Source organism: Nycticebus coucang, chromosome 2 (genome assembly GCF_027406575.1).
Source record: "Nycticebus coucang isolate mNycCou1 chromosome 2, mNycCou1.pri, whole genome shotgun sequence".
Classification (NCBI taxonomy): domain Eukaryota; kingdom Metazoa; phylum Chordata; class Mammalia; order Primates; family Lorisidae; genus Nycticebus; species Nycticebus coucang.
In genome coordinates, this window is record NC_069781.1 from 153,640,945 (window position 1) to 153,785,123 (window position 144,179).

The window sequence follows — 144,179 nt, forward strand, 5'->3', positions numbered from 1 at the left end:
TTACACAATGGTCAGTTTTTCATATATTTTCCTCTTCACGGAGTGATGTGGCTTTCAGTGGAGGCTTATGCCTGTTATTTAAAGAAGTAAAATATCCCATTTCCATTTCTATGGCTAGAAACCTTTTGAAGCGTTCTTCCCTCACTTCTCTCATTTTAAAACCATTTGCCACAAACCGTTGATTAAAACGTAAATATTGGGTTACACACTCAACTGCTAATATTTTAAAGGAGAACCATTTAGATGTGGTTGAAGTCAATTTCCAATTCGCATGGCCTGTTTGGGGTTCATTCCCTTAAATCAGGCGTGATGAAGCAAGAAAATATCAATTTGTCAATGTTTTGCCTTTGCACTCAATGGTTTTTCATGACGTACCCAGTGGTTTCTATAACAGTAATCTATTTCTTAATTAATGCTTTAGAATGAATGCAGAACTATAACGACGTATCTAAAGCATGTGTATACACCCACATAAATATCATCTGATCGTGCACCCAGATTAAAAAAAGGAAGGGGAGAGAGAAGAAAGGGCAGAATGGAGTCATCGTGGAGGAAACTGTTCGGGGCTGCGTGTGGCCAAGCGACTTGTTAGAAGGCTCAATCTCAGCCAGACCCCAGGCTCCAACCAAATCAAAATTTGCATTTTAACAAGATTCCCCAGGAGATTTCACACGTACATCAAGGTTTTGAGAAACTCTGTAATTTAGATGGCTGATTGGCCTTAACAGTGTAAGTTTTATAGCTACAAAAGCTAACAAGTATGATGGTCCATGTTTTCCAAAAGTTTAAAACTAGAGCATGGATTATTTGGATGCCATCTTAAAGTAATTTCAGAAATCTTCATGCAAATTTCTTATTTTCTCCTCCTCCCCTTGAAGAAATCTTAGAAGGTCTTTGAGCTCTCCATGATTTCCAGGGAGGCTTATCTCCTCCCCAATCACTTTCGTTTTACTCCAAACATTCTCGTTAGACTCATCCAGCACATTTTCCAGTGTGAGGCATAGTGCTAGGGTCTGGATTTTTAAAATTCAATTGCTGTAGTGAACCATGGGACTTGTACAACACTAATAAAGACATTTTAAAAATCATGTATTGATTGCTGTATCAACTTTTTAGCAGCTACAAGAGCAGAGATTCTGATAAGAGAGATGAGACCATCATTGCAAAGGCCCAGGCAACAGAGGTGGCCTTCACCTATCCACTAAAGTCAGCCATGTCTAATCTCATCCTCCACAGATTTTTCTAGGTGTTAATAAATTTAGATATATGTCAATTAAAAAACTTAACGCGGCCCAAAATATTGTAAATGAAGACAAAAGACAAAGCCTAAATCAGGAAAAATATTCATAATGCATTTATTATAAGGACTCATTCTCTTAATTGACAAAGGATTTATAAAATTCAGTTGGGAAAGGACATATCCAGTAGGAAAAATGGGCCAAGGGTATGAACAGGCAATTCATCCACAGAAGTAAAAACCACAGTGAACAAATAAATGACATGGTGCTCCATCTCATTCAAATGAATGACAAAATGATTCTTACCTATTATGTCGGCATAAATGAAAATATTTGATAATATCAATTGTTTACAAAATTAGGCACTCTCATCCATTGTGGGTAAGAATGTAATGGTCCAACAGTTCTGAAGGGCAATTTGGTAACATCTGTCAAAACTGTGAAAGCACATACCCCTTCACCCGGCAATTCCATGCTAGGAATTTAATCCAGGAAAATACTTGCAAAAGTACCTTAAACTAGATGGATAGGAACATGCAGTGCAATGCTGTTTGTAAATGGACATCTGGAAGCAACCTCAAAAAGCATCATGGGGTGATAGGCAACCCCTCCCACTCCTGCCCTGTGGCAGTGCAACCCAGCAAGGGAAGATTGTCTCAGCCATACAAAGAGTCAACTAGACCAGCATGTGCTTGATACAGAATGGTCTCTGAGATGGACCAGTTATTCCAAGACACAGAGAAGAGAAGCAGGGTTCAGAGCAGTGTACTTGATCTCTTTAGATTAAATAAAAATATATATCTATATATGTAGTAGAACCTCCACAGTTGACCACTTCCTTAAATTGACCTAATTTTAATAGATTGGACATGCACCACACGTACATATCAGTACAGGAGGGCTAGTTCCTTCTGTGGACCACTTCCATATGTTGACAAGTTTTTTACAGTCCCGTGGGTGGTCAACTTACAGATGATCTACTGTGTGTGTGTGTATGATTCATGTTTGTTTCTTGCAAACACAAGAACCAGCTAGTAGTGATTACCCTGGGGGAGAGACACAGGACAGTTAGCAGTAAGGGTGGCAAGTGGAAGAAAGCCTTTTAATTTTTATCATGTATTTATCTTTTATCTTTTGAATTTTCTGAAAATGTTGTGAGAGTAAGTGTATATAATGTTGGGTAGGCAATGCCTTGGCATTGAGGTTATAAGCTATTTCGTTTTATTTAGTCCCAGGTGTGCTAACATTCAGGGAAACTCTTTGGAGTAAAATCATCCTCTATAATCTCATCTTCACAATCATTTCTCTGCGGGGAAGGGAATTTTTCAACCATAATGTAGCTAGACTTTCTAAAGAATTGTTTTGTCACCTAAGGCAATGGTGATAGCATTTTGGGGTATCCTGAAAACCTTTAAGAATATGGTGAGAGTACGACCAGAAAAAACTCAGACACATACACAATTCTGAGTCTAATTTTGGGAGTTTTGCAGAACCCCTGAGATATATACCCATGGATTTTGTGGGCTCACTGCCCCGAGGGTAAAGATTAGCTCCCTAGAAATTAGTGAGGTCAGAATGACCCCAACTTCATAATTTCATACGCAGCTCTTTGCCTAGACTAGTTGGGCTTCAAGATCCTGCCTAGGAGCTGCTGCTGTGCAAAGATCTTCCTGACCTTCCCACACCCAGCCCAGCTGAGTCAGGGCGTGGGCAATGCCATAGCAATCCATGCTACGCGTGTCTCTATACAGTATATATTATGCTGTGCTGTAATTGTTTGCTTGTCTGATTCATCATCAAGATGGTTAGCTCCTGCAGGGCAAGTCACTTATTTTATAATCTTTACTTTTTTCAACAACTGGAAACATTAAAAATGATCAAATGAGGGCTGGCACGGTGGCTCACACCTATAATTCTAGCACTCCCGGGGGCTGAGGTGGGCAGATTGAGCTCAGGAGTTCAAGACCAGCTTGAGCAAGAGAAAGACCCCCATCTCTAAAAATAGTCAGGTGTTGTGGCAGGTGCCTGCAGTTTCAGCTACTGGGGAGGCTGAGGCAAGATGATCACTTGAGTCCAAGTGTGTAAGGTTGCTGTGAACTGTGACGCCATGCACTCTACTGAGGGCTGGTGGGGACCAGCCCCAAATGATGCTGTGAGCTCCCTTCCAGTGGTGGGCAGAGACAGGAGGATGAGGGAAAAATGAACAATCAAGATGCTAAGAGAAAGTTTTTTTAAAGAACAGCTGGGTGCATTTTGCACCAGATTTTGGGTTTCTCTGATCCACTTCTCTCCTGTCTCTGGTTGCCTTTTGCCCATCATCTGCAATCATTATCTTAATTCAATTCCTACCCTACTTATAACAAACAATTGAATATTGATTTTAAACTTATTAAATTGTTATTTCTAGCAATGTAAGCACATCAAGATATGAATCTTCCCTAAAGTACTCATATGTGCATCTGGAGAGGGCAACAAAGAGAGACTCTATCTTAAACAAACAAACAAATCAAATGAATGGATGCTCAGTGTAAATCACCAAATCTTCCCGAATAACCACATACAAAGTTGATATAATCCATTCTACCATATAATCATATGATGCCCTCTTTTTAGAATTGTGTAGACACTCTAGGAGAATTACAATTTTATAAGCCCAGACCCATGTAGACCTTACATATGATTTTTCTAATCCAGAGTTCTGACTCTTCCCTTCACTCCATTTAGCCATCTGGTGAATTCCCTATTCATAAAATGGATTCAGCCTGTGTATATAAATGGTTGGCTCAAATAAAACCATCTACTCTTTGGAAAAAGAAGAGTGGGTTATCTGGTCACTAACACTCCCAGAAGGTTAGCACCCTTCTTTCCCAAGTTACTCATACCAAGTTTGATTTTGAAACAAATGTGGAGGATAAATACCACTCGGGCATTCATTAATTCTGCCACCAACATTCTTCATCTGACCATGAGTTGGAGGTTAGTGAAGAATAAGACTAAGAAAATAACTGTGTCATGTCCCATACTCTAGGGACATAAAATGTTGCATTCTGAACTTAGACCTCCTCTGTGTCCTAGCCAGAAAGATAATATAGAAAGGGTGTTTTGTCATCAGAGATCTGAGTGGGAGTTCTAGGGCAACACTATGAAGCCACAACTAGGCTTCAGTGTATTAGTCAGAAAAGAACAGGCTATGCTTCAGTAACAATTAAACCTCAAAATATTGTTGGTTAGATAAAATACAGGTTTATTATACTCACATCAAGTCCTGTGTGAATTGGGTGATTCATTAGGGTAGTTGTCCTGCAGGCGATGACTCAGCAATCCAGGTTGCTTTCTTTAGTTACAATGACAGCTCAACACACAATGGGGAGAGAGTGTGGAGCACTCATACCCACTCTGCCATTTCAGTCTAGAAGTGACGCATTCCATTTCATTTACCACTGGCCAGAACTAGTCATGTGGTTCAAGCTGACCATGAGGGCATTGAGATGGGCAGTCTTCCTGTATGCCAAAGAAGAGGAAAACAAAATGGGACTTGCACAACACACAAAATTGTCTTTGTCACATTCAATGTCCCTTGTCTGTAAAATGAAGATACTAACCTTATAGTGCTAAAAGTGAGTGTAAAGGGCATAATGCATGGCAGACATTCAAAAAATGGTGTTTAGTTATTTTCACTGAAGTCAATTAACTCCTCATTTGTCAGGCATTAGTGAGCTTCTTAATTTGTGGAGACACTAGCTCTTCAAGGAGTGCAGCAATGTAGTGGTGAGAGCTAGTGTGCCCAACAGGACATTTATCTATCACAGAGAGATGCCTTGGCCGTGGAATATGGCGCTCAGGGTATCAATGAGCAGTGGGAACCAACTCAGCAGGTCCTGAGTTGAATGTGACTGCCACTCCTAGGCAGTCACATTCCAAAGAGATGCCTGGATGCAGGAGTGTATTATAATATTTCCCTGGACTTACATCAGCAGCCAAAGAAAAACAGGTGATTCCAACAGCACTCTACATGAACAATAAGCTCAACTTGACTTTTTTGATTGTGATGATATAAAAGTATCTATCTTTTTTAAAAAAAACAATATATTCCTCCAATTGGTTTTGCTATCATTGTATAACCACCACATGGTAAAGTTGTTCTAGTTTGAATAAATGTGCTCAATGCATGTATAATGTTAAGAGTCAGATGATATATTATTAGATATGATGTAATTAATCTTCAATTCCTGGGGTAAAGAGAGGAAGATAAAAATTAGGAATATTACATGGCAACCTGGAAGAGAGGTAATATAACTACATTACATTCATGTTTTCTGGTACCCTGGCTGCACTCCCCCTGTCATTTTATGTACTGTGCCTATAAATATGGAGGTTTGACAATTAAGTTAGCAAAATCATCCTAGGAAAAGTACCACATACCTCATTGCTGAATATCACTACAGTCACATGCAAAGCACTCCCCTTGGGAAGCTATGCACTGGTGTGTGTCATAGTCCACCCTTTAAAGTAATTTTGGAACTCTTTTTCATCAGAAGTGTCATCATATTACCCTTAATGTCCTGAATGTCATCAAAATGTCTTCCTTTCAATATTTCCTTCATCTTTGAGTAAATATATAGTCACTGGGGAGGGTGGGGGGCAGATCAGGTGAGTAGGGAGGTTGTTCAATACAGCTATTGGTTTACTAGTTAAAAACTCCCTCGTAGGAAGTGCCGTGTGAGCTGGTGCATTGTTGTGATGCAAAGAGTCATGAGTTGTTGGCCAAGATATTCAGTTAAGATTTTCCTGTTTATTGATATTTACTCTGTTTGCTATGCTTCTCATAGTCAGCTGATGATTGTGACACATAATTCAATAAATTTTTGCAATTTTTTCATCAGCTCTTCTCATTCCTGCTGCCTTGGCCTCTCTTGACCAGTGATACTTTCTCTCCCCTCAGAAAAATGTTTAATTTATGTGTACGCTGCTGCTTTCTTCATGGCTTTATCCCCATAAACTTGAACTAACATGTCCCTGATTTCACTTCCACTCTTGCCAAGTCTAACAAGAAACTTACCAATGTTTGTTTCTTGCTCTAATTGAAGCTCTGACATTCTACAATCACATACAAAAATATGCAACAACAATAATGAACGTCACTTAGCAAGACACCCCCACGCGTCAACACAAACACAGCTGGGAGACACTGATACACCGAGATTATGAAACCTTACCGAGTTGTTTGTACAGTGCTGCCAACATAAGCACGTGATGGAAAGTTAGTGCACTTAATTGTCAGAGCTCATACAGTACTTACTCGCCCCACCATCCAATCACATTTACCTAGTTGAACTACCAAGAGGCAGCCATGTATCACCTTCTAGAATCTGGTACTCTAGACTTAACCACTGCCCATTCTACATTTTTTCAGTGATTCCAAAGAAGACACTTTGGAATATAAAACTCTTTTAGGTTAAAATTATATCTTCCCTTTACGAGTCTCCTTGATAACAAAAATAAGCCTTTTTAAGAATTCCATATTTTCAATTGTAACCTTCTACTAGGAATAATTTGTAATAAAAAAATATAAAAATTTGCCTTGTGTCTTTCTCAAAATACTTTATCTAAGTTAGACCATTTATTTTGATTATTTTTTCCAAATTAAAAAATAGTTACAACATAATAACCAAAAATACATGTACAGATTATGCAGACCCTTACCTAACTCAAGGAGAGACAGAACATTTCTAATGTTCTTTAATTCATTTGATTTTACCTCAATTTGATCTTCAAAACAGAGGACCAGGAGAACAGAAGGGTTGTTCAGACAGGAAAGCCATTTAGCACATGGGCCGTGTAAACTTCTGTTTGCTTAGTTTAGGCCTCAGCATAGCAGGGTGATTGCAAAGCCTGTGTATATAACGTAAGAATTACGTCTGATAGGACTCTCCAGAAAATTATTTAGCAGCTCTAAAAGGTATTGTGTCACCTAACTCCAAGGAAGACCTCCTGTTCTGTCCAACATGTGGTAAGATCGAGGTCTACCAGTCTGATCCTCACTCCTGACACACAGCCAGTGAATTAAATCCATTTTGACATCTTACACAGAACTCTAACGTGTTGCCAATGTAAAATGATATAACTTAATAAAAATGATAATATTTGAAACTATGATTAAATACAAATCCAAATAAATAGCATCTCATAATACTTTCCAGTGCTATTTATAAAACAACAATCTGCCCCATTCTGAAGTGCATCCTTCTCAGAATAACAACAATCATATATAATAATAGCTACTGCCATACACTGAATACTTAGGTGCACACATTGTTACCAAGACGTTCCCTGTCTCAATAGCCCTATAAGGCAGGTGTTATTAATATTCCCATTCTATAGGTGAGAAAACCAAGGGCCAGAGAGGTGACGTAACCTGGCTGGGGTCACACAGCTCGGAAGGGGCAGAGGCTCATTTAACAATCTTGCTACATATACCTCCGTTGAAAGGAATTTCCAATGCACCTTTTTAAGTTTCTATTTGACCTCTGACATATGTAGCTGAATAAGAAAGGCAGAGCCCATAAATGGTATGTCGAGCTTGCTAGTAAATGAGCAAATAACTCAGCTTCTCTGAACCCCTGTTTCTTTATCTCGAAATGGTGATTATAGTATCCTTATTACAAGTTGTTGTGAGGCATCAACATTGTTTCAGGCTGAATTACGTCCCTGCTCCCGCCCACCAATCCAAATGTACAGGTTGGAGTCCTAACCCCAGGCATCTCAGAATGTGACTGTACACGTCGCCCATGGGGCCACACCCTAGAACACGCAGGGGTCCGTATCAGCCTCCTGATGCTCAACTCACCTTAGTCCTGCACACCCACTGCATGAGTGAGTCAGCGTGATGCACCAGCCAGCTGGCCTCTCTCCCTCCGTGATGCCGCTGGAGAAAGTTGTTCCAAGTGACTAACCATCAACGTTACTTCCAAAGTGCCAAGCCCAGTTGTCTCAAGAAAGGTACTAAGCAGTCTAAGAATCTGGGCTTAAGCCCTAAATTGGGCCAAATCGCTTCCCACAGAGAAGCCTCTAGCTCGGCTCCGACCACAGTCTATCCCCTGGGTGGGAAGGGGAGAGAGACAGAGACAGGTACAGCAAATGTCCTCACCACCTCTGAGAAAACTCAAGGGGCAGGGAGTGAGGGGGCTCCAGCCCTTTCCTACCCAAGATCACCACCACCAAGTCATATTTAAGACCCCGTCTATATCCCCACAGTGGGAACACAGCAGAGGGTCCCGCATGTTCTAAACCGCTATGCCCAGGGCATCCATTCAGGCCAACAAATCATAACATCTCTGTTAAGTTGATTGAATTAGATCGGTTCGTGTAGTTATCTATTTTACTGTGCAAAAAATTCTGCCAAAAGTTTGCACACTTTAAGAAAGTCAATTATTACTCTGTTACTTTACATGTTCAGCCAAAATGCAAAAGTAAAATATAATAAGAACTAAATGGGTTTATTTTCAATATAGAAAACTATCTAGAAAAATGTAAAGGCCCTTTCCAGTTGGAGAAACTCTTGTCAAAAGAAAACAATTTGACAGGCTTGGCCACTGTTAAGCCTTCCCAGATCGGACGAGTCCAGCCAGCTTATATTTATTCTAGTTTCATTCAAGACTCCCAGTCCCGCACAGTAAGGGTTTTGCAAATGGCACATTTCTTATGCATTGCTGTAAGCAGTGGGCTGGCTTTGCCTGGTACCAATAAAACTGTCATCCTGTGGAAGATACTCCGAGTGACTGTCGTTTTCCTAAGAGATGCAAAGACCTGAGCCTTTATATACAACAAGAGCATCCTTAACTGATTCAGCATACTTAGTGCATGACATATGTGGACCTCCTCAACTGAAGTTATATTTAGTCATACTTTAAAAAAAGGTTGCTTCTACCACAGTGATTATCAACCGGTGTGGTATGAGAGGATCTTAGGTATGCCATGAAAAATTTTAAAAGATCATTCATTAAATTCTTTTTGAAAAAAGTTCAAGCACAGTTAAATATATTCTATTTTTTTTACTCCTTTTTTTTTTTTTGATCAACATAATTTAAGTGTGCCGTGGAAGTTTAAGTATAGGTTCAAGTGTGCTATGAGATTAAAAAAAAAAAAAGGGTGAAAAACACTGCTCTAGGAAAATGCGATCTCTTATTCAAATACCAGCATTTCTAGCACCTTGTCTGAAGAAACCTCTTGAATCCCTCTGCCTTTCTGCCTCCTGCACGGCTCTAATAACCAGAAAGCACAAAGACGGAAAATGAATTCAGGCAGTAGGAGCGGTAACCCTCTCCCATGTTTCCTGTCCTCTGCAAGCTCCTGGAAGGCTTTTTGAAGTCAGAATGCGCTCCATAGGAGGTGAGGGCTGCCTTTGGCTGCCAGTGAGCAGAAATGTTCAGCTACTTAACACTGGGCCACATGTAGCAGCTACAAAAACATCACCAGGATGTGAAATCTACATACTTCAGCGATATTTCCCCTGCCCTCAAGTCTTTTCAAACCTAGGAACTATGAGAGGGGGGGAACTTGGGGGGAAGGGGTGGGGAGAAACGTCTTGTGGCTTTAACTGACAATGTGCACTGTACATGCAGTAAATCTTGGAACCACATCCCGCTGCTTCTGGGAGTCTGCAACCTTGGGCAGCTAGAGTGTCATATTTAACACAAAGCCTAATGACACAGGGGATCTGGAAAGCTGACCAGTGGACTGTTAGGTGTCTTACATTAATTGTAAGTCAGAGATATATGTCAGCGTACATCCCTGAGGTATCTTTCTGAGGCTAAGCCCTGCGCTGGTTTAAGTTACTCCAGAGTATAGCTTCCATTATCCTGGAGACAAAGGGCTGCGTACATTTGCCAAAACATGATTTGGGGCCAGCTTTTGGGCTCCTCTTTGGTAATCTACAGATTCTAGTCCTTCTGTTTCACATGAGGCATTCACTGCAAGATGACAGCAACCACTTTGCAAATGATCGGTAGCAAGAAATGTTAGGTTACACTTCCTTCTCAATGCCGACGTGAGTTGAACCTGATAGGTGACCCGTATGATGTGTTTTTCCTCCGAGATGTCATGACTGTAGCCAGTGATTCTGTGATGCTGAAATGTGGAGGGAGAAAACAGTAGAATGTGGCTGGGCGAACAGAAACATTGACATCAGACAGACCCGGGGCCAAGTTCTAGCTAGTTCTTTCATTCATGAATCCCATAAACTTGAATGATAGATAACTCATCTTGTCCAAACCTTAGTTTCCTCAACTGGAAAAATATGAATAACAGGGATAATCTGCTCCCTTGTGGGAATTAAATGAGATACTGCATGCTATACATGTAAGTATGTATATAAGCACATAATCAATGCTCAATAAAGAGCTCTCATTATTATGAATCAACTTGCTTTGCCCACAGACAGTCCCTACCCGGCCCCTTTTCCTGGAATTCCAGCTTTTAATAGGTGCATGAGTCATCGCGTTCACTGATTACAGTTAAGCAACGAAGAAATTTAGTCCCATTGGACACTTTTATTTGACAGGGGTTAAAACCATAAAACCAAAAATGATTGTCACCAGGCTACTGTTTATTCAGAGCAAACCAGTATGTGTCTGAGTGTCCACTCCTGAGTCTGGTCTTTGGGGCCACCGTGTCCTCTCCACAGGTGAGCATTTATTAAGTTGAAAATTAACTGGAGGATGAACCATATACATTTAGTCTCCTCTCTTTTATATAGACTCCCAAAAGTTGTTGCACAGAAATACAAAAAGAGTACAAGTACACAAGGAAAAAGAAAGCACATAAAGATAACCCTGGATAAATGGTATCAAAATTATTTTTTAAAAAATCAAAACCATTTTAGAAGACAAAACGTGGGAAGAGAATTGACAAAGTGACTTTAAAGAAAGAAGTTAGAATCTAACTTCTGCAGAAGAAAGCAATGATGAGAATAAGGTCCATGACACCTGAGGGCTGAAACACTTTAAAAAAGCAAAAACCAAACAGGTGCAGAAATAGCTGTTATGGAAATGAATACTGTGTATCCCACCCTGGGTTTCCACTTCCGAAGGGAGCAGAGAAAGAGAAGACAAGTATGAAAGAAAAAAGGGTGGGAGAGGCTAGTTTTTAAGATCATTGAAGAACAGTGGACTCTGTTTGCAGGGCAGGGACCAGGTAAGGCAGGAGAGATGCTTAGAATGCAGGGAAACATTAATTCTCAGAGTCCTCCAAGACCTGTGCGATCTTACACACCCCAAAGGCACCCCATTGGGCTCCCTCCTGACCCAGTCCCAGCCATTTAGATCCCGCTCCTCACCTACCCTCCTGTCCTAATAGCTGTTGTGTGTGCAGCCGAGAATTGCTTCCCAAACAGAAGGAGAAATGTGCCTGGGAAGAGCTCCCTGCTTGAGGGCTAAAGCAGAGGAGAAGCAAGAAAAATGTAACAAACTCCACTCTCAAAAAATGGGGAGGAAAAGAAAATCAGAAGGCCACTCTGGTCCTACACAGGAAGAAGCCCCACACGGGGCAAAGGACTTCTACCATAAACCAAGGGGGGGAAGGGGGCATTTTACATGAATTAAAAGTAAGGTACAATCTACCAAGAAGATACGATAAAAACAAAACTTTACTCCATGGAAAAAAATGAAGCACCAATATATATAAACAAATAATTGAAAATACACAAGAGCGTTTGAAAACTCCAAGGTCTCAGAGACTGACAAGGAAGGCACATAGAAAATAAGAATATAGTGGTTTGATAAACACAATTAACCAGCTTGATATACTTTTCCCAGGGCTCTGGGGTATGTATCCCAGGTATGAGATACATAACCCAGAGTTAGCAGGTTCAAATCCAGCCCAGGCCTGCCAAACAACAATGACAACTACAACCAAAAAATAGCTGGGCATTGTGGTGGGCACCTGTAGTCCCAGCTACTTGGGAGGCTGAGGCAGGAGAATCACTTAAGCCCAAGAGTTTGAGGTTGCTGTGAGCTGTGATGCCATAGCACTCTACTGAGGGTGACATAGTGAGACTCTGTCTCAAAAAAAAAAAGAAAAGAAAAATACACTTGTAATCTTGGGTTGATGAAAGACTTCTTATACCTCAATCTATAAAGCAAAATTTGATAATATTAAAGTAAAATGAAGTAAAAATATAAGCAATAGGCTGAGACAAAATATTTGGTAAAATATAACAAAGAATCAGTAGCTATGACTATAGCTTAATTAATAAATTAATTGATTAATAAATTTTAATAAATTCATTGTTTATAATTTCACAAGAAAACACTGCGGGAAAATGAGTAAAAGATATGAACACATCAATTTTCAGAAGAAATATAATAATAATAAATATGTGAAACCACATTCATACTCACCAGTAAGGAAATGCAAATTACAAGAAAAAAGCAAGGTAATTCTATAGGCACACTGTATTAGTTTAAGAGCTTAGAGGAATGTTTTTCGACCTATTTTATCTCACACTTGAACCTGTAGTTAAACTTCTGCAGCACGCTGAATGATGTTGATCAAAAAAAGAGAGTTAAAAAAAAAAAGATAGACTCACGGTGCTTTGAACTTCTTTCAGAAATAATTTAATTAATGATTATAAAAATGTTCGAGGGCCACCTACGATCCTGTCCGTGACACAAGTGTGTCATGGCACACAGGAGCCTTAGAGTCTGGTGTGCCAAACCTCCTCGGTTTGAAGCCTGGATCTGCTGATTACTCATTGTGTGGCCTTGGGCAAGTTCAACTATCTGTGCCTCAGTTTGCCAATATGGAAAAGAGGGATAACAATACATCTTAACTCTTTATATCGTAAAGACAGAATGAGTTAATATGTGTAAAGTGCTTTGAAGAAGCCCTGGCCTAGAGTAATCACACAATTAATAATAATCCAGTGTTTTGTCATGACATGTGCCCACAAAGGCACACACACACCCCTCAAACTCCCACGCTTACCACACACAGATGGTCACTAAGCAAAAACTGTCGATGACTTTAAATGGCACCAATGGGAAATGGATAAATTTCGTACCTCTAAAATATGGAATAACAATTGGTTATTACAAACTGAGGATGATCCTGGGCACTAATACAGGAAGATACCTATGATAAATTATGGTGGAAAAAAAGCAAGTCACAGACGTCTATGGAGTAAAATTGTGTTTTTAAAGTATGCTATATGTAATATATGCATACAACATACCCACATGTGAACATGTATAAAATGCAAAAATAATGTTATGAAAGGATTCCTTCAAATCGTTAGCAAAGGTGACCTCCAGGCAGAGAAGTAGGATTGAGAGAGAGTTTGTCCAACAAACTCCATTTTTCTTTTCTCTCTTTTAAAGCAGCATGTATTATTCTAAAAATTATAGAAAATAAAATACGAAAAAAATCATAATCAGAACACATTCTCAAAAACTGATACAGGGACAATAATAAGCAAAAGAAAATTATAAAATCAATTTGTCCTGCATGTTTTTTTCTTCTTTTCTCAAAAATGGGTAGAATGATTGGCAAAGGAATTAGTCTAATCAGGCTTCAAAGGATGTCGGTTTAGCTATGGGGTTTTCAAATACTTAAACATGAGCTAAAAAATGTGAAAGTCATACATCTTTCAAGGACAAAAATTCTAGAAATAAATACTGTCCATTAATTGTTTCCATTGTACATAATATTTTGTAAGTTTTACATCACCAGGAATGTAATGTTTGCAAATTCAGACTGCGGGCCTTCAATATTACTTGGGTGACATAAACAAATTAAAATAAGGCCAATCTAAGCCAGTTGTGTTTATCAACTTGATCCCCTCTGAAAACGAGAAATGAAGTCAAATACCCTTTAATACTATTTATTAGTGGAGTAATATAATACATTTTGACAAGTCGAACAGTTGTAACAGGCGGCCGTTAAAGTCTCTACAGGGCCTGTTTAGAATAAAAACAGGAGTGAAAGACAGCTCTATAACTGGGTTTTAAGAACAGCTCAGCCATCAACTATATCCTAACCAAGTACTTTTATCCAGTTAATTTACAGAGTGAATCCCTTAGGGTCTCCAGCCTCTACCACTGCAGCTCATTAGAGCCCAATATCCAACTTCCCTCATTGTAGACTGAAAGCATTTATGCTTAAAATGTAATTAAACTTAAAACAAACAAGATCTTTATTCCCTGACAGTCTCGCTATTTTTAAATTGACAAAGGCATGAACTTATATAGGATTATTTAGAAAGCACTATACATTACAGCCACTTAGGGCAAGACATTTGCCCAACTGTTCATCCTGCGTGCAATTAGAAATCTAAATACTTGGGTAACGGCTTTCTACTGGGAATTAAACTTGCAGATCTCTTACAAACGAGTAATGTGGTAAGACTCGCTATCCAATGAGGTGTCTTATTGAAATATCCCAGGCCGTTTCACTTGTCACAGCTGTCGTTTCAGCCTCCTGCACTCAGAGTGTATAGCTTTCATTACGAAAATAGAAATTTGTGTCCTAAGTGCTGTTACATTACTAATGCTAAATATTTAATTCCCTGGGGTTCCAATTATGGTTGAGCACTGGCAACATTGATTCTACTTTTTAATAACAACTGTAAAAGCAATTTGAGCATTTTTCAATTAATTAAATACATAGTGAACGAGTAACCTCTTGTCATTTTGCCCTCCAGGACCTGAGCTAATTGGTGTAGAATAAAATGTTTTGAAAATTAACTGATATTCTGGTCTGCACACTGTTACACCGTTACATTGCAGTTTGCAAAATGAAGTTTGTCTTCTATTATAGTCTGCAGATGTGAGAAAGTACCTGGGTTTTATGTGTTTTACCGTGTGCCTCTAATTAGAGCCAAGTTGAAAGTCAAGTGTGGTTCTCTAAACACCAGTCAGTATCAATAACACTTTACATCATTCACAGATCAGTGCCACAAATTTCAAAATAGGAAAAGTTTCCTCAGTTTCATTATGTGTTTTCACAATTTACCTTAAACATTTTGAAAGTTCACTTGTAAGAATTTCTATCCTTAAGTATATCTAGATAGGAAAGTTCAAAAATAAATTTTTATATTTTTTTTTTTCACAAGAGAAATCTACAAATCAGATGTCTTGGAAAGACCTTCCCTTTTAAACACTTTGTTTCAGCCTCTGTTTCACCCTAGAACAATGCCATAAATAAGCTCTAAATTGGTGTTTCAGCTGAAAAGGACGAATCATAAAAGCAGATGCCATTTTACTCACATTTTAAAATGAACCCTGTTCTGAAGTACAATGAAATCTGATTAAGGAGACCATCTCCTTGTAGAAAAACGTCTCCAACAGGTGTTCATCTAGCTCGGAGTCTTGATTGGCCATAATCTAAAATCCATGCTCGGAAAGCAAATGCCTTTCCAGCAGCTGTCTGTCTAACAGGAATGATCCCCTAAACAGGTTTCACTGAATTAGAAATCTCAGCAGAAGCATTATGGCTCGCGGAGGAAGACACAGAATGTGAAATTAATCACTCTGGGAGAGAGAGGAAAAAAAAAAAAATAGTCGGGAAAATTTAATCATTTCCCTACCAATCTTTAGGGTTTAAAACTTCAATATTTCTAAGATTTTAGTAACATCTTTGAGAAATGAATTTTAATTACAGGATTAACTTGATAGCACCAGTCAGTTAATATAAATCGAGCAGGCTAATTTTTTTTTTTTTTTTTATTAAACTAAACTGGATAATGAGAACATTTTAGATTTCTGAGGTTCAGCTGACTTCTCTGGAAGCAATCTAATCTATCAGCAAATACATACACCCACATATGAATTAAAGAAATAAATTTATTTAAGGCTTATTTAAGTGTTAATCTATATATAATGTAACATCTTAATAGACTTTTTAGAACATTAGCTTAATTAATATATTCTGTCATTAATAATGCTTAAAATAATAAGCCATGTATTTAGTAAGTAACATATTACACCCGGTTATACAAATTATTTTTGCCAAAGACCATTTATTTTTTTCCAGCCCAAAGAAAAGCTATATTTTAAAAATCTAAAAGTAAAAATAAAGGAAACTTGTGCTTTGGATATAAGCAGTAGATATTTTTGTATTAAGAAATGGATCAGAATTTACTTTAAAACATGTATGTACTAGGTTTGAAAAATAATAATTTCATTAACTGACTAATATATGGACAAACTACAACTAGAAATAATAATATTCTGCGAACATTGGACACTTTATCTATGATGATAATTAACTCTACTATATTTGGTACCAGGGTCCCCAAGTCTGCACCAGCTGCCATTGGTTGTCCAATGGGCAGTGTCCAGCCACCTCTGGCAGCAGCAGGACACCAGCTAGTTGAAGATGATGAGATGCTGTCCCCACAAGATCACATGCTCATCAGGCTGCACTCCTCTCTCTGTGTGACCTGACACTCCATGTCCTCAGCGCGGCTGGCAGCACCAATCTAAGTTAGCACTAAGTATTATCTATTACCAGTATGAGGAGTACTTAGTACTTAGGACCAGTGGGAAAATACGACTGACCTTGGAAAGAGACAAGCTGAGTTCAAACCTGCGAAGGCCAACAGTGATGTGACCTTGGATGAGTCTTCTGACACCTCTGCCCCTCTGGTCTCCTGATTCTTGTATTGAAGAATCCAATGAGAGAAGAAGAAGAAGAGGCGGGAGGAGCTAACACAGCATGGAATGTAAGACACCCAAGGCTTCCAGTCCAACGCTCGCCCACCGGTGCCATTAACAAGGACTTTTCATTGTTACTTTGCAGACTATCTAAGGTAAAAAAAAAAAAAATGCACGGAACACATCCATTATAAAGCACCATAACAGAAAGAAAAAGGTTAGAATCATTAAGGGCTCTGTAGTTTTGACTAGAGATGATTATTTTGGAATTAATCAATAAATCATAAGCCAAAAGAGCATGCATTTAAGGCTTATAAAATAAAAGGAAACAGAAGCAATAGAAGGAAGAAGAAAAATTAGCAGGGTGTAGTCACGATGTAGGCATCATTTAATAAACTGTTAAATTTAAATGAAGCCTGTTTAACTTTCTCTTCTAAAGTGTGTTCGAATATTTCCCGTAGTTGCCAACTCAAGGCCCATGGCTCCTCTATCCTGGCTATAATCAGCCTCTGCAGAGCTCTGTGAACCAGAGAGGGATGTTGATAGAAAGACTTAGAGCCCGTCTTCCAATTGCTAAACCATGGAGAGAACGAAGACCGTAGTTGCTTTCGAGTTAACACATAACTGTGGCATCTGACCTGCTAGTGGGCTCTGGAAGCCATTTCTCAAGCTGGCTGTACTCAAAGAAGCACCCTTCTCTGGTCTCCACGTCCACAGAAACATAAAAGCAGCAATTTGAAGGACAGAGAGGGGAGACGAGAGACAGGGTCAAGGAGAAACACAGTTGACAGCAATCGAAGAAAGTAAAATGTTTCAAGAAACGATGACGAGAAAATAGAAAACAAGACAAACAAAACTCAAATCCTGAGTCCTTTAATGCGGATTTATGCAGTCCAGTTCTTACTGATGACTGTGAATTATAATCAAAGTTAAATGAGACTTGATAATACTGTTTAAAGTTCCATCCCAAATAGTTAAATAGTTGATTAAAACGGTTAATTCGTAAAACTTGGCTATCTTGAAAAACCCAGTCCCTGAGTGTTCCAGATGATGATGGTTTTATTGTAGTTGGATAGTTTTATGGTTAATGTACTGCGGCATAAATAAATATAGCTTAGCCTAAGCGTCTCCACTGAAAATACATGTGTCATAACATGACAAATCTAATAGGCCAATAACCAAGCAAACAGTAAGTAACTCAAGCATAAAAATATATAACATTACAACCGACTAATACAAACTCGTCCTCTTCAAAATGTATAATACAGTTATGCAAAATGGACTTTCAAGATGAAAAAAATCAAGTGTGAAAAAATAAACGGTGAGAAAGAAGTATAACATTGTTAACTCACAAATCCTACAGATAAGAGGCTGTAGGAAAACAAACCTGGCTTATGCATCTGTGTGATAATCAGGATAATCCGTGTAACACAATAATGATAGACACCATTCTTTTTGTTTTTTGCAGTTCTTGGCTGAGGCTGGGTTTGAACCCACCATGTCCGGCATATGGGGCCAGCGCCCTATTCCTTTGAGCCACAGGTGCTGCCCCGATATACACTATTCTTAATCGAATTTACAACATCAGGGGATAGTAGGTGCTTGATAAACAGTTGTTGAACTGACATGTGATTTACACGTTTGGACGTCAGATGAATCAGGAGATATCAGGAATATCATCAGCTTTTCTTGCAGTATTTGGAGAACTGAAACAGAAGGGAAGTGAAGGAGAAGAATTCCAGTTACTCCAGACTATGATGCACACATTGACTTTGACTGCATCTGGGGGTGAAATCTGCTGGGCAGATGATGTCTTGTTCTTGTAGGTTTTTCAGAGCAGTAGACTGTGGCTAATCTACAAGAGATGGCAGGACGAAGCTGCAGTCCTGGCCTCCCAGCTCTCCCAGTTCCAGCTTCACTACTAGCTGGTCCATCCAGTGAGGCTTACAGAGGATGGCCTGATTTGTAGTTGTAGGGGAACAGGTAGAGGTAACCTCCATGGAGCCCCAGGGACAGAGTGGTGACAAAAAGGCTCTACATATTGTTAGCAACCTCCTTTACCTCCTTCCCAGGTTCTGGTTAGTCAGGGTTTTGGCAACTCCATTGTTTTAGATTTAACTGGCATGACTATCGGATTGGAGCATTTTATAGACACTGTCCCCCTGGAAGCAAGCACGCTTGTCTTTCAGATGTACTGGCTTACCTCACACATTGCTATGCTGTCTGCCACTCTATTAACTCAAAGATGATAGTAACCCTTGCATTTGTTCCAATAGGCTATGAATCATGGACGGTCTAACCATGGATGTGGGTAACCCCTAAGACCTCAGCTTTACCCCAGCTCTATTTTCCAGGTCCAAAAATCCACACAGCCCACCAGGACACAGGCAGAGCACTTCTGGCATCACAAAATGCCTTTATGGTGACCTAGTCACCAAATAAGTTAATAGTAAGAACCTCACATATCTATCTCATAAAGACATCTCTGTGTTAAAGATTTTATAAACACTGATGAAGGACATTCCAGGCCTCTGCAACTCATTGGCAAGGGTGGGGAGATTATTCATTGTTTATGATATTTTGGGAAATAAAAGATCTGTGGATTTAGAAACTCCAAAGGCAAACCTAGCAAGGCGGCTGAAAGATTGTTCAGAGACAGGGTAGAAGAAGTGGGATGCCCTCTCTCTTCTAGAGGAGGGGAGGGCAAACTAGATCCAGCCTGTGGGCTAGTTTTATAAATGTTACTTCAACACTTTAGGAAAGTATCATTGGAACAGTCACATCCACTTGTCTATGGCTAAGGGGACTAAGGAGACTGTGACTAATCTATAAGAGACAGCAAGGATGAAGCCGTGGTTCCGGCCACCCAGCTGCGTTTGCCATGCAGTGACAAAGTAGTTGTGACAGAGATTGTCTGGGCCACAAAGCCCCAAATATTCTCAATTGGAGTTTTATAGAAAAAGTTGGCCAATTCCTATTTTAGAGTGTCTCTCCCTGAGAAATACAGGAATCCCAGCAAAGCTGCCTCCATCCTGGAAAGCTACTCCCCCTACCCCTGACTGTAGCCTCTTCCCCCTGCCCCAGCCCTGAGATACCCGCTTTCCGGCTGTGAAACACCCCACGAAGACTGACCATCACAAAGTTATCAGAGTTAGTTCATTTCTAAGTTCCCTTTCCAGTTCCACGCTCACTGCTCAGAGACAGGGCAAAAGGTGGATAATCTCTCTGCTTGAGAATCCTGCAGCCTATTTTTGTAACTGTTGTTGGAATACTTTTGTAAATGTGGCATTGGAACACAGCCACACCCTCGCGTCTATAGCTGGCTTGCATTGCAGTGGCAAAGCAGTTGCAGGAGAGATAACATTAATTGAGCACCTGGGCCCTGCCTGTGCATTTGACCTCTAGTGCAGCAAGGCCTCAGTGAGGAGGATATAAAGGATGTGTGGCCTTTCACCAAAAAGGAAGAGAAGAGAGAAATCCCTCCAAACAGAAGGCCTGGCCCAGGCGCAGGAGGCATGGCAGTGGACGTGACCGCTAGGGTCTCCCTTAGGAAATCAGCCACTGGGAGAAAGAGTGTGTGGACTAGAGGGTGGGAAACAAAGCATACGAGTGGACTGTCCGGTGGTGAGAGACTCATGTATGTTGCTGCAAAGTTGAGAAATGAGAGCCAAGAGGGTGCCTGTAAAGGATTTAAGGAAGGGCACGAATTGGTCAGATGTTATTTTAGGAAGATCACTTTGACAGAAGGGTCAAGATGGATGTGGGGGATGTCTATGCCCCCTCCCAGGCTGCTGCACCCCCTCTGCTATGCCCACTCAGAAAACTAATCATCCTTTTCTATGCACCCCATGCATTCAACCTTTCCTCCTGGCTCTTAAGGCACCTTTTGGACAAGTGCAAATATGGTCTGGTTTCCATTCCAAATTGTAACTTTCTGAACTGCCTCCTAGCCCCTTTTATCTGTAGTGAAGGACCAACTGTTTGTTGGTTTTGTAATTTCTGATCTACTGTAGAAAGATATTTTTATAAAATACAAAATTGTGCACTTGAGTGTCATGGCAATGTCAATTTGCCATACAAGTCTCTAAATGCTTTATCTCATTTTGTGCATTTATCTTGTTATAGGTCAAGAAAAAATGCTAGTGGACTCCCAGGTGACAGTCTGGCATGTAAAGGGCTTGGATGTTACCACTCCATCTTAACAGGTAAAAAGCTGAACTAACTGAAAAGTCAACACTCTTCTTAGGTTGGTAAGACTGAGGACAAACTACTGCCCCTGCAACTGGAGAGAGGGGCAGGCACAGACAGAAAACAACTTAAGAGTAGAAATCTCTGTGGGAACCAGGGTTAGGGTAGGAAATCCTGAATTGTAATTGACCCATTGCCAGAGACTTGAGTGCACAAATCTGACAGCACTCTGGGAGGCTGAAGCAGATGGATTGCTTGAGCTCAGAAGTTCAAGACCAACCTGATCAACAGTGAGACCCTGTCTCTACTAAAACTAGAAAAATTAGCCAAGCATGGTGGCTCATGCCTATAGTCCCAGCTATTCAGGAGGCTGAGGCAGGAGGATTGCTTGAAGCGAGGAGTTTGAGGTTGCTATGAGCTAACACAGCACTTTACCCAGGGTGATAGAGTGAGACTTAGTCTCAAACCAAAAAAAAAAGGTCCTCCAGGAAAACCCAGTTCTGGGGGCCTATGATTCTGTACAGTTTACCTTCTACAGTTCCAGGTTATAATATTGGAGAACCACCCCCATACTTCTGGCTGGAGTGGGGTGGGGTGAGGACAGAACCATTTTAAAATGTGCCAGAGCATTCTGTTCCATTCTGTTCTTAACAAGATCTGCCTTCAAGAGAAAAGACTGAACCAGAGCCTTAACCTACTGGAGTATCATTAGAGTCCAGCTGCTTGGAGGGAGTGAAGTACCCAGGGTCAGCCCTTTTAGATTTCCATGGGGGACAAGGGAGATGTCCCACTCCAGTCACCCCAGCCTGGTCCAGTCATTCTGGACCATCTAACAGAGGGAACTAAGAAACATGTGGGAAATTCACAGTCAGAAGCACAAACTTACTCACAGCTTGAGCTGACAACAGGTCTATAGAAAGCCTCCCCTGACTTCACCTCACCACTTTACTAGAGCCCTGTTTATAGCAGCTCCTTGTAACCAGTATACCATGCCCTCTTTCAGAATAAAATTACAAGGCCTACTAAAGGGCAAAAAACACAGTTTGAAGAGATAAAGCTAGCATCAGAACCAGACTCAGATATGGCAAAAACATTGGAATTATAATATTGGTAATTTAAAAGAACTATGATTGCTATTGTTTGACAGGTTTTGTCCTCTCTAAAACTCTTGTGTTGGAGCCTTAATCCCCAGTGCAACAGTGGTGATGGTGGGGCCTCACTGGAAGTGTTTAGGTCATGAGGGCCCCGCCTGCATGAGTGGATTAACGCCACTTTAGAAAGCATTTGCAAGAGTGGGTTCTCTCTTTTTTGCTCTTCTGCCTTATGAGAACACAACATTCATCTCTATTTGCCCTTTTGCCATGTGAGGACACAGCAAGAAGTTCTCACCAGACAGCAGGGGCTGGAGCCTTGATCTTGGACTTCCCAGTCCCCAGAACTGTAAGTAATAAATTTCTATTCTTTATAAGTTGACTGGTCAATGGTATTCCATTGTAGTAGCACAGATTAAGACAGTGATGAAGATGATAACAGTTCTAATGTAGTAGAGACTGTGCAAGAACATATGGGAAAAATGAACAGAGATATGGAAATACTAAGAATCAAAAAGCAATGCTGGAGATAAAAAAAAACACTGTAACAGAAACAAAGAATGCTTTCGGTGGGCTCCTGAGTAGACTGAGGAAAGAATCTCTGAGCTTGGAGATAACACAATAAAAATGGTCAAAACTGAAAAGCAAAGATAAAAATGTCTGGAAAAAAACAGAACACAACATCCAAGAACTGGGGACAGCTATGAAAGCACAGCCACAGGTCGTGAGAATACTCGAAAGAGAAGAGACAGGGAAAGGAACCCAACAAAATCCTTAAAGCCATAATGATTGAGAATGTCCACAAATCAATGTCAGACAAACCACAAATCCAAGAAGCTTAGAGAACACCAAGCAGGATTGATGCCAAGAAAAAAAAAATCTACAGCTAAAATGCTCATCAACTTGGGAATGGACTAACAAATTGTGGTATATGCACACCATGGAATACTATTCAGCTACAAAAAAGACAGTGACTTCACACCATTAACCTGGATGGAGTTGAAACACATTCTTCTTAGTAAAGTATCAAAATAATGGAAAAGCAATTATCCAAAGTACTCAATACTAATATGAAGCCCGTAGATGATCTGATGCATGCTCACATAGGAAAAACACTCATTTCAATTCATGCTGTGGGAAGGGGAATGAGGGAGGGGGAGGGAGGTGCTCCCACTCAACAGGCACAGGGTGGGGTGTTTGGCACTCACCTTTTGAGTGTGGGACATAACTACAAGAGGGACTCTACCTAACAAATTCAAATATTTTGACTTGGTGGCATGTACCCTCACATTAACCTGAACTATATAAAAGGTTGAAGATGTATATACTTGAAAAAGATTAATTAGGAGCCATTAAAAAAAATCTACACCTAGGCACATCATCTTCAATTACAGAAAATCAGAGATAAAGAAAACATCTTGAATGAAGCCAGAAAAAGCATTTACCTCCAGAGGAGTTAAGAATTACATCTGATTTCTCAGCCCCCATGTAAGCAAGAAGAGGGCGAAGTGAAATACTCAAAGTGTTAAGAAGAATAAACCCCACCAACATACACCCCGCAAAATTATCCTTCAAAGGGGAAGGAGAAATAAGTACTTTCTCAGACAAATGAAACTTGAGGAAATGTGTTATAAATAAGCCCGTCTTGTTTAATGTTAAATATTAAGGGTTAAAACATTTTTTTTTAGAGAGAAGGAAAATTACGTGAGTGAGAAACTTGGATCTATATAAATAAAGACATCAGAGAAGGAATATATGAAGGAAAAATAAAAATATCTATTTTTCTTATTCTGAATTGATTTAATATATAAGGAGTTGCCCAAAATAATACTAGAAACAATGGTATTTGATTATGTATGTTTCCTATATGTGGCTTATGTTTAAGTAAAATAAATGACAGCAATGATATAAGGAATAGGAAGAATTCAGGATTATTTGTTATTAAAAGGTAATCAAACTACCTATGAGTCGGTATAATTTTGTTAGATTAAAAGGCTTGGACTGATTGTAAATTTGTATATTGCAGACTCTGGGGCAACCACTAAAAACATATTTAAAAGAAGAAGTATAACTGATATGGTAAGAAAGGAGTGAAGACAAAGGCATATAAAATGTATAATTAAAACCCCTGGCAGAAACAGAGGAGAAAAAAAACATAGAACAAAGAACAACGAACAGCAACAAGTAGAAAACAGTAACAAATATGACATATTACTCCAACTATATCAATAATCAGTCTCAATATCAGTGGTCTAAATGGACCAATTAAAAGACAGAAACTGTAAGAGAGTGGATCAAAAACCTAGATCTAATTATATATTCCGCATAAGAAATCCACTTTAAATATAAACAGGCATGCAGATTAAAAGTAAATGGATGGAGAAAGCTGTACCACACTTACACCAATCTAAAGAAGCTATATTAATTACAGTCAGAGTAGATTTCAAAGCAAGGAGAGTTATCAGTGATAAAAAGAGGCATTATAGAAAGATAAAGAGGTCGGTTCTCCGGGACGTAACAATCCTTAATGTGTAAGTGCTTAGTGAAGAGTGTCAAAAACGCGTGTGGCAAGAACTGATAGAACTGGAGAAACAGATGAATCCACTATTATAGCTAAAGACTTTAGCACCCCTATATCAGAAATGGACAGATCCAGCAGGCAGAAAATCAGTTAAAGACAAAGCTGAACTCAAAACATTATCAATCAACTGGATGTAACTGACATCTATAAACTACTTCAATAACAGCAGAATACACGCTCTTCATAAACCCGTATGGAACATTCATCAAGATAACACATTCTGGGTCATAAAACACACCTTACCTAATTTAAAAGAATATAAATCACATAACATCTGATCTAAAAATAATGCAATTGAAGTAGAAATCATAAACAGAAAAATAAGCTAGGAAGTCCCTGAATAAGTGAAGATTAAACAACACGCTTATAGATAACATATGAGTCAAAGAAGAAATCTTCAAGAAATTTCAAAATGTTTTGAACTAAATGAAAATGAAAGCGCAACTTATGAAACTAGGCAAAGAAAAACAAATTAAATCCACACACAGTAAGCTGGCAAAATAAAATAAAAAATAATAAAAAACAATGGAAATTAAGTGGGGAGTAGGAAAGTGGCTTAATTCACACCTAACTGATGTGATGCATATAGACTGGGTGAAGGGCACACTTACAATTTTGAATTAAAATGTATGAAAGCAAATTATGTAACCAAAATGTGTATTCCCCTATAATATTTTGAAACAAACAAACAAAATAATAAAAATAAAATTCAACTAAGAAGTTAAAAAATTATAGCACAGTTAAGGTAAATATACAAAAGTCAATTTCTTTTATATATACCTGCAATAAACAAGTGTAATGCTAAGTTAAAAAGATTTACTTAAGTTAATATCATTTACATTAGCAGTCCCCCAATCAAAGTTATAAATCATACAAAATATGTATGAGATCTACCTGAAGAAAACTGCAAAACTGATGGGAGAAATCAAGACCTAAACAAATGGAGAGATATTCCATGTTCATGGATAAAAAACTCAATATTATCAAGATGTCTGTGCTTCCCAACTTGGTCTACAAATTTAATATGATCTCAATCAAAATCCAAGCAAGCTATTTTATGGATAGCAACAAACTTAAAGTTTATATAGAGCCGCAAAAGACCCAGATTAGATAACGCTGTATTAAAAAAGAAGGATTGACACTACCAACTTCAAGACTTACCATAAAGGTACATTAACACAAACATGTGGTAGTGGTAAAAAAAATAAAAAGGTAGAGAAATAGATCAATGGGACAGAATAGAGAGCCCAGAAATGGACTATATTAACACAATGATTTTTGATAAAGAAACAAAGGAAATATAGTGGAGAAAATAGTCTTTTCAACAAATGGACATCCACTTAAAAAAAAAAAAAGAATCTAGACAAAGGCTTTATACCCTTCACAAAAATTGATTCAAATGGATTATAAACCTAAACGTAAAATGCAAAACTATAAAATTCCTAGAAGATAACACAGGAGAAAATCTAGATGATCTGTGTTTGGCGATGACTTTTTACATACAACACCAAAGGCACGATCTATGAAGGAAAGGATAGATAAGCTGGACTTCATCAAATTTAAAAATTTTTGCTCTGTGAAAGACACTGTGGAGAATGAAAAGATAAGCCATAGACTGAAGGAAAATATTTGAAAAGACACAGCTGATAAAGGACTGTTACCCGCAGCACATGAAGAACTTTCAAAACTCAACAATAAGAGCAACATGATTTTAAAAAATAGGCCAAACACCTTAACAGACATCTCACCAAAGATACACAGTTGGAAAATCACTCCCTGAATATATGATCAACTATCTTCAGCAAGAGAGCTGAAAATACACAATATGGAAAGGACTGTCTCTTCAACAAATGTTGCTGGGAAAACTGAATATCTACGTGAACTTAGGAGGATGAGGCAAGAGAATCGTGTAAGCCCAAGAGTTAGAGGTTGCTGTGAGCTTGACACCACGGCACTCTACTGAGGGCAACAAAGAACTCCGTCTCAAAAAAAAAAAGAATGAGATCGGACCCTTAGTCTATACCATAAATAAAAATCAACTCAAATAGATTTAAGTCTTAAATATTAGACCCCAAACTGTAAAACTCCTAAAAGAAAACATGGGAAAAGTTTCATGGCTTTAGTCTTGGCAATGATTTCATGGCTATAATACCAAAAGCACAGCCAACAAAAGCAAAAACAGACAAGTAGGACCATGTCAAACTAAGAAGCTTTTGCACAGCAAAGGAAACAATTGGCGGAACTGAAAAGGCAACCTAAGGAATGGGAGAAGATATTTGCAAACTGCATGTCAGATAAAAAGTTAATTTCAGAAACATACAAGGAATTCCTGTAACTCAATAGCAAACAAAACAAATAACTGGATTAAAACATGGGCTATGGGGCGGCGCCTGTGGCTCATGGGGCTAGGGCACCGGCTCCATATCCTGGAGGTGGTAGGTTCAAACCCAGCCCCAGCCAAAAACCACAAAAAACAAACAAACAAACAAAAAAAACCATAGGCAACCTGAATAAACACTGCCCAAAGAAGACAACAAACCGTCAGCATGCATATGAAAAGAGGCTAAATATCACTAATTATGCAAGTCAAAACCATAATGAGATAGATCATCTCACACCTTTTAGGACGGCCATTATAAAAACAAACAAACATACCTTGGGGGAAAGACCCCCTATTCAATAAATGGTGTTGGGAGAACTGGATGTCTACATGTAAAAGACTGAAACTGGACCTACACCTTTCCCCACTCACAAAAATTGATTCAAGATGGATAAGGGACTTAAATTTAAGGCATGAAACAATAAAAATCCTCCAAGAAAGCATAGGAAAAACACTGGAAGATATTGGCCTGGGGAAAGACTTCATGAAGAAGACTGCCATGGCAATTGCAACAACAACAAAAATAAACAAATGGGACTTCATTACACTGAAAAGCTTCTGTACAGCTAAGGAGACAACAACCAAAGCAAAGAGACAACCTACACAATGGGAAAGGATATTTGCATATTTTCAATCAGACAAAAGCTTGATAACTAGGATCTATAGAGAACTCAAATTAATCCATATGAAAAAAGCCAACAATCCCATATATCAATGGGCAAGAGACATGAATAGAACTTTCTCTGATGACGACAGACGAATGGCTAACAAACACATGAAAAAATGTTCATCATCTCTATATATTAGAGAAATGCAAATCAAAACAACCCTGAGATATCATCTAACCCCAGTGAGAATGGCCCACATCACAAAATCTCAAAACTGCAGATGCTGGCGTGGATGTGGAGAGAAGGGAACACTTTTACACTGCTGGTGGGACTGCAAACTAGTACAACCTTTCTGGAAGGAAGTATGGAGAAACCTCAAAGCACTCAAGCTAGACCTCCAATTTTGATCCTGCAATCCCATTACTGGGCATCTACCCAGAAGGAAAAAAATCCTTTTATCACAAGGACACTTGTACTAGACTGTTTATTGCAGCTCAATTTACAATCGCCAAAATGTGGAAACAGCCTAAACGCCCACCAACCCAGGAATGGATTAACAAGCTGTGGTATATGTATACCATGGAATACTATTCAGCCATTAAAAAAAATGGAGACTTTACATCCTTCGTATTAACCTGGATGGATGTGGAAGACATTATTCTTAGTAAAGCATCACAAGAATGGAGAAGCATGAATCCTATGTACTCAATTTTGATATGAGGACAATTAATGACAATTAAGGTTATGGGGGGGGAAGCAGAAAGAGGGAAGGAGGGAGGGGGGTGGGTCCTTGGTGTGTGTCACACTTTATGGGGGCAAGACATGATTGCAAGAGGGACTTTACCTAACAATTGCAATCAGTGTAACATGGCTTATTGTACCCTCAATGAATCCCCAACAATAAAAAAATAAATAAATAAAAACAAACAAACAAAGGCACATGTTGCTAAGGATAGGGAAAAATGGGAAACCTTGTACTATTTGTGGAAATGTGAAATGATGCAGCCACTATGGAAAATAGCATGGAAATTCCTGAACAAATTCTAAATAATACTATCTATCATACGATGCAACTCCTGGGTATTTACCCAAAAGAACTGAAATCGGGGTCTCAAAGAGATATGAGCACCCCAATGCTCACTGCAGCACTGTTCACAATAGTTACGATGTGGGAGCAATCTAAATGTCCACTAGCAGAGGAAAGGATTTTTAAAATGTGGTCTATACATACAGTGGATTATTATTCAGCCTTAAAAAAGAGGGACATTCTGACACATGCTACAACATGAATGAACCTTGAGGACATTACGCTGAGTGAAATAAGCCAGTCCCAGGACAAACATTGCATGATTTCACTTACAGGAGGTCCCTAAAATAGTCCAACGCATAGAATCAGAGGGTAGAATTGTGGCTGGCAGGGAGCAGAGGCAGAGGGAATGGGGAGTTGCTAATTATTAGGCATAAAGCCTTAATTATGCAAGATGAGTAAGTTCTAGAGATCTTATGCACAACCTTGTTTCCACAGCTAACAATGCTGTACTGTACCCTTAAATATTTGTTAAGAGGACAGATCTCATGTTAAGTGTTTTTACCAAAATAAAATATTTTTTTGAGAAGAAGAAATATAGGCCATGGTGAATCATGCCTGTAATCCTAGCACTTTGGGAGGCTAAGGTGGGAGGATTGCTTGAGGCCAGTCTGGAGTTCCAGACCAGTCTAAGCAAGAGCGAGACCTTGTCTCTAGAAAAATTAGAAAAAAAGGCCAAATGTGGTGGGAGTGTGGAGTCTAGCTGCTCAGGAGGCTGAGGCAGGAAGATCACTTGATCCCGGGAGTTTGAGGTTGTGAGCTATTATGTCGCTACTGAACTCTAACCAAGGCAATAGGGTGAGGGCCTGCCACAAAAAGGGAAGAAGAAAAACAGAGGAGGAAAAGAGGGAGGGGAATGATGAGAACGAGGAGGGGGAGGAGGAGACAAATGGCAAATAGGCATATGAAAATATGTTCACAGACTTCACATCTTTTGTACTAACCTGGATGGAGGTGGAACACGTTCTTCTTAGTAAAGCATCACAAGAATGGAGAAGCAAGAATGTAATGTCCTCAATTCTAATAGGAAGGCAGCAGATGAGCTAAAACAAGGCGGGGTGTAGGGGAATGAGCAAGTGGGGAGAGGGGAGGAGGAAAGGGGATGGGGGTCACGGGGTATGGCACACCTCTTGGGGGCAGGACACAATTATAAGAGGGACTTTATCTAACAAATGCAACCGACGTAACCTAATTCTTTGTACCCTCAATGAATCCCAAACAATAACAAATAAATAAAAATTTAAAAAAAAGAAAATGTCTTCTACATCATATGTCATTAGAGAAATGCAAATTAAAAGGAGATCGCACTACACACCAATTAAAATAGTCAGCACAAGCGCTGACGAGGATGTGGAGTAACATAACTCTATTCGTTGCTGGTAGGAATGCAAAATGCTACAGCCACTTTGAAACACAGTTTGCCAGCTTCTCACAAAACTAACACCCAATTTTTACCATTTGACCCAGCAGTCAGATTCTTTGGTGTTTACCCTAAAGAGCTGAAAATGTATATCCCCACAAAAACCTACACACAAATGTTGATAGCTGCTTTATTCGTAACTCCCAGAACATGGAAGCAACCGGGGGATGTTCTTCAGAAGGTGAATGGATAAAAATCTGTGGTACATCCAGATGATAAAACATTATAAGGCACTCAGAAGAAATGAGTTACTGAGTCATTAAAAGACATGGTGGGGACAAACGCACGTGACTCTGAGAAAACAGCCTGTCGTAAGAGGCTACAATTCCAACTATCTGATAGTCCAGAAAATGGCGGGTTTCCTATGGAGACAGGGAAAAAGCCGGTGGTTGGGGCGTTTGGGAGTGCAGGCATAAAAGAAAGCACAGGGCATTTTCAGGGCAGTGAACCGACTCCATCTGATATCTGTTGTTACGTGTTCGCCCAAACCCATAGAATGTCTAATGCCAACATGTCTAATGTTAATGCCAATGTAAACTATAGGCTTTGGTGATAACGATGTCACTGTTGGTTCACCAAATGTGCTATTAAGGTGGGAGATGTTGATAATGGCAAAGGTTGTGCAGGAGTGGAAGTAGGGGGGTGTATGGGAAATCTGTGCCTTCTGCTCAATCTTGCTGTGAACTGAAAACTGCTCTAAAATTCATCTATTAAAAGAAGTATTGGTGGCCTGTCACAGTCCATAGACCACACCCGGAGTGTGGCCTTCTCAGGTACAGAGCCCTTGAGTCCTCAACCCTGTGTCCCTAGCCCCTTGTTCAAGTATTTCTGATATTGGGACAGACTAAGGTTTACAGGGCAGGATGAACCCAACCCAAGGGAAAGAACACTGACCCAAGTGGGTAACTGGGGCGATGGCAGGAGGAGGTGTTGAGGGCACAGGAAGAGGGTACCACAGGAGAAGTACAGGACAACCAGGACTATCCCTGTAGACAGGTGAAGATCCCAGCCAGAGGCTCAGGCAGAGGAGAGCACTGAGGCAGAGAGCAGGACCCCAGAGAGCAGCAACCTTTGAGCAGTACACCGATGTGGGGGGTGTCAGCAAGTCAACAGCAGCAGGGGCCCACGAAGAACCTGGGGATTGCTGCCTCTCAGGAGCCAGGGACACTGTTACATGCACAAAGAGGTTAAACAGGATAAGAACTGGGAACCATCAGAGCTGGCCACAAGGTCTCTAGACCAGCAGTCCCCAACCTTGTTGGCAGCAGGGATGGGTTCACGGAAGACAATTTGTCCATGGATTGGGTGGAGGGGATATGGACTGGGGGTGGGGGCGGGGGGAGGAGGCGGAGCTCAGGCAGTGATGTTGTCTGGCCAGCCTCCTAACAGGCCTAGTACCAGTACTGGTCTGCAGCTTAGGGGCTGGGGACCACAGCTTTAGATAACTAGAAAGACAGATGGTGCGGGGATGAATCGGAAATGGGAGAGGAGAAAGCTAACAGAAAGACACATTTCTACAAACTCTTTTTTTTCTACAAGCTCAAGGACACAAATATTCCCAGTGGAAGAAACTGAGTCTGGAGGAAATATTTTGGAATGGCAGTGACTGAAGAAAAAAACTAAGTGAAGAGGGAGAATTTTAAGTTCCAGAAGACAGAAGAGAGGTAAGAAATCAGAGGACAATGGAAACGAGAAAATAAGGAGCGAAAGAAGGAATACCCATTCCCCTGAAAAATGAGACAGAGGTAAGGTTGGGCACAGGGAAGGTACAGAAATACATGTAATGGATTGTGATTTACTTAAAAAAAGATCTTACTTCCCTGTCCCATGTGAAGACACAGAGAGAAGGGGCCATCAGTGAACCTGGAGTCAGGCGCTCGGTAGACAACTCTGCCTGTCCCTTGATCTTGGACTTCCAGCCTTCAGATCTGTGGGACATAAATCTGTGTTGTTTACAAGCCACCCAGTTATGATATTTTTCTCATAGTCGCCCAAATGTGGCCACACACGTGATGTGATGTGTGCTACAACACGGATGAAACTTGAAACATACCGAGTGAAAGAAGACAGTCACAAAACATCACACAGTGTAGTATCCCATAGAGATGAAACACCCAGAGCAGAGAAATCTACAGATAAGCAGCGGATGAGTGCGTGTCAGGGAGAGGGGAAAATGGTCTTACTTGGTTTTACAACTCAAAGATTCCATGAGTTTAGCTTCTCAGTGGGATGTCAAGGTTTTCAAAGCCAAAATTTCAAGGAAATACTAGGTTCTAACTTCCTTCTGAGACCTGTATATTCCATATATACTTTTTTATCCTCACCCTTTGGAGCAAAGATGTAGTAATTTCGTATTTATTAACCACTCAGGAATAACCAGGAGCTAGTGGCCATATCTGCTCTTGTTTCCCTGCTCTGAGGAAAACTCCAGAAGCCCCCCTCAATAGGCAAAAGTTAAGACAGCAGTAAATCCTTTCTCTCTTTTTCTACCTGTGAACTTGCCACTGCTTTCTCATGGGAATAATGCAAGTTGATTATTCCAGGATTTAAGAATCATATGTTGTGTTCACGTATATTCATTATATTAAGCTGATGCTGACAGAAATAACATATAAGGCTATCTTTAGGATTTGGAAGGCACAGCTAGACTGTAAACTCCACGAGGAAAGGATCATGGCTGCTGTAGTATCTGGAGCTAGGGCCAACATGGTTTCAGTATCCAGTACCTAGTAGGCGCTGAATAAATGTAGTCATACGTCTCCTAATGATGCTTTGGTCAATGACAGATGACGTATATATACGATGGTGAACCCGTAAGATTACACTGCCATATTTTACTGCACATTTTCTGTGATTAGATATGCTCAGATACACAATTGCCGAGAGTATTCGGTACAGCAATGTGCTATAGGTTTGCAGCTCAGGAGAAACAGGTTGTGCCTGATAGCCGAGGTGTGGAGTGGGCGGTACAGTCTAGGTTTGTGTTAGGACGCTGTCTGATGTTCACATGACATAATCACCTGACGATGTGCGTCTCAGAACACTGCCCAGTACTTAATGACACATGACTGTACTTGGGATGGCAGTTTGAGGTAATAAGATGCAGATTATGTATCATGACAACCGGAGATGACGTTAATCATTTATGCAAATATTGTCACTAAATTCATCAAGTTTCTAAAAACCAAACTATTCTCAAGTGCTTTTTTCTCTGAAATATTTTACCCCTCTGTATCTTCAAATCTCAATGCACAATTGAAATTTACTGCCCTTAATTCACTGAAATGTTTAGGAGATAACAACAGCTGGCAATGGTTTTTCTTTCCTTCCTTTAATACCTTTGGACCCCATCTTTTTCAAAACAAACATTGCCTGACAATGTTGAACAGTTTGTTTGAAGACTTCCTTTACAAAGGACCATTATAGCCATACTACACAGCAAAAAAAAAACCCAAAAAACAAAATAAAAGCCATATTTCTTGAGAAATTTGCCCTTTAAGAGAAAATGTGCCATTACGAAAGAATAGATCATGAACTCCAAGCCCCTTATTTTACTAGCACCTCAAAACCAGCTGCTCAGCCCACAATGACCACTCATCCTTTTTCCTTCTGGGCCTACTTCTCCAAACACTGCCAACACAGCCTAATTGTGTAAGCCCTATGGACACCCTGTTGACATGCTTTTCCTCTGCCCTCACTTGTAATCAGTCACCAAGTGCGTTTATTTCTAGCATGAGTATCTCTCATCTAGTCATCAACCTCTCTACTTCCCCTGGCCACTCTCTTAGCTCAGGCAACTGTCATCTTTCACCTGGACAACTACTTGCAAAACCTAACTGGTCTCTCAACATCCAACATTGCTGGTCTCTTACGCGCTCCCATATTCCTGCCAAGTGGTATTATGCAGATCTGGTCTGGTACATGCTTAAAACCTTTATGGGGCATCCCTCTTGGCAAGAGAAGCCCAAGCTCGTCTGTCAGGCACATTAAAGCTCTTCATAGCCCGTCCCTGTCTACTTTTTTCTCTTTCCTGTCTCTACATGCTTTGCTCACGCTCATCCCACAGTGCACCACCCCAAGGCTCTTTGCTCCCCTTGCTTGGAGCCCCTTTCCCTGCAGAGCTCACCCCCATCCCCTCTCCTCTGGGCAGCTCTTTAACCTTGCTCACCACCATCAGACCCAGCGAGGGGCTGGGCGCCTACGCTTTTCCCTGTCATTGTGCTATACCATCTGCTCATGGCTCCATCTCCCCAGCAGACACCCAGCTCCACGCTCCACAGGGCGGAAACTGCGTGCTGCGTGCTGTTTCCTCTCTAGGCCAGGTGCAGTGCCTACTTTGGTGCATTCAGGGAATATCTGACTCCTTGTATTTGTCACAATATTAAAACAGCAGATATGCCTGAATAACAATGAATAAATAAATGGAATATTGTGCTCGCCTTTATATCCAAAGCATCAAACACTGATGCTTGCCACATGTACCCATATCTGGTGCCAAAATGTACTGCATATGAAAATGGCAAGCAGACATTTATTTCCGACACGTACAGACTAACATATTACTAAGAATAGGGATGTGATACAAACACTGACAAGCCAAATTGCCAGAAGTTGGGACAAGCACCTTCAAGTTGGCAGCATTTGCTTTGGAGTCAGATGATGGAAATCTTCATTATTTCTCATTAGCAAGTCCCTTCACCTTCATGAGATTTAAACTTCCTCATCTGAAAAAAAGTCTTCTCCAGATTCAAAAGCCTGCACGTGGAAGCAGCCTGCTATTTGTATAGATTGAGTTTGAAAGGTAGCTTAAATAAGAAGGCTCCTGGAAAAAAATACAAAGTCTACTGACACCTTAGTGTATTCATTATGTTAAGTTCAAAGATGGCAAGTAGGTTAATTTAGCAGTAAGTCATTCTAAAATCATTTTGTGGAGGAAATATATATAAACAATTATAGACAAAATTATAAAGTGCCTGGTATTTTAAAAGAATATACAGTGACTACAGCAATTACTGCAGAGCCAGGAAGTCTAGTGGTAACCAACCTATGATTTGCAGTATATGTACAATTTTTTTCTAAAAAACTATCTAAAAGTACAACATTTTTTCTTTTATTTTTTTAACCACCACATAAACTGTATTACAAGATGATTCCAAATGTTTTGTCATTGTATGTACTCAGAACTTTTAAGTCACTGGCCTAATGTAGGCCTTTTGATAAAACACAACACATTTTGGCCTCCCTATTTGGCAATACCATATAATTGGGGATACTGAATCGATATTACACATAAATCCTGAGTCTCATAATGTCTTTTATAATTATGTTTATCAAATCTATGATTCATAATAAATTTTAAAAAATTCTGATAGAAACTTATGTCTTCTATTTTCCAAGTTCAAGGAACCTCAGAGCTTCCTATTCAGCCTCCTAAAATTGGGTGCACATTTAGAAAAGGCTTTTCCCTCTCTCACTACCTTACTCACTTTCAAAAAGTAACATATATAAATACTTGTATTTTCTTAGATGGCCCAAAATACAATAGTTTCCTAGTAAAGCCATAAGCTTTGTGTATAATCTTGTTGATGTATTTCTTACATAATTTTTATCTACATGTGATCTCACAGTTTTAATTTTGGAGCTCTTCCAAAAGAACTGAGTTCTTTTGTTATTTCAGGCCTAAGATAAACCAAGATTAAAAAAATAAACATTATAGTCATATAGATTATTCATTTAAGATACTATAAAGTATAAAATACCTTATTCCTTCTTATCAAATATAAAAAATGGAAAATAATTTCGTTTTACACATTATCTCTCTCACACACACACTGAGCCCCATAACCTAAAGGACTCATGAATGGATTAATAAAGTGTGGTACATGTATACCATGGAATATTATGCAGCCTTAAAAAAAGATGGAGACTTTATCTCCTTTAGATTTACATGGATGGAGCTGGAACATATCCTACTTAGTAAAATATCTCAAGAATGGAAGAAAAAATATCCAATGTACTCAGTACTATTATGAAACCAATTTACAATCACTCACACTTTCACATGAAGAATAGATCACAACTATGGCCCAAGATGAAGGAGGGAGGAGGGGTGTTGGGAGGGGAGAGGGGAGGGTGAATGGTGGAATCACATCTATGGTGCATAATGCAAGGGTACATGTCAGATCTATTAGTATAGAGTATAAATATCTTAACACAATAATTAAGTAAACAAGATGAGGTATATTTTAACCAGTGTGATGTAAGTGTTCCTAATTCTATATGAAATTAGCACAATGTACCCCATAAACGCATTAATGTATACATGATCTATGTGTTTATGATTTGATAAAAAAATCAAGCTCTAGTTTTATAATGAAGAGAACCCATTTGTTTTTCACTCAAACGCACATTTAAATTCAATATTACTCCTTTTAAAAAGCATTCCTCATTTCTGGTCAGTTCCTAAAATATAGGAAGCTGTTAAATATGCTTTTGGGCAATGACATACTCTCTTGATGCCCCAAATTCCAAAAATTCCAGCCAGATCAGATTTCACCCTGCTTCCAACAAACCACATTCTAGTTCATTCCCCTCTCATGTCCTCCTTCTGTCTATCATGCACCTTATAAATCCAAGCCTCTTGCTGGGGGGAGAAGGAGAGATTGGTCAATGGGTACAAAATTACAGATAGATAGAAGGAGTCCTGGTGTTCTACTGCACAGTAGAGTGACAATGGGTAATAATATTGTACATTTCAAAGTAAGAGAGGATTTTGAAATGTTCTCACCAGAAAGAATCGATGTTTTTGACATGATGGATAAACTAATTACTCTCATTTGTTCCTTACACAACGTATACATAAGTTGAAACATCACTCTGTACCCTGTGAATACATACAATTATGTGTCAATTAAAAATAAAACTTAAAAAAATTAAGCCTCTCATTTTCTGTGACTGCTACAGCTCTACTAGGATCTTTCCCCTGAATTCGAGATGTTTCGAATTTCCAATAATGCAAAATCAGGTTGGTTTTGCAATTACTTTTACTTTCCCCCCTTTTCTTATACCCTAATCTGCGAGTTATGAGAACCATGCTAAGAGAACAGGGCTTCGTATTGTCTTCTTCACTGGTAGGTTCCCAGGGCCTAGAAGTTCTAGAACACAGGATATTTCAATAGCTTAGGGAATGAATGACTATACTGGTATTTAAAGATTCCATGTATACATCCTATTTTTTATCCAGATCATCTTTAAGGGCAAAGGCTATTGTCTTATCTGATTTATATCACTTTGGTCATGACCATAATGGGCTAAAGATGAAACCATACTTACATGCAGTAAAAGACTGGGATCCCCTGAGCCTAAGACCATTCAAACCGTTAACAATTCACAACAGTGACTTTTGTCAGATGGATCACTGTACCAGTTAAATATGTTTGATGTTTCTTTAAAAAAAAAAAAGAACGGAGTTACATCTTTAAGGGTTCTAAAGTCAATATATATGATAGAAAATCAGAATAAAAATTATCTTTGAAAGTCATTTGAGTTGATCTCCCCAAGAATATAATGTACATGGTTTTATATGTACTTCATCATGTCTCAACAGAAATAATGTCATTTACTATAATTTCCACCAGGATTCTTGCCTCCGTCCAAACGTGCTTCCTCCAAACATCCATAATGTTTCTTCCAAGCATCACGTAAAGTAGCTGCACTTTTAGAGGCCAGGTACTATGAGAAGAAATTTGTTTTTATTTCCTTCCAAGTGAATATAGCTGAACTAAATGAGCATTTTTTTAATTCTACAAATACTGCAGGTGAGATGGGAGGGACAAAATTTGAGAGTGTCAATTCAGAAACAATCACGATATAGATCCCTGAATGTCGTTTCTATTAACACCTGGAAAATCTCCCCAAATTTCCCCAACTACCCTGTCAGCTCTGCGTAGTCTTTTCTATAGTTTGTACCTATGTTTATACCTTTACATAGAAACTGTTTACCAAAAAAAGAAGTAATTTTTTTCAAAATCATTTCTCTAAAGTAAGAACAAAATCTAGAATGTGGAAAAATACTTTCTTTTACCTGGTTACAAATTACTTAAGATAATCTGTATGCTTTAAAATCATAAACAAATGTAGTTGAAACAAACACTCTCCAGAAATGCAGATGCCCTCCTGGCCTTTCTCTCTCATGGACACAAAATCATGGACTCAAAAATACTCCATGTAATGACCATATGGCCCACAATTCCACTCCTGGGCATTTATCCCAGGAAAATGAACTCTTATGTTCACACAAAAACCTCTATACAAATATTCAGCACTTTTATTTGTAATAGTCAAAGACCAGAAACAACCCTGATGTTCCAACTAGTGAATGGTTAAACAATCTGTGGTATACCCATGCCATGGCATACTAGTCAACAACAAAACCCCCCAAAATATCAACACAAACAAGCCGAATCTCTAGAACACAATGTTGAGTGAAAGAAGGAATTCCAGAAGGTTACATACTATGATGCCATTTGTGTAACATTCTTAAAAGGACAAAAACATCAGAGAAGTAGGTGTGACTATAAAAGGGTGGTGTGGGGCGGTGCCTGTGGCTCAAAGGAGTGGGGTGCCGGCCCCATATGCTGGAGGTGGTGGGTTCAGACCCAGCCCGGGCCAAAAACTGCAAAAAAAAAAAAACAAAGGGCAGTGTGAAGGATCCTTGTGGTGACCTCAACATTCTCTGTCTTAACTATATCAGTGTCAACATCCAGGTTGTGATACTGTACAACACAGTATACTGTAAGATGTTACCTTTGGAAGAAACTAGGTAAAGTGTTCAAGGATCTCTCTGTGTTATTTTGTACAAATGCACATGACTATAATTATCACAATTATAAAATTTAATTAAAAAATAAAAACGGAATATTCTAGTTGAATAAATGTGAGATCTAAGTAAGCTTAAGAATTCATCCTCGCCCTTGGATGCATTGTACAAACTATGGAAATAAAGTATAAACTGTGTCACTGAGAAAATAACTCAGCAGTTTCTACAAGTGTCATCAGCATCTGTGATCTCCCCAGTGCCCTACCCAAGGTGTGCATTTGGCCAGACGAGCCCATTCCCATGTTCACACCGCAGAGGCCGGAGACCAGCCTGTACAGAGGAATCCTTCCCTTTCTTATTGCTGCTAAAAGGTTACAAAGAGAAATTTCCCAAAAACTCGTAATGACTGTCATTACCAGTCTACCCAGATGCAGAAATTCTGTGAAAGAACTAGATGTCAACCTTCTTTACATAAATCAAACACATAAAAAATGTTCTGCCAGTTAAGGCAACTTTTTCTTGTATCTGAATTGAGCTAATAGATTTGTTCAAGAAGGAAATGTTCTATTCCAGAGGGACTAATACAGAAAAAAATACACATAGGAATACCTTTCAAGTCTTTTTCCTCCCATAAATATAATAGGGTCACATTAGAACGTGATTTTATACCCAGTGTAATGATATCTGATTGTCAGAAGAATTACTATGATGGAGAAAGGGATTTTTTTAACCCTCTTTTTCAGGTATAAACATTTATTCAACCCAATAAAGACATTTTAGAAAAAAGTCAACATATAAAATTTATTTTATTTTTCCTGTACCTTGATTAAAACAAAAAGTATTCAGTGATACTTGATACTCGATATAATACTAAGCATTTCCAATTAAAGTTGGTGATCACGAGGAGCTTAATCACCTTTTGCGTGACAACTGAGGATTTTAATTGGAAAAATATTGTAGTCTGTAAATAGAAATATCCAAAACAGATTTAAACCACTTGAGCACTTGATTTTTCCATGTTCTTTGCATCTAGATTGAAATAGATCACAGGAAATGTCAAAGACGGATGGCTGAATCTAAAAGAAAAAAAAATTCATTTAGTTGTCATTATCACTGTCACCATCAATCCCTAATACCTTATACTCCACCGATCAGGCTTAACTTTGCTATACTGCTTTCTGCTTGGGAGAAGACAAATTACAAATCAATTATGTATACTAATTTAGAATGTTACCTTTAGGAGGCATTTTAATAACTTAGAGGTGAAGTATTTCTTTAACTGCTTACTTTAAAACATATTCAGTAACATCAGCCAGGATACACTGAACCTTTACAAATACTTAATGCTGCTGTCTGCATAAACTATCAAATTGCCCCCCAAAAGTGGTAGTACAATTTTGCAACTGGTTGAGGTCACATGGAAAATAGAATTATATGCTAATTTGTTCCTATATTAAGTTATCATAGAAGATCAGACGAAACACAATAAAATGAATTCTGGAAAAAAATTAACTAAGTAGATTGGTATGTACCGTATCAAAGTAAATTGTTTATCTTAACAGACATAAATACAAGAAAGATTTTTAAAATAGGAGCATTTTCTCCTTTTCAAAAACAAATGTTTTAACCATACCCAGGCAATGACTCGCATGATTTAAAAACACTTTACATGAATGTTTTTTTCTTAAAGGAGAATAGGGGCAAGGTATATTTTTTCTCAAGGAGAAAAAATAAATAGACAAGGGCCTTGCATCTACAAATGAAAAATTTCCCCAGAAAAAGCTTTATTTTATCTATATGTTTCTTCAATTTAATTCACACAAATAGTTCCATACATGTACTATAAAATAAACACACAGGTTCCAACTAAACAATGGGTCAGTAGTACTGACCATACATTTATTATTTTACTCCAAAATAAACAAAATATAAGTGCTTTTCTTAGCACAGATTTTAAAGAAAAGACATTGTATCTAAAAATCTATTGAGGAAAAAAAAATCAATATTTCTTTTCTGGAAGGCATTAGTAATTCTATGGATACCACATCAACTTAAAAACTATAAATTAAATTAATGGTTGAAGAATTTGGGTTATCATTTCATATATGATGATGGTGCATATCTCATATTTCTATATTTCAAGTGTCTTTTTTATTGAAAACAGGAAAGAATTAGAGGAGACGATGGAGAAATGAAATATTACAGCGCATAAAATCACAGGTCTAGTATTTTATGAAGCATCCAGTTTATTGCTTAGACAAGTGACAAAGATCATCTGCATCATGCCCTTAAGCAAATTTCCTGGGAAAAAATAAAGTTAAAATTTTGTGTTCTAGAATCTATCCGGTTTTCCACTAAAATATATATTCATGTTTTATTTCAATGTTTCCTGTGCCATATGACAAACAAGAGAACACAAAAGACAATCCGAATTTTCTTTAAATTGTAACGTATTTTTAATTTCTAAATAGATTTTTATACAATTTTATTACTATTAGTTATCATAAAATAAATTTGGCTCCCATGAAATATCAGTTTAATATCTTGTTCAAATACTTATTTTTCTCCTATGTATTACCAGGACTTGTTTGCCTTATTTTCTCCTTCCCAAGTGAGACATGGAGATATTAACTTAGGCATAAAACCTCTAAATGCCTTGATGGACTATAAAAATAGGGTATATACTTCTTAGTATCATACTTGTTTGAAAGATCATATGCTTTGGGATCTTAATCCGTAAAAAGTTGAGTGTTAGATAAAAAGGGGGGAGAAGTCTGACAAAAATGAAAACATGCACTGATGCCTAAAAAGTCAAGATTTAAGTATATTAATCTTCATTCCCACTGAAAGCAATCTGATGTCCAGAGACTAAGAGTTATTCTACCATAAAATATAGCACATTAATTGCTACAATAACCCATTTGAAATGTCTTGATATAATTATTATGTCATCTACAAATGATTGTACATATTTTTAATATTTATGATTGAAGGTTCCAAAGCAAAATATATTGAAATTGTAAAAATATTCAGTCAGTTAAAGACATCAAACAAATCAGTACTATTTTAAGACTTAAAGTAAGACTCAAAATAAGATGTGAAAATAATCACTAAAAGCAAGGTCAAAATTTTTGGACCGTGGTCATCAGAAACAATGCTATCATTCCTAACGGTTTGCTTATAAAACTATATTTCTACCAGCTAGCTGAAAAGAATGAAAAGCTTCTTACAACCAGCTAAAAAGAAGTCTTTACCATGCCCCTCGAAAAAGCTCATTTTCACATTACTCAGGCTTCATTATGCTAAATCAATATTCGTTTAGTCACTGGGGTTATTGACATATTTTAAAATAAAAGTATACCCTTCAGCTACTGCACTCATTACAGGTAATTTGTCTTGTCAGAGAGCAGGGAATATTATCCTAGTCTTTCAGGGGCTGACAGCCCATGGAAATACCTCCCCATGGTTACAACTGTAAATAATTTTAAGGTAAAATATTGAAAAATCAATGACTGTTTCCTGCAATCTGTCACAAACAAATCAATCATAATCTGTACTGCCAGGGAGTATGATTTGAAGGAGATGGGAGCAGATGTAATTCTTGGCTGGAATCTCTCATTTCAAAATCACTTCACATAATGGTGCTATCATTTAAACACTTAACAGTCAGTGCAACTGCCACTGTAACATGGAGTTGGACAAAACCACAAGGAGGAGGAGGAGAAAATGCCATCACTATTATGTTAACAAACATTTAATTTAAATGGTTGCTGCATTAGTAAATTTCAGCTGAAAACAGTTTTACCTGCCCCCTTTCACAGTTCTAAATTAATCAAGGCTGCTTTTCTATGTTCTGAGGCTTAGTAAATTAGCCTATGACCCAAATTTTACTCTCTAAAGCACATATACCTTTTATTTTAAAAGTACATTATAGAGAATAAAATTTGGAATTTTATTCTACATTCCAAATGCAATGTAGAATATCCATAATTTTATCTATATAAAAAAAGCAAAAAAGGTGACCTAGATGTGTAGATCATACTCCTGAGTAGGTTTAAAGGTCTCAGTTGCCCAAATATTAAATTTGATATTTTCCTCCTATTAATAAACATTACATTTCAACTTCCTAATATTGTAGCATATTTTAAAGTGGCCAGAAAGATCTAGCAATTCTAAAATACCCCTGCATTCCATATACAAACTATACCATTAGGTGATATTTTTAAAGCCAGAGTAATAAGCAGAGTACATGAAGTGCCAATGTTGGTCAAGGTTATAATGTAATCACTCGGTTATTGCCGTTTTTTTTTTTTTTTTCTTGACTACATTTTAATGGCCTCTTCAACTGCCTATAGCCTTACCTCTACATAGGCACAAATAAAAGAATCTGAAATTGGTTTATTTCTCCTTCCTGTTGTGTTAACTAAAAATACTATTTGACTTAAAGATTAAAGAGTCTTTTCCCTGAAGTTTTTTGTTTTTAAATGCTTAAAGATTAAAGAGTCTTTTCCCTGAAGTTTTTTGTTTTTAAATGTACACTAGTTCTTTTAGTGGAAGAAATCAATTTTAGCCACCACATTTCTTAGCAACTTCCTAATCATATAATTAGACACCATGACGCCTTTCACTTTTTTATTAATAATCTTCCCCAGATACAGTTCAGGGGACGGGTATTTTTGATGACTAGAAAAGTATATTATTCTTCTTAAAAGAAAAACAACTTGATATAAATGCCATTACACAATTTAAACCTGTATATACATTCTTAGATATAGTAATTGGTCTTTTAAAAATGGGTTTTACTGTGTTTTTAATTTGCTTTGCCTATTCAGTGTGGCAACATAGTATCAGAGGACAGAATCTCTGATATACATCGAACCCCATATATGTTCTTCAAGAATCTTAGATTGATTCTTCCCCACCAATATCAGGATTTTGAAAATGAAAAAGCATATGAGTAAATTATCAGAGAAATCATCCAGAACAAAACAGAGCCCTCCATTCCTTGTGAATTCCCGCAACAGCTGCAAAGTAAGCAGCAAGTCAACCCAGGGAGAGGAAAAGAATTACACACGAAAACGGAAAGGGACCTAAGGCTCTGAACCAAGAAAGCAACCCCTATGCATGCACTTTTGGCCTCCAGGACACTAGAACACCCTGGGCTGGGTCCAACTAACCTCTTGGCCAAGCCCTGGAACCAGTTGCCAACAACCAGGTTTTCCACTGAGAGCTTGGTTGTGGCAGGCAGTAAATCACCCTGCAGAGAACACAGACTCCCAAATGAAGGCAAAAAAGATCTTGGAGGTAAAGGAGGAAAGTTAAACAACATGCTAAATACAGGCACATCAACCAACCACCAACTAGAATGACATCTACTACAACTGTGCCGCACACCTTTGCAGATCTAATTCTCAGAAAGAAGCTATTTTAAGGATGCTGAGTATGGCTAAGTGATATTTCTCAGCTCTCCCAACACAGCCCACAGCTATAGGGAAAGCAGGCTCACAACCTTAGCAGAGGAAATTAATATAGTTTCCATATCCCAAATTTAAAGAAATCACTGTCTACTGAACAAAGTTGTTATATGTAATCAAGGTTCAAGATTACAGAGGAAAGTATTCTTTAAAAGAGATAATATTACCTCCCTGTCTTCAGAATCTCTTTCTTCCAATAGCCAATACAGTAGCTTCATTATGAACTGGAGACTCTTAAAGAGAAAAAAGAGCAATGGTTAGCTTCATTTTTTGTACTATTTCCTTCCTTCATGGAATTACAATTTAATTACCAATACTTCAATTGGTTTTATTCCTGGATGATACATTTCTCAAAAAGCATATTCTTTAGATATTTTCACTAGAGAACGTTTAGTACAACCTTCTTAATTAATCAACTATGACCCATTACTGCTGAAAGGATTTGTTTTCTTCATAAAAGAAATATTAGAATTTTAATTCATTTGAATAACTTTAATAAATATGAAACGTCACAATAAATCTGGCTTACAACAGATGTAAAACTCAACCAATCTTCATATGTATTTAGATTTTTCCTGTATTTATCCTAAAGAGAAATAAAAAACAAAATTCATTTTTCTTACCTTTTAAATTCAACAACTTTATGGTATGGTTTAAAAAATTAAGATTAAAAGACTAAAAGAGGAATCAGAGTGCTCACTACTTAATATTTCCTTTTCATTGCATTTTTAAAATGCTGTAATGCTTCAGCTCTCAATCATACACGAAACCCCATTTCTGCAAGACCCAATCAGTATTAGGGGAACACAAGGATTTTATTTAAAAATTATATATTATCCTATATCACATTAAAAATCATTTTAATGCCTTGGAAAGTATTCAGAGAGAAGCATTTGATCTATTGGAGGCTATGCTAATTATAGCTGTCTTTTGTAAAATTAGCTTATTTTTTGTCATCCAACCATTTTTTAAATAAAACGTATATGTCACTAAATCCTTGCACTATATAACATAAATATTCTGCATAGAAATAATTATTCTGCATAATTATTCCCCATAGCTTTTCTTATCTACCTGTATTTAGCAGACCCTATTTTTAATGAGAAATGACAAGTTTCATGTACATTGGTATATTCTTTGTCAGTAAGAGTTTGGTACCTATGACTAGAGCTGATATTCCCATGAAATTTATTTCTAAAAGAACTAGGTAGTTAAAATAATGAGAAAGTATGGTTTTTGTATAAACATCTTATTCTATACCATAAACTATATATAGTTATATCTATAAACATCTTATTCTATACCAATTTTGTATAAACATCAATTCTATATCTGTAAAATACCATAAACTTCATCTTGACTTTTATGAAAATCACTGAATTTATAAATTTTACTATTAAAAATTATTCAATGTAATTCCATGATAAAAGGCATATAAAAATATTCAGTGTCATTTTTTCAATCAAAAATTTTTATGTTTACTGCACTCTTGTTTAATGCATTAATATAATCAAAGGCCTTAAGTGACATTGTCTATATTCTGTACTTAGCCTCTATTCTCAATATAAACACTTTGGTAAAAACCAGTGGTGATGTTAATTAGGCTTAACTCCACACATAGGCACACTGTATGCAGACACTCACTTGCAGATGAGCCTTGGGATGAACAAGAACAAATTTCAGCCAACATTTGGAGGAACCCCATAGTTCAGAAGTCAACTTAGCTGACAATATCCAAATGTATTATAGAAGCATTGTACTTATCACCTGCACAGAAAAATGGAAATGATTCTGTTTAAAGAAAAACAGAAAACTAGTAATACTTTGGGGATATTAGATACGAATATCTAATTTTCTCTAAGATATCACTCCATATTATGGCAAATAAATAAAAACTCTATCAAGGTGTGGAACATCATTAGCTTACAAAAAGAACAGAAAACTAGATTACATAAATGACAACTGCAGGGGAAAATTGCATTCTCCTCTCCTGAACAAATGTTAAGTGCATCCTTACTAATAAAGACTTAAACTCAAACTACATTAGAATATACTGAGGCATCTAAGTTAATTTACAAAGCTAAACTAGCGCTTAGGTATACTGCAGCTATAAAAAAACACTGCAGATTTATGCAGACTTACATTATCGGTATTATAAGTCAGAGGAGTGTTATGAAAGCAAACCAGAGTCATTACTGAACAAGGAAAAAAGAATTTCTAGATTTTACATTTTTTTAGAGTTGCATCGGCTGTTATTCTAAGAAAAAATATTATGTATAAAACTGCTAAAAAATATACTGAAAAGATTTTAAAAATACAAAAATCAACACTATATAGAAACCGAAGAGAAATATCAAAGATAATGAGATACTACCACTCAAAACAGGCTATATACTCTCAAAGTTAAAATATTATTCCAAAGTATAATATTGTGTTCATAATCTACCTAAAGAATATGTTTAATTCACTCAGAATTATATGAAATCATTTAATTTTGTATATCATCTAAAGAACATTTAAATTTTCCCTACTATTTCTAGACTGTATAAATATAATAGTAATTATTCAGTATCATTCATTAAAACAGATGACAGGTAATTAGTTCATATTCCTATTTTACCTCTTTTACAGCAACATATCAAATTTGAAAATAACATGGATAATAACATAAGGATGGTGATGGAAACTGCCAGAGAAAAAAAATTTGGTGGGGGTGGGGTGTGAGAGACAAATAAAGCAATTATCTCCAAATTAATGCTCATTTTAGTTTCAGCAAACAAATCTAAATAAGTCATTTTTTTAGTTGACCGTGTAATTTTAGCCAGTAATTATCCTTGAGTCAGGAATGAACTGGGAAGCTACACCTGGCTTTTCTGATCATAAGCCTATGATCCCCTCCGCTTTCACTTCCTCTTTCTGCAATGAGTTTTAATAGTAAAGAAACACACACACACATACCCCTTACACACTGATGGACAGCCAGCTTCCAAGAAATCATGAGCTACAAAGACAGTTGAAAAATCTTAATGCAATACTTATGTTAAAGGTGCTGGGTAAGCCAAGCGTAATAAAGTCAACAGTATCTGTCTTGCCATTGTTTCTGCATTTTGGGATTTGGAGTAAAGGACAATAATATTATTTTAGTGGTCACTCAGGTTATGATTCAGATCCTTAACCTAGTAAGATGCTAAATGCATTATCTTCACTTACACATCAATTCAAATTTACAGAACACTATTTTGGAAGAAACAAAGAGTTTTCTTCTATCTCTAGAAATAAAAACAAGTTATTCCATAAAAATTGTAGCTAGGTACTTGATGATACGAAAAAGATTTACTTTATATCATTAAGACGCCCCAGGAGACTATTGCTTTTCTAAAACCTGAAATGGCATGCATTTCTCACATATTTACCTTTTTAGTATATTTCTGTTTTTGTGCATTAAGCATGCCTTCTGAAACAGATTTATTCTCAACACTAATAAATATTTGCCCTATTTTATGCTTTCCTTTCAAAGTTAGAAACCATTATTTCACAAAGCTAAAGCACAAAGGAAGCTGACACAAGGCATTGCCAAAAAGCCACAAGTAGTATAGTACATGCCAGAACACTTAACATTAAACTTAAACTATCATTTCTCTCTAAAACTTCTGTTGCCAAAGTGCTCACAAAAGCTGGAAGCTCAAAGGCAGGTTTCAAGTGCAATTAAATTTTCCTAAAGCAAAACTGTACAAAAATATGCCGCCCTTCTTATGTCACCATTTATAGACAACATTTTCTCAGGATCTTAATTAAGATAACGATGCACACCTGTGTCAACATTCTCTGGCAAGACAGCCTTATCAATCATAATCCTTTAAGCACACTCCAAAACAGCAAAGCGATATGACAGAAGCAATCTGTTGCCTTTCCTGGTGTTGGTGTCGTGTCTCACACAAGAATGATGAGATCTTTAAAATACAGCAGACCTACTTTTATGAGTCTTTAAAGTTTTAACTGTAAACAGCTATTACACAAAATAAACAGGAATAACCTCTTTTGCACTTCACTGAAACAATGACAACTATACTGCCAAAACTTGAAGAGCAAGCTCTGGGGCCACGTCTTGGCAATAACAGTTGAGAATCTGATTTTAAAGCTTTAAATTCTAAGAGTTATGTGTAAGTGGATCCGTGCAGACCTGACAAGCCAATGAGCCCTTAAGAAATTTTAAAATGAGAATATTTAATCCCCTACTGTAAGTTAAAATGTCTGGAAAGATACACATACAATGAAAACAACAACAACAACAAAAAAAAAACAAAAAAAAACAAGAAGAGTCTTCTTGTTAACCTGGAAAGGAGGGAGAGACAGATACCACCTCTGCTGGGGTAAAAAGAGCTTCAGTGACAAGAGACCAATGAAAGTACCGCTGACAAGCAAGCAGGTTCCGAAAGGAAAAGCGGATAAACAGAAAGGAAAGAAAGGGAGGGCGGGGGGACGGGAGAACGCAATCTTCACCACCAACAAGACAGAAAGTTAAAAACTCGTGTTTACCACAAAAAAAAAAAAAAAAAACGGAGAGAACGTTCGTATAAAAAAGGAGAAAATCCGCCAGATGCTATCTGGGTTCTGCCTGCTAACGACCAGCCTTCCCATATTAACACGATTCTATCTCAGGCGCCGGCGGCCGCGGCCAGCCCAGCAGCAGAGCCATCAATGTGCAAATAAAGCAGAAAATAGAGACATCCTTAAGAAATGAGCCTTAAATTTGACGTCGAGTGGAGGTGACAACCACAGCAACAGAACCATAAATTCTAACAGCTTCAATATCTTGCAAGATTCTTTCCAGTCCCTGATACCAAAAAGAAGACACTAAGAGGGAAGGGGTAGTAAAAGAAAAAAAAAATTAAGAAAAGAAAAAAAACCCACAAAACCCCCAAACGGGGTGCTGGGGTGAGAAGGCGGTGCGACCCAGAGAGGAAGGGTGATGTAAGGAGGCTGTCTGCGCGACAGACTCGGGTTCTCGGCGGCACACACCTCCATAGCTCCGTCTCAGAAAGCAACGCCCGGTGCAGGAGCCGAGAAGGTGACACGCGTGGACCGAGGGGGCACGCCCACGCGCGCCCACCAGGGGCCCGGGACACCGGCAGACGGGCTCCGACATTCACGTGGCCAAGGCCCACGGGACACCCGGCCGCGCGCGGGACACCGACGTGTCCACCGGGTCCACGACTGACCGCCGGCGCGTCCGGAGGGCGGGCAGGCCTATCCTGCGGCACCGGGCACCCTGCGCCAGGGGGCTCACCTCTCCTCCGCGGCGCGGGCGCGCGGGCGGCGGACGCTCCCTCGTGGCCGGCGCGAGCCCCCGGCGGGCGGCGCGCGCGGGCCGTTACCGACCGTTAGCGCCAGCGGCTGAGGCGGCGGCGGGAGGAGCCGGGGGCGGGCGCTGAGGAGCCGCCGGGCCGCGAGAGGCGGGAGCGGAGGGAGCTGGGCGGGGACGCTTCGGGGCGCTCCCGGTGTCTACTGGGCCTTCACCCAACCTGGGGTGTTGGGGGCTGCCGAAGAGGCCGCCACTGGCTGGCTCCACGTTTCCCATTCCCGAGCTGCCCCGGCCGCTCCGCCTTGATTCGGCGTTGGAGGGGCTGGCTGGCCGCCACCCTCATCCCGGCTGTCCCAGCCTCCGTCCGCTGCGGCCCGGCCCGCTTCCCGTCTCCATGACAATAGCTCGGCTGAAGCCCCGCCCTGCCCTTCCCCTTCCGCGCCGGGAGTTGAGGGCAATCGGGCATACGTCACCAAGGGGCGGGGCCAAAACCAAGCCAGAGCCCAATGGAAGAAGAAGGCAGTGTAAGGGAAAGGGCTGGACGGACAGAGAGGTTTTCGGAGAATGTAGTCTGAAGAACTCGGTTAGCTAGTGGATGGGTGTGGGTGGAGCCTGGAGGGTGGAGCCTGGGGGGGAGCAGAGGGAAGGGGAGGAGTCAGCACGCGAGCACGAAGGCGCGCCGCCGAGCGAGTGGTGGAGTGGTGGGTCGGTGGGTGGGCTGGTTAATGTGAGCTGGCTGTAACTCAGGAAATAAAGTGTATCTCGCCTGTCAAAGTCAATGCTAGAAACTTTGTATATAGTTATGCTTCGACTTGCCTGTGGCTCCATAATAAAAGGCCACAAAGTTCTGATCTAGCGAGCTCCAGCGGCGTGCCCAAGCCGTGCCAGCCTCTCTCCTGGTTCACCAGCGCCCCTGTCTGTCCCACAGTTCGAGTGCGTTCGTGGCTTGTGGCGACGAGAGGTGGAAGGAAGGGGAGAGGATCTGTTTTGTATTCTGTGTGGCCGTCGTGGGCAAGGGCTGCCTGTGACTCAGTTGTGTGTGTTTGTCTCGCCAGAGCCTCACTGAACAAACAGTGGTTGGGTTGGGCAATGCTCTACCCAGTATTTGCAGTGCAGCGTGGGCGGGTTCGAGAGTGTTTGCAAAGGGGAAGGCGACTTAGTTGAACAAAAGGGGAAGGAGACCCGCACCCTCCACTACCGACTTGGCTGGGCGAGCTGCGTATGGCAAACCCGGAGAAAGAGGCTACAAGGCATGGGGGGGGAGGTGGGGACGGTCCCGAGAGCTACTCAAGTGTAGCTGCCTGTGGGTCTGGCAGCTCTTTCCTACTACCTCTCCTCTAGAAAGGTACCCTGGTAGACCCCAGGTTCCCAGTGTTTCCTCCGTCCAGTTCGCGGGGTGGGGAGGTGGTCAGTGGAAGGAAGGCTAGCCAGAGACGTGTAGATGTCTGAGGCCTGTCTCTCGCCCACCTGCTGCTGCCGGCGCAGAGGGACAGTCATCCTGTACTCTCTGCGCCCTGGGCACGGGCATCCATGTGGCTTTCTTGGGGACTTTCATTCTGGATATCCAATTCGTTGTCGGGCCCTTGGCTTGTGGGAAAAGCTGGAGCGGGGAGACTCCGGGAGAACAAGAAATCCGCTAACTGCGAAATTGACTGTGGCTAGGAGAGAGCAGTAGTTCTCTGGCTCACAGTTCGCGGCCTCGTCCCCTTTGTGTTTCCGAGCGGCCAGACATGCTGCCAGGGCCGGCGGTGCGACGGGACTGCTGCTCCGCCCCGAGTTAGCGAGGGGAGGAAAGTTGGAAAAGATCGGCGCTGCTGGGATGTGATTGTCATCCTGGGGCCGGCGCTCGAGAGTCTGAGAGAGAGAGAGAGAGACCAGGGAGGGGATACGGGGGAGGCAAAAAGGAGGGGGAGAGAGGGCCGCGGAGGAGAGGCGGGCGCTAGGGAGGGGCGAGGGGAGCTCCAGCGAGCGGGAGAGGGAGCCGGGGAGGAAGAGGGAGAGGGCAAGGCGCGCCTGGCGGCCGGGTTGGCTGCGGCCTCCCAGAGGCTCCTGCCAGTCCTCCCACCGACTACACCCCGGGAAGGAGGAGCTTCGGGCGCTCACAAGGCGTCAGAATCCTCAATTTCCAACTTAGCATCTTGGCAGGACCTTTGCGAAGCCAAAAGCAGAGCCCCCCAGTGTAAAGAGCGAGGGGGAAAAAGAGAAAGCAGCTAAGGAGGGGAGAAAAAAAAAAGCCCAGTCTGGGCGAGCGAGGCGTGCAGAGGACGGGCGCCGCGATCGCAGCCGGAGGCGCGCGGGAAGCCAGCAAGGAGGTGCCGCGGGCCGGAGCCCGGGAGCCGGGACCGGAGGAGCGGCGGCCCAGCGCAGCCAGAGGCCAGGTGCCCGCCCGCTCGCCCTAGCAGGGCGCCGCCCGGCTGGTTGGCGGCCGCGGCGCGGCGCGCCCCATGCCCGTGTGTGGCCATGTCCTACCCGCAGGGCTACTTATACCAGCCGTCCGCCTCGCTGGCGCTCTACTCGTGCCCAGCGTACAGCACCAGCGTCATTTCGGGACCCCGCACGGATGAGCTCGGCCGCTCATCTTCGGGCTCCGCGTTCTCACCCTACGCTGGCTCTACTGCCTTCACGGCGCCCTCGCCGGGCTACAACTCGCACCTCCAGTACGGCGCCGACCCCGCAGCCGCTGCCGCCGCCGCCTTCTCCTCGTACGTGGTGAGTGAGCGGGATCCGCGGCGGGCGAGGGCAGCCGGGCCAGTCTAGCCGGCCGGGCGGGGGCTGCGGGGGACAGGGACCTAGGCGCCACCGCCTACCTCCCCGGCAAGCTTCGGGGCCCCTGCAAACTTGAGCGATTGTCTGGCTTGGCTTCGCCTGGGCCTCGGGCTCAAGAGTTGATCCTAAAAGAGAGTCGCGTCTTGCTCAGATCACTGAGCTGGCGGGTAGGGTTTGGGGGCGGGGGGAGATGTCGCTGCAATTAAAGAGCAGCATTTGGGTCAAACATAAACTGCAGTCCGTCTTGCTAATTTTATAATTTAGGTTTTGATATTTTGGAAAAGTAATCCGAAAAACTACACGTGAATACCTCTGGGCAGAAGCTTGATAAGTCTATGTAAATGTATTTGGCCTCGCCTTTAATTAGTCCTCCAAAATGTTGCAAATCCGTAATCCTATCTTCACAATCCGATTTGGAGGTATTAAATTTCTGAAAAGTCGGCCGAGCTGCGGTGCATCCGGGATTTTTCGGCTGAGTTGTGACTGATTTGGGGTAGCATTTTTGGAGAGTGGGAGCGCTGGAGCAGTGCTCAGCTTTTCGTTTGCATTTCTTTGAGGGTTAAAAAGAAAAAGAAAAAAGAAACAAACCCATAACTTCCCTTGTTTCCCCTCGCCCGGGTGCGGAGCGCAGAGTTGCCTTCGTTGTCCAGGCCTCTATCTGCATGGAGGGCCGGGCCGCGGAGGCCAGATCTGTGCACAGCGGATTGACGTGCCCGGGCAGACGGGGGCCTGCAGGGTGGCATCGAGGCTGGGACAGCTTCACGGGCCCTCAAAGGACTGGACTCAGGAATTGGGCCCCGGTTGCCTTCGGAGGAGGGATAGGCATTGCTCTTTGGTTTGAAACAGCCAGCCCTGTCCCAAAGGAAGCCGGAGTGCCCGCCTCGCCTTCTCGTAGAACCCTGGACGCAGGGAAAGTGTGGGAAGCTCGTTTTTGGTAGCAGTGCAGACCGCGGCCCACACTCACCTTCTCTCTGCCTCTCCACTACAGGGGTCTCCCTACGACCACACACCCGGCATGGCGGGCTCCTTGGGGTACCACCCCTACGCTGCGCCCCTGGGCTCCTATCCTTATGGGGACCCCGCATACCGGAAGAACGCCACACGGGACGCCACTGCTACTCTCAAGGCCTGGCTTAATGAGCATCGGAAGAACCCCTACCCCACCAAGGGCGAAAAGATCATGCTGGCCATCATCACCAAGATGACCCTAACCCAGGTGTCCACCTGGTTCGCCAACGCGCGCCGGCGCCTCAAGAAGGAGAACAAGATGACGTGGACACCTCGGAACCGCAGCGAGGACGAGGAGGAAGAGGAGAACATTGACCTGGAGAAGAATGACGAGGACGAGCCCCAGAAGCCCGAGGACAAGGGCGACCCTGAGGGCCCTGAAGCAGGTGGGTGGACCCCGGAGAGGGCCTGTTGGGCGGGAATAAGAAGGAAAAGGGGTCCTGGAGGGGGCGCACACTGGGCCTGGAGCTTGGAGGGGCAGGGGTCTCTGCCTTTGCGGGCGGGAACATGGGACGGGAGTGGTCTCTGAGCCTCTGACATCCTGAGTTTTGCCCGCAGGAGGAACTGAACAGAAGGCGGCTTCGGGCTGCGAACGGCTGCAGGGGCCACCCACCCCCGCCGGCAAGGAGACTGAGGGCAACCTCAGCGACTTGGATTTTAAAGAGCCGCCCTCCGAGGGCCGCCTAGACGCGATGTCCGGGGCCCCCCGCGCCGGCGGGCCCTCCCCGGCTGGGCCGGTGGCGGCGCGGCTGGCCGAAGACCCGGCCCCTCACTACCCCGCGGGCGCGCCGGCTTCTGCCACGCACCCAGCCGCGGGAGAGCTGCCCCCCGGTCCCGGCGGGCCCTCGGTTATACACTCGCCGCCGCCACCGCCGCCGGCAGCGGTGCTCGCCAAGCCCAAATTGTGGTCTCTGGCAGAGATCGCCACATCCTCGGACAAGGTCAAGGACGGGGGCGGCGGGAGTGAGGGCTCTCCATGCCCACCGTGTGCCGGGCCCATAGCCGGGCAAGCCCTAGGAGGCAGCCGTGCGTCTCCGGCCCCAGCGCCGTCGCGCTCGCCCTCGGCGCAGTGTCCTTTTCCGGGCGGGACCGTGCTGTCCCGGCCTCTCTACTACACGGCGCCCTTTTATCCCGGCTATACGAACTATGGCTCCTTCGGACACCTCCACGGCCACCCGGGGCCCGGGGCAGGCCCCACAACCGGTCCGGGCTCTCATTTCAATGGATTAAACCAGACCGTGCTGAACCGAGCGGACGCTTTGGCTAAAGACCCGAAAATGTTGAGGAGCCAGTCTCAGCTAGACCTGTGCAAAGACTCTCCCTATGAATTGAAGAAAGGTATGTCCGACATTTAACGCGGGCTGCGTCGGTCCTGGACTTTTCTAATTTATTAAAAACATAGCCTTGGCAGTTATTTTTCCACCACCAGGAGAGATTAAAAAAAAATAAAGTACCCCCTCCTATTCAAAAGCTTATAGTTTATGGAGATGGATGGTATAAAAATGTAAACATCTCCACACACACACACACACACACACACAATGTCTTAACCAACCGAAAAGAAAAATTACAAAAAAGGATTTGTATTAAATCTTATTCTGTATATTTAATGTAGCATTTTTGTATTTAAATTGATAATTCAATATCTTTGAAGTAAATTATGAAATCGAGACACCTGTACAGGCATTAATGGGTTTTTTTTGTAATATAAATATATACATTTGTGTTTCCCCCAAACTGTTTCATAGTTTAAAAATACAAGTTTAATTTAATTTTTTACACCTATTGATTCTTCTGGGTATGAGCTAAAAAGTATTATTACAGAAGAGACACAGGTTATACTCTTAGATTTAAAAAGTAAAATAAACTGCAGCCGCCTTTGTAAAATGCAAAATATTTAATTAAAAGAGATTTTAACATAATCATAGCCACTCATTATTTTTTAGAAGCCTCAATAAACTGTCCATTGCCTTGGTCGAAAGATGCAAACTGCAACTTTTTTTCAAAGTGGGGATGGAAAGGCGGTTCCACAGACCTTCCCAGTGCCAGGCAAAAACCATAATTAGGCAGTGAGCCCCGGAGAACCTGGGCCTGCCCTGAATGCAGATTTGGATCACGATATGGGCTGTTTGGGTGAGACTGGACCCTGGAGGAAGGAGAAGAGAGACCCAAGTGTGTGCCCAGAAGGGAGAAAAGATGGCGAAGCCAGCTAGGGACACCCACCACCCGAGAGCCATCACTTAACCTAATTACTTCCAATCAGTGTCGAGTTTTATGCAAAGCAATCAGCTGCTGAACTTTGCTAATGAGTTCGATTTTATGCCGGATTTAGCCCTTATTACTATTTCAAAGGTGCTTCAGGCTAATACGGGCGGGGATCGAGTAAGGGAGGCCAAGAGGAGAGGCTTTCCCAAGTCACAGTCTTCTCTACACTTTCAAAATTGGGCATAGATCTCATTTTTGGATTTGATTAAATTAGTGAGCGTTCCTAGGCATCGGTGCGGGTGGCGGGCGGCCCAGTAGAAGCCGGCTCAGCCTCGGGGCTGGGACCGAGGGACGGGCTAGGGGATGGTTTCCCCTTTTCACAGGTAGGTGTCACACTTGTCCTGAATTTCAAGCCTGCACTTTTGCAGAGTCGGAGATTGCAGAGTGGGCGGAAGGGGAGGAGGGAGCGCCACAGCCACTTGGGGGAAGCAAGGGAGCCCCCGAAAGAATCCTTCTCCTTCACCGTGGGCCTCCTTTTGGACAAGTGGTCTTCAAAAGTTCGAGGCCATTTGCTAGATAACTAGGCCGTTGTGGACTTGATAAGGCTTGTCGTCGCTTTAGCACTTTTCCAAGCTCACATTCAATAGTCCCAGTAGGTACAAAAAAGTATTTTTGAGGTTCTGTTTTCTCATTTTAAACCCGCATATTTCAATCTAAATGAAAAGTCGGGATGTATCTCAATCCTCTATGGGAAAAGACACGGCCCGGTGCCGCCCAACACCGCGGGTTCGGGCTTAGCTGCGGTGCTACGGTCTCCATCTTGGGCCGGAGATACGGAGCTGCCGACGTAATTTGCTTCGTGGGAAATTTTCGGTGGTCGGGGGAGGGGAGTGAGTTACAGCAAAAACATACACCAGCAAAGGGAATTAATTTGCTCTATTAAGCCCAAACCTGAGTGTTGAGAGAGAATGTGTTTGCACATAACACCGGTTTAATTAGGCTAAATCGAAATGCATATATTTGCATTCCTACTCAAGATTACTTTAACCTTACTAGGTGTTTTAAACACACCCCAAAGTTTCACCGGAGTTGTTGGCTTTTTGCAAATTTTTTTTTAACCTGCATTAGGGCTCCTTTAGCTCATTCGAATTTAAACAAGTTTGAAAGCTGCATTGTCCAGATGTTTTAGCGAACAGCGGTCGACATCAGGGTTTAAATTAGTGAGAAAATTCACGCAGGGAAAATGCTTTCAAAGCTGGAAGTGTGAATGATTAAATATGCATGAGACGATCGTATTTTATTTTGTCCCTTTAATTATAAATGATTTTTTAAACAATTGAATTCCAGAGACGACTTACCCTCCCTCCTGCTCCCCGCGCCTACCCCCCATCACTTTTCTCTCTCTCCCCCAACAGCCTGGTTCACAATCAGCTTTTCCCCCCTGTTGAATATGCAGCCCCAGGAGTCACCTTCTCTTCTAAAAAAGTCAGAAGAATAGGCCAGTCCTCTTCTCTTAAGAGAGTTTAAGGACGACATGAACTCGGCGGGGATTTGGAAGCACTGGTCCAAATCTCAGCCCAACGATTTTAAAAAGAAAATTACAGGCCTCTCTGTGTTCCCGGGAATATGCAAATGGCGCTGCGCGGGGCCTCCCAAACCCAACTGCGAAGGCTCGGGGCTGGAAGCCGAGCGCCCGCTCAGCTGCCTGGGAACGGGAACCGCGCGCCCTGGAGTGCCGGGCCTTTCTCTTCATCGGGGGGCGGCGTGAGGAGCCTGCAGGCTGGGAAGCGAAACCGCCGGGGGGTCGGCTGCTGACGCCCAAGTAGCTGTCCGCTGCCCACCACCCTCCCGCCCTAGCCTCTTCAGGGTTTTCTTTGCTTGCTTGTTTTCTGAGTACCAGCCCCAAATGAAGTCTAGAGGTTTCTTCTTCACAGAGCTGGATTTCGGTGGCCAGCAGTTTTTCTGGTGTCTAGCGACTTTTCAGTTTCGAGGCGGCCTACCAGGCAAATAGAGGTTGGGGTATTTAGGAATTGTGCCCTGTGTCTAACCAGAAGCAGTTGTGCGTCTGGAGGATCCCAGACCCTTCCTGGAACTTCTGCTCTGCCGAGTCTCAAGTCTTGAGCCGTCTAGGAGGCGCGGCGGGAAAAGTTCTAGGGCATACCGGGGTCGGGGTTTGTTCTCAGGCTTGGATTGGGAAGCAGATTGAGCTGGTATTTGCCACCTGCGCCTGGCTGGACGGGTTCCGAACCCCGAGGAGCGCTTAGCTTGGCACCTAGCAACAGAGGTCACGGGATCACTACAAGGGGTCTCTACAGTCAGTCCCCTGAGGCAGAGCAAAACTGAGTCTCTTTCTTACCCCTCTGTGTTCATGGGATTTGAGGGTGAGAAGGGACTTCCCCTTCCTGCTCCCAGGCTCTGGTACCAGGTCCCAACACGTTCACCCAGCCCAGGCGCGGGGCCTGCAGCGAGGCCTCCTGGTTTACAAACCCCTCAGGGTCAATCATTCCTTGCGACCTGCGCTGCTCGTGGGGCCTGGCAGGTTGCGGGTAAGAAGGGTCATGCCTGGGCTTTCGGCATAGCATTGCCTCCCAGCCCACCTGTCCCCCACAACTAGCTGTCAACTCGGACCAAGGCACCAAATAGCCCGATGCAGAGCGCCCAAAGTGAAAGGAATGTGATTGTGCTCTCCAGAGGGAGCGGGACGCGGACGCAGTTTGGGAACGGCGCCGCCTACTGGTCTCAGGTAGCCACGCTGTTCTCCGGGAGAGGGGAGCTAGAAGCGAGTCCGCTATGTCCCCACTCACGGTGGGGCCTTAACCCTGAAGTCCGGGACGGACAAACTTCGCCACCCCAATTCGGCACGGCCCTGGAGCCAGCCCTCGGTTATCATTGGGGATTTGGGGAGCAGGGCCTGGGACTAAACAAGTTTAACCCTACGGTTCCCGCCGCAACTTCCGCACAGTTTCAAAAACCAGGCAGCAGGCAAATTGAGAAACACCAGGGCGGCCGAAACAGCCGGTGCGTGGGGACCGCGGCCGGGAGCAGTTGGGTCGGTGCGCTCGGTCCCCGCGCCACTTCAGGTGCGTGCACTTCTGCTCCTGAGGACCTGTCGGCGCTCCGCCCTGTATCCTGCCCAGCCTTAAATTTGAGGTCTGGCATATTAGGGAACTGAGGCACGCAGCCGTGCCCCCAAGGCCGTTTTGGTCTTAAGAGCTTTTGGCCGCTGGGGCGGACATCTGTAGAAAAATGAAAGCAAGCGAAACAAAACAAAACTACCCTCCCATTGCTTCGAACCCTTTCATTTCGAAAGTGCCTTTAATGAGGTCGGCGTGGCAAAGCACGAGGCGCTCACATTCGTTTTCGCCGACCTCACTAGAAGCGCTAGTGGGTTGCACTAGCGGGGTCATCAGAAGGAAGCTGGGCGAGTCCTCAACCTGGATCTCTGCAGCCGTCCCAGGTGGATCACCGAACTGGAGGGAAATGGGACTCAGTGGGACCTCACCACCCAACTTCCCCCCATACCAACCAAAGATTCCCAACCGTCCCTCGGCCCACTCCGCGGGTCTCCTTTCGTGGTCAGGCTAGAACCAGTCTCCTTTTCGTTTTTTCGAAAATTGCAACTTGGGCCCTGGGCACTAGGCGGGCCCAAATTGTGGCCTAACAGGAGATCGCCTCGAGGGCCAGGTGGCAGCTTCGGCTCTACCTCCTAAGCTGGTCGGCCCCTCAGGGCCACTGGGGGTCTCTGGCCTCGTGTCGGCCTCAGGCCCCATCCCGGAGTCCCTAAGGCCGCCTACCGGGCAGCACTTGTTTCCGGTGCTCAGAGGAGCCCGGCGTACCCAGACCCCACTTTCCCAGTGAAATCTGCTTTTATTTGCTCGGAGCAAACCCCGGGCTCTCAGCGCTCCCGCTTGATGGATGCAAATGTAAATGTGCACTTATTTAATTGGATCAGGCCCCAAGATAAAAGAGATAAACGGCTCCCCGTTTGCTAACTTATTTTCCGAGGCTTGCCGCGCCTGGTGGAGGGGAAGCTAATGAAGCGGCTGCGCGGCGCCGGGCGTGACAAGCTGACCGGTCGGCTCCGCGTGGGCTGCAACTCCTCGTCTCCCTCCTTGGCACTGACCCTGCCCGCCAGGTCCCCGCGGGACCTCCTGTGCGCCAGGCTGGGAGAGGTAGAAGGCACGGGGTTGACGTGGTTCTTACAAATACCCCACCCTCAATTTTCTCCACTTTGGCTTTCCCCCTCTCCTTTCTCACCCAACTCCCCATGCTTGGATCACACTGGCTAGGCCCACTGGATAGAAAATCTTTTCTATTTTCTTCCCCAGGCGTTGTCTTCCATGCCAGGTGGACGTTTCAGAAAGACAGACGCGAGGGCCACGGAAAAGACCAAGTGCCCCGTCCAGCCCCGAGGTTCCCGTGGAACCTCCCTCAAGAAGGAAAGACCCCCTTCTCTGTTCCCTGGATGGCCTGCTTTTGGAGCCAGAGATAGATTTCTTTCAGAATCAGCTAGAAGACATGGATTAATCCCTCCCCTCTCAAAAGGAACATAAATAATGCTCGCAATACACACAGTATTTGGATAATTTCCAGGAGTCATGGAATACCAACAACTACCCTTTAGGGAAAAAGCCACCTGGCTTCAGAGGGTGGGGGGCGGTTAGGAGCTCATTGGCAGAACATCCTCTTTGCCACAAGTTCATTTTCCAAGTTTGGGTCTTTGTACCCTGCCCCTCTACGCCCCCCCACACCAAAGTTTCTCTTCTATCTAGAGGGTGTGGGGAGGAAGGAGGTGGGCTGAGGAGGAGGTGGGGTGGGGAGAGAGCTGATGAGACAGCCTTGGGGAATGGGTGGGAAGGAGCCTGTGGCAAGAGCTGCCCTAGGCAGAGAACTCCACCAAATAGAAATAGTCCTCCGAGGCTAGGCTGGGCAAGGCTGGGAGGGCTGGACCTGGTAAGGCTGGGTAGGGCTGGGTTGTCCAGCCGTGCCCTACCCTGGAAGTGCTGATGGATTGGCTTGTCAGGAGGGCTCTGTGCGCAGAGCCCATCAGAAAGCACTTACCTCGCTAAACTGAAATTACTGTCTTTTCAGGGGCTAATTTGTGTAACTCCCATGGAGGGGCTTGGAGGGGGTTTGATGAGGCATAAAATGATGATTAATGAATTTATTGGCCTCTGCTCATCAAACAAGGGCTGGAGAGCCTGCCTTCCCACCGGGGACCTGGCGGCAGCACTCAACAAAACTGGGGTTCAGCCTGGGATTGGGGGCACTGAACACCTGCTGGTGTTTCCCGGAGTTCTCAACACTGTGCTTTCTGGGTGCTCAGACTTTGGCTGCTTTCTGCTAGTGGTTTCCCTATTCCTGGAGCAGGCTCCAGCTGCAATGCCATCACCCCCTGTGGACAGCTGCTCTGGCTTTGGGTGGGAGGAGGCCAGCTGCAGGCTCAAGAGGTTATAGGCTTCCCCAAGACTTGAGTGTCACCGGAGGCAGCATCCAGCTGCAAACGTGGGCTGTGTTCCTTACAGCTTACTGGGTGGGTGCTTGGGTGTTGATGGCCCAGCCTTGTCTCTGCAACTTACTAGCCCTGTGCCCTTAGAGAGGTCCAATACTCAATCTGAGCCTCAGTTGTCTTCATCTATGATATGGGGCTTTACCATCATGGGTCTGTGAGCATTATAGTGTGTAGGACCTTCATAAATGACCACCTCCTTAAGTTGACATAATTTTCATAGACTGGACATGCCTGGAGGTATCAGTACAGTAGGCCTAGTTCCTTATGTTGACCACCACCATAAGTTGACCTCTACAGAGGTTCGTCTGTAGTTAAGCCCTGCTATTTTAAGACTGCAGTTCACTGGTGACACTAGCCAAGGCTTGGTGGGGAAGGCAGAGGAGATTTGGGTTCTGACTTGAGGGGGAGGAGCTTGCCAGAATGGCCAATCTTCCTTATCACTCCCCTCCCCCGCCTTCCTTCCTTTGGCTAAGCATCACTGTTGGGGGCTTAACAGAGAGACAGTGAGGGAGCCTGGGAAGGCAGTTAGACCCCAGCTCAAAGCTGAGATTTGGGGACCTGAATGAGCCTTATGACTCATTTATGCAGGCAGAATCTCACGTAACTTTAAGCTTAGTCTGCAGGATGGTTCAGAACTTCTTCAGCTCATAACCCACCTTTTGTCTGCGGGCACCCATCATTTGGAATCTGTCCACAAGGACCTTTTGGCTATTTCTGCTGGTTTCAATCAGGAACCTGCAGCCCATGAACTTGGAGTTTCAGCCTGGATTCTTTTCTTTGGTCAAAACATCTTCCCTGTTTACCTTGTACCCCCTCCCTCTGCCCCTTTAATGTCTCCCCCAAATCCGCTCTCTACCTCACCTGGACATCCTGCCTCGCTGACACAGAGGCAGGGAAGACCTGACATTGCCCTCTCCAGTGGAATGCTTATGCTAGTCTGTATTAGTGAAGCTCCTCTCAGACTATTCCCTTCCCTTCCCCCAAATGATCGTAACTGAGCACCTACAATATGCCAGACACCTGGTTCAAGGCGCTGTTCATGCAGCGATGGACAAAACAAAGTCCCCACTCTCCTGGAGCTGACACTCAGGCTAAGACAGAAAATAAACAAATGAATGAGGTTATGACTTAGCACAATGTCCAGGTGATGAGGTTTATAAGACAAATCAAGTAGGGTGAGTAGTTAGTGAGGGCAGTCTGGGATGCCTCATTTAGGCATTTCTGCAAAGACCTTAACGTCAGGGAATAGGCGATGCTGCTATTAGGGGGAAAAGAGTTGCAGGCAGTCGGAATAGCAAATGCAAAGATTTGGAGGTGGCAGCAGTTTTGAGCAATATCAAGGAGGCTCTTGTGGAAAGGGATAAGGCAAAGCCAAGTCCAAACCAGGGTCAAGAATCTTGTAGGTCCTGGTGAGATAATTAGGATTTATGGGGTGGAGGGAGAAGTATGGGATAGTTTTGAGAGGAATGACAGGATCTAGTTTATGTTTTAAGTGCATCCCCAGGTGTGAGGAGCTGAAATTTAGGGAAGGCAAGAAGGGTGGAAACAGGGACGAGTGAGGAGGCTGATGGAGGATCCAAGGGGAGGAAATGCTGCCTTGCATCCCCCTCTTGTTGGTGGTAGCCAGAGAGATGGAAAGAGGTGGTCAGGTTTGGTCTGTATTTTGAAAGCAAAGTCAACAGGCTTTGCTGATGCATTAGACGTAGGTGAAGAGAGAATGCAGCATGGCGCATGCCTCCAGGGATGTGGGCCCAACCATCTGGGCAATGGAGAACGCCATTTGCTGAGATATCACACATTAAGAGACGAACAGGGATTTTTTTTTTTTTTTTTCAGGGAAAGGGGATGTAATATACTCTGCTCTGACCCTCAAGCCTCTTTAATCCAAAGGAACTGCCGTTATCGACATGGGGGACGTCCAGTGGCAAAGCACTCGAACGTCCAGGGCTTGAGGCACATAGCCAGGGAAAACTCTAATGAACACACCCTCTCTCCCGAAACCACAGATCTCAGAGCTTTCTGACTATGTCTTACTGTTGATTTCTGCTTTCTTTACTCAGTAGAGAAACTGAGGTTCAGAAAGTGAAAGTGACGCCTCCAGTCTCACGCAGTGACTTGCTAGGCAGAGCTGAATTAAAAAACCCAGGTCTCCTAACTCCTAGGCTTGTGTTCTCCCCTGCCTCATCCAAGCTCTGTTCTCTGGGATATCTGTATTTTAACAGAAAACTCCTGGAAATAAAATGCCTTCACAGAGAGGAATGAATTTATAATGGTGGAATCTCAGACACAGTGACAGGCTGTCAAGGGAGATATTTTTAGGCTGGGCCAGGAGACATCTCAGCCCTCCTCAAACAGGGCTGGGGGATGGCTGCTGCTTCAGGAGTCCGTGTATGAAGTACAGATGAGGGACAAGCTCGGAATGTGCCATGGCTCCCAGAGACCCAACAACAAGGAGGAACTAGGACTGTTCTCCCTGCCAGGGAGTGTTTGCTTCCCTAAATAATTGCCATCTGAAAGGATTTGCTAATTTCTACTGTTCAAAGTGACTTCTGCACATCCACCATTATCTCACATGAGGCAAGAAAAAATTAATGTTGCATCGTCTGTTATTTTACAAAGTGACTCCTACTACCTATCAAAGAAAGATTTGAGTTGGGAGCAAGGCCACAAAACATGGGTCCTTTCGTGCCTTTTAAAAAATTTTCTTCCTTTTTCTCTTCTCTCTCTCTTATTTACATTTTTTTGACATTTCAGCTTGACGGTTTTTCTCAATCCTTTCCTCGACTTGGATTTTTTTTCTTTTTTTCTGTCAACTATCAGTGGCTTTGTCTCCAAGGGAACTCATAGGCCCTTTGGAACAGTATCTCAACATCTTTCAAGTAGAGTGAGACATCTGTTAGCCCTAGATTCTGAACACCCTCACTGTTCCAGAATGTTCCAGACGTCTTCCCAGTTAACATGGTTTGACATCAGATACCCCACAGTTGTTTCTGTGACTTCTTTGTTTTTTTCTAGCTCTGGACCCCAAGATTTTTTTGTTTGTTTTGTTTGCTTTCTATTTGTACCCGGTATCTAAATCCAAACCCTGTGGTGAGAGGTATCTCTTTTTCCAAATACTCATCTGTGCAAAGACATTCATTGGTAGCTGAGGACCAATTTTCCTGGCTCATATAAAAGAGGAGATAAGTGGCAACTTGGAGAAAAGGGCTTATTTGGAATAAATACCACCTCTTTGCTCTCATGAACAATGTGGCAGAAAAATCGTTAGCTTGGTTTATTTCAGTTGGCGGAGTTATTCTTCTTTCCAGATTTTTTTCCTTTCTTACCTCCCCCCATTTTTCTTTTTAATTTTGCCTTTCAGTCCAGTGAAGGCCTGAGCAGTCCTAGGCCACACGTGTGCAAAACGAATGTCTGAGAAGGTTCTGTAGGGCTGGAGAGTCCTCAAAACTCAGTCCTGCCAGCTCCCCTTGTTGTAGACTTTAACCATTGGGGCTAATATGTTACAACGTGATTTCCTTCAAATTTTGCAATCCTTTGTTTATTTCAAGAGGAATATTTACATTGCCACTGCAACCGAAACAGAAGACCAGTTATAAAAACAGAAAAATTCAATGAGGCTTTTGGTCATGTGGGCATCTGTCAGGATCCCAGGTTTCTCTTAGAGGGTTCCCTCAATCCTATTCTTTCTGCTTTGCAGGCTGCCCTCAAAGTTCTGTGGGCCGTGTGAGTTATCTATCTCTTCACCCCCATCTGAAATCCTCTGCTGCACCTGCAGGGTGTATGTGCAACACGTTGGGAAACAGCAACTGCTGATTTCACAGATCTGCAAACTGAGGTCCTGAGAGGTGAAGCAACTGAAGATCAGGTTGATGCCAGAGCTGGGGATGGCCACCTGCCCTTCCCCACCAGCCCCTTGGGAGCTCCTTCTTCATAAATCTCTTACACTCTGAGCCGTATCTCAAGATAGGCTTCTGGGGCAGCAAGACTCAAGTGGGAGGACCCTTACAAACCCACTGAGCTTTTGTTCCTTGCATACCACTGGTTCTGCAATGCCTGACCCCCTTTCTCCTGTCTGTGGGTCACTCTTTGGAGGTAAAAGGCAAGTCAATAACTGAATATGACACCAGGAAGCAGCCTGATCCTTCTTTCCTTCTCCAGGGAAAGAGAAGGGGGCTGAAGCCTCTAGCTCAGAGCAAAGTCTGGGGTGTGGGGAGTTGGTGGTTCCCGAGTAACACCTCAATGAGGAGGTGAAGGCCGTCTATCTTTCAGAGGTTTCTGCCCCAGTAGCCCCTCCCATTGCTTTCCTCTAGCTCTTCACAAGTGAGGGTTTCCCAGCTCACCATCCTTCCTGAAACAAACCATGGGGTGCCACATAGTAACTGTTTAGTGTTAACAAGTGGGGAGATGGTGGGCTCCCAGCTATGGGTCCCTCAAAGCAAACACCCACCTCTTGTCCCTGTCCCCTCCTTTCTCCCTAGGTGGGAAATCAGGTATGCCCTCCCCTACCTGGCCTGGAAGGTCAGCCATGCCCTTCAGGGATGCTACAGCCACAGCTGGCTTAGCGGCCAGGCCTGGCTGTCTCCCTTACTCTAAGCCACAGCTGCAATTACCCAAATATGTGCCGGTTGAAGATCCCTAATCTGAAAACCCAAGATCCAAATTGCTCCAAAGATGAAAGTTTCTGAGCCACTGACATGACATCACAGGTAGAAAATTCTACACCTCATTTTATGTGACAGGTCACAGCCAAAACTCACAGGTCACAGCCCAAACAGGTCACAAACATGGTTTATTCAGTGTCCCCAAGGGGAAGATAAAATTACTTCAGGCTTTGTGCACACGGTATATATGAAACATAAATGAATTTTGCCTTAAAATGTGGGTCCTATCCTCAAGCTATCTCATTATGCCTAGGTAAATATTCTAAATCCAAAATAAAAAAAATCTAAAATCCCAAACACTTCTGGTCCCAAGCATTTCAGAGATAAGGGATACTCAACTTGTATCTTCAGCTAGAAGGGCCACAGGCAACTTGAATTCAAAATGCCCCAAACTGAAGTCACCCCCTTGCCTCTCCTACCCTTAACCCAACCTCACACCAGCCTCTTCTCCTGCTGTCTGCCACCCAGTCACCCAGTGGATGGACTTTAGAAACTCCTGACAACCTCTCTTGCGGCCTCCCTCACATGCATTCATTCCCCAGTCCCATGGATCTCCCGTGGAACTGAGGGATCTTACTCAGTTCTCCCCCTTCCGCTGCGCTAGTCCGAGGCTTTGCCTCTGTTGCACAGATGATCACATACCCTCAGAGTCTCTTCCTGCACCAGTCATCTGTGTAGAACAGACAAGGAGCCCAAAGCTTGGGATGTCTTGGGTATCCAACAACTGTAGAAGGAAATAAAAACAAATGAAAGGATCTTAAACTCACGTATTTGTTCGCACTTTGCCGTAGAATTTTCCTATGAATTCTGAAAGAGCCTCGATGTCAGACAAATCTGAATTCAAATCCTGATGGTTTTATTTTGAGTATAGTAGTGAGCCAGATTGAATGACGCTGTTTAGAGGAATGTAAATAGAGAAGCCCAGGTCCTGTGGGGAGTGGGAAGGTAGGCTACAGCGCCTGACTGCTGCTGCCCATTCCCATCTGTGCCACTGGCCAGTGATGACCCTGGGCAAGTTCCTTCCCCCCTCTGAACCTCAGTGGCTGTAAAATGGGATAATAACAGTACCTAGCTCAGGGTAAGTGAGATAGTGTGCAAAGCCCACCAAATCTGGTTGTCTCTCAACAAATATAAGCTCTAACCATCATTACTCAAAAAATATCATCTCTTGTTATTGAAAATGACTTTATCTGAGAATTTCTAGAATTCTGTAGTGTGTTTTCCCCAGTTCTTGACTATTTCACATCTTTCTGCTGATTGGCAAAGTTTAAGATATCTAGAGTTAAAAAAAAAAAAAAAAGCTCATTTTAAGAATCACTCCTTGGAACATTATCTCATTACTTCAACTTGCTGCTGACTCATCTGTCCCTTGGTGACTGAGTCTTTCTTTACCAATAACTTTAATTACATCAATCACTCAATTCAAAAACTGCTGAATAATGAAAATTCCTAGAGGTGACACCATGGGCTTCTGTCACACAGGCAGGGACTTGTGGAAGGAGAACAGGTTTTTCTTTTCTTTTTATTGCGTTCAGTACTTCAAACAGGAACAATACGTAGTTTTAATGATTTACTCTCTGTGTCACTCTCTCTCTGTAATTAGCAATCTTCATAGCAGGAGAAAATGACAATTCATAACTTCTTGAATTGAATTGAATTTGTTTCATCTTCTGACATTTCTAAGTTGTAGGTCCCAAGTCTTTGCCTCTAGGGTAAACTGAATGATATTTGAGCATTCTAACACTGATTACTTTGCTCAAAAGCTGCTGATCACACAGGTCAAGGGTTACCATATTACCTAAACAGTTATCTTGTTATCAATGATAATAGCTGCCTTATTAAGCTTTTAGGTATGCCAGTCATTGTCCTAAAGGTTCTACATACATGATCTCAGTAGAGCCTCATCAAACCCTATGGAGTAGGTGCTTTTATTACCCCCATTTTACAGATGAAGAAACAAAGGCGCTGAAAGGTTAATTTGCATGAGTAGGCATGAAAGTAAGGCATGGGTCTAAGAATGTCTGTCTCTCATTTTCTGTGCCTGCAGAGAGTCAGGAGAGATGGGCTGGCTGTTCTTTCTAGCATTAACTGCTTGTCTGGCTGTGCGTGGCTCAGGTCTGCTGTGAGTAGAATAAGGCACCTGCTATTTGCTAAGCTTGAAATGTTGCCCGACTTTGCAGAGAAGCCGTGATCGTCAGTTTAGTGAGAGGAGCAGGAGGATGCCAGTCCCGAAACCCTGCCCCAAAGTGTACTCTCTTCCTTCCTTCCCTCCAGGCCCTTGTCATCTTGCTCTGAGATGGTGACATCAGCCTCCTAATAAGTCTCTCTGTCTCCAGGATCTCTCTTCATCTTTCCGTCTACATGCCCTTTCCTTATTAGCCAGGAGACCATGGAACTCCGGAAAGCTGCAGAGGAGGAGAGTAACAAAATCAAAGCAGCACTTCAAAAAAAAAAAAAGTCTCAGGGGCAGGCTCTGGAGGAGGGCCATCTGGGTTTGCAACTCAGCTCTGCCACCTATCGTCTGTGTGACCTTGGGCATATGGCTCTACCTCTCCAAGCCTCAGTTCTACAACAGTAAAGGGGGAAATATCTGTGTCCTGGATCCAGTGCTAGGATGCCTATGCCATTGTCTGGGGTGGGCCTTAGGAACTCACTCATTCTAGCACAGCCTACAGAGCCATGCCTTCACTGATTGCCCACTGAATGCTCATGTGTAAGACAGGAAACAAGGTTATTCCAAAAAGCACACACTTCAGTGAGCTCTGGCCTGGAGGCTCTGAGCTCTTCAGGTATGTTCCCTTCAACACACAGTTGTGGCTCTCTTGTTCTATTGTCTTGAGCCAGTACCATACTGTTTGTCTTACTATGGCTTTACAATATGCTTTTACTTTTTTTTATTGTTAAATCATAGCTGTGTACATTAGTGCAATCACCTGTACCCATTCTAAGATGCACCATAGATGTGGCCCCACCCATTACCCTCCCTCCACCAAAGCCTCCCCCCTCCCTTCCCCTTCCTTGGCCCTTTCCCCATAGTCTTGTGCTATAGTTGGGTTATAGTCTTCATGTGAAAGCTATAATTTAGCTTCATAGTAGGGCTGAGTACATTTTCTTCCATTCCTTTTTCTGAGTACTTTTTCTTCCATTCCTGAGATACTTTGCTAAGAAGAATACTTTTTTTTTTTTTTTTAGACAGAGTTTCACTCCGTCGCCCTCCATAGAGTGCTATGGCATCACAACTCACAACAACCTTCAGCTTTTGGGCTTAGGAGATTTTCTTGCCTCAGCCTTCCAGTAGCTGGGACTACAGGCACCCACCACAATGCCCCGCTATTTTTTGTTGCAGTTTGGCCAGGGCTGGGTTTGAACCCACCACCCTCAGTATATGGGGCTGGTGCCCTACACACTGAGCCACAGGCACCGCCCTACAATACACTTTTAAATCTGTAAGACAGTCCTTATTGTTTTGCTTTTCTTGTCCAAAACTATTTGACTTAGCTAATTGGAGGGCATTTATTCTTCCACACAGATTTTGAGATCAGCTTACCAAGTGTTTAAATCATTATCTTGGTTACCTTTCTATGACTGACATGGAGTTTTAGCTTCAGGATTATGGGGCTGAGAGCTGCTAGTTGATACTCTGAGGACACAGGTTGAGAAAGTAAAAAGTGCATGGTAATGTTCTGTCAGGATCTATCTTGGGCACTCTGGTAGTCAGTTCTGAGGTGAACCTGAGGGCCTAGGTTGTTACTTTGGGTGGTTTTAGGGAGGCCTCTGAGCCAGGCTGAGCACATGTCCTGCTCCTTGAGGGTGGCACTCACCTGTATACACTGCTCCAGGAGGACTTGGGGCTTCCAATGCACTCACAATGCATAACCCCTCAATTGGGGGTTCCCTTATGTCCCCCCAACCAGTCCTGAGTACTGACCCTTTCCTAAAAAATTCTAAGAACCACTGATCCAGAACATACTGTGACTAAGAGCCTGGGTCCATGGCTCAGGTTTCTTGAGTTCCTGTCCCTCCTAATGCCCCACCTTTAGCAAATGTCACTATCATCCAGAAATCTGAGAGTCAGCCACTTTGCCCCACTTTCTCCAATTGTCACGGCCAGTTACCAAATCTTTTGATTCGACATCCTTGACTTTTTGCTTGACTCTCCTTCCTTCTATTTCCATGGTCACCACTGGGATCCAGGTCACTGCCACCTCTCACCTCCTCAGTGGCCTCCCAGCTTTGTCTTGCTCCCTGCACCTGACTTTGCCCTCTGAGGCCAGCAAACATACGCTGCATATGTAGGGATATAATACCCTGCCTAGAATACTGAACAGGTCTCTCTTGCCCTCACACCAGGCCCAGAGGCTCCTTCAAACTTTAAACTCTAAGCCTCTAAAACCATCTGCCTGTCCATGCCCTGTCTCGCCTCTGAGCTTTTGTACACAAGGTCCCCTCTTTCCTCTCTTCTGCTTCCAGCTTCCTAGAGTCAGTTCTTGAATAGTGAAAAGTCTGTGCTTAAAACTGCCCCATCCCCTTCTGCCCCTCTCAGCGGGAAAAGCATAAAGTAAGGAATAGGCATGAGTTAAAACCTCGTTCACCCTCTACCAGTTGTGTGACCCTGGATTCTTAATTTATCTCTGAGTTTCAGTTTCCCTGTCTATAAAATAGGACATAATCATGGCATTAAGAGCCTATTTTTTAGGAGGACATTTGAAAAGTCAGTATATGCTTCCCTGCCTTATAGAAATATGAAAATTAAAGGAAGCCATTGTGGCAAACATTTTAGGCCCATGGAGAAATAAAGAGAGGCAGGAGGCCCAGTCCTACTAGCCTTAAGGAACTTTCGCTGAGATTACACTCATCCCACCATGGCTGACAGCTTCTCCCGAGCTTTTTTCTTCTTTTTTCCCTACAGGACCTCATTTTGCTTGGGGTAGCATTGTGCCCCGCCCTGGGGGGATGAACCAACTCTGTCTGGGCTAGTTGTGATAATTCCATTCCCCTTTGGCAAGTGCTCTTCTTTCCCAGCCGCAAGGCGGCCATGTGACTGATTCTAGCCTATGAGACATCAGGAGAAATCTACTAAATTTTCTGAATCTTGGCCTCTTCTTTTATGTTACAGGATATAGAATCCAAACTCAGTGATGTTTAATCTTCCTGTTTTTTTTTTTTATAGAAATGGATCCCCCTTTTTAGTTCCAAAAAAACTCATATGAAATCCTAATATGTAGAACAAACAAAATACAATTGCTGTAATTGAAAGGGAAATTGGAGAGTACAGGACCCCTATCCCCGCCTTTGTGGATCGTCCCTGAAACATGTCTACTAAAGAGTACTTAGGAAACCACCAGGTTGGACCATCTCTGTGTTCTGTAGTGGATATATGTTATTTTATATTTTAATTTATTTGGGAGCACCCAGATTCCATTCTAGCATCCCGAATTTCCCCATGAGAACTACCCCTCAGCTCCCTTGGGTCCCTGTGCTTTTGATGAAGTTAATTCAATTTTGGTTCTAGGGTTAGGCATGTGATTCAGGCATGACCAATATCTCATCCCCCCGGACACAGGGATTGTTTCAGGAATGTGCATATGACTCAGTTTGGCCCTAGTAAGATTGAAGTCCAGAGTTTTTATTAAAATTGAAGAGAGACAGAGGGTTTCTTTTCCCACTGAACTTGAATGCCAGGACTATGAAACCTGAAAATGATGGTCACATGGAAAGGAACAGAGCTGAAAGATGGAAGGATGGAAATACATCTTGGAGGTGTTGAGCCGCTGGCTTAGGCTTTGCCTGAAGATAGACAGACCTGCCACTGGACTTTCGGTTGTGTGAGTCAATATTCCTTTTCATTTAAGTAGCTGGAGTGTCACTTCTATTATTTGCAATCCAGAGAGTTCCGTTTAGTACAGATTCCTTTCAGATCCAGAATCCTGGGGTCCTCAGAGAGGTAGATCTTGGGGCTGTACACAAACATTTCAGTTTTCCTTCTCCAGGTCATGTGGGAGGACTGCACCTCCCCTCTGAGTGAGGCGTGGTTCATGACTTTCATTGTGTTCATGCCAACAATGTGTGAGTAGAAGTGACACGTGTCACTTCTGGGAGGGCTCTTTAAAAGCCAGAGCATGATTCACCCCTCTCTCTTTCCTTCCCACCATCATGTTCCAGATGGCGGAGACTCCATCAGCCTGCGGCCCAGACTGAGGACAACGTCGTGGTGCAGAGACCTCTGCTGACACTTGATGGAGATGTACTGTGAGCAAGAAATAAACATTTATTGTTTTAATTCATTGCAGTACTGGGTGGTTTGTTATAGTAACGTCCCTTAGGCTGTCCTTGGCAATACCTCCTCCTCTTCCTCCTTTCTCTCTTTGTGCAGCCTTGATCTGCCCACCAGTCTTCCACTCTATTTCTCAAAGTATCTTCTGTCAACAGACCATGAAGAGGCTTCCATGATTGCTCATCTCCCCCTTCCCAGCCATATCCAGGTGGACATTGGCAGGAGACAACCAGCCTGCCCCACGAAGTCATGGCAATTGCCACCCCCACCAGTGCCATCTATTACAGATGTCAGTCATTCATTGCCCTACTGCTGGTCTCAGCAGAGGCCAGCTTCCTCCTAATCACACACTGAACATGCAGAGCCTTGAGATCCGGAACAAAACCTTCTCCAGAAATTCCCATTCAGAGTCTTACGAAAATTAACAAGATTCTGAAGTTTGTGGCATGGTATTCCTAACCCAATGCTCAACCATGATGAAAATATGGTCCACCCTAGTGTTAGGGGGTCATATGCAGTTTCTAGAGAGATGATCAGTTAAATGAGCCAATGCACTCGATTCTGCGGCTAGGACGGAGGTTTGGAAATGACTCAGTTCTTCAAAGTGGAAAACTGGAAGTAAATTGTTCCTGGAGCCTCCGTGTGATCAGCACCATGAATGCTGTGTCACTCATGGGGTTCTCAACCTTGTCTGCTGGGGGGGCCAGACAGATTGTGTCAGTGGTTAAAACAGGGAAGGTGGGAGTGGCAGGGAGCCTTCACACTCAGCAGTGTCACCACAAAGGAATCAGGTCCCAGGTGACAAGCTCTTTTTTTTTCAAGAAAATTCGAACTGTATACAAATTGTCAATTATATCTTTTTTTTATTCTGAAATACTATAAGCTTCAAACTTAGCTGGCAACCATGGGTAGAATATAGTATATGATGCATGGCTTTAATAGTATATGCTGGCAACCACGGGTAGAATGTTCAATAGTATATGACACACGGTCACCCTTATTATCTCTTGTCATTCTACATCATCTCCACTTTATAGATTAGGAAGCCAAGGCTCAAACGGGTAAAGTGGCTCACCCAAGAGGACACGACCAGGTTCAGAAACTTGCATCTGCACCTTCTGACTCCAAGTCAACTGATTCTCTTCCTCCTGTGTCACAGCTGTCCTCCCAGCTCATAGGTGACAGAGAGGCTAATCTTATACCAAAGATCCGGGCTCCCATTTGCATCCTACTCACATCTAGAGGCTGTGAGTAGGAAGCGGCGACAGCCAGGGAGGACATGTGCCACCCTCTCTTCTAGATGCAGTCGTGTGACTTGTTCTGGCTAGTGGAACATGGCCGGGAGTGATATGGGCGGCATCTAGGCCATGATGCTTTAAAAAAATGAACGTACTTTCTCCAGCTTCTCTTTCTCCTCCCACAGCTTGCTGCAGGGAAACACAGCCACCTTGGGGACCATGTGTTGACCATGAATGGACCACAAGATGGAATGAATCTGTGTTCCTGTGTCACCACTGGAGGAAAGTCACCCCTAGTCAGAAGCCTCTATTTTGGACTCAACATCAGGGCTAAATAAACATCCATCATATTTGAGCCCTTATACATTTTTGGTTTGGTTTGTTACACAACTAGCATTCCCTTAATTAATACAAATATGAGAGGATTTTATTTTATTTTTTTTTTTTTTTGTGGTTTTTTGGCCGGGGCTGGGTTTGAACCCGCCACCTCTGGCATATGGGACCGGCGCCCTACTCCTTGAGCCACAGGCGCCACCCAATATGAGAGGATTTTAGAAAAGCTGTCCTTTTTCCCTACTGTACTGGCAGGAGGAGTTTGTAATGAACAGGGGTTTCCACTTGAATCCAATGGGTTTGGGACAAGATAATGACCCCAATTAGGTTTGGTTTCTGGGGAGAGGGGAGTAGTGGGCCTGAGTGTCCCAGTGTCACTGCTCTTCTCCTCCCCTCACCCATCCCACCTGCTCTCAACCAAGGCTTGTTCACTTTTCAGCTGGAGGTGAACATATCATCATTGAGCTCTCCTGGAGAAAGCAGACAAAACAAGCATTTGGCCTGTCTGGGCCGCACACCCTCCACCAGGATAGGAGTCAACATGTTTGGGAACATCAAAGACAACTGGTATCTTAAGCATAAGTAGATTAACATTTACAAAGGTTTGCCCCTCGGCCTGTTCCCAGGAATCCAGCAGACAGAGCCAGAAGGGACAATTAACATTACCCATCCACATGGGGGTCTTCTGGCATCTCACATTAGAATTTCTTTTGAGCTTTCTGCTAGATTTGGGATGGAAGAGGCAAAGTCTAGTCTCATATGTAAGCAAGAACCTCCACAGACAAGGAAGATGTTAAAACATGCTGGTCATGACAGCATTTGAGTGCTGGAGGTGAGTTTGGCCCCTGTAAGTACTGGGCACCGGCAATCAGAGGGAGAGAGGGGAGAGACAGGCTTTACCCATCTTCTTCTAGTCAGAAAGTCCTAGGCCAGCCAGGCAATACAAAAGGACTCAGGCAGCCTGCTCCAGAGCAGGAGGGGCCAGGCACTGGTTTGTCTCGAAACAAGAGGCCAAGAATATCTCAACGCACTTCAAGTACCAGCAACAGCAGGCAATGGATGGGGACCAAAATCCCTTACAGCTGTTGGAAACCATACCCTATTCAGAGATAATTGGCAATTAGTTAAACAACTCCTGTTTAAAACACGCCTCCTCCTCACCCTCCAAAGACAGCTGTGTTTAAAAAGGGGCGGGGAAAGATAGCCCAGGAAATGCGTAAACCTAATCTTCAAGTCAATAAAACGTAACAGAACTCCAGGAGTAAACGAGTTAAAGGATTTAAAAGTATGTCCAGGCAATGGAACCTCTTTCTAAAGCCCACTGCTTCCGTTTTCCCTTGCAGTATAACCCAGCAGCCAAGAGCACAAAGTTTGGGGTCAGAAAGGCACCAGCCCTGCCACTTATCAGCTGTGTGAACCTCAGCAGGTTGTCTAAATCCTCTAAGCCTCAGTGTTTTCATCTGTAAAATGTGGATGCTAGTAATTGTATGGGGAAGATTAATATAGATGGAGGGTGGGCATAGAAATGTCAGCTTTTAGGCACACAGGCTTGTTATTCAAGCCCACATCCTTTACCCTGGGGTTTACGACTTTATACAATTTATCTCCCACTGACTTTTTCAACTTTCCCACTTCATGTTCCTATTATCTAGTCCAAAAGAGCCAATCTCCTAGCCCTTAGTTTCCTAATCTGTGAAATGAGCTGGATGAACTGAATTCTCTCTAAGGTTCCTATCAATGCTACTGTTGCAGGCCTTGGAAATTTTCCCACTTGTGTGTCTTTGATCACACAGCTGCCTCTGTCTTGAACATCTTTCTTCTTCTAAATGCTACGTGTTGGTCTCCTCAAGCCCTTTAAGGTCAGACTCAAATGCCACCAGACACCCTTCCCTGGGAAAGGATTTATTTCTTCTTATCACCCAGCTCAAATCAGAGTTATAAACTGGTGGTCCTTTTGTTTGTCCTGCATTGTAGTTTTAAAACTCAGAAAATATACAACATTTAAAATAAAAATGAACTTTAAAAAATTCAGAAGACCTGGGGCGATCCTGGTCCCACAAGCCTGGACAATTGTCTGGAGATGGGTAGCTGCTGCCCCCTGCAGGTGGGGCAGCGGTCCTAGATTTCTGCACCTCTGATGCTTTCCTGTCTACATGAGCCCTGAAGGTCACTGAGATCCTTCTTTCCTCCCTCGTCCTCCTTGTTCTGCTTTGTCTAGTCCTCCTACTCCTGTGCATACGTGTGTGCGCGCGCGCGCACACGTGCTATTTCTTGTTCTCTACCTGATGTTGAAATTACTGATGTTTACAGACATCCTCATCTCCCCTACCAGACTTTGAGATCCTTAAGGACTGGTGTCCTACTGACCTGCAAATCCCAGAGGGCCTGGCCCAGAGTCTGGCTGTGAGAAGGGAATACCCAGGACCCTGCATGTGTGTGGACAGACCCCTGGAGTTGTGCAGCCCAGACCCATGAGGTAGCTACTGAATGAATGAAAGAATAAGATGGCATTTGTACAGCACCTATTATGTGCCAGGCACTTTACAGAGTATTTGTTTATTAAATGAAAGAACACTGGAATGAATATTGAATGCATGGGTCCCTGTGACTGGTCCTAAGCTCAGAGTCGATGACTTCTTCTCTCTGGGAGATGTGAACAAGCATTCCCCAGCTCTGAGCCCTAGCAGTTTTGGGGGTTCTGGTTTCAACAAGGTCCACTCACATGGGTGTAATGGAGATGGGAGGGTTGTGAATGTCCTTACCTGATCAGGCCATTGATTGTCCACAGTGCTACCTCAGCCCTTAGTGGGGCCCTGAGACCAGTGGACAGAGGTCCCTCTAGTGTTACTCAGGATGTCTGTAGCCCTTTTTAGAGTCTCATTTCTGGGGTGAGAATAGTTCACTCTTTGTGTTTGCACAAATCTGTCTCGTCTACATGACATTTTAGGGCTTCAAAGGGTTTTCTAAGTTCATTATCTACTTTCAACTTGAAGGGTTCTCCCCTTTCTTCCTCCTCCTTCCCTTCTTCCATTATGAGGTGCGTTAAACAGACATCACCTTATACTACTCATGTTACAGATGAGGAAACTGAGGTCAAAATGGAGGAACAGATTTGCCGTACACCTGACTGAAAGCTAGAGAGTCAGACTTGGACTTAGGCCTCTAATGTTTTTGTTTCATTGTAAAAATTTATTTCAATGAGGAAAACATACCAATCTACCAGCCACCAAGTGTGGATGATTTCAGCAATGGGGAGGGCATGGTGTTGTGTAGATTGAAGGTACTGGAGGGAAGGTGCAGGGAAGAGGCCCGGGGAACACCCTGAGGGGAGGCTTGAGAGCAGGGACAGAGCAGGGGAGAGTGGCCATGGGGTTACAGTTTAAGAGAATCAAAGAGCCAGACTGCAGGAAGGGGTCTTGGGAACAACAAAGAAACAGCAGAAAAAAGCGAGCCAGGCAGACTTGGGTTCAAATCTCCCCACGTCTAGCTTTGTGACCTTGGACTTAACCTTTCTGGCCTCAGTTTGCTCATCTGTAAATAGGGATCGTGATCGCCAACAGCCGGTAAAGTTGTTGTGACGATGACCTGAGACAGTATGCAGTAAGTGCTCAGTAATTGCAGCTGTTATAAGTATCAGCTACTTTGATCTTGTGGCTGCATGTCTGAGGGAACAGGGCTTGTCTCTAGTCAAACAGTAAATGAAGGACAGAGCCTGAGTCTCCCAGCTTCCAACCTGTTGCTCTTCCAAGGAATCACTCAGCGTGGGTGTGCAGGAGGGTCCTGAGTGATGAAGCTCACTCCCCAGCAAACCAATGCCGGGCCTGCTGTCAACACACCTACAGCTCTACTCACCCCCAGCAAAGTTCCCCATCACCTAAAAGTCAGGGTGGGAGCCCAGCAGGAGGTGACGTTGTAGGCTGCCTTCAATCTCTCCTTCTCCCTAAAAGTATGTGCCTTCCTCTTAGGAAGGGAGCTGTGTTCTGAGCCTGCCCTGCCCCACTGAGATGGTCCCAGGACCACAGGAAGCAGCTCGGCCCTCCTGAGCCTCAGACCAGCTACTCCATGTTGATCATGCCAGCCACCAGCTGCTGCCTCCTCCTTTCCTTCCTACCCCATAGTGGTCCCTCTTCCTCAGTCTACTGTGCCCATTCTGTGTCCTCACCAAAGTTCAACTGTACCCCTGCCTCTGAGCCTGAGAAAAGTCAACCATCGCAGAGCCATCAACAAACGCAATAGAAATTGGACAGAGCTAGAGAGAGAGGAGAGAGAGGCAGATCCATAATTTATGGTGCTGCCGAGTGTGAGTGACAGGCAGCAGCAGGAGGCCTCGGCACCTTATCGATCCTTTCAAAAAACCCGAGAAAGGGCCCCGTGCTGAGGGCCAGGGAAGGCATGGGAGGTGCAGGTGGGGGCAAGGCCATTAAGGACGGCTGCTGGGAGTGGGGGGCGGGGGTGTGGGTCCGGCAGGTGGGGCGCACATGCGTGCCTCGGATCGATGACACCATGTCAAAACATAAAATGCATGCTTTGGCTCTTAAGCCAAATGTGCGTGAGATTTTTAAAAGCATTGATTCAGGATGGATCAATGGAAATCGAGGCACATTTTTTTTTCTCTGTGCAAAAAGGGGGTAATAACACTTTGCAGAGAGCACCCGGTGGGGGTGGCAGTGATAAATGTTCCATGAGGAGCGCCTTCTTCTCCGTTGGCTGCCAGAAAGCTCAGGGAAGAAGGTCAGGTGTTTATTTCCTGTCTCCCCTTCCCAAGCAGAGGCACCCGCCATCGCTGAGGGGTCACCCCCTGCAGCAGAGACCACGTTGTCACCCGGGGATGGGTCCAGTCTTTCTCCAATTCTTGAGCAAATCAGACCTTCGGCTCTACTTTCAGGTTATGTTCAGGATACCCCTGTTTTAGCATCTCCGGGATGTGCCCTCTGGCCTGTCTCTCACCTGGACCACTGTGTCAGCCTCTTCCTGGCCTCCCTGCCTGCTTCCGTCCTGGCCTTTATCCATAGCCATGGCAACCGCAGGGACCATACTGTCCTTGCTCCCACTTCACTCAAGTAAAATCAGGTCTTGCAGTCCTGATCTCATCTCTTACAACTCTTCTGCTGGCTCACAGACTCCTCAGGGGTGTCCAACCTAGAATCTCCCCTGACCACCCCATCCACTCCAGCCCACCCACACCCCGGCACACTTGTCCCATTTGTTCTTTGTAGTGTTTATGACTGTTCAGAGTGCTGTCGGTATGAAGATGGTTTTTTTATTGTCTGCAGTTTCTCAATGCAATATAAATTACATAAGGGCAGGAAGCTTGTCTACCCAGTTCGTTGTTTTATTCCCAGAATTTAGAATAGGGTTTGGCTCAGAGTAGGTGCTTAGTAAATGTTTGTTGAAGGAAAGGAGAGGGAAAGGGAGAGAAGGAGGGAGGGAAGGAAGGAAGGAAAGAAGGAAGGAAGGAAGGAAGGAAGGGAGGAAGGAAGGAAGGGAGGGAAAGAGGGAGGGAATGAAGGAAGGAAAGAAGGAAGGAAGGAAGGAAGGGAGGGAGGGAGGGAGGGAGGGAAAGAGGGAGGGAGGGAATGAAGGAAGGAAAGAAGGAAGGAAGGAAGGAAGGAAGGAAGGAAGGAAGGAAGGGAGGGAGGGAGGGAAAGAGGGAATGAAGGAAGGAAGGAAGGAAGCGAGGGAGGGAGGGAGGGAAAGAGGGAATGAAGGAAGGAAAGAAGGAAGGAAGGAAGGAAGGAAGGAAGGAAGGAAGGAAGGAAGGAAGGAAGGAAGGGAGAGAGGGAGGGAAAGAGGGAATGAAGGAAGGAAAGAAGGAAGGAAGGAAGGAAGGAAGCGAGGGAGGGAGGGAGGGAAAGAGGGAATGAAGGAAGGAAAGAAGGAAGGAAGGAAGGAAGGAAGGAAGGAAGGAAGGAAGGAAGGAAGGAAGGAAGGAAGGAAGGAAGGAAGGAAGGGAGGGATGGATCACATCCAGGTTAGGAGACCAACAGAATGTTGTGAAGCTGCCATTAGCACTGTTGTACCGTAAAGCAGAAAATGAAAAGAAAACCACCAGTTATACTCTGCAAAGACATTCACAGAGGCTGTTCATCCGTAGCTAGGAGTTCTAACCAGACGCTCTCAGTACAGGATTTAGAGCATCGAGGAATGTGTGTTATCCAGAGCTGCTCTTTGTGGCAGGATTTGGTTCCTCTGTCTGGCTGAGTCAAAGCAAAACTCAAGCAGTATCATCATCCTTGTCCCCACTTCCAGCTCTGTTGGGGCAGGGGTTATAATCAGGGCAGAGCTTTGCTTTCTCTGGAGTTCTGGGGGTGGGGTGGGGGGTGTAGATTCCACTACCCTAAAACCGCGGGGCAGGGAAGGCGGGTTTTGCTGGAGGCCCAGTCCTGGGCGCCCCACTATTCTGCTTGCTGGGCTCTGGGCTTCCACTTGGGGGTGGAGGCTGGAGGCTGTTTTTATGTCTCTGGTGTCCTTCATGGGGCCAGGCTCCATTTTCCATTGTTTTGAGCACTTACCTGACTGGGCAGTCAGATGTGACGATGACATGAATCTTATGCCCCACCAGCAGGCCTGTGACCTGGTTTTCCCCCCACCTTGGGCCACCTCTTGGTAAGAAAAGGGTCCAGAATTAATGTATTTGGCCAGGGCTCAAGAAGACAATTATTTATTTCCCTAAATCATTTTTCAAGACACCAGTCTCATCCCATTTGTTATTTATAAGATAACTTAAGCGCCAACTTGGAAGGGGAAAGGGGAGTGGGGGATGGGGAGATTAAAAAGTGCTTGCTCAAAATTATTCTCTCTCCTTTTACTTTTGTCCCCGAATTGCTTCAATATGTCTCTCTTCTCTTCCCCTTCTCGCTCAGTCTCACTCCTGCTCCTCCCCTCTCCCCTCTTCTCCATGGGCTTTTCTTTCTCCTAATACCTTCCTGTCTCATCTCCCACTCCCTCTGCCTGGGCCGCCAGCCTGGCTCACAGATGAAGCTGACCCCTAATAGTTTCTGACAAGGAGCACACCCTTGTGCAGAGCAAGGTGTCTGCCTTCCCGTCTGCAAAGTCTTTTATTGGTCCTGTCCTGTGGGTTTGCATTAGTGAGAATCAACTGGATCTCCAAGGCTGCCCTGGCCCCTGGGGGAGCCTCTCATTCTGGGGGCCTCAGCGTCCCTGCTGAGGGTGTCTTCTGCCTGTGATCTGGGCTGTGTTGGGGAGTATTCAGTCTAGTGCTGAACAGCATTATTTTGGTGCTTCTCAGAGATAGGGAGGCTGAGGTTTCCAGAGACATGCTGTCTTATACCTGGGTGCTATTTTTGCACAATGTTCCCTGTAGAAAAACAAAGGAATCTAGAGCCAGATTGTACCACTCACCAGCTGTGAGATCTTGGGAAAACTACTGAACTTGTCTGGGCCCTGTTTTCCTCATCTGTATCATGGGGCTAAGTTGTACCTCCTTCCTAAGGTTTGTACAAGAATTGCATGTGTTAATACTCATAAAGCACTTGGAACAGTGGCTGACACAGTAAAAGTACATTTGATGTCAGATATGGTGAACATCCATTATCCCATATCTGTACTCCCAGGGGTATGTATATAGGGTGTGGGAGGTGCCATCTGGTCTGGAGTCCCCCTCAAAAGAAACACAATCCTATTAACTTACTGCAAACAAGGCTTAAACCTTGGGCAAATCACCTTTCCTCCTTAAATCTGGATTTTGCCATCTCTACAATATAGGCACTAACACAGTAGTACCCCTGTCACAGATGTGGGGGGAGGTAAAATGAGCATTTAATGCATGCTGAGAGCAAAGGCTCTAAAGCCAGACTTCGTGATTCAAATCCAAGCCCTACCATTTATTAGCTGTGTCCCCTTGGACAAGTTTCCTAACTTCTCTGTGCCTCAAATGCCTCATTTGCCTATAATGCTGCCCCTCCCACCTCCAATAGGGTTATTGGGAGGATGAGTCAATTTGCACACAGTGTCTATCACAAGGTAATACCTAGGCAAGTGTTAGTTGTTGCTGTCATGCAAGTATCATAGATACGCCCTAAAAATATTTACTCACTTGCCTTCTGTCTCTGAAGGATTTCTTCTCTCCTTACTCTCTTCCCATTGGGTGGCTCAGGACAGAAGTACCAAATAGTAAACCAAAATCTAAGTTACTCTGACAGACACAGTCTAGCGAATCTTACCTCTGAAGGCAGAAAGGGGAGGTGAGCTGTCAGGAGGGAAACCCATGTCAATGACAACTTAGGGAAGGTGATAAAGAGCTGAAACACCTGCATCCAGGTCTCAGATCCTGGTTCTGGCCAGACCAGAAACTCACAGTGTGAACTTGGACAAGAATCTGAACTCTTTTTTGGCCTCAGTTTTCTCATCTGTCAAATGGGGATGACCCCTGGCCCACATTATCGCAAAACTCAAATAAGACAAGCAACGAGAAGATGTTCTGAGCTGGGAAAAGTACCACAAAATGCAAAGCTGCCTGTTGGAGTTGGGTTCTCTTGGTGGCAAAGTCACTCAAGGGATCCCATGTAATAGAGTGGATCTCAGCTCTGTCCTCTTCTTAATGCCTTTCTGCCTCCCCCAGTCGAAGCCACCACCATTTGACCTGCAGAGGACAGCAGCCTCCCTTCCAGCCTCCTGCTTCCCTCCAATCCATTTTCCCTGGAGAAGCCAGACTGATCTTTAAAAAAACACAGAAATGTCACACCTTGTATGTGCCACTGTCCTGCGTGCTGGGGACAGAGTGGTGTGAGCTCTACCAGCCCACTCTGGTTTCTGTTGCTCATGGGACAAAATTGAACACATATGATGGTGGCAGTGGGAGGCAGAGGCATGGTCTGCCTGAGAGGCAGGCCGTAAGAGGTTCATTGTCTGTACAGAATATAAAAACAGTAATAAAACTACTTACAAGTTTATCTTGCTTAATTATCATCCTACACCATTCATTCTAGACAATACTGGTAATAAAATTCTCCCCATTGCTCAACATGTGAGTAGAGTCATACAATTTATCACCCATCTTGGGTCACTTTGGAGACTAATAATTATATTGGGACAACAGGTGTAGATTGAGACAACTAAGACCCAGCAGGGTCAAGGCCTGAAGGATGGGACTTGTCCAGGGAAAGTGACTAGACACTGCTGCCAGAGGGAGGGTCCAGACTCCCACTTTGTAGTGCTTCCCTTGGTCCTTATTAAAGACCTGCAGGCCATGGGGACTCCTTAGGGTCTTGTCACAAATATCGCATCTTCAGAGAGGCCCTCCCTGCTCCTAGGCCTAGAGTAGGAGGTCTCGCCTACATTATTCTTTCCCCTTACATCCCCTATTATAATGGTGATTGTTTTGGTATTGGCGCAGTTGGTATTTAATGACCCTCTCTTCCAACAGGCTTTAAGGCCATGTCTGATTCGCTCATGGTTGTACCCCAATACCTAACACAGTGCCTGGCACTCAAGACGCACTCCCTAAGTATTGATTGAATGAATGGATGGATGGTGGACCTGAGCTCCAAACCTAGGTTGATTAAAAACCCACTATCTTCCTACCACCTCCAACCCCAAGACTGCCAGCATGTTGGAAAAGCAGATTATATCTGGGCAAGAGACCCTTCTTATCAAAGTCAAGGCCAAGATCAGTAGGAAAGGATTGGGTAAAAGCAAAGGATCCAGATGTGAAAATTCCCTTCAATGAGGCAGATGTGACCCAGTGATTCCATGCCAGACATAACCGTTGCATCTGATTGCTCATTTCCATTAAAGGAACTGTAGCAGGTGCAAAAACCGGAGATTATCCCAAGAATTAAGATATGAAAAGATGTTAGATCACTAAACTCCAATTAGGGAAATTAAATTGCTCACACTCCCCACCTGACGCAATATTGGGAGCTCGCATTAGGTCTGGGCTCCGGTTCTAATAAAATTAGAGAATAACACTTTAATTGAATTGTGCTTAAAAGGATCATGCTGACAAATGTGATTGTATCTGGCTGCCATGCACACCTTCTCCAGCAATCATTAAATCCAATGAAATGCCAGTCTCAAGATCTTGACAGTCTTCTGAAACAATCTGTGAACCATGCTGTATCTTGGAGTATCTAATCAATTTAGAGCCGCCTCATTAGGACTTGGCTGCTAACGGATACTTAAAAATCAAAGGAAATTACTGCACTCCGTGGATAACTAGCTAATCATATCGATACAACATGGCTGGATTGTGTTGCAACAATTCATTTCCTCTTTAAGAAGCTACTGTCACCTATAATTTAGGGATTGAGATTCATAGCCTGATGCAGACAACTCCGATGTCAAGGATTTTCCTGAGCACAGGGCCAAAAGGCACATGCCACCCCAGCTAAGAGGGGTAAGCCGAAGCTAGACTGTGACTCCCTTCATTCACCCCCCTCCTGCCCCCCAAGCTCATGCCTAAATATAGAGTCCAAGACCCTATTATACAAAATAAGAATAAGAGAGGGCGGCGCCTGTGGCTCAGTCGGTAAGGCGCCAGCCCCATATACCGAGGGTGGCGGGTTCAAACCTGGCCCTGCCGAACTGCAACAAAAAAAAAAAATAGCCAGGCGTTGTGGCGGGCGCCTGTAGTCCCAGCTACTCTGGAGGCTGAGGCAAGAGAATCGCTTAAGCCCAGGAGTTGGAGGTTGCTGTGAGCTGTGTGACGCCATGGCACTCTACCGAGGGCGGTACAGTGAGACTCTGTCTCTACAAAATAAATAAATAAATAAATAAGAATAAGAGGCTCAGATGTATGTAGCATTTTTCCCAAGATCACACAGCAAATTAGTGACAGAGCCAAGACTTGGCCCCTCTTGAGATCACATCGGATTTTCTAATATAATTTTAATAGAAATTTAGAGCAGTAATTATTCCTTCATTGATAGTTTACATGGGTCTTATTTTAACGTTCTTACTTATAGTGAATATCAACATCATCATTATTGTCCTATTATACCAATAACTTATATTTTATAGAACTTATTAGAAATATAATTCATTTAATTCTGTCAACATCCCTAGATATAAGTTCTTTGATTATTGTAGTAGGCATTAAACACGATTTCACAAAATATTTCTGGCTTTCCTGCTTCAGGACACATGGTAAGAATGCACTCCCTGGCTCCCTGTGGTTGGATTGGCCAGGAGACTCAGCTCATGAGTTGTGAACAAAAGATATGTGTGTTATGTATAGGCCAGAGCATTTAATTGCTGCTTCAAGATCTTCACCATGACTTCTTTCCTTTGGTTTGTCAACCAGCAACATTTGAGTCTGTGGCTGCTCTGAAAACAATGAGCAGAAACTTCTAGCTGACCCACGAGGTACATGTAGCACAAGGGAAAAATAAACTTGTATTGTTGAAAGCCACTGAGATGTGGAGGCTGTTATTGCAGCACAACCCAGCTTGTCCTGACTGATGAAATTCTCATTCCTATTGCTCACAGAGGTGAAGTGGCTGGAGCCAGGTCATATTCAGATGACCCTGTTGGTAAATGTCCCTAGAGTCCAGAAATCCCCTTGGGCTGGCCCATCTCACAATGAGTGGTGGGTGCCAAGAACTGCTTTCCAAAAACTTAGGTCAAGCCTATTCAGATGACTTGCCCCTGTCACTCAGCTCTTGCCTGGGGAGATATACTTTTTATTAATAATATGCACTTTTTATAGGCATCTGAACCAGTGGCTGCTCTGAGAAAGCCCCTTTGACATCCTGAGAGATAAACATTGTTGAGATGGTATGTCATCAGATCATACTTTATTTAAAAGATTGGATCTTTGATGGAGAAATTCCAGGCATAAGGAAGTCCTGGAAAGGAAGCTGCACTCAACAGGGACCTTTCCACACTCACCTCGAAGCCTGATCATGTGGGCAATCATGGATGTTAGTTAAGGATGAGGAAGACTCTGTAGTTGTGTCCCCATGCCATGGGGCTTGTAGAAACTCTGAGGTGTTGGATGCCTTCAGTCTCAGGAACAGTTTGAGGGGTGGGGCTGGAGGGAGCCAACCTGAGACCCCAGGCCCCAAAGAGGGAGTGGAGGAGAAAGTTTGTGGAAATTGTACACAGCTTGAGGAAATGTATACCTTTTTTCTAGCCATATCTGACTTGGTTAAGACAATAATTGCAGACCTTCCCAATGCAGGGAGAGGGCAGGATGGCAGGACCTGCTATTATCATGTTCTCTCAGGCACAACAGCTTGTTTTCAGGAGGGCAATGGACTGCAAAGTGATTGTCTGGTAGCTCCTGGGCAAGGGCTGCTCTTCTCATCCCTTGCTGGCTCTTGGGCCAAGCCTGGTCATTAGTCCTAGTGCTCAGTCTGGGGCTAACCATTGCCAGGATGCTCAAGGGAACAGATAGTGGGGTGCAGATAATTAACCAGGTGCCATTATCAACTTTCATTTATGTCTCAAGTCTTCTCCACCTGCCATAGGCCCAGAGAAAACCAGCACTGCCCCATCTGGGATACTTTGTTACAAGGCACTTGAGACCTAAAGACCCTGGTTTGATCACCCCCCATAGGGCCCTGACTGGATCTTTCCCTATCACACCCTCAGTCTTCCCATTTTAAAATAAAAGAGCTACTAGGTATGGTGGCTCACACCTATAATCCTAGCACTTTGGAAGGCCAAGGTAGGTGGATTGCTTGAACTCAGGAGTCCCAGACCAGCCTAAGCAAGGGCAAGACACCATCTCTACTAAAAATAGAAGGTAGAAAAACTAGCTGGGCATGTAGCAGGTGCCTATAGTCCCAGCTACTTGAAAGGCTAAAGCAAGAGGATTGCTTGAGCCCAAGAGTTTGAAGTTCCTGTGAACTGTGATGATGCCATGGCACTCTACCCAGAGTGACAGAGTGAGACTCTGTCACAAAATAAATAAATAAGTAAAGTTCCCCTAGAACTTTACTTCAAATTTAAATTATCTGTTCAACCCTTTTAAGTTGGGGATTATGTGCATTTCTTGTTGATGCCAAGGTTTCACATAGATTATTATTTTTATGTTACTTCAATATTTGTAGATCTGTTGCAAACAACAGAACACTATGGTGTCTCATTTAAGCAGAAAACATATTAATAGAGGAGTATAGGGAGGTTCACAGACTCTCCCTAAAAATCACAGAACAATGATGGAGGTCCCATCACATCAAATGTGGTCTCAGCTGCATGGGCCATGGCAGGTGTAAATGCCAGAGCTGTCTCTGAAGACACCACCCACATACTTTGCCTCAGACACTGGTGCCTAAATTAGGTGTAGCAGTCACTCTACTCCAGGGGCTAGCCTCCCCTGAAAGAATTCTACATATTCTCTTTCCTTTTTTTCTATCACAAACTTCTAGTCAGAATCTGGTGAGAGTGCATTGGATTGGTGGACCCAGGTCATATGATTGTTCTCTAGCTGCAAGGGAGGCTGGAAAAGTAAATTTCTGGCATTATCAGCATCTTCATTAGGAAACGAATCCTGATTCACATGATGGGGATTCCACAGTCTTAAAAGAAGAGGGTTCAAATACAGGATGACAAAAGATCATAAATTAGAAATATAATTTATATAAGATGACAAATTACAAATATAAAACTAGGATATAGGCACCCCATATTCTTTCACTAATCTGTTTTTCTGCTTAAATTAGCCACCATTGTCTTCTGTTGTTTGCATCACACCTATAAAGCCCGTGTAGCTATTAAATGCAAATATGTTGATGAATAAGATATAAATTTTAGTTTAAAAACCAGCAACATTCAAATTTAAAAATACTTATTTGAGATGAATATGTTTTGCCAAAACTAAATTGCCACTTGAAATAAGGTTATGATGCTGACTGCTACATCAATGATCTTTTGAGTTCTGGAAACATTTTGTAATATGATTGTCAGTTGGTTCTCATCTTGCACTAAGGAATCTTTTTATATTAAATGCACCTCTCTTTTCTTTCCTCTGTAGTCATAGACAATTACACTTGTACTTCTTGATACCAATATGACTGTAAATACAAAAACAGATGTGACGCTAGGAAAGTGTGGTGGTTCTCAGTTATAATGTGGTCAGCCCAGTGGCCCAGAATATTCGGAGATAAATAATTAATATTAAAATTCTTTGTAGTATTCAAAGTACTCTATGATATTAGGAATTATTTCATATGCTTTTTCAATATGGTAGACATTGGTCCTACTTAAAAGTATTTCCAGTTCTCTTTTCCCTCTGTAAACACAGGGGAATTGCATTTCCTTCTCTCCTTAAAGTTAGATGTGGTTTTGTGACCTGCCCAGACCACTGGGTGTGTCACTTCTGGATGGAAATATTTCTGAGTCAATTAATAATTCTCTACTTTGCCACTCACTCTGTCATGAAGGTCAGGGATATTCCAGGTAGGGCCTCCTCTGTTCTATGTCAATGAAGATGACATGGAGCAGAGTTCCTGCCCATGTGTGATGATGGGTAGTATGAGTGAGGGAATAAATCGTTCTTACTGTAGGTTACTGAGAATTTGAAGCTGTTTGTTAGGAAGCATGACTAGCCTCTTCTGACTGATACACTTAATAAGAGAAGGATTACAATTGTTGTTACCTCCTTTTTGCACAGTAAAGAATTCTGGTACAGAGAATTTGAGAACCTTGCTCAAAATCAGACAACTAGAAAAATTTAGATCTAGAACTCAAATCTTAATCCAAGTGATTTCAAATCTCATGCTTCTCTCTGAATTTCCCAAAGCCGAGAAGATGACATTTCAGCAAACAAGACTGATCCGCAACATGCCATGTCTTGGTGGCTGGAGTAAAAGTTGTCAGTGCCACGGATATGACAGACCTTTCTGGCCACCACGTACATTTCCACTCCAGAGTTTCCCACTTTTAACAGTGAAGTATTCTGGATCTTTACATTTAGCAGGTCATAGTTCTCAAATTCCCCCCAATAGCCAGGGGGGTTGACAAGATGATAGATGCATTTAGAGCATTAAGCTTCCGTTCCAAGTAGCACTCTGAGGCCATAAACCTGTTCAAAAGAGTGATGTGTGTCCTGGTGTCTGTGGGTGGCCATGTAATTTTCAGGACGGGGGATCTACTTTCTGCGTTGAGGGTTCTATATACCTTCACGTGAGAAACAAATGTCTCCTGGGGAGGCAGAAAATGTGACTTATTTCGATGTTCCCGGTCATTCCTGCAGGATAACATTGTGGGAAGGAGGCAGTGGCTGCATATTTTAACCAATATTTTCTCCCCATGAAGCAACATTTATTGGGACTCAGAGCTCAACTCTGGTCCCACATTTTGGGAACCAAATGCTTGTTGTGGGTTCTTGAACATTTCCAACTGGGGGATTTTTGCCAAACCCTCTTTGCTAAGAATAGGTGTATTAGTCAGTGTTCTTTAGAAAAACAGAATCAATATCCTGATCTGTATCTGTATGTCTGTCTTCTGTTTTACATATATAATTATATATATAAAATATTTGTATATATACATATAAATATATATTTACATATATATTTTCAGCCTCTTAATCATTCAATGCATTTGTTTACTATCCAAAAAGTCATAGCATATGTATGTACTAACATATATTTGTGTGCACATGTGTATACACACACACACATATCTATAAATACATATACATATACATGATACATGGGAGAGAGAGAGATTTATTCTAAGGAATTGGCTCACACATTACATGATGGTAGAGGCTGGCAAATCTTAACTCTGTAGGGCTAGCTGGGAAGCTGCAGATTCAAGTAAATGTTGATGTTGCAGTTTTGAGTCCAAAGGCTGGAAACTCAGGTGAGATTTCCATGTTGTTCTCTGGAGGTAGAATTCCTTCTTTGTTCTTCAGCCTTCAACAAATCGGATAAAGCCTACCTACATTCTGAAGTATTGAAATAAATCTCAGATTTACACTCATTTAAGGAAGGATAATAAAACCAAGTGGGATAACGAAGCCCCCCTTATTCTTGTTCCAGTTCAGGGTTGTGGGTGGCAGGAGTCTCCCACAAGGTGGGAACCCTGGATGGGACACCGTCTCATGGTGGGGGGCACTGGCACACAACCCTGCTCACTCACACTGGGGCCATGTAGACACATGCGCCCATGAACCGAACATGCCTGTGTTTGGGATGTGGGCTGGACACTAGAGTGCCCAGAGAAACCCCATGCAGATGTGGGGAGAACTGCAAACTCCACACAGACACCGTCCTAGCCAGGACTGATTCCTTATTTCTCATCAATGTATAAGAAAATGGCCTTATTTGAGGACTTACTGTACGATGACTATGTGGAGTTCCTTAGTGAAGAGCTCCCTCGCTACATCGCAGAAAGGATATGGGGGAAGCAGAGTTTGGGTATGTGAACTAACCCGGTCATTCCCTGGTTCCAGGCAGGCCTTTGTAGACTCAGACCTTGACTGAGATGGTCTCCATTTCTCTTCCCACCTCACAAAACCATGGGTGCTCTTCTTCTCTTGACTCTTCTCTCTCTCTCTCTCTTTTCTTCTCTTTCTTTTCTTCTTTCCTTCTTTCTTTCCTTCCCTCCTCTCCCTCCTTCCTTCCATCCTTCTCCCTCTTTTCTCCCCTCCCACCATTCCTCCCTTTTCTCTCTCCCTTTCTTTCACATCTTTCCACACACAAGCATTTTTCAAGCTCTTCAAAATGGTAACTACAATTGGTCCTCAAGAAACTCTGCACTCCCTGTTTCTACCAGAGCCTCTGGTTTTGACCAAACCCTCTTAGAGGGCTCTCCCAGCCCGGCCACTGCTAGCTCCCAAAGGGCCCTTGGGATGGGCTCAATTCCCATGAGTGAGGGTGCAGGTGGGTGCTCTAGTTCCACTTCAGTCTCCCCACCCAACACACACACACACACACACACACACACACTCTCAAGCTTCTATCAGGTCACCCACTAGATTAGCACACCTCATCAAAGTGAACAACCCTCTTCTTTGGAGACAGCTCAGTTGCCCCCATGAAGAGGAAGGGCTATTTCTTCTATTAGCGTGGCTTTGCAGCTGCCCAGTTAGAACTATTGCCACTCCTGCCCCACACGGATATTGCGCTAAGAAGCATTTCTGCTCTTTTTTCTTTTGTTTGGGCTGGTTAAGTCACCCCCTGATGTGGTGGGCAATGGAGTCCACCTTTCAGTGTACCTTGTACGTTTTGTTTTATTCTCCCATCTGTCCTGTGAAACTCATTTTGCACATTGGAGGAATCCAAAGTTCAGAGAAGTGAAACTTTTCCAAGACTACACAGCAAGTAAGCAGGGTGCAAGATTTCAAATCCAAATATGCGAAGACCTCATGTGGTAAGGTGATACCAGCTGCTACAACAGATAAAACTCAGAATCCCAGTGTTTTAACAAACAAAAAGGTGTCCAGTGTATCTGACTGGGAGGCTCTCCCACAGTCCAGGGACTCAGGCACCTTCCATCTATGTCTCTGCCGCTTGATTCCTGATGTCACCTTGAGGTCCTTTCCAGTCTAGCCAGCCAGAAATAGAAAAAGCACAGAGGATCACACGGGGGAGGAGTTCATGGGAGAGTCATGTGCACCCTTCTGTGTCCGCCCCCAAGGCCAGAACCATTCTCTTCCATGCTGAGCAGCCTCAGAATCTTCTCAATAGACTCTAAGTAGCCTCTACTGATCAACTAAAGTTGACAGCTTCAATGATGTTTTTTCCTGTCACTTTGATTTGATTGGCTGAAGCAACACACATTTCTTCACTACTCTGTTTTAGGCGTGGGAGGGCAGGTGTCAGGAAATAATACAAGAGGCTTTGAAATAGGTAGAAAAAACTGCTGAGTGTCCTCTTTAGCTCACCTTTCTGGATTGGGTTCATATTTCCTGATGTTTGAGCTATTTTACAGCTTAGAAAATTGTAGAAAATGAAAAATAATACAAACAATTCTTGTCTGTAGAAATGCAAACACATTTTATTTGGTCAAAATGCAAGTGATTAATGCCTTATAGATAGATTATTTTTGCATCTATTTATAAATTCATTTCAGTTTTCTTGATTGCTTATATGTGTGTGTTCTTTGAACTCTCCTTTGAAGAGATTATAACATGTTATTGGTTACCTCGTTAAGTAATGAGTTAAATAAAATTTTGGCATGTGTTCATTTTATATTTGTATATGAGTCATGATTTTACCTTTTATGTACATCATAAAAATATATATATATATATTTTTTTTTTGTAGAGACAGAGTCTCACTTTATGGCCCTCGGTAGAGTTCCGTGGCCTCACACAGCTCACAGCAACCTCATTAAGCGATTCTCTTGCCTCAGCCTCCCGAGTAGCTGGGACTACAGGTGCCCGCCACAACGCCTGGTTATTTTTTGGTTGCAGTTCAGCCGGGGCCGGGTTTGAACCCGCCACCCTCGGTATATGGGGCCGGCGCTTACCGACTGAGCCACAGGCGCCACCCCATCATAAAAATATTTTAACAACTAAAAACCCTCAGAGGGAGGAGAAAAACCTATTATACCTTATACTCCTCTGCTATTTCAGGAGTCCTGCATGAATTCTGAGAGAGAGGCAGAGAAGGATTGCTCATCTTCTTTTGCAGCAAAGAAAACTGAGACCCAAAGAGGGGATGATCAGATACTAGAGATGACGCAGTTACAAGTGGCAGAGCTGAGAATTCAAACCCAGGTGTGTTTGATGCTAAAACCTATGTTCTTAATCCTCGTGCTTTGTTTCCCATTCAGCTATTCTTTGAGACAAATGGGATATTAACAGGGCTGATATTAACCCTCTTCCCATTGGGGAAACATTGAGACTGAGGCTCATAGAAGTTAAATGACTTAGAGATAAATCTAGGTGCAGAACCTCACTCCCGAACCCTATTTCCTGAGACAACCTTATATAATCCAAGTGAGTATAATTTTCTAGCTAGGATGTTCCTTGAACATCTGTTCTGGCTTTTGTGTTGTTTTGTTATTTTTAAAAAAGGCGAGGAAGATTGCTGGGCTGTTTTTGTTCCTAAAATGCTCTCTGACCCTTTATTCATAGAAGCATAAGTGAGGAGGGAGCCTGGGCCAAACCGGCCAGCGTCTGCCTTGTTGAGTTCACAGCTGCTTCTCTGGGTCATGGCAAGGTCATGTTCTGTAGAGGTTTGCTACTCACAGGTCCCTGCCCAGGACTCACTAAGGCAAAGCAGAGACAAACAGTGAAAGACTTTCAGGCTTTGGGCTCATGCAAGCCTGGGTTTGAATACTGCCTCTGCCACTTATTCAATGTATGGCTTGGAGCATGTCCTATATCTTTGTGGGTCTCAGTTTCTTTATCTATAGGAAGGAGATAATAACCCTAACTTCACAGGACACCATAGTCCAGCCTGCCTATTCCTCAACCAAGCCCCATGCCTGTGGGCTGCTTCTTCCCAGAGCAGGTGCATTTTTCATTTTATACTCATCCCATGGGCTGCAGCCTCCTGGGCGGTCACTTATGGCAAGCATGGAGGATGTGGAGGTCTCAGAACCATCTCACCATCTATACCACTTTCCTTTTCCTGACAATAAACTTTCCTTACTTCTGCAAGATGGCTGCAACTTGTCACAGGTGGCAAGTCACATGATATTGGGATCTGCTCAGAGGTTATCAGCTTCAGACAGAGGGATAGAGAATAGCAGAGCCAGGCCTAAAACCAGGCACTGTGGCTCTTAGGCTGTGGTTCCTGAGCCTGAGTGGGGCCCCTGCTGGCAAGGCTGGCCAGGTTGTGACCCAACTGACTTATTCATTTCTACATCCCAGAGAAAATATGCCCCTAGAAAAGTCCAAGACCTGCACACGCACATTGTGCCAGAAGGCTGCGTCACCCCTGGACCCTTGTTTTTGACTCCTGCTAGCCCAGGTCCTGCGGGAATCCTCTGTAAACTTTACCTCTCATCAATGGTCTCCATTCAGGAAAATTGGCTCCTTTGACACCGTTTTAGACAAACCATAATGTGTGTGGAGCTGAAAGAGGTTCTATTTACAAGTCTGCAGGAAATAGCCTTGGGCAGAGGATGGTAATTGTAGGGTGAAGGTTCTTAGGGGCTTGGAGGGGAGTGAGGACCGCCCTGGGGCAGCAGCAGCCCAGCCACAAGAGGCCCAGGAAACCCCTTTCCCAGGGCAGGTGCAGGTGCAGTGAACTGGGGGACAGGAGGGGCATCATGGAGTCAAGGTCATCAGGAGAGGGTGTGTGATGGGCAGGGGAGGGTCCATCTGCCCCTCTGCCTCTGCCCTAGAATCTGAAGACACAGGAGGAGACTGGGGGCCAAGCAGGAAGTGTTTCCTTTCCTCTCCTCCAGGATGCTGTGCCCTGAGCACCCTCACACTTCACACCTTCTGTCTAGACGCTCTGCCCAGGTGTTTGAATGGCTCAGATTTGCATTTCCTTAAAACCCTTTCCTGATTGCTGTTTGTAACCCCCTACACAGACACAGACACACACACACACACTCTCTTCCCCAAACCTTGTCTTCGAGCTATTTATCAATGTAGCATGAACATATTGATTACTTTATTGGCATTCTGTCTGTCTCTTCCTTCTGCAACGTAGGCTCCTCGAGGACATGGGGATTCTGTTTGCTCAGCGCTGTGTTCCTAGAACCGAGAACAACATAGAAGTAAATGGCGCTCACCAAAAAGGCGTTTAAGGAACGAACAAACTGGAGAATAAATAAGTGAATGAATGACTTAATCTCAATATCAAGGTCCCCATGGGTACCCTCCTCTGATGTGCACCCTCTCTCAGGCTGGGGGTGGGCTCCCTTATGCCATAGACTCTGACCTCCAAGCTGTCTAGATTACAGATCCTGTTCATTTGGAGCCCCCAGTGGCAAAAGCCATGGGGAGTCACCCAGACAGCTGTTTATAAGTGGTCAGAGCCAAAGATCTGAGGCCCAAGACGTCTGGCGATGTATCGGAGATCAACCAGGATCAGGGTGTGATGAGCCAAGTTTCCCTGGGCTTTATCTGGCGGGGATTCTCCCTTAGCAGTTAAGAAAACAGAGCAGAGAATGCCCAGCTAGCTGGGGTCCCGTGTCAGACCCTGGAGGAGGTGGTCTTGAGATGTTGGATTTAGTTGTGCGGAAGAGGGAGCATAGGGCCCCCCTGCAGCAAGGGAGGGGACCTCGTCATGCAGATTCTTCCCAAGCCATCTCCTTAGCAGAACATCACTCTACCTAGGCCAGCCTTCCTCTACTTACAGCCGCATGATGTCAGCAGGTGACTCAACACACTTTGGTGGCCATGACTCAAATTAGCCAAAACAAATGGGCTCCTAGGTGGATTTGAACCCCATCAGCCTGTCGCAAGGAAAGGCCAAGGAACAGACCCTCTCACTCATGAAGGGAGGCCAGGCAGGCCCTGGAGAGGGCAGAGGCCAGTTACCTCAGTCTGGCCTCAGTATTTTTAGCATCTTTCCTCCTTCCCTCCCTCCCACAAGCCGCTAGCCCACTCCTTGCCCAAATAACAGTCACCAAAATAGCCCTGGCAGTGGACTGAGGGCTACTGGGAGGGTCTCCTCCCTCCTGCTGGTCAGTTGGGCTGAACAGAGGCCCTGGGGCTGGGTGAGACTCACGCAGAGGCTGTTAATTGTACCTTTTGCCCAAATTAAAAAAAAAGGTTCTCCTTGAGGTTGATTACAGCATTGGTGCTGAGGAGCCAGGTGCCTGCTGCCTGCGGCCTCTGTGCTCTGGATCTGGGGCAGCCGCAGAACGGGCAGAGGGACCACAGGGCACCTCCAGATGAAGAGCCTGCAGGTCAGAGAGGACCCCTCTGGGTAAAACAGTGCCCTCTTCTAGCCGCTACTTGACAAGTTATCGTCTGTTTGCATATTTATTTCTCACCGGTGGCCCATTCTTTCCTCACCTTGTCCTCAGCACCTGGACGGTTGGTTTGGAGCTCAGTAAATTCAGCATCAGAGAATAATCCCATGAAGAAGAAAGCCATTGTGCACAGCAGATCTAGAAGGAGAAGCAGGACTAGGCTCCGAGCAGTGCCAGACTCCCCAAAGCAGCCACCAACACCAGGAAGAACAATTCCTCCTGTGTGCCCAGCTGTCTGCTGACCTCAGAGACCACCGTCTATCCTCACGACAGCCTGGGGCGGCAGAGAAGGTCCCCGGTTAATACCAATGAACTAAGCACTTTCTAACTGCTTCATTTACCATTTACGTCACTAACTGGCAATTCTGGTAGTTACCCTAAGACGTGAGCCCCGCTATTATCTCCATCCTACGTGTGATGAAACAGCAACTTAGAAATTAAGTGACTTGGCCCAAATCCCCTGACTTCTCAAGATCAGAGCTGGGGTTTGAACCTTGGCAGGCTGGCCTCAGAGGCTCCGTGTAATTTCTGCACGTACAGCCTATTACCTGCAAGACTCCTGAAGTTCAGATAGGCCGTGATGGTCCCTTAGCCAGGCTGGACCCTCCTTGTTCCACTGTCTTTGTGACAGTTGTAACGTGCAGTCTCCCTGTATGTCACCGGTTTGCTTTCTAAGATTGTACGAGGATCATCCCATCCTACCCTCATCTTTCAGAGGTAGCAACAGAGGCCCAGAGAGGGTAAATGATTGGCATCAGGTCACTTGGGACACAATCTCCTGACTTCCTCAGCTTTCCCAGTGCCCCCCTTCTTGGCCTCCCTTTCCCCCCCTCTCTGCCTTTCCCCAGCCATGACACAGGCCCGGGAGGCAACATGGGCAGTCTGTAGCCAGAAGCCCTTCCCAATGCTGGGTGGCCATTAAATGCCTTCTTGATTTTTTATGAGCTTTGTCACCCTACCACGTGCCAAGTTGCCTTTATAGCCCTGCTATTAAGGCGAATCATCAAGATTAACAAATATGTGTATAAAGGGTTGGATGCTGGAGAGTTCCGTTCAAAATTCTAGGTTGCAGACACATGTCTTTGTGGCTGTATGAATGTCACGTGGCCTCTGCAGCCCACCCTGGGCTGGTGGGCTTCTCCAGAAGTCAAGGGACCTGGATACTAGAATCTCTTCCATTGACCAGGAGCCTCGGCTTCCTGGTCTTGACAATGGAAATAAGAATCTGTGTCTCTGGGTTCTTTTGCAGTGGTCTGACTAGGGTCACAAGTGACGGGACACAGGGTTTTAGGGTTGTGTCTTGCAGGGGGAGTGCCTTAGCAGAAGACACTGTTTTTGTGTGGAGGTCTCAGACGCTTCTCCTTGGGGAGTCCCCTGAGTCTCCCCAGGGTTCCCACTTACCCCACTGCTACCCAGCATTGGCAGAATAGCTGTCCTTTGATGAGTTTTACACACTGAGGGTCTGCCCAAGACTGTGTTTGAAGAAAGAGTGCTGCTAAATAAAAAACTTCTGGGGACAAAAAAAGCTTTATTATTATTATTTTTTAAATAGAGCAACAGAGCGGCCTCGTATTAGAACATGAATCAGCAACTTCTGTTAAGGGGTCAGTTGATAAATATTTAAAGCTTTATATGTCAGACAATCTCCAGTAACTATTCAGTTCTGCTGTCATAGCATGAAAGTGACCATAGATAATACATGAGGCAATATCTGAGAGGCTGTGTTTCAATAAAACTTTATTTAATGGACATTTACATTTCGTAGAATTTTCTCATGCCATGAAATATTACTCTCATTTTAATTTTTTTCTCCAACCATTTCAAAAGGTAAAAACCATTCTTAGCCTACAGGGTGTTAAAAAACAAACAAAGAAACAATCAAAAACAGGCAGCAGGCAGGACTGTGCACGGCCCCTGGTTTGCTGACCTTTGTTGAAATTGTCTAGAAAAACCTAGATTGAAGTCCTGATTGATGGTTAACTCACGGCGTGACCTTGAGCAAGGTAGCTACTTTAGCTTCTCTAGGGCTTAGTTTCCCGTCTAGAAAAAAGAGGACCTGGGTCAGATGATCGCCAAAGTTCCATTCACTTTAACACCTAATGGTGGAGACTGCCGATTTTTGCTGAGTGAGTGGAAGGAGGCACCTTTGTCAGGAAGGAGGGAGAAAGCCCTCACCTGGGAAGAAGGCGAAGTGTCTTCTTGGCTATGTCTGGCTATTACCGTCCCCTATAAGAGGTTGAGTGGGTCTTTGAGAGCCCCATGACCCACGGACAAAGGGTTTTTGGCTGAAACATCAGAAGAGGTCTCCCCATCCCTCCCTCCCGCACTCCCAGCGGAGGCCCCCCACCCCCAGGCTGCCTTGCTTAACAAAGACAAAGACAGCAGTTGACACTGTAATGTTGAAAATTGCGTGTTTCAGAACATCCCAGTAAACAAGCCTGTCTTTGTTTTAATCCCAGCCTAGCTTACTGTAGTTAATTATAGGAATTTGTGGCTATTTATGTGAACCGAGGACAGGCGAAAACATTCATTTGTCGGCCGTGTAAGTGCTGGGTGGGAATGGGCTCCAAGTGCGGGGAGGACGTAGGTAGCATTTGTCCTGGGATCTGTGCAAGGTAGTACCCGGCCCAGGTATGTAATTATCCCCGCTGCTCCCAATCAGAGAGAAGGCCTCCATAGAAAGTGACACCTAATGACTGTTTTCAGCCCAGAATGGGTAACGGGAAAGACCCCGTGTTTAAGGCAGTTGCCTGAACTGTGGGTCTTGCACCTGCCAGGTGAGCTGGGTTATTTCTGTACCTGTCGGCTGCCTGCTATACAGTTCCTGTCCCCAATGGGTCTGGGGAGAAGGGAGCAGGGCCAGAGGTTCCCAGGGGTGGCTGGGGAGAGGGAAGGGGGCCCGTGGCTGGTGGCCATGGGTACTTCCTTTGCTGTGTTGTCTCCAGCCCCAGAGGAGCCAGGGTTAGTGAGGAATGTTAACAAAGAGGAGACAGCCCTGGCTAAACAGAGGCCCCAGGACAATTCCTGGCCCAAACAAAGCCACTCGAGCCCCCACCAGCTCGGGAAAACAAGCCAGGCCTTTGTGCACACTCAATAATTATCACTCGCAATTACCGAGTCAGGGCGGCTGGGCTGCGCTGGGGCAGGGGCAGGGGCGTGGAGGGACTTGTTGCTGAAAGCTCGGGGTCCTGCAGGGGTTCCGGGAGGCACCGACCATCCCGGCTGCTGGGCCAGTGCTCTGGGACCTTGCCTACCTGCAGGCAGGCCACTGGCCAACTGGAGCCCCAAAAGACCTGGGTGTCCTGCTCTCAAAACCCCCACCCACAACATCTGGACTTCTACTCTGGGCCTGGCTTTTGGGAACCCCAGGAGGCATAGCCCATGACTCAGTCTGAGTATCTCTAGCCCCACACACCAGTACGTCCACACTGATGGTGGTGTCGGACCTGCCTTGTGTGCTGAGTGCCCATCCCCCTCCACTCCTGCCAACTGTAGCTGAGCCCTCCCATGCCCCTTTTTCTGTGTCTTGACCCCCAACCCTCTGTTCCTTTTCTCTGACCTCCTTCAAATCCCCCCAAAGTTGCATCTAAGAAACCAGAGAAGCCTCCCAGCCCTGCCCAGCCTGTGTTAACATTCAGCATCCATCCCTGCCCCAGCCTTTGCCCTCCTGTTCCTCCTGAGATAAAGTCCATTCTTCCCCTCTCCCCAGCCCAGCCTTCCAAGCCCAGGTCCACAGCCCACCTCAGGAAGCCTCCCAGGGCTGCCCTACCTGATGCTTAACTCTCCTAGCCTTTCATGAGTTAGTGATTCCCTGCCTTACAAGTGAGACTGTGCCTGTGAATGTAGTGGTACGTGAGTGTGGCTCTGCCAACTCAATGACAAGCTTAATAATAACAATAGCACAGTGATCATTTCTCTGAACATTTATTTACTGAGTGCTTACTATGCACCAGGTGCAGTGCTAAGTGTTTTCCAGGCATTTTTTCATTTAAATCATATCATAATCTTCTGGGGTAGGTACTATTATTATCACTATTTTACATGTGAGGAAACTAATACACAGAGAAGTTAAGGAACTTGTCTGAGGTCACAGAGCAGCGAGTAGAATTGCTGGTGCCAGGGAGCGGTTGGAGCTGGCACGTAATAACTTTTGAGAGCTGATCGATTATTTCCGTCTTTTCCTTACTCTGTTTTCAATCACACTGGGGCCTTAAAACTGGCCACACTGATAATATTTACACGGTAAGAATCAGCAAATGCTACAAAGAAGGGCTTCTTTCCCTCTCCCAGAAGCCAGTTGTTAAACGTTGACCAGAACACCAAGGAGCTGAACTCACTCAACGCTGCCCAATTCCAAAGCCCATGCTCCTTGCGTCTTCCCAGCTGCCTGCATTGCCCCTCTCCAAGACAGTGGGGAGAATGGATTTCTGGGCTAACAGGTGAGAGTAAGAGGGAGTTTGGCTGGAGGACTTTGATTTCAGTGGAGACAAAACATCGCCCTCTCCATTGGCCCAAGTTTCCTTTGGTGAACAGCGGTGTCCTTTCTCCCTTTGTGAGCCCAGAGTCCTGGGCAGCCACGTTTCCATCAGGACAGCATGTGTCCGACCCTGGCAGAGGCCTCTCACCTCTGCCCAGCTGCCAGGCAGAGCCAAGAACTGCAGACAGAGATCAATTAGAGACTAACTTCATCTCTGTTTCAAAAAAGACAGGACAAGAAAAGCTGCGGATAATGTTAGAAAGAGTCAAAGTTAGCCCTTTTCCAAGAGCCCGGCAGGGTCAGGCCCGGAACGCCTGTCTCGCGAAGTTATTTTGGTTTTCCTGACAGAGTGGCTTGGAGCAATTTGTTGGGCACCCATCGTCCAGAGAGGCCAAGAGACTCCTGCCATTGGGAACTGCCTTTTTACACCCGGGTAATGATGGTTTCTGGGCAGGAGAGATCAATAGCAGATAAAAATACGTTTCCGTTACAGCTGGACGCCTGCTCTGCTCTCTGGCTGAGTCAGAAGCACCCTGTAAGGAGCTGGAGTGAAAAACCGCTCGACACAACAGGTCAAACAAAGCACTGTGTGGGAGAGGCTGTCTCCCTCACTTTCTTGGGGCCCCAGATCCCTCAGACACCACCTAGAGGACTTCAGTGTAGGCGTGGTCCATCTGGCCCCCACATTCTCACCTCACCTCCGTCCCTTGGAGAAGGCCCCTGGGAGAAGGCCCCTCTTACCTGTCCACAAAGCAAGAGGAAACAAGGGAATTGACCAGAGGGAGCCAGACAGTGTTCCCTAGCACCTGGTGCTGGACATTGTGGACTCAGGGCTAGGTGAAGAGACAGTGAAGGGAACATAAAAATGCCTTAGAGAGACCACCCCTCACAGCCCAGCCCAGCACAGACAAATAAATGACAAAAAAACAAATAAAATAAATGCATGTAGTAACTTCTTATTTAGGTACCGGGCACTTCAGATGCATCATCTCACTGAATCCTTTTAGCAACTCCATTAAGTAATTATTATAATGATCCCATTTTACATATGAAGAAACTGAGGCACAGAGGTCCCTGGTAATATGCCCCAACCAGAGCCACAAGACAATAAGCCATGGAGCTGTGCCAGCCTCTCTGCCTCCTGGAACTTCAGTCGTAACCTTGGTGCCCCAGACCAGGGGTTGGCAAACCTGTACATAAAAGGCCAGATGGTAAGTATTTTAAGCTCTGCAGGCCAGATGGCCTTCCTGTAACTGCTCAGCTCTGCTGTTATTATTCTGCCTTGCATGAAGGCAGCCATGGCAGACACATTTATGAATAGGCATGGCTCTGTTCCAATAAAACTTTATTCACAAAAGCAGGTGATGGGCTGGATTTGGCCCACTGGTCAGCCGTAGTTAACCAACTACTACTCTAGTGCCCTGAGATATGTTTTATTATGAAACAAACTGTCTTGAAGGAATTCAAATTCTGGAGCTTAGAAGACTCTTTGATCACTGTGACTTACTCCAGAGCAGTTCTATCTCATAGAAATACTAACACAAGCCATGTGCATCATTTAATATTTTCTAGTGATTCCATTAGAAAGCAAAAGAGAAAGATGTTAAATTAATTTCAATAGCATATTTTATTTAATCCAACTTGTCAAAATTATTATGATGTCAACAGGTAAACAATATAATAAATTATTGAGATTTTTAACATTCATTTTCACAAGTTTTCAAAACGTTGTGTATTTTTTCCACTTACAGTGCCACTCAATTCAGATTGGCCTTATTTTAAATACTCAGTAGACACACACAACTAGTGGTTACTTTATTGGACAGTGTATTTCTAAAGTAAAAATGAGGTATGTTACTGGGATAAGATGAAATTCCTGGTATAAGATGAGAACATAAATCAAGAGAAATGAGAGGGAAATTCCTGGGTGAGTCAGTGTATTAAGAAATACAATCAAGCCAGGTGCCGTGACTCACGCCTGTAATCCTAGCTCTCTGGGAGGCTCAGGTGGGTAGATCCTTTGAGCTCACAAGTTTGAGACCAGCCTGAGCAAGAGCAAGCTCCCTTCTCTACTAAAACGGCGAATATAGAAAAAACAAGATGGGTGTTGTGATGGGCTTTTATAGTCCCAGCTATACAGGAGGCTGAGGCAAGAGGATCATTTGTGCCCAAGAGACTGAGATTTCTGTGAGTTATGATGCCACAGCATTCTACCCAGGGCAACAGAGTAAGAGTCTTTCAAAATGAAATGAAATGAAATAAACACAATCAACAATAAACCCAATCAGGATATATATGTAAATAGAAAGAGATTTATCATAAGGAATTGGCTCCTATGGTTAGGGAGGCTGAGAAATCTATAGGTGGGGACCCAGGAAAGCTGATGTAATAGTTTTTGAGTCCCAAGGCCAAAGAATGAGGATATTTCAGTTCAAGTTCAAAGGTCAGAAAAAAACTAATGTCCCAGCTCTACGGTCTTCAGGCCAGAGAGTTCCTTTTTACTTACAGGAAGGTCAGGCTTTATGTTCTGCCCAGGCTTTCATCTGATTGGATGAGGCCCACCTACATGAGGGAGGGCCATCTACTTGGCTCAGTGTACAGATTCAAAGGTTGAACTCAACCAAGAACACCTTCATAGAAGGCTTGGAACAATGTTTGGCTAAGTGTCTGGGCACCCTATGGCCCAGTCTAGTTGACACTTAAAATTAACCATCATAGTCAGGGAAGGCTCCCGGGGAGAGGAGTTATATCTGAATTGAAACATAGAAACTGAGAAATTCACTGCACAAACAGATGGGGATTGGGGTTTCATGCAGAAGGAATAGTATGTAAGAAAGGCCCAGAAATGCTGAGTGTGAGTTTATTCAGACGCTGTAAGCAATGCAGGTGGCTGGTTTCTGGACTGCAGGGTTGAGGCAGATAGGACATGAGCCAGGCCAGCATCCAAGTGTGGGTGCTATAGGCTCCATAAGTCCTAGGAAGAAGCTCGGACTTGCTTCTGAAGGTAGAGTGAAGTCATGATAGATGGTAGCCCTTTGAAAATCTCCAGCGGATATTCCAGAGCCTCTCCAAATACTGGCAAAATCTGCGTAAGAACTGCAGCAAGACAAATCTTCTAACCCTTGTTGCTTAAAGGTGTGGTTCCCAGACCAGCAGCACCAGTGTCACTTTGAGCTTCTTGGAAAAGTACAAATGTGGGCTCAGCCCCAGAGCTTCTGAATCAGAACCTGCTTTTTTACGAGATTCTCAGTGCAGAATCTCGTAGAGTTTGTGAACCAGTGACCTTTGTGTGTGGCTTTGGTTTGAGTAGGGGCAGGGCGCTCTGAACTTGACTGCCTTCTATTAATAAATCCTGCCTGGTGCCAGCAGCACGGTTGCTGCCTCACCATCTCCTGCTTCCTCGGCCCTTCTGCCCAGAGCACTCAGAGAATTCTTCCTGTTGCCGCCACAAACGAGACAGATGAAACAGATGCCTCTGCCCCATTTTCTGTTCCTTTGGTATTTTAAATATTCCCAGTTTGGCTCTTCTAGAGCTGTTTTGAATCTGTGCTTTTTTCTCCCAGGGCAAAAATGATAATGTCTCCTGCTGCAGGGCTGGTGGTTGTGCCAGGAAGTGCTGGACAGGTGGAATCTGGGAGGCCACTGGTGGGATTTCCGAAGCACCCTCTGTGGGTCCTGCCTGCTGGGGACAGGGGTGGGTGCAGGTGAGGCAGGAGACATAATACAGAGAAGAACAGGATTCTCATCATGGAGAAAAGCTTTTGATTGGTTTCAGTCCTTGGCAAGTCCTGAGGCTCCGGACCTGCATTTGTCATCCTGTCTGTTTCATTCCTATCTGAGGTGGGCCATTAAGCTCTTCAGATTGCTTCTGGGCAGAGGAGAGAGTCCTTTAAGTTGCAGAATTCAAGGGGCATCATCACATTATTCCTTGGAGTCAGAAACAAGAGGATAGTTCTGCACAGTCTAAGCAACTTCACTGCATAGCAATAGCATTTGGGAAAGATTCCTAAAATGTATGGTTTGAGTCGTTTTGGGTCCCCATATTCTAGCCCCATAGTCTAGTCTGCTCATGCAGGAGACCCAGAAAGATAGTTAAAGGATGAGTGAAGAATGATTACACCAGTGGGCTTTCTGATTTCTGAGGTATTTTTGGGAATTCAGGGAATTGAGCTAGACGTGCCCCCAAAGAGTCCCATTGAATGTGAAAATTGTCATTAATTGACTGGCTTTTATTGCATTACATCCAAAGTTATAATTTTCCAATTTAACATTTATTTTTCCTTGGGATGATATTCCGTGTAAACAGAAAGAAATTATTCCTGTGATACCCTGCAGATAGGTCTCAGACTCAGATCTGCACACAAAGAGCCAGTCATGTAATAGTAATAGTAATAATAACACACGTTTATCAAGCATGTAAAATACGGCACTGCCATAAGTACTTGGTGTGTTGGCCCACAGAATCCTCACGACAGCTCCAAGTTGGTCTTTTATCATACCCATTTTACAGATGAGAAAAATGAGGTGCCTCAAGGTTAAGGGATTTATCCAAAACCATGCAGCCTGACACAGGCAGCTCCAGGATTCAAAAGCAGTTTGACTCAGACACTTGGTTTCTTATTCTCCTGAGATCTCATGGCCCAGTGGTTGGTACAATCTTATTTGATCCTCACAGCTGCCTTTGAAGAAATTATTATGAGCTGCATTTTATAAATACAGTGACTGAAATTACACAAATTTGGGAAGAGCAGGATTAAACCATTAACCCACATCTTCCAGCTTCAGATCCTCAGTTCTCTGTTCTTTTCATTTCCTCAGGGGTGGGAACCTCGGGGCCAGGCAGGAAACAAAAACAAGTGAAGTGGGCCATGAAGGGTATTTGGGGGAGCTGGGGAGCACACCCCACTGGGGAAGCAGTCCCACCTGCCCCAGGAGCCATATAGGACCTATCACTGCCTTATCTTCTGATTTTCTAAGAGACACTAGGAGTAAGATTGCCTGAAATTTCCCCATTTGGAAATGTTGCAACTAACTGACAGCTTTTTAATGAAAATATTCCATGTTTCCAACCAAACATTTTGTGGATTGTAGGCAGCCAAGTAACCTAGGACCCTTTCTGCACCGGACATGGCTTCTGACATAGAGAAAACTGCCTTTTCCCTGTTCTCCAAATACATCTGAACCCTCAAAACGCAGGGTGGAATAGAAATTTCTGTACTCAAGTATATCCTCTGTAAAAGTTCTTTCTGCAAGGGCAAGGTTAACTCTTTGTGATCATGGCCCATCTCTCTTCCTGCCATTCTAACCCAGGACACCTTGGTTGTTACAACATTAAAACAAAGGCCAGCTGCAGTGGCTCATGCCTATAAGCCCAGCACTCTGGGAAGCTGAGATAGGATGATGTCGATGGGAAAATCACTTGAAGCCAGGAGTCTGAAACCAGCCTGGGCAACATAGTGAGACCCTATCTCTACAAAAATTAGAAAAATTAGCCAGGTGTGGTGGTGCACACCTGTAGTTCTAGTTACTCAGGAGGCTGAGATAGGAGGATCACTTGAGCCCAGAAATTTGAGGTTGCAGTGAGCTCATTCCCCCCTGGGAGACAGCAAGATCCTGTCTCAAAAAATATGTATATTGAAATGTATTTGACCAGTTGGCAAATAGCTTTCTTAAGTCCCCTGAGTACCTCCTCGTGAGCCTCCAGGGCCTCCCTGGGATGCCCAGATTCCCCACTATCAAGCAAATAGAGAAGGATGCGTGACCCAGCATGGCCACCCAGAAATGCACCAGAAAGCCTGTTAGGGCCTGTTCGCAGCACTACTAAAGTATTTGGCAGATCACCCCAATCCTATTACTCGGGACCATTTTCCCTAAGCTGCCTGCTCCTTAAGACATTTAATATTAGCCTTTGTCTGTTCTCCCCTGACTCACTTCTGCCAACCACCAGCCTCTTACCTCCTCCTTTCCCCAGACTGGACCAGAGCGAGGGCCTGCCTGCATCTGCCTGGCTGGGCCTGTTTCACCACCGCTCACCGCTTACCTGTGCGGGACGTAGGCGGAGAGAGAACATTCACCACAGACTCTGTGCATTTGATGAGCTCTTTCTCTGGGCAGAAAGCCGGGGATCCCCAAGGCAAAGTGCTCATTTTCAGGGAAGTGGCAGGTGTGTGGGGACATGGGAACTGGTCCCTCCAAATCCACAGAGCCTGGGGGCTGGGGTGGGGGATAGCTCATCAGGAGAAATCAGTCCTCCATGCCATCAGGGAGGCACACAGACAGCGTCAACCCTATCTTACGAGTCTGTTCATTTCTATCACTCTGTGTGTGTCTGAAACGTTTTGTTCTCATTTGGACAAATTGGAAAAAATGACGTCGATGGGAAAATCTCTCCCGGCACCTTCCTCTCCTTAGAGAGAGACTCTGACGCTCACACCCGAGGGAACGGGGTTCAGGAAAATCAGTGTTGAAGCCACTTGTGGCCTGGCATGACAGAGACCAAGGAGGACGGGAACGCGAAGACAATTGTGGCAGGTGGCTGCAATTTATCTTCTAGCTGGAGCACTCCCCCAGAATCCTACAATCAGCTGTCATTTGCCTATTCATTATGCCTGTAATTTATCTTGCGTTTCCTCCTGCTGGAATACGGAATTCACACGGACAAAGATGGGAGGCTGTTTTGTTTACGGTTGCATCTCAAGTGTCTGGAGCAGCCCTGGCACACAGCAGGCGCTCAACAAATATTTAGAGCTATGGGAGTTCATCTTATCACCTCCTTCTTGTGCAAAGGTGGAGACTGAGGCCCAGAGAAGGGAAGACCTCTCTGTGTAGTCTCGCTGTCTAGACCTGCTCCTGATAGAATATCGGTGGGCACTTTCCTCACAGCCCCCGCAGCTTTTTCAATGTACCCTGTGTACTCAGACATTTGCTGTAACACTCACCATCCCACCGATACCTGCGGATCTTCTATTTATTCTAGTTTTGTCCTCCAGGAGGACAAAGGTGGGGCTGGTGGTGCTCTGGGTCTTGACGTGTTCTCTTTGTGAAAATCCTTGGAATGCTGCTTTTCTGATAGGCTCCCTTTTCTGTCTGTGTATAATACCTTCATAAAACACCCCCCTATGTAAAACTCACGCACACACACACATGCACACATGCACATGTACCCACACAGAGCCGAGGGCATCATAGGTGCTTTGAGAGGTGTGGTGATAATGCTGGTAATATTAATAATCCTTATTCAGCTTTGCTAAGTACGAGGCACACTTTTAAGCTTGCTATATGAATGAACTCACTTAATCTGAACACCTAAGAAGTAAGGATTTTTTTAATTAAAAAAACTTTATTTCATAGTTAAGAAACAATCACTGTAGCTTACAGAAGTTTTCCAAGTTTACCGACGAGGACGGGCCCAGGCCAGCTGCCGCCAAAGCTCGCTTGTTCCTTCATGCTGCAATGATGCTGAAATGCTTTTTATCTCAGGAATAAAGAAAGTGAAACCATGGATATTTCAGATTCCTTATCAGCAATCACGGGAGGCTTCCTGGAAGAGGAGAGGCTTCAGCTAAGTCTTGAGATAAGTGATGTGCTGAAGAAAGGAAAGGAGGAACCCAGTTCCCTGTGCTCAGAGTTGATATCTTTATCCCCTGCCCTGTGGATGGATGCAGCGCTGGGCACCTTCCCATTGTTTATTTTAATTTTTTGCATGCAGCATTGTGGAATGGGGAATGCTCATCCTCATTTCACAGATGGGGAAACTGAGGAGGCCCAAAGCACTGACATGCCTTGACCAGGATTACCTGAGAGGTGAGCAGCAGGGCTGGAATTCAAACCTCTGCCTCCTGATATCCAGACAAGCCCCTGATCCACACACATCCTTCTTCATGGCGTTTTCCACCCTTCTGACCAAGGCTGGTAGAATCTGTGCAACCGCAGGGAGGAACCAACATTTGGGGGCCTGGATTCATTTCCCACTACTGTGAGCCTATTGGAGCAGGGGTTCACCCCCCTCCTCCTTCAAAGAGCTGGTAGCCCCCCAACTCTCTCCTGGTCTGTCCCAGTGGCTCTCAGAACTTCTGTGGTGCTCACTGCCCCTGCCCTCCCAGCACTCTCGGAAATTCAGACCAGCTTTTTCAGGAATTTCCTTCCTTATCGGGGAACAAGCCCCCCTTTTTGCCCACAGGAACCAGTGTCTCCCAGGCCAGGGAAGGAGCTCCTTCCCCCACAAATCCCTCACCCCCCCGAGCTTGTCAAGACTCACCCTCCACCCGGCCTCAGTTTGCCCACCTCGGGGAATAAAACCTTCTGGCTGTGTTTCTTTAAACTGATCATCAATTTCTCCTTTATGAAAATTAACGCTGGGTAGGAAATGTCTTGAAAAATACATCAAGTGAGGCAAATGGCTTTTTGAGATCAATCCCAGGCACATGCAGGTTTGGGGCAGACTTCATTTGAGTCTTGCTCTATACCTGGGCCAGAGAGCCAAGGGTAGCAGGGGCCAGGCGTCCAGCAGAGACCGCTCCTTCTCTGAGTAATCATCTCCCTTGTGGCTGCCCAGGAAAGCCATGTTTGGGGGTCTCCCCACCCCAGCCCCCTCATACATACCCTTCTCCTTCCCCACTACTCTCTGCAAGGTAGTTCCACTTAATTTTGTTTAGAAATTTGAAAATCAAGTGAAAGTGCAGGATGATTATAGACTTTATTTAAAGATTTGATTTAGGTTTCTCTCTGTTCTTATATCAAAGATAGAAGTGATGATATCATGTTCAGGTAATGAGATTTTATATTAAAAAGAATAAATTAAGCTCATAAAACTGTAGATGGAAGGGCCAGGCGGGGCTGACACGCTCACAGAGGGAAACTATACATTTATGTAACAAGTATCCACCATGATTAGGAGTCCAGGTTTGGGCTGGATTTTTAAGTCAAGGACAACCTTTTTCTTGTTGTGTTTTGGAAATTGTCCCTAGACTAGCAGGGATGAGATTTCAGGGGCCCAGGGGTGAGAAACAACTGTGCAATCCCTGCTTTGATCACTAATTTGCTGTGTGGCTGTGAGCAAGAGGCTTAACCTCTCTGATCCGATCTTTCCTCTTCTCTAAAATGAAGATCACATTAGCAATATCCACCCAGAGCTTTTATAGCAATTGTGTGAGCTGGTGCGTGCAGACTACAGAGTCAGCACTCAAGGAATGTTAACCACGATAACTTTTTGAGTAGAAGTTTTCTTATGTGACAAATGGGGATATTACTCTCCATGATGACATCTCACCATGAGTAAGTGAAGTAAAAACAAAAGTCTTAGTACCAAAAACCCTAAAATTATTACACTTCTAAATGTATTGTAATTATTGCTCGTTCCAGCCAGGCCCTGGGAAGCATCTCCCATGTTTGTTAGGAGAGGCTGAATGCCTTGCAGACATGCCCGTGGATGGAGGCTGGTAGAAATAGAAATTTCAACCTTCCTCCTGCCCTCTCCCCAATCCACCACCCCCATCCCTTCCTTGTGAGCAATAAAACAAAATACAAAGAACAGGAATCAAATAAAGACTCTGAAACCAAGCCGTCTGTGGTCATTTTAAAACAGATCCTTTTTTGAAAAGCCGGGTGACATTTTCCTTTAACGCCTGATTTTTTTTTAATGCCGGCTGCATTTTTTAAGCACCCGGCCGGCTTGTAACTAGCCGAGGCAGTACAGTAGCTGCGCCGACTGTACCATTTGATCATTAATTTATCACAGTTCCAGCAGTTTGTCTGACAGGTGATAGCACTTTCATCTAATGAGCCCACAGCCAGGGTGGGGGCTCTGGGGCCGGGTCTGGCCAGCCCGCGGGGTAGGGGCTGGGCACGTGCTCTCCACTGGACTGTTTTCATTCTGGGAACCACTGAAGGCCTGGAAAATGGCTGTCCAATGGGCTGGGTCCTGCCACAGTAGATGAGGCTTGACAGGCCCTCCAGTGGGCCGAGGACAAGAGAACACTGGGTGGGACTCCAGGTTAGACCAGGGAAGTGTCAACTGCACCAGTCAGCACGGACTTGTTAGGCTGCTGGAGCAAATGAATTCCCTCCACTCCCCACCCCAGAGGCTTCCAGCAACATAGTTGAGTTTTCAATCCTAGGGCAGGTTCCCTGGAGGACAGGACAGCGGGTGTGGCTTGGGACCTGCTCATGGAAGCTCCCTTTCCCAGAGGAAAAACAGGGACTGTCTCGAAGCTTCTGTTCAAAGTGACACATCACTTTTTCTCACCTAGACATCCATGCACAAGTTCAAGTGGGAAAAGAAATGATTCCATCGTGTGCCCCAAACACCCAACATTAGCCAACAGTCCTGCTGACTATTGTCATAAATCCTGCTCCTTGGAACGTCTCTGTCTCCTGTGCACTCTGCATTGTTGGCTCAACCCACCTTCTTCCGTGCCCCGCCTCCTTGATCCTCGCCATGTCATCATACCACTCTGATCTCTGATCACCTGTCTTCTCTCCCAGCCCCTGCCCTGGACCTGGCCTGAGCCTGTGGATTAGGGGGCATTATGCTTTGGAGTTATTTTCTTAAAAATTTCTAAGAGGTCCCCTTCTAGTGCCTGGGATCATGTGGGGCCAGCAGCGCCCATGGGAACCTGAGTCCAAACTACAGGGCCATGGTCCCCATCTCTCTTCTCTGAGGTGCTCTCCAACCCACTCCCTCTGCAGAGCACACACATGGGGGTAGACCAGATGTCCCAACAAGTCCAGGCCATGTATCTGTGGGATCTTTCTTGGGCTGAGGGATTGGCCATAGTTCTAAAAGGGCTCTCCACAAGCAGACCTATCCTCCTAGCCAGTGTGGTATTTCTCTTCTAAGATCTATGAATTTGGACCCTCTGAGTGGTGCAGACTCATTGATCTGGAGTTACTCAAATTGTTTATAAAAACAGGGGCCCAGAAAAATATTTGCCTAGGATCCCATGTGCTCTAGGGTGACCCTGTTTTCTCCTTCCACGTCTGCCCTATTTAGATCTCTACCCAGTAGCACAGAAAACTTAAAATCTGCTTATGGATTCCCATCACACTGGGAAGAAACTTCTAGCATCTTACATCCATACCCCACTAGTACCCACCCTGGCACCTTATAGAATCACTTGGAGAGCTTTAGAAACATACTGTGGTGTGGGCCCCACCCTAGATTGAGTGTATTAGAATTTCTAGGGGTGGGGTCAGGGTCTGGTGTTTTAAAGAGCTCTCTGGGAGATTCTAATACATAGCTCAGGGTGAGAACCTCTGACTTTCGTGATCTGGCTTCAGCCTACCTCTCATCTCTCATTTCCTATCCTTCTCTGCCTTATTTCTTATGTTTTTCCATCCCTCTTTCATTTTCCCCAAAGCGCCAAGTTCTCTCCCTCCCGACCCCAGGACATTTGCACTTTCTGTTCCGTCTGCCTAGAATATTGCCTTCCTTCCGATGTTAGCAAGGATTCTGTTTATTTGCCATTTGGTGCTCGGCTCAACTATTACTTTTACAGAGATGTTTTCTTGACCTTCTAATGTAGGCTTGTGTCTCCCCACCGCAGTTTTGAAGACAGAGTTAATAGCTAGCTCGTCATTTCTTATTTACTTTGTGTTGTTTATTATATAGTGTGTGTTTTCCTCTGCTAGAATATATTTAACGAGGGTAGGTACTTTGTTAGCTTTGCCCCTTCTGTCTCTCCAACATTCTCAATGCCTGTTACCTTGCTCGATACATAGTCATTAAGTGAATCAAGGTAAAAACCAATATTTTATACAGCATTTTTTCCTGAGGTTTGTTGACTATTTTCAGAGTTTAATTTTGGGAACATGTTTGCTTCTTTTGAGTAACTGGTAAGGGTGAATTTTCTTTGAACAGGTAATTGTCCAGATTGTGACACTCCGGAATAATAAATTTAGCCCTGAGCTTCCTGGGATCCAAGGTAAAAAGGGTCAGATTAACCACAGAAATTATGTGGGTCCATGTGGCTGGTGTATTTGCTTCTTCCTCCTTCCTCCTGGTCTTTGATTTTCCATGTCTATTTTCACAGCATCTGATTACAAGCTGTCTCAAATCCTTTTTGGAAGCAGGCAGATTATAAATAGCTAAGAACACAAACAACTGATTCATGCGCATAATGCCTATTTTACAGACATGCAATACAAGTCCTGGGCAGGTGGGGTGGCTTGTCTGAGGTCACACAGGCTGGGCAAGAACCTTTGAATTCCAGGCCAGTTTATCCTCTCTGAATTACGGCAGAAGGAACGTGCTCTAGTGTGTTTTGTTTTTGCTCCTGAAAATCCTAACACCACATTGGGGATCTCATATTATTAGTACTTCTTTCTGGAAACTGAAACCTAAGAGATTAAATAGTGGCCCAGGGTCACCCAGCAACTTAGGGACTGGAACAAGCCACAGTTCTTATAGCATTTGACAAAGCCCCACAGGAGGAACAGGCCATGGCCTCCCAGTATTGATCAGAAAGCATTTCCTATCTTGGTGATGGTCTTGATCCCCTTCTGCGAGACAACTCACTATACTCAAGGATGAAATACCAGGTGTGACATTTGCATAGCTAGAAGAGGAACATGGAGCCATTCTCTAATTATCTGTTCAGCTGCCATCATTACGTTCTACAAAAATGGTCACTGGATAGACAAATGCCAAGGAGAGGGCTAGGAGTGACATCGATCAATCTCTCGGTTCATTCAGTATTCTTACCTGACAGATCCACGTCCTATGGTAGGAGCTTTTTATCAAAAGACGCAATTATAAACTGGAAGTTTTTCCCCAGCTCCTCCAATACCGAAGAGTGAGAGGAAACAATGCAATTATTAAGCTGAGGAATTAGAAGCCAGAGACATGGTTTTGTCAATAATATAAAAATAACTCCTGCCAATTATTGAATACCCGCTATGTTCCAGGCACTGTGCTTGACACGCTGGATGTGTTCTCTTATTTCTGTCTTTAGGAGGTGTTATTGTTTCTATCTTATACAACAGAAGCTGAGGCTCCCAGAGCTTCAGATGACTTTCTGGAAGCTCTGTGGCAACAGGAATGACCTACATGGTTCATCCTGAGTGTCAGGGAGTATTCTGGTGTTTTCTACATGCAAACTCACTTACTCCTCATAAGGATCCTATGGGATAGGGTCTGCCACCAGCTCCTTTTACAGGTGGAGAATCTGAGGTGTAAAAGGTGCAGTGACTTGTCCAGAGTCACATAGTGGTGGTGCCTGGTTTTGAACCCAGAACCGGGGAACCCAGGGTCTGTGCTCTGAAACTCTGGTTCTTGCCCTGGCTTTGCAAACAATCCCCTCAGGGTTCAACTCTGGCCTTCCCAGCTCCAAGGCCTCTGTACTGGGTCCTCTGAGAGAGGGTATCCTTTCTCTCCTGGGGAATTTTAAAATAATGGTTATATCTGGCTGGAGACCAATTTCTAGCCCATATAAATGATTCCTGAAATGAGTGTAAGTCGTGGCTCTCCCTCCATTCCCCGGACTGGCAGTAATCAAAGGGCCCATGTTGCTGTCCCAAGACAAATGCCCCAGGGAGTATTGCTGTCAGAGGGTGGTGGCCAATCCCTGATCATCTGGCTGTGGCTGCTCAGGGGCACAGGCCTGGGAAGGGGTTCTAGCTGCCCTTCTGTTTAGCCAGGATCTTGTGACAAACCTGGGACCTGCCAGGGCCAAACCCAAGGTCATTATTGTGAACAGCCGTATAGACTTCTTTGTTGTCGAGGCAGACTTTCACTCCACTGCCCTGGGTAGAGTGCCAGAGCATCATAGCTCATAGCAATCTCAAATCCTTAGACTTCAAGCAATGCTCTTGCCTCAGCCTCCCAAGTACTTGGGATTACAGGTGCCTGCCACAACACCCAGCTAGTTTTATTTTCAGTAGACGCAGGATCTCACTCTTGCTCAGGTTGGTCTTGAACTCCTGGGTTCAGGCGATCCACCTGCCGTGGCCTCCCAGAGTGCTAGGATTACAGGTGTGAGCCACCACCACACTGGGCCTGTATAGACTTCTTGATGCTCAAAATACAGAGAAGCAATAGCAATGGTCCTGCTCTTCTGAGAACTCTACTCTCCACCTAGTGCCTATGCTGAAACCCAGGTGGTTCTGTAGAAGACAGATGGCCATCTTGGCCCTTCTCACCTGGAGCTGCGCTCCCCCTTGATGCTGGGGTCAGATGGTGCAGAAGGCAGGGGCGATTCCACACCTCTCTGCACCCCTCTCCAGAAACATCCTCATTTCCTAGGTCCAATTGACTCCCTCACAGGTGGGAAAATGGACATCCTCCTTTAAAATGCCTCCAAAATCCAGGCTGATTCATCTCAAATTACACCCAGAGCAACAGAGGCTGTGGGCGAAGACCTACTTTAATGAGCAATGAGGAATAATTCATAATCATTTATAATTAGCACAGAGCATGGCAAGTTGGATGCAAAGCCTCCGGAAGGCTGGGTATGTTCTGAAGCTGGACCTGACCCCTACAGTCTTGCGAACAGGCTTTCCCCTGAATATTCACATTCAAAGGCAACTTCAGCTCAGTCCTTCCTCCCCAGTACCCATGCATTCCTCTTTCTGTTCTTTTTCCTACAGAGATTCTTGACCCTGTAATCCCAAATTGGCATTAGTTCAAATGTATGTGGTTTTACTGTCCCCAGTCTAAATAACAGCAATGGTCACCAGCAACTTATGGCAAATGGTGCTCTTGGCCTCACCAGTGGTTTTCAACCATAGGCTGACTCTGCACCGCTACTCCCAGGGGACATATGCAATGTCTGGAGACATTTCTGGTTGGCATAAATGTTGGGGAGGGTGGCGGATGTGGAGGGGGAGAAGCGCAGCTGACCTCTAATGGGGAGAGGCCGGGGATGCTGTTGAAACTACAGTGCGGAGGGAGCCCTCCTCAAACAAAGAACTATCTGGTTCAAAAGCCACCATGTGAAGCATACAGAAGCCCGGGCTGCACTGATCTTGACAAAGCCATTTTATTTGTACCCAGGTCTTCAGTGCTCATGAAGAGGTCTATAAATTCACTATCCTATATTTGAATTCCATAAGAAACTTCATCATTGTCTTTATCTGCAGAGATCACCAATCAATGCTGTCTAAAGCAGCCAACATCACTTTTACCGCTGCTCCTGTAAGCACTGACCTTGACCATTGTTTGCTAATTGGACTTTTTAGCTCCAGACACCAGCTACTCCTGGGGGCTTTAGACCTCTAAGTAAAATCTCCTGAGGCGTCTGACCTGTTTGACTAGTCCATGGAGAGAGGCAGGTTGTTTTGTTTTGTTTTTTTTAAACTTTATTTCTTTAGAGTAGTTTCAGGTTTATAGCAAAATCCACATGATGGTATCTATAAACTCCCTGTCTGCCCTACAGACTCCCCCATTATAAATACCCCACCCCAGGGTGGACACTTGTTGCAACTGATGAACACGTTATTATTACTCGAAGAGGTTTGGTTCCCTCTTGGTGTTGTAGCTTTTTTGGCTTTGGACAGATGCATAATGACTATAATACACTGTTATAGTACCATAGAGAGTAGTTTTTCTGCCCTAAATATGTGGTGACAAAAGTTTTGAGATACACAAAACTCAAGAAACATAAAATCCCTGCTGATGGAAACAAACGGAGCCCTCCCAGCAACAACGATAAGCCGAGCAAGTTGAAACTTGCACGGGGAATCAGAAAGGACGCTCGACTGTGTTTCTTGGCAATAAAAGCATGGGCCATCACATGGTATGTCTCAAAACTTTTGTAGTGACCCACCTTCTGTGCTCCACCCTTCCCTCCCTCTTAGCTAAGCCCTGGTCACCACTGATCTTTTCAATGTCTGCATAATTTTGCCTTTTCCAGAATGTCATTCAGTTGGAATCAGATGGCAGGGAGGAGAGGAAAATTTTTAACCTGTTGCACGTGCTTGAGGGTGTCAATGTGCCTGTGTTTTTATGCTGATTAATTCAGGTGAAGATGTTGCTAAGTATTCCTCAAAATATTAAAAACAGAAGAACTAGGGGTGGCACCTGTGGCTCAACGGAGTAGGGCGCTGGCCCCATATGCTGGAGGTGGTGGGTTCAAACCCAGCCCAGGCAAAGAAAAACAAAAACAAAACAAACAAACAAACAAAAAACCAGAAGAGCTTTATGATCCAGCAATCTCATCTCTGGACAGACATATAGCCAAAAGAATTGAAAGCGGGGACTCAGAGAAATATTTGTACACCCATGTTGATAGCAGCAGTATTCCCAGTAGCCAAAAGGGGGAAGCGGCCTTAGGTTCCCCTGAGGATGATACAGGTGATATACACGCATGCCTGCAATGGAGCCTTACAAAGTAAGGACATCTGAGACGTGCTCGGACATGGATGAAACTTAGGGACCATCCATGGTTAAGTAAACACATCAGAAAATGACCAATGCTGCGTAATCCCACCTTTACAGGTCTCTAGAGCACTCAAAGTCCTGGAGACAGAGAGAATAGACGGGGCTGCTCAGGGGCTTGGGAGAGGAGGAAATGGAGAGTTGTTTAAAGGATTTGAAAACATTCTGGTGATTGATTGCATGAAATTATGAAGACATTTAATGCTGCCAAATTGCACACTTCGTTAGAAATAGCTAAAATAGTAAATTTTATGTTATGTGTATTTTATTATAATTAAAAAAAAAATAGATGCTGGCAAGTAGGAGCCAGACATGGGCAAGCAAGGACTCGGTAGGTTGGTGGGGAGCCTGGGGCACAGGAAAGGGACAGGATTCCTCCCATAAGTGGGGCTGAGGGTTGGCCTTTGGCTCAGAGCGTCCTGAGCTGCCTGGTAGGGTGCAGTCTGATTTCAGGGTAGTATCTATTATCCTTGCCTTCCCCGTAGAAGAGTAGAAGATAAGCTCCACCAGGTAAGGACACTGCGGAGTCTTCCTCATTATTCAACCCCCAGGGCCAGGAACAGGGTCTTGACCACAGCAGGTGTTCCATCAACATTTGTGCAACAAATGAATGAATCAGCGGGTCCCCAGCCCAGGTTACTTCCAAAAAGTCATCCAAGTGTGTCCTTCTCCCATCCTGCAACTTCCCAGCCCCCTGTCAAGCAAGGGAGGATGAAGTTCAGATGCCTTCCTGTACCACTGAAGTCTTTTAGCATTCTGAGCCTTGGGTACCAGACCCTTTGTACAGCTCATCCCCTAGACTTTGCTGTTTCCCAAACATGCCCTGGGCTCTCTCACCCACATGACTTTTTTCCCCCACAAAGTTTTCATTATCTACAAAATGCTAAAAGTCTTTGTCTCTTTCTGGACACATTAGATGGAGGTAGGGATGGAGTGGTATTTGTGGTTTCTCAGCCATTTGTGGTTTCTGTGCCAGAGTCTAAGCCGTCCTGGGACGCAGAGCACTATGTGGGGGATTGGACGGGGCTGGTCAGGGGGGTGCTGGTGGAAACCAGGATTGCAACAGCCTTTCCAAGACCAGCCCACCTTGCCCTCTGCCAGCACCCTGGTGCACGGGCCCTGAGATGGGCAGAGTGGGTGAGAGGACGAAACAGTCGATGGCACCCATGTTCAATAGAACCCTTGGGGCAGGGCCAAGTTTTGTCTGCAGTCGGAACCCCCTGGCATGAGGCTGGGTAATAAAGTGCTCACTGCAAGCCAGTACACTGCCAATCAAGGCAGCAGGACCCAGAAGTCCACACTGCAGGCTTTGGATGGAGTCAGACCCAATTTCAAATCTGGGCTACTCTACCCTCCTTAACCTTGTGTAGGTTTCTAGATCTGTCTGTAGGTCAGTTTTTTCCTTCTGAAAGGTGGGGATGACAGCTGTACTCATCAGATTTGAACTGATGAGGAGTCAAGGAAATGCAAAGAAAGGTGTATTTTTTAGCACAGTGCTGGACATACGAACCCTGATAAGATGTTGGATATCCTTCCTAGCATCCATTTTCATTATTGATGTAATAACAACAAATATTCGCCTTGCATTTTAGGGCTAACAAAGATCACCCACGCCGGTTACCAAACTAAGGAGCCAGATGGGGCAGTGTTATTCTTCCCATCTGCATGCAAAGAGCCGGGTGTGAGGTGGAGTTTACTGAGCACCAGCACGTGCATCACCTTGTTAAATCCTCCCCGCCACACTGGCTGGTGATATAAGGATGCTCATTTTGCAGATTTGAAAACTGAGGCTCAGAGGGTCTTGGGACTTGCTTCTAACAAATAAGTGGCAGAGGTGGGATAGAAGCTCTGAGTCAAGTTGATGTTTGTGCCAGAGATGGAGAGGTAAGCCTGAGGAAGAGGAAGAACTGTCTGTTCAGGGGAGGGGAAGTGCCTCCCATACCCCCTCCCTCCGCCCAGCACATGGGCCTGGCAGCTGAGGCAGGGAGGCTACTATGGGCTGCAGGTGGGGGTGGCCTAGGTTATCATCCTCCAGGGACCTAGGGGACACTTGATCCCAATTACAGAAAGTGGCTGGGTCAGCCGTCACCTTGCATGATCTGAGCACCTCAGATGACAGTTGATTAAAACTCAGACAGCACTAGCCCAGGCGGCATCCTCAGAGCTGATCCTGGACAGGCATGTTCACCTCCCCTCAGCGCCAGCACTGCAGATAGAGGGATTGCTTGAGTGGACCAAGGCTTTGTGATCATGGGCAGAGCCTGCAGGTCATGGGCATGTCCACAGGACTGGTGGAGGTCCAGCAGCCTGGTGACACCATCTCGCAGGCCCTGGATGACATCATCTCCCTGTCCAGCAGCAGGGAGCCTGGGGAACAGGGGCTGCTGTCCCCAGGTTGGCCAGCCTGTCTCCTTCCTCAGGGTTCTGGTCCCAGACAGCCTGGACCAAGCCTCAGCCTTCTCAGGCTCTCCCATTGCAGCTGAGCCGAGTGAGGAAAGCCTCCATCACGTGAAGACGGGCTGCTGAGTCCTTCACTCCTTGATGAGTGTGGCTTACTCTGTCCTGCCCTGTGTCATCCTGCTCTGGATGAGCTGTGCAGCTGGGCAGCCCTGAAGGGTTTCCATGGCCTGGGAAGGTGCAGGGACAGAGAAGGGCCAGAGGACCCGAGTCCTCTGAGTTGTCCCTGGATCTCTTACCCCTGACTCTCATGGCAGCCAGTTATAGCTCTCTCCTGCGGCCCTGCACGTGCCAGAACATCTCCCTACTGGGAGAACCAGCAGGGCCCTGGAAGAATCACCCCCATTTGATAGAGGAGAAAACTGAGGCTCAGGAAGAGAAAGGGACTGGTGGCAGAGAGGCTCCTGGATCGCAAGCTGTCCCAGACAGGCCCAGAGATAGTCCCTGTGGCCCCGGGTGGGTCTCTGACTTCCGCACACAGCAGAGTGCCCCTCACTCCCAGCCCCTGCACCTGTAGCTACCTTTGGCTCCCAGGTTAGGCTAAAGTTTGTGTTTCCTCTGACCTCAAGTCCCGGGATGTGCTAAATTCAAGAAGGGGCACTAAATCAAGGTCGCTTGTCTAGGGATTAAAAAAGGGTGGGTGGAGTTATTTGGGGAGTGAGTGTGCAGTGGGAGGGCAACACCAGGGGCCCTCAATGGCTGGTTTGGTGCCTTCGTGTAAAGTAGTAAAGGTCCACCTTCCTCAGGGCTGACGCAGCTCCCATCCCAGGCATCCCACTGGGAGGACCACAGAGGCTGAAAAATGCTCTGCTGGATGGCAGGGAACAATTTACAGGGACTTATTATCCTAATCTAAGAGATCTTCCTGAAGGAGGAGGAAAAATCCATAAATATTTTGCTAAATCCATGATGCTTGGTCCTCTTTCATCTTTTCAAGATAATAACGATATTGGGACAAGTTGATAGACCGGCTAGCTTTGGAGTCAAGGTCACAGAGCACACACACTGTCTCCTGTAGTCCCTTCTATGCTGTGGTGCAGTGAACAACCTGTACAACTGTGCATGGTGGATCTGAGGAGCATGGTGCTGGAGTTGAGGAAGCTGAGTCGTGTAACGCACTCTCTCCTTAGATCCCTGCTGTGTCCACACCTCTATGTCAGAGAGGGAATTGGAGAGGCTGGAGGGGCAAAGTGAAATTACCTGGACCCTCCTCATGGCAGAGGCAGGGACACTAGGGCCCAAAGAGCCACAATGTGCTCACAGCCACCCAGGGCTCGTCCCTTGCAGCACCACCCACCATCTGCAGGCCCAGCTGTGGCACTTCCTTTCCCAGGGAAGTCTGAATGAAGGCATAACAGGAGCAGGCTCTTCCCTTCCCAAACTGCTGTCAGGTTCTAATTATGGCCTATTGTGAGGCTGTGACCTTGACTCCAAAGCTGGCTGGTCTATCAACTTGTCCCAATATCATTATCATTTTGAAAATGTTAAAGAGGACCAAGCATCATGGTTTTATCAAAACATTTCTGGATTTTTCCTCCTCTTCCAGGAAGACCTCCTAGATTAAGGTAAGTCCCCGTAACTCTTCCCTGCTGTCCAGAAGAACGTTTTCCCTTTGTTCTAACACAGCACTTACCAATGGAAATGCAATGTGAGCCCCGTATGCAATTTTAAATTCTCTAGTAGCCACATTTTCAAAAAGTAAAATGAAACAGGGCAAATTAATTTAATAATAAACTTTATTTAACTCAGTGTGACCAGATTATCATTTCAACCTGTTTCAGCATCATAAAAATGTTATCGTGATATTTTACATTCTTTAGTTTGAATTAAGTCTTCCAAATCCAATGTGCATTTTACAATTTTGCATTTTAATTTGGAGCAACTGCATTTGAAGTGCTTAATAGCCATACGTGGCTAGCAGCTACCCTGCCCAGTTCTAAACTATCTCCTTCCCTTTCTTGTTGGGTGACTTCATGAAAATTACCTGCTTCTGTGGACCACTGCATTAGACTAGATTAGGGATAGTAGATTTTGGTACACCCACTGGCCCCCCCCCTCCAATTCTGAACTTGCCGCAGACATTAATAGTGGATAGCCAATCACTGATGGCTGTCTTTCCCACAGTGTCTGGACCAGGCCTATGTATCTTCCTACCCCAACAGACATGAGCAAATGATTGCAGTTGTCAAACCCAACAAACCCGCTTTGCCACGTTGAATCTTGTCCTCAGTGGTCTTGTGGCTTTCTGACATTCAAACCCTTGGAGTCTGGGTTTCTTCCACCCCATCTCTTTGGTATCTATCAGCCTGCCTCTGCTCAGGTTTTGTTTAATCAGACCACAGAGCAGTGATTTTCAACCAGTGTGCTGTGAGAGGATCTTAGGTGTGCCGTGAAAAGAGTTAAAGATAATTAATTACATTATTTTTGAAGGAAGTTCAAAGTGCAGTACGTATATTCTTTTATTTTTTTTTTTACTTTTTTAAATTTAATTTTTATTAAATCATAACTATACATTTATGGGGTACAATGTGATGATTTGATAGGCAATGTGGAATGTTTAAATCAAACTAATTATATAACCATCACCTCACTTACTTATTTTTGTGGTAAGACATTTATAATATACTCTCAGTTGTTCTGAAATTTACCCTTGCATTGTGCATATTAGGTGAGATCCCGCCAAATAACCTCCCTCTACTTGTCGTCCCCCTCCTCTGCTGGGTCCCCTCCCCTCTCCCCTCCTCCCCTCTTTCTTTCTGGACTTTGTGTTTTATCATTCCTATAAAAATGTAATTGTATCTATATTTGTTTCATAATGGTATTGAGTACATCAGATGCTCTTTTTTCCAATCTTGAGATACTTTACTAAGAAGAATATGTTCCAGCTGCATCCAGGTAAACATTTAAGATGTGAAGTCTCCCTCTTTTTCATGGCTGCATAGTATTCTATGGTATATACCATAATTTGTTTATCCATTCATGGGTTGATGGGCATTTAGGCTGCTTCCATGACTCGGCTATTGTGAATTGGGCTGCAATAAACATTTGGGTGCAAACATCTTTGTTCTAAAATTACTTTTGTTCATCTGGGTAGGTACTCTTTTTCTTTTTTTTGATCAACATAATTTAAGTGTGCTGAGGCAGTTTAACTATAGGTTCAAGTGCATGGTGAGATAAAAGAGGTTGAAAACACTGCTCCAGAGGCCACTTCCAACTTATTCTCACCAATTTTAGATTTTTTCTTTTCAGCAGCTCACTCTTGTCCTCCCAGAGTGTTAGAGTCAAAGACCTGTCAGACTCAGAGGTGGGCAGGAGGCAGGAGTGAGAAGTTCATTCTGAGCTGCCGCCCTTCTCTTGTTACACTGAGTCTGTGGTGGGGCCCTCAGGCCATTGGGGTGGGCATAGAACACGGATCTCTAATCAGAGAGGAATCTCAAGGAGGACAGAGACCAAGGCCTGCAGAAAAATCAACTACCAACTTCCCCACCTCAGTTACCCAGCATCACCGGAAAGCAAAGCTTTTCCATATATTTGAATATTTCAGTAATTGAAGTTGCCCTTCCCGTATACAAGTTTTTCTTATTTAAATTTTTCCATGCAAAAAAAATTGTCCTAAATAGATTATCCATGGTCCTGTTTTTTAAAGAGAATTCTAAGCATTATTTAATCTTCTGTGGATGACTTCAGACATGAATATTCCTTATTGTCCTGGGCTTAGTTACATTGAGAATGTGTTCAAGACACACTGAAGTTTGGAGGACGGCCTGTCCCTGCACTGAATGTCCCCAGGGGTTCTTTTCTTCACCCCCAGTATCCTGTCTACTTTCTGAGTGTTTCTCTCCCGTTTTCCTGTCAGGATGTGGGCTGTCACTTCTGTTTCCTGATGCACACGCTGCTGAAACCCTGCCTCTCCCCCTACCCTAATTTGTTGCTTCTTTAGATTTAGAAACCACATCACTGCGATGGCTAGAAGTGTTTGTCAAGTAAGAGTAATTAAGCCCAAAATAAGATCTCAGGGTTTCTTCCGGAAGTATAAACGTATGGCTAAAGCAACAGCGTTTTAGAACTTTATTTTTGATTGTTGAATTGCCAAGTAATCCAACTTGGACTGACTGACTGTACTTTGACTAACTTACTTGAGATACCACCCAGCTTGACATTGACAAGTTTCTTAAAATTTCAGCGTGCATTGTGAAATTCTTTTATGCCTCTGGTTTAGAGTAGAGCACAATATATATCCTTGTGATAAACATGTACAGGGCTGGTTCTAGCAAATCCAGAAGCAGCAGAGGAAAGAGAAATGCACTGGGCTGTGCAGTCAGGGAGGGCTTCCTGGAGGAAGATCAGACTCTTCTGGGAAACATAAAAACAAGTAGAGGGAGGCAGGGGTTGCAGGCAGAGGCCACAGCAGAAGCAGGGCACTCAGATGAGCATATTCTATTAGCAAAGAAGTGATGATAAGGGATTATGGGATTCTTTTCTCTCCCCACTTAAGGAAGCTAGGTGTTTCTCTTGCCCGGTGCTTTCCGATGCTCCTGGATCTAAAATGCTCCCTAGGAGGGGTTTAGAGAGTCTTGATCAGTTCCTGGAATGAACTTCATTTTTCCCATCTGGAAAATGGAACTCTACTGACTTACCAACTACGGGTGAAAAATGCTCTGACAACTTTCAAGTGCTCTAAAGATGAAAAGCACAGGTGGATTTTAATTGAGAGTTAGAGCTTAGCTAGATAAAATTTTAATTTCATATCTGACTATATCAGACACATATATGCACACAGATGTAATATGTATATGGAGTGTCCATAAAGTTCATGTGCAATTCAAAATATTAAACTATTTTAAAGCTCATGTGCAATTTAAAATATTAAACTATGTTAAAGCTCGTGTGCCATTAAAATAGTTTAATATTTTAAATTGCACACGAACTTTAAGGACTCTGTGTTATGGCTTAGAATTAAGTTTCTTCGGACCACTTGTCCCCCAGACCTGGTCCCCTGTTCCATTCCCGGGAGACCCTTTCTGCTGTCACATTGTCTGGAATTCTTCCAGACTGCTTCTGTGTCCCTCCACACATGTGTACATACCCGTGGAAGGACATGGTGTCACTCTGCTTTGATAGAAGTGGACTTCAGACTACTGTACTCACTATTCTTTTCTCCCAACTCTGTGGCTCCGTGATGGCCTCCCATCAGAACACACAGAGTTAAGTTATTCTTTCGGATGGCTGCGTGGATTCCATGGGATGGCCGTGCTGTGGTTTAGTTGAACATCCCCACCTGATGGCTACTTAGGTCATTTTCAATTTGTTAACTTTTGCGGGTCAGGTGGTTGTGGCCATCTCTGCACATATCTCTGTAGACGAGATGCTGAGTTCTTCTGGGGCAGCTAGGAAAAGAAACAGAAAAATCAACTACTGGATTGCAGTGAGGGATCCACTTGGGTCACTGGATCTATGTGTGTTTTAAACTCCAGTAGCCACTTCCAAATGGTGCTCTGAAATCTCCCTTCACTCCTGTCACTGTGGCTAACAGTAGCCACTTGGCTCCATCCTCACCAGCTCCTGGCATTGCTATTGCACCCAGACCTGGGCAACAGGGTCTCTGCTCTGAGCCTGCACCTCAAAAGGCCTGTCTCCATCTGCCCTGAGTCGTGCCCCACCCCACAGGGTAAGGAGCCTTTCCTAAGGACTAAGGCGTCCATGGGATCAAGGGCAGGTCTCCACTTTGAGCCTGTGCGTCCATTTCTAGATGATACTCTGGGGACCTGGAACTTCTGAATTCCTGCTCAAATGGCCGTCTGGGGCCTGCATGAGTTTCTTCTATGTAACTATCCCTACAGAGATGAATTATGCCCCTGAGTGCACCCCTAACCCTGAGGGGTGGCCAAGGGGCAGCTGTTGTGGGAAAGAAGTGTGTAGAAAGAGCTGGAGGGTGGGCTGTAGAGTCCAGGCACAACTGGGAGGGCCTCCACTAGTCACAGTGACAGGAGGGATGTCAAAAAGTGGGGACTTTTGTCCTCAGTGGCATGTAAGTTCCTGTGGCTGTGACACCATTAACTTTTGCAATCTGGGTCCAGCATTTTCTAGCACATTTAATCCTTCCCACTCTGCATGTGTGTGTGTTGGGGACAGGGGCTCAGATTTTCCTTTTTATATAGAGGTTAAGGAATGTGTCGACTGGACGCCTGGCGTGTGGCCCACACATGATCTGTGCCCAGACCCGCCTTACTCCACAGTCCTGCTCAGTCCTCACCCCAAAGTTGGGGTCATTCTCATTTTATCCCCTTCTCCCGAATGTTCAACCAATTTGCTTCTATTCTTTGTTTAGAAAGGGTTTCTCTTCCTCTCCATCCCTGGGAAGGGAGGGAGCTGGGTGTCTAGGGCGGGGGCTGCCTCCTGGGACTCATTTCCAGCCAACATGGAGCACTTCAAACAGGCCCCTGCCCAGCAAGCCGCTGCTCATGGAAATTAAACACACCAAGCAGGTGTCTCTCCTCGACTGCCCCTCTCAGGAGAGAGGGGAAGGAGTAGCACCAGAGCTGAAATAAACGGTGGCAAATAAACCTCGGCACCCGTTAGCGACAGCTCCCAGAATTTAAAGGGACACATAATCACTCCTAATACACATCCAGGGCAGAGAGCCAGATGTCGCTGATGGCAAAGAGCATTGTTGGCAGAGAGCGGAGCAGGCACCCCGCCCCCAGCTCCCACTGACAGAGCCAGGGAGGGCCTGCTTCCCAAACCATCTCTGTACATCTTCCTCCTCTTCCTTGTTCTTACTGTCACCAAAGATACCTCCATTTGTCCAGACTCCAATCTGTGCCCCAGGCTCTGTTGAAGGAGCCTCCACGGACCAGCTCGTTCAAGCTCCCCAACAACATTGTGCAGTGGGAGCTCTCATGCCCATTTTGCAGATGAGGAAAATGAGGCTCAGAGAGGAGACCACGGGCCCCATATCGCACACTGATTTGGAGCAGACGAGGAAAGAAATTCAAGCCTCTCTGACTTCAAAGATGGGTGCATGCTGGCGGGGGCTGCTCACGGCATCGGGCTCATTGCCTTGGGAGGCCGGGCACATGGGCACAGGGTCTGGCCACCCTGAGCAGCTGCCTTGGCTGTAGCATGACTTGCTTTGGGAAGATGGGGATGGGGGTCTATTTGCATCTAAACATCTGGGTCCCATCTCTCCTGCAGCCCAGTGGTGCCAGAACAGACAGGGTAGAATGCCCTGGAGAATCGCACTCACCTGGGCTTATTGGGGGGACTTGGGGGTTAGCTCTGACCTGTGACTCAAGGAACCGTGGGAAAGGGTTTCTGCTAAGGGGCCACCAGTGCAGGGTCACTCTACTGGGTTAAGCATTGCCCCTCTTGGTTCCTCTTTGAGAAAGCAATGAGTCTGGAGACACATTTAGTTTCTGCCACCTTGGAGTGAATTAATTTGCATTGACAGAAGCCTGAGGGCAGCATGGAAGCTACTGGGCCCCTGGTAACAATGAGGATGTTTGCCAAGAGGAAGGGAAGCCGCCTTCCCCAGTTGCTGGAAAGGAGGTTCCCAAGCCCTCCCGGGGACCAGGACCGGGCTGGCTGGGGCAATTAGAGCACCTCAGGATGAGGCCTAATTTTATGCAAATATTAGGAACCAGTGGCTCAGGTGGTACTCACAACTGGTCTGAGAGGATAGATCGGCAGTTGGGAGAAGTCAGATTCAGGAAGAGGAGTGGCTCACCTAAAGACACGCGGCAGGTGTGGAGTTACACTGGGAGCCCCTCGCATACACCTCGCCTTTCCCAGGCCTGCAGCCACCCCTGTCACAGCCAGGATTGTCTTAGGGTCGTCACCAGGTGCCACCTCTCAGGCAGCCAAGTGGGAAGGGCAGCAGGCCCTGCTTCTTAGGGACAGTCAGGGCAATGATTATCCCCATTGTCACAATGGGAAAAAGAGGCTTGGCAGGGGCAGGAGATCCCACTGTGGCAGGGGCAGGGGTAAGATTTGAACCCAGGCTCCTTGGTCTCTAAATGTTGAGCACCAGAAGTTCTTCTCTAGTCAAGAGGCCGCAGGCCACCGAGTCACACCCTCCCTCCCCCATTCACCCACTTCAGGCACTTTTGAAGGTGGCTATAAGTGGCTGCTGTTGGCGCGTGGGCCTGTCTGGGTGGGTAAGTAAGTGGCTTTGGTGACGAACGGGATGTCGGCTCTTCCCCCGAGCTATGTTTAGAAAGGTGTCAGCCCCAAACTGGTCCGTCTCGGCAGTCACCCAGGAGGTAATCACGAGTGTGTCTAAAACCCCATCTCTGACCTTTCTGCACGCAGACATGGGGACCGCCAGCGTTACAGGGCAATGTGGGATGTGGCGTGGCCTGCTAGCTTGTCAGGGAACGTGCCGTCTTCCAGGCTGAGCGGAGGGCAGAGACTCCGGATAATGGGGCTGTCATCTCTCCTTCCTCCTCCAAATTCTAGGAGGGCCTATGAGATAACGCTTGTGGAAAAGGCTTGGCAATTCTGTGTGTGCTTACGCTCATACCTGTATGCTAACACACCCATGCATGTACACATATGCACTCACGCACGAGCACACACACACAAACACACTCACACAGTCTTCAGGCATCAGTTTCCTTGTAGAGCAGGGATGGGAGGCATTGAAACTGCATTCTGTACAGCTCTCACTATCTCAAATTCTTAATTAAAATCTCCAATTTTTATATGGTCTTATGTATTTAATAACTTTTAATAGAAGCATATATACATATATAATAATACAATATTATAGAAAATAAAAACAATAGAAAGATGTATGGAGGAATGCTCCCCAATTTGAACCTACTGGAGGTCATTGACGTATTACCATGAGCTGCCAGATTAACTTCTTCTTGTTTCTTTTTTTTTGATGTATGCTTTAGAATAAAATTTCTCCATGTCTTTGTTAAATTGAAATATCTTCCGCAAGGAATATCCTCACAAACAATCACAAGTTGAATTGTTAATAAAATAATAAAACTGTCATCGCTGGAAACTATTTTTCATTGTGAATCAGGACATGCTTCATAATAGGCACAGGAGACAAATACTGAAATGGATCACATACTGAGGCTGGCCAAGACCTTGAATGAGGCATTTGAAATGCCTGGTTTCAAATTCTGACATTCATCCAGGGGTGATATTCGAAATATTGCCAACTGGTACAGCAGTGAAAATGTCAAACTACAATGGACAATGGCCTCCATGCTGGAGCTGGTCCCAGGGTCCCTATCCTGTGCCAGGCATGAACCATTGAGATGCTGGGTTGTAGGGCTAGGGGGTCGTGGGGGAAGGGATGAGGGTTTAGGATGGAGAGGCTTCCATTCATTCAAATAACTTCTGGTTTAGTGATCTTTATCCTTACTGACAATCTCTGCCTTTTAATTAGAATGTTTACTCCATCAATGTTTAATGAAAGTATTGCTAGGGTTGGATTGAGGTCTACACTTTATCATTTGTTTTCTCTTCATCCCTTCAGGTTATTCCTCCATTCTTTGTGATTTCTTTTGGGATTATTTGAATATATTTTTAGAATTTGATTTCATCTCTTGTCTTTTTAACTAAATATTTTTTAATTATAATTTTTTGGTGGCTGTTCTAAGCATTTTGGCATACACCTCTGCTATAGTGTGAGTTTCTGTCCTATGCACATTTATATTTTGAAATCCCAACACTGAAAGTGATGGTATTAGAAGGTGGGGGCTTTGGGAAGTGATTAGACTTTGATGGCATAATCCTCATGATTGGGATTAGTCCCTAATAAGAGATCTCAGAGAGCTATCTAGACACTTCTACTGTGAGGACACTGAGAGAAGGTGCTGTCTTTGAATAGGAAACAGGCAGCCCTCACCAGGCACAGAATCTGGCAGTGCCTGGATCATGGATTTCCCAGCCCCCAGGACCGTGAGCAATAAATGTTTGCTATTTACAAGCCGTGAATTTGTGGCATTTTGTTATAACATCCTGAAAGAACTAAGATAGTCCCTATATGTCTATAATACACTGAAAGTTAATATTGTACCATTTGATGTGAAATGTTAAAACTTTGTAACCACATGGTTCCTCCAACACCACTGTATTCATCTATCCCTTGTGCTATAATTGTTGTAGGTATTAACATTTACATATGTTGTAAATCCCATGCTACAATAATATAATTTTGTGCTTCAAACAGGTCTATGAATGTTAAAGAAATAAAGAGAAAAAAATTCTTATATATTTACCCAGATATTTACTAAATGTGATAGTTTCATTTCTCTTCAGCCTGAAGTGTTTCCTTCAGCATTTTTTGCAGTACAGAACTGATAGGAATACATTCTCTTCATTTTCTTTTATCTAAAAATGTCTCCACTTCACTTTAACTATGAAAAGACATTCTCATTGGGTATAAAATTCTGGGTACTTGTTTTTTCTTTCATTATTTTGAAGATGTAATTTATTATCTTCTGGCTTTTAAAGTCTCTGGTAAGAAGTCAGTGAAATTTCAAATTATCTCCCTGTATGCAATGTTATTTTCTTTCTAGATTCTTGTATAATTTTCTCTTTACTCTTTTTATTTTTAATAGTTCAGCTACGATGTACCTAGGTGTGGTTTTATTTATATTTATATTGCTTGGGATTCATTCAGCTTCTTAAATCTATAAATTTCTGTCTTTTATCAAATTTTGGAAAACTTCAGCCATTGTTTCTTCAAATTTTTTTTTCTGCTTTATTAACTCTCTCCTCTACTTCTGGGACTGCAATTTCATGCACATGTATTAGACTTTTTGATACTGAGCCACAAGTACCTGAGGGTCTATATTATCATTTTCAAACTGTGTTCTCTTTGTTATTCAGAGAGAAACTTTTGTGGTTAAGCCTATTTAATTTTTATTTCAGGCAATTATAATTTTTAGTTCTAGAATTTCTACTATGTAAAAAATAGTTTTATTTTTGTGCTAAATTTCATTCATTGTGAATATATTTTTCTTTTGGTCCATGAGCATAGCCACAATAGCTGTTTTAAAAATTGTGTCTATTAATTCTAACATTTGAGACATATCAGCCTTGGTCTCCCTCAATTTTTGATCAAGAAATGGATCACATTTGTATTGTTCTCTTTTATGTTGAATAATTGAGGATTATATTGGGGACATTATGAATGGTATGTTGTGAAGATTCTGGACTCTGCTATATTCCTGTGATGAGTATTGGTTTTTGTTTGTCTTAGCAAGCAATTACTTTGGTTAGACTTAAGTTATAAACTATCATTTGGGAAGCAAGTCAAATCTCAATTCAGTTCTTTTATTGTTGACTGGATTCTGTCCCATGCATGCATGGTTCAGGGATCAAGCCAACATTTAGGCAGAGTTAGTATGTAGAGTTTGGGGACTGTCTCCTAAGCTCACTCATTTCCAAGATTCCCCTTTTGTTTTCCAGTGACTGTGGTGGTCTCAAACATGGTTCTCTGATTCTTCTGGCCAAGGAGACTTTGGGTTTTCTATTAATTTTTTTTTTTTTAGAGACAGAGTCTCACTTTGTCACCCTTGGTAGAGTGCCATGGCATCACAGCTCACAGCTTCCTCCAGCTCTTGGGCTTAGGCGATTCTCTTGCCTCAGCCTCCCGAGTAGCTGGGACTATAGGCGCCCACCACAACACCCAGCTATTTTTTTGTTGCAATTTGGCCTGGGCTGGGTTTGAACCTGCCACCCTCGGTATATGGGGCCAGTGCCCTACTCACTGAGCCATAGGCACCACCCTTGAGATAAATAATATTTTAATGGAATATTTTTAAAAAATCAAAATGAACGCTAAACAACAACAAAAAAATATCTATGATGAAAAGGATGTCAACAATTTAAAGATAAGTCTGATCTTGCAAGACTTGGCCTCACTTTTCTCACCCTGATCTGACACCATAGAATCCTCCTTTATTTAAAACGTTGATTCTGAGGCCAGGCATGGTGGCTCAGGCCTGTAATCCTAGCATTCTGAGAGGCCAAGGGGGGTAGATTGCTTAAACTCAGGAGTTCAAGACCAGCCTGAGAAAGAGTGAGACCCCATCTCTACTAAAAATAAAAAAAACTAGTCAGCTGTGTTGGCGAATGTCTGTAATCCCAGCTATTTGGGGGGCTAAGGCAGGAGGAGCTCTTGAGCCCAAGAATTTGACAAGAGTTTGAGGTTGCTATGAGTTATGATGCCACAGCAGCCTATCCAGTGCACAGAGTCAGACTCTGTCTCAAAAAAATAAATCAATAAAATGAAATGAAATGATGGTGTGTTCAACATGGGGACTATTTTGTATTCATTTCAAATTTAAAAACAATAGTGCATTTGAACATTATTTGAGCAGTGTGTATTTGGGGGTCCCCTTGAATACCTGCTTCATGTGTGTCCTCCCAGTCTTGGCCCAGGACAGTCCTGTCTTGGAACACCTGTTAGTAGCATGCACTTTCACACCTGGGAGTGTCCTGGAGGGTGTGTTGAATGACACGTCACTTCACAGCACTGACAAAGACCCAGGCACCTGGGGGTATGCAGTAAATATTGCCACCCACAGGTGAGAGTGGGCATCTCTTTCTTCTCAGACACCCCAAGTCTAGGTCCCTTCGTAACCCTCTCCCACCCCAGTTCCACCGCTCATGCCCTGGGATGTGGGGGTGTCAGGGAGAGGTGGCCTCCGGCATGGTGCTGCTATTTCAGGGCAGACGATGGCTTCCTTCTCTAGCCCAAATGAAACCTTTCCTTTCCCAAATTCCTCAGCCCTCTCATTAGCGGTTGTGTTTGTGGATAATAGCTATAATGAGCAGGCAATAAAAAAATCCAGAATGTGCTGCCCGGCCTCTCCTTAACCCTTCCAGAGGGAGTGCCTGCCAGCTCCGGCTGAGGTCTTAATGATTCTGCTGCGGACCTAGGGGCCAGGAGTGGGCATTTGTATTACAGCTGGATTATTTAATCCCCATTAGTTAAAAATGCTGGGCCACAGGCCAGGAGCCCAGGAAAATAAGTGGTGACAGGTGAGAGAAAAATGGCCTCCCTGAGGCCTCTGCAGCCACTTCAAAGGCCGTGGCCCTGCCAGGTAATTGAGGCCTAATGGACACCATGTCCGGGAAATGGCTTGGCCAGAGATGCCCCCTATACACAGGAAAGCAGATGGGCAGGAGTGGTGAGAGGCTGCGCTGGCCAGGCCAGGCCCAGAACGGCCTCTGTAATTAGGCCAGACGGGAGCAAATACCTTTTCTGTCAGGCGCTGTGGGCAGTTGCCTGGGACTCCCATTTTGGGAGGCCCGAGGAGCACCTCGGACCAGGAAGAGCTGGTCTTGTCACACACTGGCCTCTGCCAGGACTGGTACTTAAAGGGGGGAGGCAATTGTGTTCGCACATGTGTGTTTATGTGTGTGTGTTTGTGTGCATGAGTGTGTGTGTGTGTGTGTGTGTGTGTGTGGTGGTGGTGGGGGCTTCCTTTGTGTAGTTTACTCCAGGCAAGGTACAAGAGCGTCCTGTATCCATTTAAGCCCTTAAAACTGTCTTCCCCTTCAGCTAAACTCTCCTGTTGAGTTTCTAGAATTCCAGTTCAGGCTAGAGGCTGGACTGGCTATTTAGATAGCAGCTCCAGTCAGCGGGGTGCAGGGAAGGAGCCCCTCTACCCCATAAGGGCAGAGTACCCACGGGGAATGTCCAGCCCCCACCTGTCCCTCTTGGCAGAATCCATTTGTCAGCTGTCTCAGGGCTCAGACTCCCACAGAGAGGGCCCCAAGGATCAGGATGCCCCCGTCCAGAGAAGGTAAAGCCAAAGGCGGCCTTCCCCGTGCTGGAGTCCCTTGGGAGCCCTCCCTCTTCATTCTGTTCCTGCAGAACCACAGATACTGCAGCTATTCCTCGTTACATTATTTTTCATCGAATCAGCTCACTTTCTAACTGAAATTTCCCTTAAAAGGAAACATTTGATTGCTACCGGAAAGGGAAAAATCAAAATCATTTGTCATAAAGAACAGACAATGATAAAAATGAGCACAATGAAAATAGCAGGAGAGCTGAAATTCCAGGTAGCTCCTGTGGCCAGTTCAAGGTTCCAAATTCAAGGCTGGGCATTTCTCGTACTGAAAATAAACAAGTTAGTGAAGTGTCAAAACAGTTCTAGCACCAGTGACTTTCTGATGTCCTCCAGAGGTGACGGCACATAACTGCCCGCAGCATGGTATATGGAGGTAACGTCATGTCCGGGTGCCACCTCAAAGCCCACAGGTGGCACTAGAGAGTGGGGATGAGGCTGGGCTTTGAATCAGGCTGCTCACGCCACAGGAAAGGTCCCCTGGTCTCTCAAGCTTCGTTTCCCTCTCCTCAAAGTGGAGATAAAACAGAACCTATGGGGGAGAATTGAAGTGAATGGATGGAAAGTTCTGCGCAAAACCCTGGCACACAGCACATGGCAAGCTCTCAACTGGTGTCCATGTGACTTGGGCTTTGATTGCATTTGAACAGCTGGAGGTCCTCAGGCTTGACAGAGAGCCCAGGGCCATGCTGAGAGAGGCAAGGTGGGGGTCACGAGACCTTCCCTTGCCTTGAGCCAGGGAGAGAGATGATGGCTGCTGAAAGCAAATACAGTGAAACCTCTGTAAGTTGATCAACTTATGGACTGGAACAAACTAGTCAACATCCAGAGGTGCTCAACATAAGGACCCAGGCCTGCTGTACTGATACATACATGTGGTCCATGTCCAGTCTGTGAACATTAGGCCAACTTCAGGAGATGGTCAGTGCAGGGAGGTGGTCAGCTATGGAGGCTCTACTATACTGATGCTATGTGAGCTTTTTCTCTGATACATTCGCTGACTGCCAGCGAATGGGGAAGGCCCCTTTCACAGGGGAAAGAGGTCCAGGGACTGGTGGGGGGATGCTCCTCATGGCCCCTAAAATATAGATGGGATGAGGCAACTTCCTGTTCAGACCCAAGGCACAGACACTTACATACACCAGGCACTTTTCTGAGCATTCACACAAATGGGAACTCAAACCTCACAACACTTAAGTGATCTGATAGATAAGTACCATGAGTGAAGTCCTGTATAGGATGAGCTGAGTCACCTGCTTAAGTTCACACAACTCCTTCTTCAAGTGGTGTAGCTGGGATTCGAACCCAGCCAGGCCCTGAGCTCTTACCCTCTGGGCCATAGCTGAACATGTGGCCCTGTTGTATGCGATGCAGGGCTGAGGGGGTATATGTGTGCGTGTCGGGGCCCCTGTGAGTCAGTTCGGGGCATCTGCAGCCTGGCCCCCCTCCAGGCAGCTCTGACCAGAGGGAGTTTATTTTACAAAACCAACCCCTTCTCATTCCAGTTTGTTAACATGAAAGCTGTCTCTAATTCCATCTACAAATACCACATTCTCAGAGCAGCCATTGGCAGGGCAGACCAGAATCGCCCCATTTCACATTCCTTCGAGTCACCAAGTGGGGCAGCCAGAGAGTGGCCATAATTCAGGATTCAGCACTCAGGTTTCATGAGACAACATCAGAAATGCCACTGTAACCACCCCGACTCTTCCATGGCACAGGGAGAGGGCCGAGGGTGCAACCCAAGCTGCACGCTGCTGCCCGGTTCCTGCCCAGGACGGGGCCCAGGTTGGCGTCCCTCCTTCAGCCCAGACAAGCGTGTGCTCTGTCGGAGCTTGGGCTCAGGGCTGATAGCCCACGCGGGCACTGCCTTGCTGCCCGCCACAAAGACAGGGAGGTTGGTTTATAAATATGCACCCAGCCAACCTCTCACCTTCCCACTGGGATTGGGCATTTCTGTGGCCACAGGACAGGAACCCATCTGGCTGAATGCTGCCTTTGATGGCAGCCAGAACTGCCTTCGTGCTAGGGGAGGAGCAGGCAGGGACGGCTGCAGGCTCCACGCCCATGTGCTTGGGGCCCCACTGGGCAACGAGGCCCTGAAGGCCCCTGAAGGACCAGGGTGGAGGCAGCCGGGCCCAGGCATTCAGCTAAGCCTGTTGTTCTCTTCACTGCCCCAGTCCTGCCTCCGTCAGTGCCCCATGGTCTCTTTCCAGGACAATTACAGCCCTGTCTCCCCCCGTCCACCTCTAAGTGCCCCAGGGCTGTTGTCCTAAAGCCCAGCCCTGTTCTTGAAGCTCCTGAAGCCCATCCCTAACCCTAACCCTACCACTGAATCTTCTCTGGCTCCCCTTTGTCCATCAAAACAGGTCAAAATACTCCAGGTCATAGATGTCAAGACCTCCGCCGTCCAGCTCCAGCATTTACCTTGTAGGTAACTTCCATGCTAAGGAGGCACTGCTAGGTCCCTGGGCCAGGCAGCTGCATCCATCCCTGGCTGCTGTGAGTGTCGGCTGCTAAGGCTGACCATGGCCACCTTCTTCAGAGATTGCCCTCTGCCAAAATGCCAGGAGTCAGCCCCTTCCTGAATCACTTGCACAAAAATCCCTGGCTTGGTGCTGCTTTAGGATGTTCAGCCTAAGACAGAAGGAAATAAAAGCAAATCTAAGGGAACAGAACTGTGTAAAAGTTTGCTAATTATATATTTTTAGATTGACTATCAATTTCCTAAACATTTATTGAGAACAAGGTCATTCCCTGGGATCTACATGCTAAAATCCTTTCTCATGTATTTACGTGCATCACATCCTATCTATGATCCACACTTCCACACACAGTCACACACCATGCACGTTTCTGCATACACAGGATCATAAGACACATGCACGTACCTGTAAAGCTCACTACATAATCCCGTACCAGGTGTTCACAAACTCCAATACTCCACACACGTTTGTTCATAGCCTGTGTACGTTTCCACACAGACATCTTACATAACAGGTGGACATGCCCCATATACACTTATATGTTCACGGTATAGACATTTACATATCTATAACTGCCATGTCTGTATGTGCACAGGCGTTCAGTTTATCCAGAGTGTATATATGCTCTGATTCCTGGGTAAGGAGGTGGCTTCTTTCCTTAAAAGAAACACACTTGATGAATGTTTTGCCCCTGAATTTCTTCCTTGTCAAATGGGAGGGAAAAGTTGTTGTGTTTGTGTATCAGGCCCATTAGCCTAGATAAACTGTTGGCCTCCTGTAATGATTAATGACAGAATAGTGCAGTTGTTGCAAAAATAAGTCATGCGGTGAGGAGAGAACTGAAGATTATATCTAACACCGGGGGATGGCTTATTAATCTCACTTCTGGAGGAATTCCTGAGTAAATCAGTCTCCTTTATTAATGATATTTCACTCTGCTCTGTGAGACATCTTTTATCCAGCCAGAAGGGCAATTATCTATTTAGGCCAGGAAACAATATTAGTTACTGCCTCGGCTCCAGGGCAAGGGGAGACGCCAAGAGAAGACGGGAGAGAGAGACACACAGAGGGCTTCTGTCCCCAGACGGATGGATGCCAGGGCTCCTTCAATCTCCAAGCAGGCTCCTTTCCCCCAGCCAAAGGGGGTTGAGTAGGGGGTGTGTGGATGTGTGACATGAAGTAAAGGGGCTTGAGGACAGTTGCCCTCATCTCTTGTTTAAAATAGCCAGTGCTGGTTCATTCACTTAACAAGCACCTGTGATCACCCGCTACGTGGAAGGCCTTTGCCAGAGTGCTGAGGGTCTCCTGAGTTGAACAAAGCAGGGTTCTCCTCCTGTCTGGGAATCACTTATGTGCTGGAACTCCACTTTCATCTCATCCTTCTCGGATTGCAGTTTGGAGAGAACAGGGATCAGATAGCAGGCCAGCCTAGAAAAAGGACGTATTTTCTAGATTTAAACTAGCATTTTTCTTTGTCTACCACATGGCAGCTGTTGTTAAGAGACAGTAAGAAGACTGGGGAAGCTTCTTTCACCAGCTTACCAGGAATTACTGGCCCTCTCAAAGAATATTTGTAAATTTGCCCAGTTTTTGTCTTCATCATTCATTCATCCAGCAGACATGGAGGATGCTCTCACCGTGCCAGCACCCGTACCAGGCTCTGTGGCATCAGCTGTCAGTAAGATAGGGTTCTTGTCTGCGAGGAATTAAGAGCTAATGGGAGAATTTTGGTCATTAAAGCAAAATCACTCTATAAGATAGTAAGGACAAATGAGTTCTAGTTGCCCAGCTCAGGGACAGGAGCGAAATGCGTGTGTGCTTACATGTATACACATGTGTGCAAAAAATGCATTCTGCAAAGCAAGCAGTTGGGTTGGCCAGAAGTCTTACGTGACGTCTGTTCCTGGCTCAGCAACTCGGGGGCTGTGCACGTGTCCCCTTATTTCCCCGAGCTTCAGTTTTCTTACCCATAAAATGAAACTAATGCTAGAAATTTCTTGCAAGATTTTTATGCCAATGCTTTATTATTCTAGTGGGTTTTTTTTAGAGGATCAAATATGCAGAGATGGCCCTTAATAAAAAGAAGTTTCTATAAATGCACATGGTGCTAAGCAGACATCCAGTGTATCAAAAATATCAATTGTTGCTTGAGAACTTCCTTGCAATCCAGACGCTGGTCTAGGATCTTTAGTATCATACATCATTTCTCTGCAGGAGTCAGATCCTGGGAATTTGGGGACGGATTGGGAAATCGATTCTGGATTGAGCATCCCTTTGGGAACAAGCCTGGTGGGAGAGCCCCAGGGATCATCTAGGCCCTCAGTACCTCAAGACAGTGGCCCTGCAGTCCCCAGGGAGCCTGGAACAATCGCAGAATCACATCCACCGCATTTCTAAAACTCCTGCACCTGGTGTGTGAGATGCCCTGTTCTGATGCATTGTTCTTTGCAGCCCAGAACTTCCTGTCTTGTCCCCCTCACCCTTGTCCAGCCATGGGCACCTCCTACCTGTGACTCCCATCCTGCCCTGGGCAGCTCTTCCCACAGGTCCTGCTTGTTCCCAAGTCTGCCCTACGGGACCAGCATAGATGGAGAAGCCCTCAGGACAACGGCAGGGAAATTCAGAGGTAATCAGGAGAGGGTCCCAGCAGTACAGCGACTTCTCTCACAGCCTGGAGGGAGCCATACTGGGCCTGGGGTCTGTGCGAGGGCGTGGCAAGTGAGTCCCATAGGGGGAGTTTACTCCTTTCTGGGTGCCAGGCACTCTGCTCAAGCCTCACTTTGTATCAATACATATAACCTCCTCACCCCCACCCTAAGGGGCTTTGTTCTCACTTTACAAAGGGGGAGAAAAAACACAAAGAGATTAAATGCTTTCTTTTTTTTGAGACAGAGTCTCACTTTGCTATGACCCTGGTGTCATAGCAACCTCAAACTCCTGGGCTCAATCGATTCTCTTGCCTCAGCCTCCTGAGTAGCTGGGACTATAGGCACCTGCCACAACGCCTGGCTATTATTTTCAGAGACAGGGTCTTGCTCTTGCTCAGGCTGGTCTCGAACCCATGAGCTCAGGCAATCCACCCTCCTTGGCTTCCCAGAGTGCTAGGATTACAGGTGTGAGCCACCGCCACTCTGATTGTAGCTGGCCAAGAGATTAAATTCTTGCCCACAAGGACTCAGTTACAAGCCTGCATGCAAATCCAATTCCCGCTATTACAAGCACTAACCATTGGGTGCACTGCCACACTGGCCCCATCTCCTACCCAGTTCTTCCTCCGATGCCCAGGACTATACTGCAGGGAGCACCCCCCCCAACCCTCTCACTTCCCCAGCCTCGGCCGTTTTGGGGCAGGAGCTTCTGCACAGAAGTTCCCTCCTCTGACAGGGGCTGGTGTAGGGATCCTGGGCTTGAGTCCCTCACTCAGGGTGCTGGTGGCACCTGGCATGTCCCGGTGGGCAGCGGCGGGTGTGGAAGCCCAGCCCCTCTCTGTCAGCACTTTTCCTGCCCCCCTCAACCCTCCCAACCCCAGTAATTAAATAAGTCTCTGGAAGAGGAGCCTGTACAGTATGTCATAAAATCTCTCTGAACTACCTATATTTACCCCTGAAAGTGAATTCTTTATAAGACTCGGGATATCAAAGCAGCCAGGATCAAAGTCGTTTTAATAAGCCAGCCGAGTGCGCCTGCCCGGCCTGGCCTCCTCCTGCTGCCCTCCTTGGAAGGCACTTAGGACGCCCCTTGGGCCGCAATGTCACTCTGATTGCTCACTGCACACGCCTTTAGGGGAACAAAAATGCCCGCCCCTCTTGTTCCCCGGACCCTGCCCACCCTACCCTGCGCAGGCTGTGTGAGCTCTGGTTCCCCTGAAAGAGCATCTGTTACAAGTCACAAGTCAAGATGAGCTGGGAGGGTCGCAGCCAGGCATTGCAAACTGGCTCACAGATGCAGGGTCCACACTGAGCTGAAAAGCAGCGAACGAGGTGGGGCTTAACAATCGGAACAAAGTCAGAAAAACGGTTCCCTTGGGGTAGATTCCTAAAAATGGGCTTGAGGGAGGCTTGTGGTGTGATGGTCACTTCGTTTCTTGATTTGGATGTTAGTTACATGAGTGTGTTCAGTTTAAGGAAATTCATCAGGCTGGGTAATTAAGATGTGTGCGTTTTTCTGCATGTGTGCTGTTTCAATAAAAAGAGTTTAAAAGTCTGAGCATTTTGCACGTGATTCTGCTTGTTCACATTCCCAGGAGATTGGGTCACCAGGACAGCATTTCCACATGGCCACCATCAGTGGCGGCTGAGCTGTTGCCGCCAAGGTGGGCACCAGCTATCACAGTTGCTACCCTGGCCATGTCACACATCTACGCTGCCTGCCTGCCTGTAAGATTTCAGTTTGAGATCCCCAATCTGGTTCAACCCTCTCGTTATACTAATGACAAAACTGAGGCCCAAAGGAAGAGAGAAGCAGTGAGTTCCAGTGTTTAGTTGTTGGTTTAGATGCATTCTTTTACATCCAGGGTTGGCAAACCATGGCCCAATTTCTGCCTGCAGCCTGTTTTGTCAATAAAGCTTTATTGGAATCAGTTTCACCCATTCATTTGTGTGAGGTCTATAGCTGCTTCTGTGCTATGATGGCACAGTTGAGTGGCAGAGATTGAGACGGCAGAGGGCCCACAAAAGCCAAAATACTTACACTTTGGACTTTTACCTGTCTTATATCGTAACCTTTCCTATGTCATGGTCCAGCAGCAAGTAAAATAAAATCCAGTTCACCAGGTCATCACGCCATCAAAGACTCTCTTCAACGACTCCTCTGCCCACTGCTGCGGGACCTGGGATGGGCACATAAAACTGGCCTCCAGGCAGGAGCTAGCATACGGCAGAGTGGCCCCGGGGGCTGGCTGTTCTGCCTTTAAGGAGCAATGTGGCCTTGGGAATGGGAAAGGAACCCATATTATTGTTGAAAAATCCTGAGAGGTCACATGACTGAAAGTGCTTAGAGTTTCTAAAGGGTTAGGGTGGTGACCACGATGATTCCAATGAGAATAGCAACATTCTTTTTTTTTTTTTAGAATATGTAAGTATAAGTTTCTTTTATATTAGCGAGAAGGGGCATGGCAGGGAGAAGAGATGAGAGAGAAGAGAACTGAAATCAGGGAGTGATCGGGGAAGATGGGGCTGGAGGAGAGCAAAGGAGAGAGAGAGAAAGGCATAGCCGGCGTCCCCAAAAGAAAGGAAGACTCCAGAGAAAGAAAGACGCTGAACAGCACTATTCTCTGATAGTTATTGAGCACCTACTGCATGCTCTGAACTGGGCTTAGCATTTTAAATGCATTATCCTGTTTAATACAACACACCTTAGAGGTGGTGCCATTGCTTTGCCCATTTAACAGATCAGGAGACTTTAAGAGGCTTGCTCAGCCTATTGGTATTTATTGGACACCTTCTGTGTGCCATGTTCTACCATTCTCTATTTTTGGCTTTAGAGATAAAGCAGTGAATAAAACAAAGATGCACGAAGTTTCTGATAAGTTAACGGGCCCAAGGTGACACAACCAGAGAGCATAGTGCTGAGATTGGAAATGAATCAGTAGGCTGGACTCGCTTGCCGAAGGGCAACCGTGATCAGGAGGGGGTGGGAGGAGTGAAGGCTAGAGTCCTGGGATCTTGGCCTAGGCCACCTCTCCAGGCTTCTCCCAACTCACACCCAGCGATCTGTATCTAAAAGGCGGCACCAGATACTGCCCTCAAGGGGCCCCTGGAAAGCTCCCAGGAGCTGAACGGCTCTGTTAAGCCATCTCTTTGCTTAAGGACCCAGAAATAAGTCAAGTGGCCCTCTCTTGAGGCCGCGTTCCACCCCATGCCATAGCCCTGAGGCCGTCTCCACCGTGGTCCTGTGGAAGAACATCCCCTGCTTGCTTTCTAGTGATCCAAAAGCACCTATAGAAAAACTCTTTGAACTTGAACTGTCTGGAGCGCCCCCAGATGATCAGATGATGGAGAATCCTGCCACCAGGGCCTTGAAAAGGACTTCTCCACTGCAAAGGATAGGAAGGATAGAACTTGGGCCCAGGGACTGGGGATGAGCTGGCCCACATCCTAATGCCTTGTGCAAAGGCCACTACTTCGGGGGAATCTGTCCCCAAAGCCACTGCTTCTGCACCTGGGTACTGCACCCAGCTTGAGGCCGCCAGATCACACTAGGGCAGGGGTCCTCAAACTGCGGCCCGCGGGCCACATGAGGCAGTATGATTGTATTTGTTCCTATTTTGTTTTTTTACTTCAAAATAAGATATGTGCAATATGCATAGGAATTTATTCATAGTTGTTTTTTTTAAACTATAGTCCGGCCCTCCAACAGTCTGAGGGACAGTGAATTGGCCCCCTGTTCAAAAAGTTTGAGGCTGCCTGCTCTAGGGCATCACCAGATGGGGTTTCTGAGTCTCCTTCCCTCCTCAGACTGGGAGTTCCCCAGGGTGTAGGGCAGGGCTGGAGGCATCACTGGGTCCTCTGTGCCAGCACAGAGCTTGGGGCAAATTTGCTGGGTAAACGAAGCTCCTTTCCTGGGTCTGGACAGGAGGTACTCACTGTCAGGGACCCTCTTACAAGTGCATAAGCATGTGGGAGAGACCTTCCTTAAACTTTGTAACGGACAAGCCTCTACTGCCTCTAGTCCCAGCCCTGTTCTCCTGTATCCATCCTTCCTTCCTTCCTTCTTTCCTTTTTTTTTTTTTTTTCTCTCTTTCTCTTTCTCTCTCAGAGTCTCACCCTGCGTCCTTGGTAGAGTGCCATGGTGTCATAGCTCACAGCAACCTCAAACACTTGGGCTCAAGAGGTCCTCCTGCCTCAGTCTCCTGAGCAGCTGGAACTACAGGCGCCTGCCACTGCTCTCAGGAAGTTTTTGTAGTTTTAGTTGAGATAGAACCTCACTCTTGCTTGGGCTGGTCTCCAACTCCTGAGCTCAGGCTATCAACCCCACTTGGCCTCCCAGAGTTCTAGGATTACAGATGTGAACCACCACACCACGCCCCCCGTTCCCACCTCAAAAGTGAGGAAATTGAGGCTCCAACACAGGATGTTAAGCGCTCAGGAACATGACACAAGATACTGACAGAATTGGGAATCAAAGCCAGGATTGCTGGATTGCCAGAACCCAAGGCAGTGTGTGAGTTCCCACCTGGGTGCTCAGGACTAAGACTGGCTTGGTCGTCTTAAAAGGGACTTATACAGGTCTCTTCCAAACCATGTCCCCTGGAGACTGTGGCCCAGACTGGGCCTGGCCTTGTCCTTCTGTCCCGGGTGCGCTGCTTTTTCCCTGCAGACCCAGGCTGGGCCCCAGCACAGCCTCTTGTGGGTCTCTCCTTCCCAGATTCCAGCTGCAGGGCCTGCTGCTCAGACTCCAAGCAGGGGCCACAACTGTTTGGGGTTAGACACAAAGCACCAAGTCATCAACTGCCCCTGCTTCCTTCCCCTGTTCCCAGACAGGCTCTGGGAGGAGGCGCAGGCAAGGAAGCACCAACTCTGGATGGCATATTCTTTTCCAGATCTCAATGTTAGCTAGAGATCATTATGCCCATTTAACAGATGAGGAAATCAAGGCTCCCACAGATATGGAGAGCTTGCTGCCAAGGGGCACGCACCAGTGTGAAGATGTTCCATCCTGCTCTGGAATCCAGCCTGCTTGATCCATCCCTTTCCTCGGAAAGAGAGGAAGAGTGTAAAATACTTTCTAATGACTCTGGGATAAATAAGCGTGGATCTCATTTGAACCCCATCTAGATCAAAGTATGAATTTCTTCCTGGTTAGGATTTAAAAAATGACTTTGGGGTTTTCAAAAGAAAATACTCTGCTGACATAGACATCAGTAGCTCACTTAAAACTTGGGGAATTGCACCATTAACATGTTTTTTCTCTTTTTACCAATCCTTCCCCGATCCTTACTTCCCTGGATCCCAAGGAGCAAAGCCCAGCCCTCTCTAGGCTCTCTACTCTTTGGGGGCAAATTCTCTTCTCGGGGGGCCCCTGGGTTCCTTGCCACAGCAGTAGCACAATCGCTGTTGAAATGGCGAGGCAAAAAGCAGCGTCTGTTCAGAAAAGGGAGCATTATGATTCCCCTTTCGTAGGGGAGCCGAAGGGACCCCTGCTGCAGGTTTGCAAGGGATGGATGAAGGTCGGGGAACAATTTCATAACCTAGACCATAATGAGATTGCAAGCTGGAGAGAAAGACTCACAACATAAATAGGCCAACACATTTGTTCATTTCTCTTGTTGAAATTTCTTTCCAATACCCATCCCCCAACCCCTCAAAAAGGGAAACATTGTAAGAAATGATAAATTGGGGGTTTGTGTGTGTGTCTTGTTTTAAACCAATATGATCTCAATTCTTTTGTGGGCTTAGAAAGTCCATGCGGGAATTCCCCCCTTGCTGTAAATACCCAGCGTCCGGGCCTTATGGCATGTGATCTGTAATAAACTTCAAAAGAACACCTTTGACATTTTAGATAACTTGCAAATGATGATGCAGAGAGATCTTTTGCCACTACAAAGAAAGAACAAAAGAACCGACATGAAAGAGAAATCAATAAACATATGGCAATTAATAAAACATTTTCTATGAATACCCTACAAAGAGTTTTACAACGGTATAAAAACCCAACAGTTGTTTCAATGTGGATTTAAGAAGTCTCAGCTGGCGTATTAAGACATCCGTACCGAGCAGCACACGGGAAGGCACAGAAAAACCGGGGCCAAGGCGGGGCTTGTAAATCCATCAGAGGCAAAGGTACAGATCAGACGGGGAGATGGCCTGGAAAGGGGCTGGAGGGATGGAGCCGCGCATCCCGTTTTCAGGGACTAAAAATGCCAGGTGGAGGGCAGCATGTTTTTTCAACTGGGGGAACTGCTGGTGAACTAGCCCATTTGGAAGTT

At 44.7% G+C, this 144,179-nt stretch overlaps 2 protein-coding genes across 4 annotated transcripts; one reads left to right on the forward strand and one right to left on the reverse strand.

Moving 5' to 3' along the window:
- Positions 1-18,406: 18,406 nt before the first annotated feature.
- Positions 18,407-49,681, reverse strand: LOC128560580 (uncharacterized). Its single transcript, XM_053554051.1, has 5 exons — positions 49,460-49,681; positions 46,180-46,278; positions 44,703-44,768; positions 39,978-40,137; positions 18,407-18,594 (listed from the first exon to the last, which is right to left on the reverse strand). The coding sequence occupies exons 1-5, from the start codon at positions 49,679-49,681 to the stop codon at positions 18,473-18,475; spliced, it is 669 nt and encodes a 222-aa protein (XP_053410026.1). The 3' UTR covers positions 18,407-18,472.
- Positions 49,682-51,796: 2,115 nt separating this feature from the next.
- Positions 51,797-73,817, forward strand: IRX5 (iroquois homeobox 5). 3 transcript variants are annotated; one of them, XM_053564340.1, is made up of 5 exons: positions 51,797-52,546; positions 53,592-53,997; positions 54,170-54,949; positions 72,152-72,238; positions 73,687-73,817. In XM_053564340.1, exons 1-4 carry the CDS (start codon positions 52,298-52,300, stop codon positions 72,217-72,219), a joined length of 1,503 nt encoding a protein of 500 aa, XP_053420315.1. In that variant the 5' UTR covers positions 51,797-52,297; the 3' UTR covers positions 72,220-72,238; positions 73,687-73,817. The 3 variants fall into 3 exon arrangements, with proteins under 3 accessions (XP_053420315.1, XP_053420325.1, XP_053420334.1); XM_053564350.1 differs by lacking the exon at positions 73,687-73,817 and having other exon boundaries at positions 72,152-72,269; XM_053564359.1 differs by lacking the exons at positions 72,152-72,238; positions 73,687-73,817 and having other exon boundaries at positions 54,170-55,588.
- Positions 73,818-144,179: the final 70,362 nt, after the last annotated feature.

Coding starts and splice junctions, on each gene's coding strand:
- IRX5 (XM_053564340.1), top strand. CDS start 52,298: ATGTCCTACCCGCAGGGCTACTTATACCAGCCGTCCGCCTCGCTGGCG. Junction 53,998..54,169: donor CCCTGAGGGCCCTGAAGCAG/GTGGGTGGACCC, acceptor TTTTGCCCGCAG/GAGGAACTGAACAGAAGGCG. Junction 54,950..72,151: donor TCCCTATGAATTGAAGAAAG/GTATGTCCGACA, acceptor ATCATGTTCCAG/ATGGCGGAGACTCCATCAGC.
- LOC128560580 (XM_053554051.1), bottom strand. CDS start 49,681: ATGTCGGAGCCCGTCTGCCGGTGTCCCGGGCCCCTGGTGGGCGCGCGT. Junction 46,279..49,459: donor CCTTCTCACCCCAGCACCCC/GTTTGGGGGTTT, acceptor ATGCTTCTATAA/TACATTTGGATATTGTCAGC. Junction 40,138..44,702: donor GAGATTCTGAAGACAGGGAG/GTAATATTATCT, acceptor TTTTTCTTTTAG/ATTCAGCCATCCGTCTTTGA.